This window comes from Heptranchias perlo, unplaced genomic scaffold, assembly GCF_035084215.1.
Source record: "Heptranchias perlo isolate sHepPer1 unplaced genomic scaffold, sHepPer1.hap1 HAP1_SCAFFOLD_122, whole genome shotgun sequence".
NCBI lineage: Eukaryota > Metazoa > Chordata > Chondrichthyes > Hexanchiformes > Hexanchidae > Heptranchias > Heptranchias perlo.
The window spans coordinates 1038058-1182236 of record NW_027138451.1 but is presented as its reverse complement, the minus strand read 5'-3'; the positions used below and the strand labels follow the sequence as shown (position 1 = coordinate 1182236).

General features: G+C 45.1%; 3 protein-coding genes and 1 non-coding gene across 5 annotated transcripts; 1 reads left to right on the top strand and 3 right to left on the bottom strand.

Annotated features, from left to right (window-relative positions):
- Nucleotides 1-29484: 29484 nt before the first annotated feature.
- On the bottom strand, nt 29485-29579 carry trnai-uau (transfer RNA isoleucine (anticodon UAU)). The gene is made up of 2 exons: nt 29542-29579; nt 29485-29520 (listed from the first exon to the last, which is right to left on the bottom strand). It is a non-coding gene; the product is annotated as a tRNA-Ile (tRNA).
- Nucleotides 29580-41353: 11774 nt separating this feature from the next.
- LOC137308142 (beta-1,3-galactosyltransferase 5-like) lies at nt 41354-56820 on the top strand. Of its 2 annotated transcripts, none has more exons than XM_067977032.1 (2): nt 41354-41967; nt 54565-56820. In XM_067977032.1, the coding sequence occupies exons 1-2, from the start codon at nt 41860-41862 to the stop codon at nt 55501-55503; spliced, it is 1047 nt and encodes a 348-aa protein (XP_067833133.1). In that variant the 5' UTR covers nt 41354-41859; the 3' UTR covers nt 55504-56820. The 2 variants fall into 2 exon arrangements, 1 of the variants encoding a protein (XP_067833133.1); XR_010959421.1 differs by lacking the exon at nt 54565-56820 and adding an exon at nt 51779-52350 and having other exon boundaries at nt 41881-41967.
- Nucleotides 56821-58377: 1557 nt separating this feature from the next.
- LOC137308163 (beta-1,3-galactosyltransferase 5-like) lies at nt 58378-64213 on the bottom strand. The gene is made up of 3 exons (XM_067977046.1): nt 64091-64213; nt 61412-62099; nt 58378-58397 (listed from the first exon to the last, which is right to left on the bottom strand). Exons 1-3 carry the CDS (start codon nt 64211-64213, stop codon nt 58378-58380), a joined length of 831 nt encoding a protein of 276 aa, XP_067833147.1.
- Nucleotides 64214-70847: 6634 nt separating this feature from the next.
- Nucleotides 70848-93373, bottom strand: LOC137308162 (probable G-protein coupled receptor 139). The gene is made up of 3 exons (XM_067977045.1): nt 93235-93373; nt 92386-92736; nt 70848-71824 (listed from the first exon to the last, which is right to left on the bottom strand). The coding sequence occupies exons 1-3, from the start codon at nt 93371-93373 to the stop codon at nt 70848-70850; spliced, it is 1467 nt and encodes a 488-aa protein (XP_067833146.1).
- Nucleotides 93374-144179: the final 50806 nt, after the last annotated feature.

Genomic DNA, 144179 nt, shown 5'->3' with positions numbered 1-144179 from the left:
AGTAGGAGGGGTCAGACGGGGGAAGCGGGGGTGGGGGGGGGAGGGTGCGGAAAACGTATTTAAGAGTTCAAAGATAGAATCTATTCGGTTCGAATTAAGGAACAAGAGAGGATCTATTACGCTGCGAAGTGGATATTAGAGCCCAGCAAATAGTGGGAAGGAGACAGAGGAGCAAATTTAAAGACTGATTGTAGAAACGTTCAAGAACTTTAGAGTCGTGATAATGTGCAGACTTCAATTAGTCTAATATAACCAAAGAGTGTAAAGGAAAAGAAGGTGAGGAGTTCCTGAAAGGTGTACAAGAGAACTTCAATTATCAGTAGGTTTCCAGCCCAAAGAGGAAGAAAACAGGGGTGGATTATCATATTCATTATATCACTGTGTATTGGTTATCATTTTCAATTCAACAGTTCAATGTAATATTGTTACTTTGTGTATCACTTATCATATCCAATTTAACAATAACTTAATTTCTCTTCCATTGATTATCATATCCAATTTAACATTAACTTGATTTCTCTTCTATTGATTATAATTTCCAATTTAACATTAAATTGATTTCCCTTCTATTGATTATCATTTCCAAATTTAACAATAACTTGATTTCCCTTCTATTGATTATCATTTCCAATTTAACAATAGCTTGATTTCCCTTCTATTGATTATCATTTCCAATTTAACATTAAATTGATTTCCCTTCTATTGATTATCATTTCCAATTTAACAATAACTTGATTTCCCTTCTATTGATTATCATTTCCAATTTAACATTAACTTGATTTCCCTTCTATTGATTATCATATCTAATTTAACAATAACTTGATTTCCCTTCAGTTGATTATCATTTCCAATTGAACAAAAACTTGATTTCCCTTCTATTGATTATCATTTCCAGTTTAACATTAACTTGATTCCCCGTCTATTGATTATCACATCCAATTTTACAATAACTTGATTCCCCTTCTTTAATTATCATGTCCAAATTAACAATAACTTGATTTCCCCGTTTTCATATCGAGCTTTACGATTAACTGTAACTGCCTTTCTCTGTGTATTTGTTATCATATCCTAATTAGCAGTGAACTGAAAATGTATTCCGCTTTGTATTGTTTATCATATCCAATTTAACAATTAACGAATGCTTTTTTGGCTGTGCATTATCTATTATTGCCTAATTATCTATTAACTGGTTGATGAAGTGTTCTTATTCATAATGTACTGCTCAACTCAATTAAATTTTTAATCTTTGAAAGCCAGTTGTCTTACAGGAACATAGGAATAGGAGTAGGCCATTCAGCCTCTCGAGCCTGTTCCATCATTCAATGAGATCATGGCTCATGTATATCCTAACTCCATCCACCTACCTTGGACCTATATCCCTCAAGGTTCTTGGCTAACAATAAACTATGGATCTCAGATTTAAAATTAAGAATAGAATTAGCATCTACTGCATTCTGTCTGAGAGAGTTCCACACTTCTACCAACTTTTGCGCCTCAAAACTTCTCTCCTCAATGGCCTGGGACGGATTGCAAGGTTATGTCCCTTTTTCCGAGCCTTCCTCAGAAGCAGAAACAATTTTAGCTCTATGTACCCTCTCAATGCCTTTCAAATTCCTAGAAGTCTCAATCAAACATCTTCTATATTTCTGGGAGGACTAGTCTATTGTATGTACTGTCTCATAAATTAAGCCACTGAAACCTGGTAACATTCTGGACAATATGAGCTAACTTCGTTCCAAGGTCAACATATCCTTTCTCGGGTATGTAGTAAGCATACAGTACAAGCAATAACACTTAAACCTGTTCTTTAAAGGCAATATTTATAAGAAACCTGTGAATGGAAACTTGTTACAGTTCTGAGCTCAGTATCTTCGGCCTTTGTGGAACCGAACCCTTATTGCACACCGACAGTTTTGTACGTGGTTCTAACTGTGTCTACGTGACAATCCATAAATTCTGCATAACATAATTGTATAAAAGTTAAAATTGCAACTTCAGAAAAGGTGAATTTATGCGTTTATCCCTTAAAATTATTTGTATTTTCCTTACTTAAAAAGCTCATTTTCCTGTTGCACGAATTATATCTGCCTTACTTTGTTATCGTGCCTGTTGTTTCGCTATTTATCCAATAATTGCCATTCTAGCAGGTGAAACCATTAATTATAAGTCTGCCTTTGTTTGTGCATCATTCGGATAATGTTCACCCAGGCGTTTTCCTTTGCAGCACAAACTGTTCACCCACTCTTTCATCAAATGCTTCAGTATTGAATGGCAGTCTTTAAATAAACCTCTTATTACTTCATCCTGAAACTGACCATTGCTGCAGGGTAAGTCAGGCCCAATGGAACAGTGCTAATTTAAATTGACTGAGAATTCCCCACTGAACAGGTAAGGGCTAAAGTTGAGCATTTTTACAATATGAAGACAAGTCAATAGCAGAACAACATTAACAGACTTCAGGACAGTCTTCGTAAACTTCGGTACCGCTGGGATCATTTATTTGGCCCGAACTATTCACGGGAATGCAAGCAGTGACTAGTGGGGTACCGCAGGGATCATTTTTTGGCACGAGCTATTCACGGGTTGGCAGGCAGTGACTAGTGGGGTACCACAGGGATCATTTTTGGCACGAGCTGTTCACGGGGTGGCAGGCAGTGACTTGTCGGGTAACGCAGGGATCAGTGCTTAGGTCCCAGCTATTCACAATATGTATCAATGATTTGGATGAGGGAACCAAATGTAGTATTTCCAAGTTTGCTGACGACAGAAAAATAGGTGGGATCGTGAGTTGTGTGGAGGATGCAATGAGGCTTCAAGGCGGTTTGGACAAGTTGAGTGAGTGGGCAAATACATGGTAGATGCAGTTTAATGTGGATAAATGCGAAGTTATCCACTTCGGAAGGAAGCACAGAAAGACAGAGTATTATTTAAATGGTGATAGATTGGGAAACGTTGATGTGCAAAGGCTCCTGGGTGTCCTTGTACACCAATCACTGAAATCAAACATGCAGGTGCAGCAAGCAGTTAGGAAGGCAAATGGTATGTTGGCCTTCATTGCAAGAAGATTTGGGTACAGGAGCAAGGATGTCTTACTGCAGTTATACAGGGCCTTGGTGAGACCACACCTGGAGTGTTGTGCACAGTTACCCTAAGAAAGGATATACTTGTCATAGAGGGAGTGCAGCGAAGGTTCACCAGCCTGATTCCTGGGATGGCAGTTCTGTCGTATGAAGAAAGAATGGGTCGACTCGGCCTGTATTCACTTGAGTTTAGAAGAATGTGAGGGGATCTCATTGAAACGTATAAAATTCTAACAGGGCTGGACAGACTGGATGCAGGGAAGAAGTTTCCCCTGTCTGGGGGTTCCAGAACGAGGGGTCTCAGTCTTAAGATACGGGGTACGTCATTTAGGACTCAGATGAGGAGAAATTTCTTCACTCAGAGGGTGGTGAACCTGTGGAATTCTCTACCACAGGAGGCTGTTGAGGCCAAGTCGCTGAATATATTTAAGAAGGAGCCAAATAGATTTCTTGACACAAAAGGCATCAAGGAGTCTCGGGAGAGAGCGGGAATATGGTATTGAGATAGAGGAAGAGCCATAATCATATTAAATGGCGGAGCAGGCTCGAAGGGCCGAATTGCCTACTCCTGCTCCTATTTTCTATGTTTCTATGTTTAAATCTTTGCTTACACCAGTCTATGTGAAAATTAAAATCTCCCATTATAACAACAAAGCTTTCGTTACATGCTTCCCATGTCTCCTTATTGATACATCCCCCATTAAATTACGACTACACAATGATCTGTGGACAATTCCTATCAGAGTCTTTAATGCTTGCTGTTACGTCGTTCAACTCATAGTCCATCCAATGCCTGATCTATTTAATTTTTGAGGAGTTCACTTGTAAGATAGGCAATGGAGTGTCTTAAGGTGTTGTGTAAACGAACTTCCAGAAGGCATTCGTTAAAGCTCCACACAAAAATTATGCGCAGAAATGAGAGAGTATGGAATTGGAAGTGGCATTTTGATCTGTGTTGGGAATTGTTTGGGAGGTCGGAAATATATTGTGGAGATAAAGTGTTTGTTTTCTGATATTCTAAATATGACAAGTTGTGTTCTCCGGGGATCTCTTCCGGGGAGTCAACTTTTCGACATATTTATTGATGACTTGGATGAAAGAATAGAGGGTTGTATATTTAAGTTTGGAGGTTGCACTAAATTAGGAGGAACAGTAAGTAGTGTAGAGGGAAGCAGAAAGTTGAAAAGGGACAGAGACAGATTAATTGAGTGGGCAAAACTTTAACAGACGGAGTTCAATGTGAAGTCAGTTTGGACCTGGGAAAGGTAACTTAAGAGTATAAATGGAGAAAACGAGGAACTGAACAGTATACAAACAATTAAAAGCAAGTAGGCAGGTACAAAAAGCAATGAAAAAGACTAATGGAAGAATGACCTTTCTCTCAAGGGCCTGGAATACAAAGGGGAGGAAGTTATGCTTCAGTTGTATAGAGGCTTGGTCAGATCCCATCGAGAGATACTGCGTTCAGTTTTGGGCAATGCAGCTCAGGATGTCCATATTTTTAAAATTCGTTCATGGGATGTGGCCGTCGCTGGCGAGGTCGGCATTTATTGCCCATCTGTAATTGCCCTTGAAAAGGTGGTAGTGAGCCGCTTCTTGAACCGCTGTGGTCCGTGTGGTGAATGTTCTCCCACATTGCTGTTAGGAAGGGAGTTCCTGGATTTTTACCCAGCGACGATGAAAGGAGCGGCAATATGTTTCCAAGTCGCGATGGTGTGTGACTTGGAGCGGAACGTGCAGTTGGTGTTGTTCCCATGTGCCTGCTGCCCTTGCACTTCATGGTGGTAGAGGTCGCGGATTTGGGAGGTGCTGTCGAAGAAGCCTTGGCAAGTTGCTGCAGTGCATCCTGTGGATGGTACACGCTGCAGCCACGGTGCGCTGGTTGTGAAGGGAGTGAATGTTTAGGGTGGTGCACGGAGTGCCAATCAAGTGGGCTGCTTTGTCCTTGATGGTGTCGAGCTCCTTGAGTGTTGTTGGAGCTGCACTCGTCCAGACAAGTGGAGAGTATTCCATCACACTGCTGACTTGTGCCTGGTAGATGCTGGAAAGGATTTGGGGAGTCAGGAGGTGAGTCACTCGCCGCAGAATACCCAGCCTCTGACCTGCTCTTGTAGCCACAGCATTTAAGTGGCTGGTCCAGTTAAGTTTCTGGACAATAGTGACTTCCAGGATGTTGATGGTGGGGGATTCGGCGATGGTAATGGCATTGAATGTCAAGGGGAGGTGGTTAGAATCTCTCTTGTTGGAGATGGTCATTGCCTTTCACTTGCTTGGCACGAATGTTACTTGCCACTTATCAGCCCAAAACTGGATGTTATCCAAATCTTTCTGCATGCAGGCACGGACCACTGCATTATCTGAGGGTTTGCGAATGGAACTGAACAATCTGCAATCAACAGCGAACTTCCCGATTTCTGACCTTATGATGCAGGGAAGGTCATTGGTGAAGCATCTGAAGATGGTTGGTCCTGGGACACTGCCCTGTGGAACACCCGCAGCAATATCCTGGGGCTGAGATGATTGCCGTCAAACAACACTCAAGATTATTGGCCTTGGAATCTGGCAGAGCAGTTTCACTCGAAGGATACCAAGCTTAGATCCTTAAACAATAACGACAGGTTGCATAAACTAGTCTTATAGTCCATTGAGTGCAGAAGATTGAGTTGTGATCTGATGGAGTTGATTAAAATTTAAAAAATTTTCGATAGGTTCGATACAGGGAAACGATTTCCTCCGTTCCTGAAATCAAGAACGATGAGGCACAATCTTCAAATTACAGCTTGGCCATTTCGGAGGGAAGTCAAGAAGAACAGAAAAATAATCAGAAAAAAATCGATTCTGAGCCGATGAAGATGTGATGTCTAAATGATTGGAAAAAGAGACTCATTTTAAGGAGTTTTAAACGTGGAAGAGCGACGTGGAGAGAAAGGACGGTTCATGAATGCGATTCCAGAACCTATGGCCGAGACGACTGAATGCTCAGCCCCCATTTGTGGGTCGCCGGGAAGGGGTGGTCCACAAGATGTCGGAGATGGTTGAACACAGATTTATCAGGCGGCTGTATGGCTTGAACAGTTTACAGAGATAGGGCGGGTGAGGCTATAAAGTGATTTAAACACAAGGATGACAATGTAAAATTTTAATCTTTAGGGGACTTGGAGCCAAAGTAGATCAGCGAGCACAGGGGTGACGGTCAGCAAAGTTATGAATGAGCTCGAGTTCATGGAGAGTGGAAGATGGGAGATCGGCCTGGAGACCGTTGGAATTTTCGAGTGTGGAGGTGACAGTGTCATAGATGAATGTTCCTGGAGCAGGTGGATGAGGTATTCAGGTACAAGTGATGTTACAGAGGGCGAAAGAAGGCTGCCTTCGTGATGGAGATGATATGCGGTCGGAAACTCATCCCAGCATCAAATAGATTGCGAACAATCCTATTCCAACCGAACAGAATGACCGGTGAGCGCGATGGAATTGCTGGCGAGGGTACGGAGTTTGTAGAAGGAGCAGAAGACGATGGCTTCAGTCTTTCCAATATTCAATCGGAGTAAATTGTGGCTCATCCAAGTCTCGATTTCGGACATGCAGTCTGCCAAGACAGAGGTAGTGGACCGGTCGAGAGAGCTGGTGGCAAGTAAGAGCTCGGTGTCATTCACGGACATGTGGGAGCTGACCCCATGTGTTTGCATGATCTCACCAAGGGGCAGCGTGCATATGAAGGCGATGGGGTGAAGGGTAGATCCGTGGGAGACTCCAAATATATCGGCACGGGATTGGGAATTGAATGCATTGCTGAAGATACTCGGGCGACGATTGGATCGGCAAGAATGCAAACAAACGTGGGCAGTCCAACTTAGCTCGACAAGAGAGGAGAGGCGTCGGTGAAGGAGGGGGTGGTCTAACCTGCCATTGACTGCAGACAGGTCGAGAAGGCTGAGAAGGTAGAGTGCATCACGGTCACAGTCACAAAAGATGCCATTTGCAACATTGATTTGGGCCGTTTCAGTGATGCTGCAGGGGCGCCAATCTTATTGGAGAGATTCAAACAGGGAGTTGCGGGACAGGCGGGCTTGGATTTGAGGAGAGGAAACCGTTAACAATAACTAATCACTTGATGGCCAGGAAGTTGGGTGGTCCGACGTTTAGTGGTGTAAAGAACAGGAGTTTGGTCCGATGGGAATTATGAGCAGGGAGACGGTATGAAATTAGAAAGGAGAGAAAGTAGAGAAAGGGCCAGGTTCAGGGTTAACTGATGGAGATGCCTGGGGGAGGTTTTGCTTGATGGGTAAGGGGTATGTCCCAGAGGCAGATGAATAGATGTTCTGAATAGTGACAAACAAGTCCGTCAGTTACTCGCAGTTGTTAATGGTGAGGGTGGAGGGGCAGTGGAGAGAAGTTTAACGAGACGGTTGGCAGTGGAGAAAGGAAGACAAGGGTTATGTTTGCGTCCCAGGATAATCATGGAGTAGTGGGCTGTTTTATCAGAGGAGACCAAGGCCCGATAGGTTTTGATCTGGTCGAGGCAGATCTGGCAATGGATGGCTGAACCAATTCGTTACTCTGTGGCTTAAGGGAGTGAAGATGAGGGATGAGCCAGGAGACTGATCAGGTTGGAAGAGCGTAAGGGTTTTATTGGGGTTAAGGACATCAAGGTGTCGATGAGTGAGTGGCTGAGCAGATGGATAAATGGAGAAATATCCTGGGAAATGGACAACTAAAGGCGAGTAAGTTGGGAGTTTTAAAGTGTCGCTCTAAATGTCTTGGCGAGCGAATACTTTTTCCAGCGGCGGACACAGCAGGAAGTGAGGTTATAATGGAACTGGAGATGTGAATGGTAAGGGATGCTGGGGTTTGGTCGGTTATGTCCATGCATGTGACCGGGAAAATGGAAGTCGAGAAGCCACGGGAGATCGCAAGGTCGAAGAAATCAAGGAGACAATCACTGCAGTCAGAATGTGGGTTTCACATTGTTTGCCCTTCCCCATTGTTATTAATATTAATATATAGTGCTGGGGCAGTTCCTCTGTACAACCATGTAACATTTGATCAATTATATTTAGTTATATAAAAAGTGCTGGGTTTAAAAGAGGTTAACTGAATGTGTTTGTTCAGTGAATGTAATTAATGTCAGTCTCCATGGACACTAATTGAGTCACTGGAGGGTTTCCCTCTGCTATAAATCAGGGATTTAACTCAAGGTATTACTCAATGGTATCAGTCAGAGCATCACCCTAAGCACAATCACGGAGCAGCGGCTATCATGAGAGGGGAGGAATGCTCCTTCAGTTTCAGATACTTGCGGCCGTTCATGCCGTACAGAAGATATACTACCCCATCCTGGCTGCTGTCGGGATCCCGGGTAAGGAACTACCTCCTGCTATCCATGTTGTAAATCTTGTTTAACTGTGTGACTGTATTTTCTGTGTGACTTGCTGAGTACTTCCAGCATTTTCCGTTTTTATTATTAGTTTTAATCTAGTCGGCTTCAGGCAGTCAATTAAATTTCATCAACAGTTATAGGACTCTAGGTTAGAACTGATCGAGTCCGGTTCAGATACTTAATCAAATCTCACCAACAGTTGCACGACACCAGATTAGAGCTTATCGATTCGGGTTTAAACACTTAATCAAATCACACCAACAGTTACAGGACTCCAGGTTAAAAATTATTTAGTCGGGTTAAGATGCTTAATCAAATCTCACCAACAGTCACAGGAATTCAGATTAGAACTGATGTAGTCGAGTTCAGATACTTAATCGAATCGCACCAACGATTATAGGACTCCAGGTGTGAACTGATCCAGTTGGGTTCAGACAATTGAACAAATCTCACCAATAGTTACACGACACCAGATTACAACTGATCGAGTCGGGTTCAGATACTAAATGAAATCTCAGGAACAGTTACTGGACTCCAGATTAGAACTGATCTAGTTGGGTTCATACTATTCGTTAAATCTCACCAACAGTTACAGGACTCCAGATTCGATCTGATCAGGTCGGGTTCAGATACTGAATCAAATCTCACCAACAGTTACAGGGCATCAGAATAGGACTGATCTTGTCGAGTTCAGGGAATTAATGAAATCCCACCAATATTTACAGAGCTGCAGATTAGAATTTATCGAGTCGGGTTCAGATACTGAATCAAATCTCACCAAAAGTTACAGGGCTTCAGTTTAGAACTGATCTAGTCGGGTTTGGACACATAATCAAATCTCAGCAACAGTTACTCGAATCGAGATTAGAACTGATCCAGTCGGGTTCAGATACTAACTGAAATCTCACCAACAGTTACAGGACTCGAGATTAGAACTGATCCAATCGGGTTCAGATAATTAATCAAATCTCACCAACAGATACAGGACTCCAGATTAGAACTGATTTCGTAGGGTTCAGATAATTAATCACATCTCACCAACATTAGCAGGACTCCAGATTATAACTAGTCTAGTCTGGTACAGGCACTTAACCAAATCTCACCAACAGTTACAGGACTCCAGGTTTGAACTGATCTAGTCGGGTTCAGACACTGAATCAAATCTCACCAACTGTGACAGGACTCCAGATTAGAACTGATCTCGTCGTGTTCAGATACTGAATCAAATCTCACCAAGGGTTACAGGACTCCAGATTATAACTGCTCGAGTCGGGTTCAGATAATGAATCAAATCTCACCAACTGTTAAAGGAGTACAGATTAGAACTGATCTAGTCATGTTCAGATACTTTGTTAAACCCCAAGGTGGTAAATTATATTCATTTTATTATTAAATACAAAGAACGAAATCTGCATTCACACAGCTGGTTATAATGTGAATCATTTGCGATGTTCTAAAAAGGGTGATTGGAATTAGCGTTCATTATTCTCCACGGCCTGTCTCTCCCCATTGACTCGGGTTGTTTAAAGGGCGGCTGATTCCACATTGTTCATTATACACCACGGCCTGTCTCCCATCCATTGACTCGGGGTGTATGAAGGGCGGCCGATTCCACATTGTACATTATACACCACGGCCTGTTTCCCATCCATTGACTCTGGGTGTCGAAAGGACAGCCGATTCCACATTGTACACTATACACCACGGCCGGTCTCCCACCCATTGACTCGGTGTTTAAGCGGCGGCCGATTCCACATTGTACATTATACACCACGGCCGGTTTGCCATCCATTGACTCGGGGAGTATAAAGGGCGGCTGATTCCATTCAACAGAAAGTAGGAATAAACGGGTCTTTTTCCGGGTGGCAGGCAGTTTCTAGTGGGGTACCGCAGGGATCAGTGCTTGGGCCCCAGCTATAAACAACATATATCAATGATTTGGATGAGGGAACTCATTGTAACATTTCCAAGTTTGCAGATGGCAAACAGCTGGGGTGGAATGTGAACTGTGAGGAAGATGGAAAGAGGCTCCAGTGTGATTTAGACAAGTTGGGTGAGTGGGCAAGACGATGGCAGCTGCAGTATAACGTGGATAAATGTGAGCTTATCCACTTTTTTTGTAAAAACAGAAAGGCAGATGATTATCTGAACGGTGATAGATTGGGAAAAGGGGAGTTGCAATGAGACCTGGGTGTCCTTGTGCACCAATCGCTAAAAGCGAGCATTCAGGAGCAGCAAGCAGTTCGGAAGGCGGAAGGTATGTTGGTCTTCATTGCAAGATGATTTGAGTACAGGAGCAGGAATGTCTTACTGCAGTTCCACAGGGCCTTGGTGAGACCACATCTGGAGTATTGTGTGCAGTTTTGGTCTCCTTTTATAAAGAATGATGTCCTTGCCATCGAAGGAGTGCAAGGAAGGTTTACCAGACTGATTCCTGGGATGGCAGGACTGAGGTATGAGGAGAGATTGGGTCGACTTGGCCTATATTCACTAGAGTTTAGAAGAATGAGAGGTGATCTCATCGAAACATATAAAATTCTAACAGGACTTGACAGACTTGATGCAGGGAGGATTTTCCCAATGGCTGGGGAGTCCAGAACCAGGGGTCACAGTCTCAGGATACGAGGTATGCCATTTAGAACAGAGAAGAGGACAAATTTCTTCACTCAGAGGTTGGTGAACCTGTGGAATTCTCTACCACGGAAGGCAGTGCAGGCTAAGTCATTACATGTATTCAAGAAGGAGATGGATATATTTCTTAATGCTAAAGGGATCAAGGGATATGAGGAAAAAGCGGGAACAGGGTACTGAGTTAGACGATCAGCCATGATCATTTTGAATGACGAAGCAGGCCCGAAGGGCCGAATGGCCAAGTCTCGCTCCTGTTTTCTATATTTCTATGTTTCTATGCACATTATACACTACTGCCTGTTTACCATCCTTTGACTTCTGGTGTATAAAGGTCGGCCGATTCCACATTGTACATTTTCACCACGGCCGGTCTCCCATCCATTGACTTCGGGTGTGTAAAGGGCGGCCGATTCCCCATTGTACATTGTACACCACGGCTGGTCTCCCATCCATTGACTCGAGGTGTATAATGGGCGGCCGATTCCACATTGTACATTTTCACCACGGCCGGTCTCCCATCCATTGACTTCGGGTGTGTAAAGGGCGGCCGATTCCCCATTGTACATTATACACCACGGCTGGTCTCCCATCCATTGACTCGGAGTGTATAATGGGCGGCCGATTCCACATTGTACGTTGTACACCAGCACCTGTCGGTATAAATACCCCGAGTATCTGTGGAGAGAAGAGGGAAGTCACCAGTTCGGACGTGGACCCTTCTCAAAACATGATTGGTCATATCATTAGATTATTTAAAGTGAACATTATTTGTACGTCGATTGAAGATTCTGTGATTGGAAAGAGTTTTTAAATGTTTCTCAATAAATATTTTACATTCAGTTGACTTGAAGTTTCCGATTTGAGTTGAAGTTCAAGCAATGTCCGGTTTAATTAACAGTTTATTTTACACCTAGTGTTATGTTTCCATGATTTAATCCCACTCCCGGATTCGTTTTACAATTTATTACTGAGCAGTTAGTTCTAGTTTTCATTGTAATTCCTGTCTCCATCTGAAAGCCCGTTCACAATGAAAGTTATTCAATTCCATGATTGGAAGCAATAACAAGTCTGGAAATTTCACCCCAACTCAATCAAACCTCTGATTTCGCTCTCATCCTGCTCCTAATGTGTCTGTTTGTTTCTCTTCTTACCAGTTAACTTAGTGACGATCAAGATTCTGTGTCAAGGAACGTGCGGACTCTCCAAATGTGTCACTCGCTATCTGGTAGCCATGGCAGCGGCGGATCTACTGGTCGTTATCATCGATCTGATATTGAGGCAGATTCCGATTGCTCATCAAATAAGCATTGTGCGATCCATTCCCGTGTGTAATATTCACGCGGTCCTGCTGTACGCAGCCACAGACTGTTCTGTCTGGTTCACCGTTAGTTTCACCTTTGATCGATTTGTGGCCATTTGCTGCCAGAAACTGAAAACTAAATATTGCACCGAGAAAACGGCGGCTGTGATTCTCGGAACAGTGAGTGTGCTGTCCTGTTTAAAGAACATTTTCTGGTACTTTATGTATCAACCTTGGTACACGATGTATAATAACCCCTGGTTTTGTTATGTGAGCGTCCGTGTTAAGACTTCAGGATTATGGACAGCAATCGAACTCCTTCATTATATTCTCACCCCGTGTGTCCCGTTTGTTCTGATTCTGCTGCTCAATGCTTTCACCGTCAGACACATTTTAGTGGCCAGCAGAGCCCGCAGGAGACTCCGGGGACAAGACAGTGGGGAGAGTCCCAGAGACCCAGAGATGGTGAGCCGAAGGAAATCCATCATTTTAATGTTTGTTATCTCGGGGAATTTCATCCTGTTATGGGCGATGTTTATGATGTGTTCTATAGCTCAGCGAACGTGGTATCTTGGTTATATGTCTTTAGAACCACCTCTTTTTGGACTAGAAATTGGATTCATGCTCCAACTCCTGAGTTGCTGCACAAACACTTGTATTTATGCAGTGACCCAGAGTAAATTCAGAGAGCAGTTGAAGAATGTGGTGAAATATCCCATTACTATAATTGTTAAATTCATTAAACGTTGAGAGGAATGGAAGAATTTCTAGCTTCAGAATTCAATCCTGGTTCATGTTCCACCCGACCCGATAGTCCCCGCCGCACTGTCGGAGTGTCAGTACTGAGGGAGCGCTGCACTGTCGGAGGGGCAGAACTGAGGGAGAGCTGCACTGTCGGAGGGTCAGTACTGAGGGAGTGCTGCACTGTCGGAGTGTCAGTACTGAGGGAGCGCTGCACTGTCGGAGGGTCAGTAGTGAGGCAGTGCTGCACTGTCGGAGGGTCAGTGCTGAGGGAGCGCTGCACTGTCGGAGGGGCAGAACTGAGGGAGCGCTGCACTGTCGGAGGTTCAGTGCTGAGGAGTGCTGCTCTGTCGGAGGGTCAGTGCTGAGGGAGAGCTGCACTGTCGGAGGGTCAGTGCTGAGGGAGCGCTGCACTGTCGGAGGGGCAGAACTGAGGGAGTGCTGCACTGTCGGAGGGCCAGTACTGAGGGAGAGCTGCACTGTCGGAGGGTCAGTACTGAGGAGTGCTGCTCTGTCAAGAATTGCTGTCTTTTGACTGACACGCTAAACCTCTCAGGTGGACTTGATTGATCCCACCGGGCTATAACGAAGAAGAACAGTGGAGAGTCCTGGACAATATTTATCACTCAACCAACATCACTGAAAAACATGATCATTGTCACGTTGCTGTCTGTGGGCTCTTGTTGTGCACAAATTAGCTGCCGCGTTTCCTACATTAGCACCGCAATGACTACACTTCAAAGTACTTCATTAGCTGTAAAGTGCTTTCGAACAACCTGCGGTCGTGAAAGGCGCGGAATAAATACAAGTCGCGCTTTCTCAGATGGCGCAAATGAGCATTTCCTAATGTAAAACACACACACTCCAACTAGTTTTGCTGCAGCTGTAGGAGGTCACGTACAGGACGAGGACAGGGCCTCGTGTATGACAGACATTATTCACTAACAGTTGATCGGAACAGATGAGAAATGTTATTGCCATAAGACCAGGTGATCTGGAGAGTGTGTGGGAATGCAAGATTATGAACAGGACCAGGTATAAGATGGGTTTTATCATCGAATTGATGAAGAAAATATATTAACCATACGTCACAGTATTTACTAGCCCCCGAATTTGTACTAATGATAAAGATCAAAGACTGTCCCACAAACCCAACCTAACTGGCGAGCTGTCTGGGCTGGAATTCATTGGGTATTTGAATGTCTGATTTGGGTCGGGTCATCTCTCGTCAGACCCATTTCAAGCTGATTGCGGAATATGGAGGATCTGGGCGAATATATAGATGAGTACTCGGTGCATCATGGCGAGACATCTCTAACGATCAGTGATCTTCTGCGAAAGACAGAGTCCCTGATTGAGTTAGCATAGGTCATTAAAAAGGACATTCTGCAGATCTCGAGGAAGGTTAGAACCAAAATTGCATTGCTGCTCGTGGCTGAGATCCGAGTCCAATAATGGTCTCAGAAAGGAGTGAGAAAGATTGAAGGAATGAAATAAACAGCTACAAGAGGATAGGGCGATGGAAGTGCACGATGAGAAGGGGAAGGCAGAGAAAGAGTTAAATATAAAGGTAGAGAAAAGAGATAAAGCTGAGACACTTGCTGCACAGGTTTGAGCAAGTTGGATTCCACGTGCTGAAGTTCTGCTAAAGAGAAGTCGAGGGGTGGAGGAGTTAGAAAGCGCTGTAGCGGAATTATAGATGAACAATGGTCCAGCTTTCGGCAGACACAGCCGATTTTAGAGGAGTAGGGACCATCAGGCAATTCCGCTGGAGTTACAGTGTTAGAGAATGAGTCGAGTCCATCTGACGCCTCTCGTTCACCCTGTTCAATGAATAGTCACCAACATCTGTTCCTCCACCTCCACTTTATCCACCGTTACCTGCCGCCCCTGTGCTATTCCACACTCCGCGTCACTTCCATCAACTCCAACCCAACCCCAACCCATCATTCATTTCCAGCTGCGTCACCTCCACCTCACACTTCCCCACCACTCCAAGCTGCCCCAACACCAAGCCCAACCTATCCTCCACTTCCAGTCGCTTCAACTCCACGTCCCACCGAAACACGTCTCCCATCTGTCCCAATCTCCAGACCGTTGCCTTCCGCCATCCACTGGCCCCCACTCCAGTCCGAATATGTCCATCAGCAACTCCTTGTCTGCAGGTGGAATCCATAATCTCCTCAACCGCTAATCAGTGAAAAGAGGATCCTGGTGGAGCAGTGCGTGTCGGTTTAGGAGATTTGATTTTCGCTTCGGTATTTTCACTGATTGAAATACGAGTTTAAATCTCTCACGAGCGCGGCTGTGATACCATTTTAAGTCAAAAATCACCCATTGGCTTTTCACATCTTTTCAGCGTCATCACCAACATCATCTTATTGACCATCACCTGGGACCAGTGAGGATTTTCACCCTATTCCGCCACCTCCTCATCACCGTTGTCATAGTCATCAAAATTCACACACCCTCATTCTGAAAAAAGACCTTTGGAGAGGAAATGAAGTCTGTGCAACCCCCAGAGATTGTGCCAAGATCGAGACTGTCTGTAGTTCGTTCTTCGAAGTGGTGCATCAAATGGAGGAAGTTCACCCAGTCAAACACTGTCAGGACACGCTCGCCAGTAACGACATTGGGATTTGGATCAAAGGCGGTTAAATGGAGTTACGATGGAGATCAGCCAGAATCTAAAAGAACGGCTCGAGGGGGTGAATAGTCAACACCTGTTACTTTATTCCTAAGGTGTCGCCAACCTTGAGCCAAGTTTCAGTCGAAGCCATGATGCCAATGCAATCATCCATAGTATGTACTTGGGTGGAAATCTGAACTATAAGATTCTATGACTCTGAGACATTTCCTCTGACAAACCCCAGTCAGGGGCTTGTTTGATGCATCTGCTCAAAGCAGATTGGCGCAGGTCCCCTGCAGTGTTGTATGGCATCAATAATACAAGGCCAGCAGCGGGTGGTCACAACTTGGTCAGTGCTTCTCCAGTGAGGCAGAGCCGCAAAAATTATGTCTTGTCTGACATCCCCACGTACCACTACGATGATTTTTAATTCGGTTCCAGGGGCATTGTTGCCCGAAGTGCCTTCAAACCTGAAAATGTTTTCCAGTGTTACCTTTACCCAGATCATGCATACAGAACATCTGAAATCCGAACAGGAGTAGGCCATGCGGCCTGTCGAGCCTGCTCCGCCACTCATTAAGATCATGGTTGAACATCGACCTCAACTCCATTTTCCTGCCTGATCCCAATATCCCATGAGAACCCTAGTGTCCAGAAATCTATCAATCTCAGCCTTGAATATACTCAAACACTTAGCATCCACAGCCCTTTGGAGTAGAGAATTCCAAAGATTCACAACCCTCTGAGTGAAGAAATGTCTCCTCTTCTCAGTCTTAAATGGCCGACCCCTTATTCTGAGACTATGCCCATTAGTTCTACACTCTCCAGCCAGGGGAAACAACCTCTCAGCATTTACCCTGTCAAGCTCCTTCAGAATCTTATATATTTCAATGAGATCACATCTCATTCTTCTAAACTACAGAGAAAATAGGCCCATTTTATTCAACCTCTCCTCATAGCAGAACTCTCTCATCCCAGGAATCAATCTAGTGGACCTTCTTTACACCGCCTCTAAAGGCAAGTATATCCTTCCTGAGAAAGTGAGAACGAAACTGTGCACAATCCTCCCAATGTGGTCTCAACAAAGCCCAGTACAACTGTAGCACGATTTCCTCACTATAAGGAAGTATTGCTGCAATTGTTACAACCTTGCAATAAAGGCCAACATTTAGTTTGCCCTCCTAATTGCTTGATGTTCCTGCATGCTAACTCTGTGTTTCTTGTCCGAGGACACACATATCTCCCTGAACACCAACATTAAATATTTTTCACCATTTTAAAATATTCTTCTTTTTTGTTCTTCCTACCAAAGTGAATAACCTCACATTTCCCATTCAGCGTGGATAGATTCTCCTATCCTTGTAGACCTGCCCTTTTTACATCAGTGGTAGGGACCAAGGCAGCGTGACATTGACCATTGGAAAAATGCAGCCTGCAGTACAGAAAGGAACAAGAATAGGGACAGCTCCCTATGTACACTTGTACGAATGGAGGAACACAGAAAAATCTGATCCACACTGCAGCTCGCAACCCTCCCAATTGCTGGTGTTGTTACGAAAGAGTTAGTCTGACGAACTTGAAGTATGTTGATGTAATATAGTTTCCTTCATTTTGTAATGACGTTAGTTCTTAGTCCTTGTTTCGTTAGTCTGAAGGATGAATCAAAATTCTCAGATAATTGGCACAAGAAGCATAGGGGAAATGAGGTGACTTTTTAAGCCAGGAGTTGTTATGATCTGGAATTGCCAGAAAGGTTGGTGGAAGCAGATTCAATAGATTGTAAAGTTCATAGAATCATGTAGTCATAGAAAGGTCACAGCACAGAAGGAGGCCATTCGACCCATCCAGCCCGTGCCGGCTCTTTGTAAGAGAAATCCGGTTAGTCCTATTGGCCCGTTCTTTTCCCGTAGCCCTGCAAGTTTTTTTTCCCCTGCAAGTATTTATCCAATTCATTTTTGAAAGCCACGATTGAATCTGCTTCAATCACACTTTCAGGCATCGCATTCCAGGTCAAAACTACTGATTGCATAAACGCATTTTTCCTCCTGTCGCCTTTGGTTCTTTTGCCAATCACCTTCGATCTGTGTATTCTGTTTCTCGAACTTTCCGCCAATATGAACAGTTTCTCTTTATTTACATTATCTAAACCCTTCATAATTTTGAACACTTCTATCAAATCTCATCTTAACCCCCTCTGCTATGAGGAGAACAACCCCAGCTTCTCCAGTCTATCCAAGTAACTGAAGTACTTCATCCCTGGAACCATTCTGGTAAATCGCTTCTGCACCCTGTCTGATGTCTTCACATCTTTCCTGAAGTGCAGTGCCCAGAATTGGACACAATACTTCAGTTGTGGTCGAAGCAGTGTTTTATAAACGCTCAACATAACTTCCTTGCTTTTGCACCCTATGCCTCTATTTACAAAGCCCAGGATTCCGTAGGCTATTTTAACCACTTTCTCAACCTGTCCTGCCGCCTTCAAAGATTTCGGCACATATACCCCCAGATCGCTCTGTTCCAACACCTCCCCCCAGCCTAGAATTGGATCATTTAGTTTTTATTGCCTCTCCTCGTTCTTCCTGCGAAAATATATCACTTCGCACTTCTCGACATTAAATTTAATTTACCATACGTTCGCCCATTCCACCAGCCTGTCTATGTCCTCCTGAAGTATTTTACTATCCACCTCACTCTTCACTACGCTTCCAAGTTTTGTGTAATTTGCAGGTTTTGACATTGTGCTCTGTACACCCAAGTCCAAGTCATTAATCTATAGCTAAAAAAGTCGTACAATGCTCTGGGGAACACCATTATATACCTTCCTCTAGTCTGAAAAACAACCACTCACCACTTCTCTCTGTTTCCTATCACGTGATCTAATTCTTATCTCTCTGGCCACTGCGCATCTCATTCCATGAGCTCAAATTTGGTGACAAGCCTATGATATGGCACTGAATCAAACACCCTTTGGAAGTCCATATTCACAACATCAAATGCATTCCCCTCATCAACCCTCTCCGTTGCCTCATCAAAAACTAAATCAAGTTATTTAAACACGATTTGCCTTTAACAAATCCGTGCTAGGTTTCCTTTATTAATTCACACTTGTCCAAGTGACTATTAATTTTGTCCCATATTTAATTTCTAAAAGCTTCCCCACCGAGGTTAAACTGACTGGCCTGTAGTTGCCGAGTTTATCCTTACGCCCTCTTTTAAACAAGGGTGTAGCATTTGCAATTCTCCAGTCCTCTGGCATCACTCCCATATATAAGGAAGATTGCAAGATTTTGGCCAGCACCGCTGCAATTTCCACCCTTCCTTCCCTCAGCAACCGAGGATACATCCCATCGGGACCGGGTGACATATCTACTTTAAGTACAGCCAGCCTTTCGAGTATCTCTTTGTCATTTTTCAGCCCATCCAGAATCTCAACGACCTCTCACTTACTGTGACTTTGGCAGCATCTTCTTTCTTGGTAAAGACAGTTGCAAATACTCATCTACTAACTCAGCTATGCCCACTGCCTCCATGAGTAGATCTCCTTTTTGGTCCTTAATCAGTCCCACCCCGCCTCTCACTGTCGGTTTATTATTTACATGCCGACAGAAGACGTTTGAATTCCCTTTTATGTTTACCGCAAGTCTATTCTCATACTCTCTGTTTTCCCCAGTTATTTCCCTTTTCACATCTCCTCTGCACTTTCTATATTCATCCTGGTTCGGACTTGTATTATCAACCTGACATCGATCATACGCCCCCTGTTTATGCTTCATCTTTCTCTCGACCTCTTTCGTTATCCGGGAATCTCTGGCTTTGGTTGCCCAGCTTTCCTCCTCGTGGGAATGTACCGAGACCGTCCCCGAACCACGTACTCTTTAAAGGCGGCTCATTGTTTGATTACAGTTTCGCCTTCCGATCTTTGATTCCAATTTATTCGGTCCGGGTCCGTTCTCAACCCACTGAAATTGGCCCTCCTCCAATTATGTATTTTTACCCTATCCCATCTCCTGTTAAGTAATCTTGCGTTTGATTTTTCCTTGTCACTTTCCATAACTAACCTAAAACTGATGATGCCATGATCACTGTTCCCTCAAGTTCCCTCCCCGTGACACTTACTCCACTTGGCACGCCTCATTCCCCAGAACCAGATCTAGCAATGCCTCCTTCTTCGTTGGGCCATAAACATACTGATCAAGAAAACTCTCCTGAACACAGTTCAGAAATTCCTCCCCCTCTTTGTTCTGTGCACTTTTACGATTCCATTCTATATTAGGATAGTTGAAGTCCCCAATTATCACTACTCTATAGTCCTTGCACATCTCTGTAATTTCCCTGCAAATTCACTCCTCTATATCCTCCCCACTAATTGGTGGCCTTCAGAATAAACTCAGTAATGCAATGACACCGATATTGTTTCTTAACTCTAGCGAAATAGACTTTATCCTTGATCCCTCAAGGACACCCTCTCTCTCCAGCGCTGCAATATTCTCCTTAATCAATGCTGCAACCCCCACCACTACCTCCACCTACACACCTATTTCTTGTCTTCCCTGAACACCTTGTATCGAGGAATATTTAGTACACATTCCTGCACTTTTTTGAGCCAGGCCTCTGTTACCTCTACCACATCATATTCCCATGTGCATATTTGCGCCTGCAGCTCACCAACCTTCTTTACCACGCTTCGTGGGTTTAAACACACCCACTCTAATCCTATCTTCGACCTTCTCGTCTTCTCTCTTAGTCTGATCCCACCTAATAATGTGCAATTTCTTACTCTCGTTCTATCTTTCTCTTTCAATCCTTTGTGCACCTCGTTTCTCCTTTCTAATGCTACATCCTGTTGCCCATCCCCCTTCCAAATTACTTCAAATCCCTCCACCACTTGTGAACCTTCCCATGTGTACATTGGTCCCTGCTCGTTTGTGGTATAACCCATCCATCTTGAACATGTTCCTCCTGTACCAGAACTGGTCTCAATGCCCCAAGAATCTGAAACCCTCCCTCTTGCACATGTCTATAGCTACACATTAACCTGTCTTATCTTCCTATTTCTCTACTCACTCGCGTGTTGCACTGGGAGTAATCCAAATGTTACTAACGTTGAGGTCCTGCTTTTTAACTTGCTCCGAGCTCCTGAAATTCTAGCCGCAGGACCCCATACCTTTTCTTTCCTGTGTCGTTGGTACCCACATGGACCACGATATCTGGCTGTTCCGCTTCCCCCCGCAGAGTCTTCCACACCCTCTCCATGATGCCCTTTACCCTGGCACCAGGGAGGCAACACTGCAAGTGGGACTCACGGCGACGGTCAATGCAACGCCTGTCTGTGCCCCTTACTGTCGAATCCCAAATGACTACTGCATTTCTGCACGTCACTGTGTTCCCCTGTGCAGTACTGTGTCCCATGGTGCCATGCTCAGGACTACTCTCCTTCGAGCAGTCATCACCCTCACTGGCATCCAGTGATGAACACCGGTTTAGCAGTGGCACACATTCAGAAGATTCCTGCACTGCCTGCCTCTTTCTAACCTTTCGAATGGCCACCAACTTGCTATCCTGAACTCTCTGTGGCTGTGGGGTGACAACCTCCTGGAACGTACGATCCAGAAAATCTTCAACCTCCATGATGCTCTGCAGTGACTCCAGCTGCCCCTCAAGCTCAGAAACCCTTAGCATGAGCTTGAGGAACTGGAGACATTTCCTGCACACTTGTCCTTCCAGGACACATGAAACGTCCTGAAGTTTCCACATGGCGCCAGAATTGCAGGCGATGGGTCTCAGCTCCCGTCTATTGTATTCAGGTTTTTTTTCTAATCTCCCTTTCGACACTCCATTATTAGTAATTTACTTAATGTTTAGTTAACCCGATTAACCCACCCTTTTATTCCGGGTCTCTCAGTGATCTTCTTCGCTGTTCACTGTCTTTCCCCCTCCACACCTAATGCCCCCTCTCACCAAATTCTCAAGTTTCCACTCTGTTCACAATCCACTCAATTCCCTCAGTGCTTCAGCGGACACCTTTCACTTGATACACCTTTTGAGAACAGCAGTTACAACTATTCAATCAGCTTCCGGCTCAAAGTAATTAACCTCTATTCAGACAATCACCTGCAGCTGATTAACGGCTAACTGCCACTGACTTGCAGTTTCTGTTAACTTTTGCTGAACTTGCAGTTTCTGTTAACTGTTACTGAACTTGCAGTTTCTGTGAACTCTTACTGAACTTGCAGTTTCTGTTAACTTTTACTGAACTTGCAGGTTCTGTTAACTGTTACTGAACTTGCAGTTTCTGTTAACTGTTACTGAACTTGCAGTTTCTTTTAATTGTTACTGAACTTGCACTTTCTGTTAACTGTTAGTGAACTTGCAATTTATTTTCAAATTTTAAAGTTCTATGATGAATTATCAACTGAATTTTAATTTCAATTCACCCATTACTTTAACAGAACCCCCCTCTCACCAACATCACATGAGCTGCATTATCTGGTACAGAAATAGTCATCAAATTGCTAAGTGGAACTTTAAATGTGCACCCTGTGCTCAGGACAATGTTTCAGCCAAAAGACACATTGAAAAGGTGAAAGTGTAAGATGGTGAACCTGACAAATAAATATATAAACCCAAAGTACCCGTTCCAGGGTGGGTTGGAACCGCCAACCTTTTAATTAATAGCTAAGCACGCTGAACGATTGCACCACAGAGACAATTTAACACAGCAATCACAAAAAAATTTACAGAGCTTTGTGGAAAGAGCAAGTGGACAAGAATGGGACTCATTGGATAGCTCTTTGGAAGAGCCGGCATGGGTAAAATGGGCCAAATGGCCTCCTCCTGTGCTGTGCTTAACATGATACTATGATAATTAAGATATAATTCATGTATGTGAAGCAATTTTGGGCGCTCTATGGCGTTTCAGTAATGTAAGAGCTGTGTTTTTTTTGTGTCGATTTTTAACGTTATTCCGTTACATCAGGTCAGGGACTCTTATAAATGATTGGGTGTAAAAAAGTTCCAGGCCATTTAGGGCACTTTATCACCCAGTGTGCGGAACGACCTGGGTCGAAAGTCGATTTTGTGCTAACAGCAGCATTAAAGCCGAAGTTAGACGCCTTATCCTTTTGACCACGCAATCACTGATCGTCACTCGTCAGCAAATGCTGTTAAACCCGGAGCAGAAGTGATTGCAGACTCGGATTGTATCTGTCTCTTGCTTTCACTTTGTTGATGTTGTTCATTCCATGTCTTCTCTCTTCTTTTAGCATGTTAGCTCTGGAAATGAAGCCCTGTGCTTCGTTTGTCTTTTTATGGCTTTATTCACCTGCATCGCTACTTTTAGTGATTTGTGTGTCTGTACCCCGAGATCCCTTTGCTCCAGTGCCCCATTTAGTCCCTTATTATTCAAGAAAAATGTGGCCTCCTTAATCTAAATACCAAAGTCCACCACCTCACAATTATCTATATTGAAATTAATTTGCCAATTGCACGCCCATTCTGCAAGTTTATTAATGTCTTCTTTCATTTTGACACATTCTTCCTTTGCATTAACTACACCTCCCAATTAGTTGTCATCTGCAAATTTTGAAATTATACTTCCGATTCGTGAGTCCAAATCTTTCATGTAAATTGAGAACAACAATGATCCCAGCACTGATCCCTGTGAAATACCACTTCCCACACTTTGCTGGTCTGAGTAGCTACCCTTAACACCTACTCTCTGTTTTGTGTTTTGTAGCCAGTTTGCTATCCACCCTGCTACCTGTACCCTAAGTCCACATGCTCTACCTTACTCATGAGTTTACAATGTGGTACCTTATCAAAGGCCTTTAGAAAAACCAAATATATTAGATCTACTACATTGCCCTTGTCTACGATTTCTGTTACTTCTTCAAAGAATTCAATAAGGTTGATCAAGCATGATTTTCCCTTCTGAAATCTGTTCTGACTACTGCTTATTATATTTTCGTTTTCCAGATGTTTTTCCTATTACATCTGTGAGTAAAGATTCCATTATCTTTCCAACCTCAGAATTTAAGCGAACTGGTCTATAGTTCCCTGAACTTGTTCAATCTCTCTTTTTAAATACAGGAAGAACATTAGCTGTCCGCCAGTCGTCTGGCACTATTCCCTTTTCTAATGATTTTTATTTATATATTATAGTTCCTCTGCAATCTTTTCCCGAACATCTTTCAATATATGTGGATGAAATCCATCTGGATTAATGGTTTCATCCTCTCTATGTTTGAATTGTTTATCAATTATTTCTCCGCCCCCCGCCCCCGCCCCCCGACACCGTGCCTTTTACTTTAAATGTCTTTAGATCCATTTTGATCTATTCATCTGATATCATACCCACTTTATTAGTCTCCCTGGTAAATACTGAGGCAAAGTAACTGTTCAATATTTCTGCCATTTCACTGTCATTACCTCTGAGCTGATCTTGTGCATCCCTTATTAGCCCTACCCCTATCCTATTTTTTCTTTTGTTGTTTACGTGTTTGGAGAACACTTTAACTATTTCCTTTTATATTCCTTCATACTTTAATTTCGTAGTTCATCTTTGCTTTCTGAATTGTTTTTTGACATCTTTCCGAACTTCTTCTTATTCCCCTTAGTCAACCTTTCCTTTATTGTCTGTACACTTGGAATATGCCTTCATCTTCAGCTGCTTATGTATCCAATTTTTTTCATTATTGGCTCGATCTCTTTTGTTTTTTGGAGCAATATATTTCTCCTGGACTCTATTGATCACCATTTTAAATATTTCCCACTTTTGTTCTATCTCTCTGTCTTTCAACATTTTTTTTTTCAGTTTAACTTCCCGAGATCCATTCTCATCCCCTCAAAATTCGTTTTTTTCCCCAATCTATTTCTTTGGTCTTTGTCTTATTTACGTTTTTTTCAATCATTATTTTAAACCTTATTATGTTATGATCGCTATTGCCAACATGTTCCACTATGCGTCCCTCTCTTACCTGCTCCTGTTCATTTCCCATTACTAGATCCAGCAGTGATTCCTCTCTTGTTGGGCTTCTCACATTCTGAGTAAGAAAGGAGTCCTGTACACACTGAAAAAATTGCATCCCCCTTCCCCCTTTACCGACCTCTTCTTGTCAGTTTATTTTGGGGTAGTTGAAAACTCCGATGATTATTATTCACTGTTTTTTACTGATTTGATAGACTTGTCTAGCTATTTCTTCCTCCACTTGGCTTCCATTATTCTGTAGTCTGTAGAATATACATATTACCGTGGTCGATCACTTCTTATTCTTTGCCTCAACCCACATGGATTCCCTTTCTATCCTAATATTATTCAAGTCCCTTTTTTCCATTGCCATTATATTGTCTCTAATTCGTACAGCTGCTCCTTCCCTTTCAATCATTTCTAAATACGTCATATCCTGAAATATTTAACAGCCAGTTCTGTTCTTTCTGTAGCCATGTTTCAGTGATCCCGATAGCATCTGGCTCCTCGCTTGGAATTACTGCCTCCAGTACCCCCGTTTTGTTTTGGATGCTGTACACAATGCTGTACAGGCAACTTAATTTGTTTTTAATATTTGCTCCCTCTCGCTTCATTTTTAACAGTCAGTTTGTACTGATATTCTTTACCTGTATTTGTTCCGTGACTGTTTAGTTCCTTTCCGTGTTCTTCCCTTTAATCTCATATCCTATTTCTTTTATCTTCAGACTTATATTATTTTCACGAGATCTCTCCCCGTTTAAGGTCCTATCCACAAACCCTTTTATCCTTTCCGCTAGGACATTGGTCCCATTCCGTCCTAGCGGTACAGCTCCAAACTGTCCCAGTACTGATGACAGCATTGCATGAAATGGAACTCTTCCTTCCCACACCAGTCCTTCAGCCACGTATTCACCTTCCTGATCTGCCTATCCCTGTGCCAATTATCACGTTTCTCGATAACAATCCCGAGATTACCTCTCTGAGGTCCTGTTTTTTCATTTAGTTCCTAACTTCTGATAATCCTTCAGCAGGAGCTCCTCCCTTATCTTCCCGCCGTCATTGGTCCCTAGATGGCCCACGACAACTTCTTCCCCCTTCCAAGTTCCTGTCAGGAATATAAGATGTTGAGAACAGTATTTAATATTCTGCAGGATAATGAATATAAACAGCAGGAATGTTGTGGGAAAAAAATGGATAAGAGCCGTTTTTGGGTGCAGGTAGCGGAATGCGCTATTAACCGCGCCCAATGACACTTGCACAGGCAAGGTTCAGCTGGACCGAGGAACAAGCTCCCATCAGCGTTCCATTCCGGGCCTGACACGTGGAATCAATGCAATTCACACTTTCCACCACCAGGGGAGCTCAATCTCTGAAACGCAGGATGGTTCTTCGAAATTTCTTAAAGGCATCTTATTTGCTCAAAAAATAACAGGCTACTGTCTGCACCGAGTCCGAACGGAGATCAGCCATTGCACACGTAAAACACAGATGCAGGTTGCATCCCTATGTTTGCACACTGATGTTTAAACATTGAATAAAGGCTGTGCACTCCGAAATCCCACATCCTCCAATCTGCACGACAGACCTCACCAATCTGCCGATCTGAGTTGGTACCAGGTCTGGAGAGTCCATGCACCAAGGTTCTCTGCTGATGCTGAGAGATCTTCTTCGAAAAGGTGGAAGAAGGAGTGACATCCTATATCCGCAGAGCGGGAGGGAGTGGGGGGTGGTGCAAGAGGTCCTCCAGACATATATCAAAAAGGCAGCGGGAGGCAGCGGGGGACGATGTCAATGCCAGGCGCACAGCTTCATGAACATGGAAGCAGTGCAGGAAGAAGTTCAATGCTCGGACATCAGTCGTCAAGGTGAGTGAGGTCAACTCTCAAGTGGCGTCTCCTATGGACTGCACCACGCAATACACCCACCATCTCCCATATACCAACAAACTCTTCCATTAGTACTCAACTCTTCGAAGGAGAGGCTTTCTCTCACCCTCACACATTCCCACTGTTGCAAGCCGCCCACCCACAATTCACAGGTCACACAAACTGGCAGCTATTCAAATATGACAGGCACATCAGCGAAACACACGTCCTGCTTTCTTGAAGGAAAAGGTGGCGCAAATCAGGAGGCAGCAAGTGGCAGTGGCATTTAGCCCTCCGAGCCTGTTCCACCATTCAATGAGATCATGGTGGACCTGTGACCTAACTCCATGTCCCCGCCTTAGCCTTAATACCATTGTTTCACAGAAATCGATCAAACTCAGATTTACCATTCACAAGTGAGTTACATCAACTACCGTCTGCAGAAGTGCGTTCAACACGTCTCCCACCCTTTGCCCGTAGAAGCCGAGGTTTTGTGGATGCAACTAACGTGGAGAAAAGAAAATATCTCCAGATGTTGTGCAGATTGAAGCTGAATATGAATTTATCCCAATTCACGCGATGTTATGAATGCAGAATGAAAATGCTCCTGCATTGGCTGGTAATCGAAAGCAAGCTTCCTGTAAGGCAGGCAAGAAATCGAAGTGCCCATGCAGCAGTTGGCTGCATGTGTCCACTCGGAAAGCTGTCTGAAAGAACATACAGTCTCACATGCCGAAAATGTCAGTGTTTGATGAGACCATCTCTTGTGGCGCAATCGGTTAGCGCGTGGTATTTATATAATAGCATCAGGCTTGAGAAATACCGAAGTTGTGAATTCGAGCTTCACCTGGAGCAGTTTACCGTTCTGCTTCTGCACATTTCCAGCGGAGTTCAAGGTGCAACTGGTCAGTTCCATAAAGCATTTCCTTCTTCGTGTTCTCATGTGGGCATTTAGAGTCCTCTGGCCGGTGGTATTGCAATAGCAGGTGTGAGTTTATTTGTTCACAGGCCGGAGAGGGGGAGGTTGGTGACAGCGTGAAATTGCAAAGGAGGCGGCACGAGATCTCTAAATCCAAAGAACCGAAATCACAATTCTTCTTTACGTGAAATAGACATTCGTCTGTTTGAAGTGTCGTGTAGGAAAATGGGGATCGGGCGGGAAAATAGAGTCGAGGTCGAAGATCAGCCATGATCTCATTGAATGGCGGAGCAGGCTTGAGGGGCCGTAAGGTCTATTCCTGCTCCTATTTCTTATGTTCTTATGTAACAGCTGACCCGATCCTCGTTGCTTGGCGGTTTGATTTGCAATATCCCGACGCCTATCCGCTTTATCCAGTTTGTTGCTCCCACTTTCACATTCAACTTGTTTCACTTCCTGGTCATGTGATATAAAATAGCGGAGTGCAGAAGGTTCATCGCCCGCAGGAAGATCAACGGTGGAAGGAATGAAAGCAGCAATTTTGCTTCGCCACTAATGATGAAACGCTCACTTTTCCTTTATTTTTCGTTGTTCTCTCTTCGAGTAAACTTGGGGGAAAGTGAAGCGAATTTCAGTGACTGGAAAATCACCAGCGGTTCTGGCTGCATATGAAGAAATTGGCGACATGGGCACCTGAGAGGCTGAAATGGTTCACATTGTTCCCGAGATTCGGTAAGAGGGAGCACGGATTGATTTGTAGCGCTGAATGTCTCTGCATTCTACCGCCCACGGAGATGATGCTGGAAGTGTCTGCAAGGAGTGGGTGGAGGTTAAAAAGTATCTAATTTATTCGAATAAAGAAATCAGATCAGCCCAACTAAACTCAGTGTTAACCATCCAATTAACAAGCTGCAGATAACTGCACCAATCCGAACATTTCCAGGTAACTATGGAAGAGACTCACTTTGAAGCAGTTTAGATACGAAGCGACCTCTGTGCAAACAAGGGACGGGTGGTGTGAACAGGCAATCAGTGGTCTTTCTAACTGATCATCTACTGTCCAAATGTTTCTGGTAAAAATGGTGATCAGAGAAGATCAAAGCCCTTTTCTGAGAATGTTCACCAAAGTTCAACATATTGACAACACAGCGCAGGCATCGTCTCTCCCGCAGTTGTTGCTCCGCTGGAAAAGCAGAACTGGACAGCTGTTCTAAAATTAACTACCTAAACAGGGACTTGGGTCCTGGACCTTCAGTTCACTTCTTTGCTTAAAAGTCGAATGATCTAACGACTGAGCTATCCAGGCTCGTGGTGATGTGAGTTCCCATCCTACAGATTCATGGTCGTTCTCGGAATTATCCCTTGTGGGCGTCGAACTCGGGTGAGGGTCCATTTTATAAAATTTTCAGTAACGTTTTGAGGGGAATCCTTGTTTGTGTTGAACCTTGTTTGTGTTGTAAGAAATATGGAGAGGAAACTCGTGAGTTTACAATTCTTCTTGTTTGTGCCAAATGTCCTGTCATTCGTTCGCACCAATTAAAAAAACACTTTACCCAGTGGCTCAACAGCTAAACTTGTCCCACACGGGATCTGGAAAAGGTCTCTCGACCTGTCAGCGGACCAACAACTGAAAGCGTAATAATTCCACGTTACTCAGTGACTCCGGGAAACACATTTCCCTTCCGAATTTTCCTACACGGCATTCCAAACAGAAGAATGTCTGTTTCATGAAAAGAAGAATTGTGTGTTCGGTTCTTTAGATTTCAAGATTTCGTGCCGCCTCCTTTCCCATTTCATGCTGTCGCCAATCGCCCCCTCTCCCGCCTATTAACAACTAAACTGACACCGACTATTGCAATGCGGCCGGCCAGAGGACCCGAAGTTCCCACATGAGAACACAAAGAATGAGATCCTTTCTGGAACAGACCAGCTGTCCGCTGAAATCCGGTGGAAATGTTCAGAAGCAAAAGGTTCAATTGCTCCAGGTGAGGTTCGAACTCACAACCTCGGCATTTCTCGAGCCGGTTACTGTTATATAAGTACCGCGCGCTAACCGATTGCGCCACTGGAGCTAAGTGGCAACAACGCTCCAATCAAACCCTCTCATTTCCGGCCTGTGAAAGAGTATGTTCTTTCAGACAGGTTTCCAAGTGGACACACGCAGCCAACTGCTGCTCGACCATTGGTGTTTTTGTGGTCGAATACTTGCCTGCCACACAGGAAGCTGGGGTTTGATTACCGGAGCATTTTCATTCTGCATTCATGACATCGCGTGAATTGGGATAGATTCATATTCAGCTTCAATCTGCACAATATCTTGAGACATTTTCTTTTCTCCACGTGTCTTGCGTCCGCAAAACCTGGGCATTCTGTCCTCTTGCGCTGAAACATGCTCTGGAATCAATTCAATCCTGCCGTCTGTATCGCTGAAATAATGTGGAAATCAAATGAGAGAATGTTCACTGTAAGTGGGGATACTGCCGGACTTGATTGGGATTTGAACCCTTCACCTCTCGCATATATAATCAGTTGAACCGCCCGAAACGAGAATTATAACCCGAGCCACCACGCACAAGCCCATGCAACCAGACCAAAATTCGCAGCCATCCCGAGCCGACCAGCCAGCCTTTCAGGCCACTTCTGACCATCCAATCTCGTTTTCTATTCCGATGTTCAACAATGTCAAGTTGAGCACTAACGACTTCAAGTCACCAATATTAGGCTCTCGTTTTAAATGAACGACTTGTATTGTCAGGTAAAAGTTTGCAGAATTTATTGCTCTGAAGCTACATTGTCATCTGCAGGTTATACACTGAACCATAAGTATAATAAAATTGCTAATTTTTCAATGTGAGAGCGAAGAGACATAAATGTGGAGACATTACTCCGAATTCATCAGCTGGGTTTGTGTATTGCTTTTCCCCCTGTCTCTCTCCCTCTCATTTCTATCTCCCTGTCTGACTTTCTTTGTCTTTTTTTCTCTCTCACCCTGTTTCACGTTCTTTGTTCCTCTCTCTCTCTGCCCCGTCTCTCTCCCTTCCTTTCTCATCCCTCTATCTTTGTTTTACTGTCTCTTTTTTTATCTCTATCTCTCTATCAGCCTCCTGTCTCCGGCTCTTTTTTTCTTCGTCTGTGTCTCCCCCTCTTATCTCAGTCTTTATCTGTCATGGTCCCTCTGTCCCTCCATCCTGTCTCTTTTTCCCCTCTTTTCTTTGTCTTTTCCTTTCTCTCCCCTCTCTCACTATTTCTCGCTCTCCCTGTCTTTCTCTCTCTGTTTTCATTTTACTTTCTCAATCTTGCCTCCGCCTCAACCATTTCTCTGTCCCTCTCTTTCTGCCTTTCGGTCTTTGTATGTCTACTTTGTCTCTTTCTGCGACCACACTCTCCCGCTCCGTCTTTATCCTCTCTATTTCTACTCTCTCTTTCATTCGCGCACTGTATCTCTCTCTGGCTCCCCTCTGCCCCCTCTCCGCTCTCTCTCACTCTCTCCGTGTCTCTCTCTCCCCCTATCTTTGGCTTGTGTTGATCATTACAGAGTTGTTTCCTCACACTTCACAGTCTATCTCTCTGTTTCACTCTGCCTTTCTCTCTCACACTCTCTCTATCTCTCTTTGTGTGTCTCTCTCTGCCCTCTCCCTTTCGCCCTGACTCTCTCTTTCTCTGTATCTCTCTCTCTCCATCTACCTCTCTACCTGTCCCCCTCTCCCTCTCTGTTTCTCTCCTTCGTGTCTGTCTTTCTCTCACTGATTCCCTCTCTGCCGCCTCCCTGTTCTGTCTCTTATCTCTCGCTCTCTCTCGATCTCTCTCTGTTTCTCGCTCGCTGTCTTTCTATCTGCCTTTCTCTCACTCTCGCTTTTTGTTTCTGTTAATCATTACAGACTTATTTCCTCTCTCTCTGTCTCTCTCCGTATCTCTCTCCCTTCCTCTATCTGACTCTCACTGCCTCCCTTTCTATCTCTCTCGCTGTCTCTCTCTCTCTCATCTCCCCCGTCTCTGTCTATGTCTCCTTTTATGTCTTTGTCCCACTGTGAGATTATGTCTCTGTCTCTCTCCACCTCTGTGTCTCTCTGTCTGACTTGTGTGTGCGTACGTGTGTTTGTTTTTCTCTTTCTGTCTCTTCCTCACCCTCGATCTCCCTCTCTCTCCCCTTTCTGACATTTTTACACATCGAGTTTTTGTGATCAGGGATGATCACCCTCCTAAGAGAGAGGTTGAGGCAGATTCAATCATGGCATTCAAAAGAGAATTGGATAAGGACTTGAAGGGAAAAAAAATCAGGGCAACGTGGATAGGGCGGGGTGTGGGACTATCTGGAATGCTCTTGCAGAGTGCCGGCACGGAATCGACGGGCCGAATGGCCTCCTTTCGTGCTGTAACGATACTCTGAATCTATGATTCGAACAGTCCTCTGGGTTGAGCGGGAATATTTTCGGTAATATGCCATCTTCCAGTTGCAGAGAGTTTTACAACTCTGAGTTCGTTGAACCCAACAGCACAGGAGGAGGCCATTCGGCCCATCATAGCGGTGTCGGCTCTTTCTCGGCTATAGAATTAGTCCCACTCCCCTGCTCTTTCACAATAGTCCTGCAAGTTTTTTGCCCTTCCAGTATTTATCAAATTCCCTTTTTTAAAGTCACAATTGAATCTGCTTCAACCACCCTTTCGTGCAGTGCATTCCAGATCATAACAGCTCGCTGTGTAAACGGAATTTCTCCTCATCTCCCCTCTCTGGTTCTTTGTTTAATTATCTTAAGTTGGACATGAATTTAGATTTGAGGTTAGGATCAGATCAGCCATGATCTTATTAAATGGCGGAGCAGGCTCGAAGGGCCGATTGGCCTACTCCTGCTCCTATTTCTTATGTTCTTATGTTAAATCTGTGTCCTATGGTTAGCGACCTTCAAGCCAGTCGAAAAATTTCTCTTTCTTAACTCTGCCAAAACCTCTTGTAAGTCTGAAGACCTGTAATAAATCTCCCCTTAACCTTCTCTGCTCGAAGGAGAACAATCTCAGCTTCTCTGGTCTCTCCACGGAACCTACGTCCCTTATCCATGGCTCTATTCTCGTTAATTTCCCCTTAACCGTTTCTGCTCGAAGGAGAACAATTCCAGTTTCTCCAGTCTCCCCATGTAACTGAACTACCTCATCCCTGGAACTATACCAGTAAATGTCCTCTGCACCATCTACAAAACCTTCCTAACGGCCTTCCTAATATGTGGCGCCCAAGAATTGGACATCATACTCCATCCGAGGCGTAGCTCAGTAATTTATAAAGGTGTTGCATAATATTATTTTATGACTGTAACTAGTTCACTGTGCAGTATCTACCAAATAGGCAAAGCCCTGCGTTCAGAAGGTGACCAGCAAGAATGTTTCCTTTGCAGTATGCCCTGTCCGTGAATTTATACGTTCTGCCACTTCACAGCTGCTATCAGGGGACCTATACACAACTCCAACTACAGCCTTATGACCTTTTTGATACATTAATTCTACCCATAAAGTCTCCACTGCCTGCTTACCTCTCGTTATATCCTCTCTTATCATCGAAGCATTTCATCATTAATCACTAAGGCTACTCCTCCCCCTCTTCCAGTTTCCCTATTCTTCCTGTACACCTTATAACCTGATTTATTCAGTTCCCAGTTCTGATCGTCTTGCAGACACGTCTCAGTAATGGTTACCATCCCGTACCCTCGAGTTTGCGTATGCAGTTCATTCAATTTCTTCCTGATACTCCGTGTGTTTGTAAAAAGAACGCTTTATTTGGGTCACAAACCCTACCCTGTCCTTCTGCTCTAATGTTGTTTTTCCCACAAATTTCTTATTTCTCTCTCCTAATTTAATTACTTTATATCTTTTAGATTTCCCATTACCTGTCGTGCCTAAACTGTAATTTCTGAGCACTACTTCATTCTCTTCCCTTTCGTTTGTTTTAGAATCATTATTCATACTACCTTTTCAACCTGAGCCCTCCCCCCCCCCCCCCCCCCCCACCATTTACTAGTTTAAAGTCCTTGTGACCTAGCTTTCCGCTAGGACCCAGGACCGAGCTCGGTTCAGGAGCAGTCCATTCCAATGGTACAGTTCCTTCCTGTTCCAGTACTTGTGCCAGTGTCGCATGGAATGGAATATTCTGTTACATGCTCAAATAAATAAGGTCTGTCGGTACCAGGCAGCGCTTACTTCTCTTAGAGCTTCAGAGATCCTCCAGCCCAATGTTCAGCTGGAAGATTTCACCACATGAGATGGAATTTCGTTTAAGCCGCACCTTCAATTCTGCTCAGTCACAGAACTTGGTGAGTTTTACTCTTTTTTACTTTGCATGTTTCTCTCTATCTCTGCCTCTGTCTCTTACCCCTCCGTGTTTTCCCCTGATGGACTTCTCAGGTTTCCTTGAACGGGCAGTTCTGGAACCCCGGCATGGGAACGTGAAGGTGGTGTCGTTCCCCTCTGCCTACTGCCCATGTCCTTCCACGTGTTAGAGGTCGCGGGTTTGAGAGGTGCTTTCTAAGAAGCCTTGGCAAGTTGCTGCAGTGCAACCTGTGGATGGTCCACACTGCAGCCACGGTGCGCCGGTGGTGAAGGGAGTGAATGTTTAGGGTGGTGGATGGGGTGCCAATCAAGCGAGCTGCATTGTCCTGGATGGTGTCGAGCTTCTTGATTGTTGTTGGTGCTGCACTCATCCAGGCAAGTGGAGAGTATTCCATCACACTCCTGAGTTGTGCCTTGCAGATGGTGGAAAGACATTGGGGAATCAGAAAGTGAGGCACTTGCCACAGAATACCCAGCCTCTGACCTGCTCTTGCAGCGACAGTATTTATGTGGCTGGTCTAGTTAAGTTTCAGGTCAATTGTGACCCCCAGCATGTTGATGGTGGGGGATTCGGCGATGGTTATGCAACGTCCAGGCTTGGGCTCCTAAGTGGCAAGTAACATTCGCGCCAGACAAGTGCCAGGCAATGGCCATCTCCAACAAGAGAGAGTCTAACAAACTCCGCTTGACATTCAACGGCATTACCATCGACGAATCCCCCACCATCAACATCCTGGGGGTCACCATTGACAAGAAACATAACTGGACCAGCTATAATATATATATATATATATATATATATATACACACACTGTGGCTACAAGATCAGGTCAAAGGCTGGGTATTCTCGGCGATTGACTCAACTCCTGACGCCCCAAAGCCTTTCCACCATCTACAAGGCACAAGTCAGGAGTGTGATGGAATACTCTCCACTTGCCTGGATGAGTGCAGCTCCATCAACACTCAAGAAGCTCGACACCATCCAGGACAAAGCAGCCCGCTTGATTGGCAATCCATCCACCACCCTAAACATTCACTCCCTTCACCACCGGCGCAATGTGACTGCAGTGTGCACCATCCACAGGATTCACTGCAGCAACTCGCCAAGACTTCTGCGACAGCACCTCCCAAACCCGAGAGCTCTACCACCGAGAAGGACAAGAGCAGCAGGTACATGGGAACAGCACCACCTGCACGTTCCCCTCCAAGTCACACACCATCCCGACTTGGAAATATATCGCCGTTCCTTCATCGTCACTGGGTCAAAATCCTAGAACTCGCTTCCTAACAGCACTGTGGGAGAACCATCACCACACGGACTGCAGCGGTTCAAGAAGGCGGCTCACCACCACCTTCTCAAGGGCAATTAGGGATGTGCAATAAATGCCGGCCTCGCCAGCGACGCCCAAATCTCATGAACGTATAAAACAAAACTAAGCCAAAAAATCACCTCCAGCCGAAAGCACTGTCTTTGTAAATGACTGGATTCGAACCCAAGGACGAACGAAACCTGAATGCAGGTGCCTTCAACTCCCAACTCCTGGGAGCAGCAGTCACACTCCCTAATTTACAGATTAAAACCCAAAGACATGTTCACTGATTCCGGACTTCGTTAAATGCTTCTGGAGGACCGAGAGACTGGGATTCTGCAGGGTAGTCTGATCAGATCAGGTTGGTACCTCGTTTTTAGGTACGACTGGTGCTGCTCCTTGCTTGCTCTTCTGCACTCCTCATTGAACCAGGGTTAATCCCCTGGCTTGTTGGTTTATGGTAGAGTGAGGTCTATGCCGGGCAATGAGATTACAAATTGTGCTGGAATACAATTCTGCTGCTGCTGATGGTCCACACTTCCTCATGGATGCCAAGTTTTGAGCAGCTAGATTTGTTCGGAATCTATCCCATTTCCTACGGTGGTAGTGCCACACAACACGTTGGATGGTGTCCTCCGTGTGAAGTCGGGACTTTGTCTCCACAAGGGCTGTGCGGTGCTCACTCCTACCAATACTGTGATGGACAGATGCATCTGCGACAGGTAGATTGGTGAGGACGAGGTCAAGTCGGTTTTTCATTCGTGTTGTTTCGCTCACCACCTGTCGCAGGCTCAATCTGGCAGGTGTGTCCTTCAGGACTCGGACAGCTCGGTCAGTAGTGGTGCTACCAATCCACTCTTGTTGATGGACATTGAAGTCCGCCACTCAGAATAGGTCAAGGGTTCATTCACCACTGCAGAGACTTATGACCATGATCCAGGCTGACGCTCCCATTGCCAGTACCGAGGGACTGCTCCAACATCGGAGGTGCCGTCGTTCGATTGAGACGTTAAACCAAGGCCCCTCTTAGAGCAGAAAAGGTTAAGGGGAAATTAACGAGAACAGAGCCAGGGATAGTGGCCTTCAGTGACGTGGAGAGACCAGAAAAGCTGAGATTTGTCTCCTAAGAGCAGAAAAGGTTATGGGGAGATTTATTAGAAGTCTTCAAATTTAAAAGGGGTTTCGATAGAGTTCAGAAGGAGAAATTGCTTCGACTGGCAGGTAGGTCGGTAACCAGATGACACAGATTTAAGATTATTGGCCAAAAAACCAGAGATGGGGGATGATGAGGAACTTCATTTATGCAGCGAGCTGTTATGATCTGGAATGCACATCTGGAGGAAGCAGTTTCAATGGTGATTTTAAAAGGGAATTGGATAATTACTTGTCGGGGAGAAAATTGCAGGGTTATGGGGAAAGAACAAGAGAGTGGGACCAATTGGATACCACTTTCAAAGAGCAGACACAGGCACGATGGGCTGAATGGCCTCCTCCTGTGCTGGAAGATTCAGCGTACACTAAGGTGCAATACTGCGTGCTACCAGAAGATGGCACCGTTGCCTAAAATATTCCCGCTCCTCCCAGAGGACTGTTGATTAAATGCAGCCATGTTTGGCTCTCGACATTTTACAGTAACATTAACTATTCACTTTATATTGATGTTTTCTTTCTTCCTCCTCCAACCACCTACAGGTACCGACTGTCGCTGAGGGACGGGCCTCAAAGACCCAGGCTGCCTCACTGACACGGCGCGCCAAAGGCTGTATCTCCTGCATCACAAGAGACACTCGGTGTCAGCACCTGCCGCACTTTCCAGCAGGAGGCATTACTGAATGGAGTGGTAAAGGGAGAGAGACAGACAGAGGGGGGCGGGGGGTGGTGGTGGTAAGTGAGAGAGACAGACAGAGGGGTGGGAAAAGAGACACAACATGGGGGTGGGGGTGGGAAGAGAGACACATCGAGGGGGTTAGAGAGACACATCGAGGGGGGTAGAGAGACACATCGAGGGGGGGGGGGTAGAGAGACAAATCGAGAGGGGGGGTAGAGAGACACATTGCGGGGGGGTTAGAGAGACACATCGAGGGGGGGGGGTAGAGAGACACATCGAGGGGGGGCAGAGAGACACATCGAGGGGGGGCAGAGAGACACATCGAGGGGGGGGTTAGAGAGACACATCGAGGGGGGGTAGAGAGACACATCGAGGGGGGGTAGAGAGACACATCGAGGGGGGTAGAGAGACACATCGAGGGGGGGGGGAGAGAGACACATCGAGGGGGGGAAGAGAGACCCATCGAGGGGGGAAAAAGAGACACATCGAGGGGGGGGGGAAGAGAGACACATCGAGGGGGAAGTAGACAGATATTATCGGGGGGAAGAAGACAGATATTGTGGGGGGGGGGGGGAGGGAGACAGATATTGTGGGGGTGAGGGAGACAGATATTGTGGGGGGAAGGAGACAGATATTGTGGGGGGGAGAGAGACAGATATTGTGGGGTTCAGAGAGACAGATAGAGGGGGGTGGGAGAGACAGATAGAGGGGGGTGAGAGAGACAGATGGAGAGCGGTGAGAGAGACAGATAGAGGGGGGTGCGAGAGACAGATAGAGGGGGAGAGAGAGACAGATAGAGGGGGAGAGAGATGGAGGCAGAGCGAGAGAGAGACAAAGGACAGCTGGAGAGAAAGAGACAGAGAGAGATAGAGATGGAGAGAGAGAGAGACTCAGGACACCTAGAGAGGAAGAGACAGAGCAAGAAGGACAGAGAGAGAGAGAGAAAGGGGCAGAGAGAGAGAGAGATAAAGGGGCAGAGAGAGAGAGAGAGAAAGGGGCAGAGAGAGAGAGAGAAAGGGGGAGAGAGAGAGAGAAAGGGGCAGAGAGAGAGAGAGAAATGGGCAGAGAGAGAGAGAGAAAGGGGCACAGAGAGAGAGAGAGAAAGGGGAAGAGAGAGAGAGAGAGAGGCAGAGATAGAGAGAGAGACAGGGGCAGAGATAGAGTCAGGGGCAGAGAGAGGGGCAGGCAGAGAGAGGGGCAGAGAGAGACACACACACACAGGCGCAGAGAGAGACACACACACAGGGGCAGAGAGAGACACGCACACAGGGGCAGAGAGAGACACACACACAGGGGCAGAGAGAGACACACACACAGGGGCAGAGAGAGACACACACACAGGGTGAGAGAGAGACACACACACAGGGGCAGATAGAGACACACACACAGGGGCAGAGAGAGACACACACACAGGGGCAGAGAGAGACACACACACAGTGGCAGAGAGAGGCACACACACAGGGGCAGAGAGAGACACACACACAGGGGCAGAGAGAGACACGCACACAGGGGCAGAGAGAGACACACACACAGGGGCAGAGAGAGACACACACACAGGGGCACAGGGAGACACACACACAGGGGCAGAGAGAGACACACACACAGGGGCAGAGTGAGACACACACACAGGGGCAGAGAGAGACACACACACAGGGGCAGAGAGAGACACACACACATGGGCAGAGAGAGACACACACACATGGGCAGAGAGAGACACACACACAGGGGCACAGGGAGACACACACACAGGGGCAGAGAGAGAGTCACACACAGGGGCAGAGAGAGACACACACACAGGGGCAGAGAGAGACACACACACAGGGGCAGAGATGGACACACACACAGGGGCAGAGACACACACACACACACAGGGGCAGAGACAGACACACACAGGGGCAGAGAGAGAGACACACACAGGAGCAGAGAAGGAGACACACACAGGGGCAGAGAGAGAGACACACACAGGGGCAGAGAGAGACACACACACAGGGGCAGAGAGAGACACACACACAGGACAGATAGAGAGACACACACACAGGGCAGAGAGAGACACGCACACAGGGGCAGAGAGAGACACACACACAGGGGCAGAGAGAGAGGCACACACACAGGGCAGAGAGACACACACACACAGGGGCAGATAGAGACACACACACAGGGGCAGAGACACACACCCAGGGGTAGAGAGAGAGACACACACACAGGGGCAGAGAGACATACACACACAGGGGCAGAGAGAGACACACACACACAGGGGCAGAGAGAGACACACACACACAGGGGCAGAGAGAGAGACACACACACAGGGGCAGAGAGAGACACAAAGAGGGCAGAGAGAGAGAGAGAGGGCAGAGATAGAGAGATACACACCAAGAGTGCAGAGAGAGAGAGACAAACACACAAAGGGCCGAGAGAGAGAGACACACACACAGGGCAGAAAGAGAGAAACACACAGAGGGCAGAGAGAGAGAGACACACACACAGAGGGCAGAGAGAGAGACACACACACACAGAGGGCAGAGAGAGAGACACACACACACAGACGGCAGAGAGAGAGACACACACACAGAGGGCAGAGAGAGAGACACACACAAAGGGCAGAGAGAGAGACACACACAGATGGCAGAGAGAGAGAGAGAGAGACAGGGGCAGAGAGTGAGAGACAGAGGGGCAGAGAGTGAGAGAGAGTCAAACAGAGACAGAAACACAGACGGAGACAGATCAACAGAGAGACAGACAACGACACAAAGAGACAGAAGGAGCGACACACACACACAGACAGAGAGTGGGGCAGAGAGCGAGACAAAGAGAGAAAGAGACAGATTCTTTAGAGAGAAGGGGAGAGAGGCAGAGAGAAACAGAGAGGCTGTGCAGGTTGAGGAAACAAACCTGTAATGATCAACAGAAAAAGAGAGTGAGAGAAAGAGACAGACAGAGAAATAGCGATAGAGATAGAGGTGGATGGATAAAGAGAAAGAGACAGAGCAGGGAGTGGGCAGAGGGGATTCAATGAGAGTGAGAAAGACAAGGAGTGGTGGAGAGAGAGGGAGGCGGAGAGAGAGGGAGGCGGAGAGAGACAGAAAGAGAAAAATAGTGAGACACAGACAGAGAGACAGTGAGAGAGAAAGAGACAGTGACATGCACGGGCACAAAGCGAGACAGCATTTGACAGATTCAGAGAGAGACAGAGTGAGACAGAGAGATCAGCGAGGGTGACAGGGTTGAGACAGTGAAAGAGGGAAAGACAAAACGGAGAGACTGAGAAAAAGACAAAGTGAGAGTGATAGAGTTCATACAGAGAGTACAGACAGTGTGTGGAGGGAGAGAGAGAGCGACAAAATAGACAAAGAAAGACAAAGAGCAGGACAGAGAAAGAATTGAGCAGATGCACGAATGTGAATTTAAAATAAAGACACAGCGAGAAAGATAGGGAGAAATATAAATTGAAGGAGACAGAGGGGAGAGAGAGAAACAGAAAATAGGAGAGAGAAAGAGCGGCAAAATGGAAGGGTAAAGGGATAGTGGGACAGTGATAGATAGAGACAGAGACAAGCGGGTGAGACAGAGAGCACAGAAAGTGAAAAAGAGACGGAGGCAAGATGGAGATAGAGACGCACAAATAGACATAGAAACAGAGATAGAGAGCAGAGAAAGAGAGACGGGACGCAGAGAGCGGGACAAAGAAATTGAAACAGTATGAGCGAGAAAAGCAGACAAAGAGGGACAGGGAGGTGGAAATGTAAAGAGAGAGAGACACCAGCAGACAGCGAGAGGGAGGCAGAGAGAGAGAGAGATAGACGGAGACAGAAAGAAAGAGAGGGGAAAGATAACGACAGGGACAGACTGATAGGGAGACAAGTACAGAGTGAGACAAGTATAGAGTGAAACAAGTACAGAGTGACACAAGTACAGAGTGACACAAGTGCAGAGTGATACAAGTACAGAGTGACAGACAGGGAGAGTGACAGACAGGGAGAGTGACAGACAGACAGAGAGTGACAGACAGACAGAGAGAGTGACAGACAGACAGAGAGAGTGACAGACAGACAGAGAGAGTGACAGACAGAGTGAGAGACAGAGAGAGTGAGAGAGTTCTGTGTCTTTCTCTGTTTGAAAGGGATGTGCTGTCAGTCCCGGATCATTCGATGTCATGGAATCATAGAAAGGTTACAGCACGGAAGGAGGCCATTCGGCCCATCGTGTCCGCGCCAGCTCTCTGCAAGAGCAATGCAGCGAGTCCCACTCACTTGCCCTTTCCTCGCAGCCCTGTAAATGTTTCCTTTCAAGTCTGTATCCAATTCTCTTTTTTGAAAAAGGATGTAACGTTTGCAATTCTCCAGTCCTCTCTGGCACCACCCCCGTAACCACAGATGTTTGGACGATTATGGCCAGTACCTCCCCAATTTCCGCCCGTACTTTGGAGCGGCGGAGGCGGCGGCGCGGACCGAGTGCAGCGGCGGTGGCGGCAGAAGGAGCGAAATAAAAGCCACGGCTTGACGGCCTACATTCATTGAGCAGCGGAGGCGGCGAGAGCGGAACTAGTGGAGCGGCGGAGGCGGAAGAGGGAGCGAAATAAATGCCCCGGCTTGAAGGCCTGCACGCAATGAGCAGCGGAGGGGGCGAAAGCCGAACTTGTGGAGCGGCAGAGGGAGCGAAATAAAAGCCCCGGCTTGAAGGCCTAGATTCATGAGGAGCGGAGGCGGCGAGAGCGGAACGAGTGGAGCGGCGTAGGCACCATAGGAGCGAAATAAATGCCACTGCTCGAAGGCCGAAACTCACTTGAGGCGGCGGGAGCGGGCCCAGTCAGTGAGACGAGAAAAGACCCCGCTTCCTGTCGCAGTCTAAATATCTACGGCGCATGCGCGGACCGGAGTTTCCGTTGCGGGCCTGCGTCTTGTGCCCATGCGCCGTTACCTGCCGACTGCGCGTGCGCAGTGTATGACTCACGCTGGCCCGAATCAGCCAAAAACAAGGAGTGACGTCACAGGACAGCAGGTGGGCGATTGGCTGGTAAGTTTTGCAGTTTTTTTTTACCTGGAAGTTAGGGAATTGGGTAAAATCAAATTAAAAGCTGGAAGCGTAAATCCGCTGTGAGTTTATTAATTTTAATAACTTAAATTAGTTTATTGACCAGGCTAATACAACTGTAAATTAACAGGGATGCTCTGCTGCGTCTGCCAGAGTTGACCGATGCCGTCCACCAGCTCTCCAGAGGGAATTTCCCCAGGGCTGGACGGGCTGACCGTGGAGTTCCTCAGGGCCTTTTGGGACGTCCTGGGGGGCGACTCCGCGCGGGTCCTGGGGGAAAGTCTGGCGACCGGGCAGATGCCCGTTTCGTGGCGCAGGGCGGTCGTCGACCTATTGCAAAGGAAGGGGGATCTCCGTCACCTTAAAAACTGGCGCCCGGTCTCCCTCCACAGCACGGATTATAAGTTCTTCACCAAGGCGATGTCTGCTCGCCTTGGCACCGTGCTGGCCCACATGAACCACCCAGACCAGTCCGACACGGTCCCGGGCCGGAAGATCCACGATAACATCCACTTGGTCAGGGACCTGATCCATCATTCCCAGAGGGCTGGTCTGAGGCTCGCCTTCCTTTCCCTGGATAAGGAGAAGGCGTTCGACAGGGTGGTTCACGAGTACTTATTCGGGATCTGTGCGCTTTCGGGTTCAGGTCACATTTCGTCGGCCAGATCCGACTTCTATACGCCGCCGCGGAGTGTCTGATTAAGGTTAACGAATCCTTGACGGCGTCCCTTCGTTTCGGGAGAGGAGTGCATCAGGGATGCCCCATGTCCGGCCAATTATACATCGTCTGCGTGGAGCCTTTCCTGCTCCTCTTGCGGAAGAGGTTGTCGGGACTGGCTCTGTGCGAGCCGGGCATGGAGGTCATCCTTTCGGCTTACGCCGACGACGTGCTCCTCGTGGTCACGGATCCCGTTGACTTGCGAACGATGCACGCGTGCCAAAAGGTGTACTCTGCAAAGTCCTGCACCAGGATCAACTTGGAGAAATGTTCTGGACTCCTGGTGGGTCAGTGGCGGGCGGACTCCCTGCCGGTGGAGCTACGGCCTTTTGCCTGGAGCACCACGCACCTCCGGTACCTGGGAGTCTATCTTAGCCCTGCCAAGGTAGCCTGGTTGGCGAACTGGCAAGAGCTGGAGGCCAAAGTCACCACTCGCTGAGCACGCTGGACAGGACTGCTCCGAGTGTTATCCTACAGGGGTCGAGTGCTGGTCATAAACCAGCTGGTGGCCGCCATGTCGTGGTACCGGTTGCTCACTTTGATCCCTCCTCCTGAGTTTGTCGCCAAGATTCAGGAGAAGCTCATCGACTTCTTCTGGGCCAAAGGGATACACTGGGTCGCTGCTGCGGCCCTGAGTCTCCCGCTTCGGGAGGGCGGTCAGGGGCTGGTGTGCGTCCACACCCGGGTGGCGACTTTCTGCCTTCAGACCCTGCAGCGATACCTGTACGTTCACGATTCTCCTCGAAGGCGTGCGCTGGCGACGTATTTCTTCCACCGGCTGCACGGCCTGAATTACGACACGCAGCTCCTGTTTATCATGTTGCCGGGCGGCCGCACGTCATTGCAGGAGCTGCCTGTCTTTTACCAGGATCTGATCAGGGTCTGGAATATGGTTGCCTCCCGCCGGTGCTCTCGCCCATCGGGGCTAGCGGCCGTCCTGCAGGAGCTGCTGCTCAGGAATCCGTTCCTCCAGGTGTCGGCTTCGGCCGCACGCAGCAGATAGAGCGCATGGCACTTGCCGGTGAGGTAACCAGAGTCTGGGACGTCCTTGATGGCGGAGGGGCGGGCTGGATGGCGCTGGACATGCTGGCTTCCCGGATGTCCTCGTTGAGTGTCGGGGACGCGGCCGCCGTAATCCGGGCGTTGAAAGTGGCAGTCGGCCATGACTCCACTCTGGGTGTGGAGGAGGCTCAAGCACGTGGAGCTATCCCGTCCGATCTGACCCCCGTCCGGACGGAATTCCTCATCGGCGTCAGGCCCCGAATCCTCACTCTGGGGGCCGTGCCCCACAACTTGAGCCATCTCTCGGAAATTCCCTCCGTTCCATTTCGCTCTGCACGGAGGGATTTCCTCTACGGGCTGCTCCTGCACAGTCTCCACTTCCTCGCCCTCTTCTCTCGCCGGGACACGCCCTGGCGTACCATCCTGCCGTCTGGCAGAGGCGGGGGTCCCGAGTGAAAGGCTCTCTACTCGGGGATCCTCCCGTGTGCCATTGGGGATCTGGGGTGGAGAGTGTTGCATTTAGCAGTCATGTCCAATAAGCGGTTACGCCAGTTAACGGACTCCCAGGCCGCCTGCACTTTCTACGGCCTGGACGAGTCCGCGTTTCATTTTTTCACTGCGTGTGGGAGGCTGCAGCCCCTGTTTGATTATTTAAGGGGGCTGCTCCTCAAGTTCTGGCTGCACTTCAGTTCCACGCTCCTGATGTTTGCCCACCCGGTGAGGAGGAGGGGGGCGATCAGATCGCTGGACGTCCTCGTGGGCCTGCTTCTGGGCCTCTCCAAGGTGGCTATCCACAGGTCCAGGTTGGGCGTGGCCCGTGGGGGCGGTCGCTCGGACTGTCTGCCTCTCTTCCGCGGAATTCTCCGCGCCTGGGTGGCTCCGGAGATGGAGCTCGCGGTGTTTACCGGAACGCTTGAGTTTGTCCGCGACCGGTGGGCACCGCAGGGACTGGAGGGCATCCTGGACCAGCATAATAAATTTTAATTTGACACTTGTTTTGGTTTCTTTTGGTTTTTCCTGCACATAATCACACCCTAAACCCTCCCTTCTTATAAAAGGGTGGCCTATAAACACAAAAAAAGAAAAATATAGAAAGAGAAAAAAAAATAACAGGGAATGGAACAGATTGGCTGGTAGTTGGTGAGCGTTTCTTTTGGTATTGAGTATTTTTTTTAAGTCTTAATTTATTTTTGTTATGTTTGGTAAACAAACAAATAAGCCATGGTGTGTCAGGGCAGCTCACACCGGTCGAATGCACGGCCTGTGCTATGTGGGAACTCCAGGGCGTTTCCCGTGTCCTGGACAACTGTCGGTGCAGGAAGTGTCGTCAGCTGAAGGAGATTGAGCTCAGGATTTTAGAAATTGAGCAGCAGCTGGCGTCACCACGGTGTAATCACGAGGCTGGGAGCGACGTGGATGGCACGTTTCAGGAAGGGGACTGCCCGCAGCTTAAGAAAGTGCAGGCTGAGAGGTACTGGGTGATCGCCAAACAGACAAGGAGGGCCAGGCAGGTAGTGCAGAAATTCCCTGTGGGCATCTCACTCTCCAACCAGTGTTCAGTTCTGAATACTGGTGGTGAAGAGGGTTCCTCTGGGGAGTGCAGCCAGAGCCATGTCCACAGCACCATGGGAGGCTCAGCTGTACAGGGGGAAGGGGTAGGAGAAAGAACAAGTGAGAAATACTGAGAGGGGATTCCATAGTTAGGGGAGCAGACAGGCGTTACTGCGGCTGTAAACGTGATTGCAGGATTGTATGTTGCCTCCCTTGTGCCAGGGTCATGGATGTCACTGAGCAGCTGCAGAACATTCTGGGCGGGAGGGGGGGAATGGTGAACAGCCAGATGTCGTGGTACATATCGGTACCACTGACATAGGTAGAAAGAGGGATGAGGTCCTGCAGACAGAGTTTAAGGAGTTAGGAAAGAGATTAACAAGCAGGATCTCAAGTGTACTGATCTCCGGATTACTCCCAGTGCCACACGCTAATGAGTATAGAAATAGGAGGAGAGCAGATGAATGCGTGGGTGGAGAGATGGTGCAGGAGGGAGAACTTTAGTTTCGAGGAGCATTGCGACCGGTTCTAGGGGAGGTGGGACCTGTTCAAGCCGGATGGGATGCACCTCAATGGGGCTGGGTCCAATATCAATGCGGGGAGGATTGCTCGTGCTATTGGGGATGGAATGAACTAACTTGGCAGGGGGATAGTAAACTAGAGGCGATTCAGAAGGGAGAGTAACAAAGCTGGACGTGGAAGACACGAAAGTAGTAAGTGAAATTGGAAGGCAGCGGAAGCAAATAAGAAAAAAATTGGAAATAATGTTAAAAAGGCATAATTAAAGGCACTTTATTTGATAGCACGCAACATTCGCAACAAGGTAGTTGAATTGACGGCACTAATAGAGATCCATGGGTATGATCCAATTGCCATTGCAGAGGCATGGCTGCAGGGTGACCAAGGCTGGGAACTGAACATTCAAGAATATTCGACATTTAGGATGGACAGGCAAAAGGGAAAAGGAGGTGGGGTGGCGCTGTTAATAAAGGATGAGATCAGTCCAATAATGAGAAAGGTTCTTGGCTCAGAAGATCCAGATGTAGAATCAGTTTGGGTGGAGCTAAGAAACAGCAAGGAGCAGAAAATATTGGTGGGAGTTGTTTACAGGCCACCAAACAGTAGTCGTAATGCAGGGCACGGTATAAAGCAGGGCATTAGAAGAGCATGCAACAAGGGCAATACAGTAATCATCGGAGACTTTAATCTACATATAGATTGGGCAAACCAAATTAGCACTCATATTGTGAGGGACAAATTCCTAGAATGTAAAGGAGATGATTTTTTTAGATTACTATTATGTGGAGATGCCAGTGTTGGACTGAGGTGGACAAATGTAAGGAGTCTTACAACACCAGGTTATAGTCCAACAGCTTTATTTGAAATCACAAGCTTTCGGAGGCACCTGACGAAGGAGGAAGCCTCCGAAAGCTTGTGATTTCAAATAAAGCTATTGGACTATAACGTGGTATTGTGCGACTCCTTACATTAGATTACTATGTTGAGGAACCAATTAGGGAACTGGCTTTTTTAGATCTAGTATCGTGCAATGAGAATGGGTTAGTTAATAATCTTGTTGTAAATGAGCCCTTAGGGATGAGTGACCATACTATGATATAATTCCTCATTATTTTTGAAAGTAATGTAATTCAATCCGAAACTAGGGTCTTAAATCGAAATAAATGAAACTGCAAAGGATTGAGACGCAAGATGGCTGTTGTTGGGTAGGGAACTACATTAAAAGGTACGACGGTAGAGAGGCAATGGCTAAAATTTAAAGAATTAATACATAATTTTCAACGAATATATATTCACTTAAGGCACAAAAACCCAACAGGAAATGTGGTCCAACCGTGGCTAAGGAGAGAAATTAAAGTTAGTATTTAATCAAAGAAAGAGGCATATGAACTTGTCAGAAAAAGCAGTAAACCTGAGAATTGGGAACATTATAGAAGTCAGCAATGGAGAACCAAGAAATTGATAAAGAAAGGGAAAATAGAATATGAGGGTAAATTAGCGAGAAACATAAAAAACGGACTGTAAAATCTTCTATAGGTATGTAAAAAGGAAACGATTGGCGGAGGCAAACGTGGACCCGTTATAGACAGAGACGGGAGAATTTAAAATGGGGAATATGGAAATGGCAGAGAAATGAAATAAATGTTTGTGTCTGTCTTCACTGAAGAAGACACAAAAAACCTTCCAGACATACTAGTGAACCAAGGGTCTGGCGCAAATGAGCAACTGAAAGAAATTAGTAATATTAAAAAAATAGTATTAGAGAAATTATTGGGACTGAAAGTTGATAAATCCCAAGGACTTGATGATCTCTATCCTAGGGTTTTGAAAGAGGTGACCATACAGATAGTGGAGACATTGGTTGTTATCTTCCAAAATTCTACAGATTCTGGAATGGTTCCTGCAGATTGGAGGGTAGCAAATGTAACCCTACAATTTAAGAAAGGAGAGAGGGAGGAAACAGGGAACTACAAGCGTGTTAGCCCGACATCAGTTGTAGGAAAAGTGCTAGAATCTATTACTAAGGATGTGATAACAGGACACTTAGTTAATAATAATAGGATTTGACAGTGTCAACATGGATTTATGAAAGGAAAAGCATGTTTGACAAGCCTATTGGAGTTCTTTGAGGATGTAACTAATAGAATAGATAAGGGAATCAGTGGATTGGTGTATTTGGATTTTCAGAAGGCTTTCGATAAGGTATCACACAGGAGGTTGGTGATCAAAGTTAGAGCACATGGAATTGGGGTAATATATTGGCATGGATTGAGAATTAGTAAACAGACAGAAAACAGAGAGTAGGAGTAAACGGGTCTTTCAGGTTGGCAGAATGTTACTAGTGGGGAACAGCGGGAATCGATACTTGGATATGAGAGGACCAAATGTAATATTTCCAAGTTTGCTGATGTCACAAAACTGGGTGGGAATGTGAATTGTGAGGAGGATGCAAAGAGGCTTCAGGGGGATATAGACAGGTTAGGTGAGTGGGCAGGAACATGACAGATTGAATATAATGTGGAAAATGTGAAGTTATCCAACTTTGGTAGGAAAAACAGAAATGTGGAGTATTTTTAAATGGTGAGAGGTTGGGAAATGTTGATGTTCAAAGGGACCTGGGTGTCCTTGTATATGAGTCACTGAAAGCAAACATGCAGGTGCAGCAAGCAATTAGTAATGAAAATATTATGTTGGCCTTTATCAGAGGAGAATTTGAGTACAAGAGTAAAAATATCTTAATGCAATTATATCGGGCCTTGGTGAGACCGCACCTGTAGTATTGTGTACAGTTTGGGTCTCCTGACCTCAGAAAGCTTATACTTGCCATAGATGGAATGCAACGAAGGTTCACCAGACTGATTCCTGGGATGCCGGGATTGTCGTATGAGAAGAGATTGAGTAGACCAGGCCTATATTCTATAGAGTTTCGAAGAATGAGAGGTGATCTAATTGAAACATGCAAAATCCTTACAGGGCTCAACGGGGTAGATGCAAGGAGGATGTTTCCCCCTGGCTGGGGAATCTAGAATCAGTGGTAACAGTCTCAGAATAAGGGGTCGGTCATTCAGGACTGAGATGAGGAGAAATTTCATCCTGGAGACCAATGGCCCTGAAACTGCTCAGAATTCTCTTCAATACAGTTTTTTTTTAAAACTCGTCAGTGGCCTTATGGCCTAATGGATAAGGTGTCTAATCTTTGGTGCTGAATTGTGGTGTTATCAGACGATTGCTGATTCGAGTCCTGCTGTGGTGGTTTTATACAGTGGGTTTTGATGTAGTTCAGAAGGCGATATTGTTTCCACAGTGAGGTAGGTCATTGAGGACACAGATTTAAACTAATTGACCGAAGAATCAGAGCGGGGAGATGATGTGGATTTTTTTTTTCTGCAGCGAGATGTTATGATCTGGAATACACAGCATAAAAGGGGGTGGACGCAGATTCAATGGTGACTTTTGAGAATAAATTTGATAAAATCATAAAGGGCAAAATTTGGCAGAGCTATGCGGAAAGAGGAGGGGAATGGGACTAATTGGATAGCTCTTTCAATGAAACGACACACGCACGATGGGCTGAATGGCCGCCTCCTGTGCTTCAAGGTTCAACGAACGCTGAGATGAAATATTCCCTGCCACATGGAGGTGGCACCTGTACTTAAAAAACAATCGCTCCCCCGAGAGGGGCTTTAGTGAAAAGCAACCAAGTTTGACCCTTCACATTTAACAGTAACTCTGGGAACATTAGTGATTACTTTATATTGAACTTTCCATTCTCCCTCCTCCCACCACCACAGATACTGACTGTCGCTGTATATTAATTATTTGGACTTAAATATAGGGGGCATGATTAAGAAGTTTGCAGATGATACAACAATCGGCCGTGTGGTTGATAGTGAGGAGGAAAGCTGTGGACTGCAGGAAGATATCAATGGACCGCTCAGCCGGGCAAAAAAGTGGCAAGTGGATGGGTGAGAGATGGATGACGGAGAGACGAATTGTTGAGAGACGGATTGGTGAGAGACGGATGGGGAGATATGAATGGGATGGGATGGGTGGGGAGAGATGAATTGGAGAGACGGATGGAGTTGAGACGGGTGTGGGTGAGATGTTTGGGGGAGAGCCAGATGGGGAATGGGGGATGGGGAGAGAAGATGAGGAGTGACAGATGGGGAGAGACGGACGAGGAAGGACGGATGGGAAAGACGGATGGAGAGAGACAGGTGGGCGAGAGATGGATAAAGGAGAGATGGATTGTGGAAAGATGGATGGGGAGAGATGGGTGAGGAGAGGTGGATAGGGAGAGGCGGCTGAATAAGAGATAGATGGGGAGAGACAGATGGCGAGAGACGTAGTGTGAGAGGCGGGTGGAGAGAGATGGATGCGGAGAGATGGATGGAGAGAGACGAATGGGGAGAGAAGGATCGGAGGGACGGATGAGGGAGAGGCTTATTGGAAAGACAGATGGGGAAAGATGGATGGAGAGATGCAGATGGAATTGGACGGATTGAGGAGACGGATTGAGAGAGACGGAAGGGGGTGAGCAAGATGGAGAGAGACGGATGGGGGAGAGACGGATGGGGGAGAGACGGATGGGGGAGAGACGGATGGGGGAGAGACGGATTGGGAGAGACGGATGGGGAGAGACGGATGGGGAAAGAAAGATGGAGAGAGGCAGTTGGGGAGAGAGGGATGGGGAGAGACGGATGGGGAGAGAGGGATTGTGGTGAGATCAATGGGGGAGATGCGGTTGGGGAGAGATGGAAGAGGAGAGGTAGATGGGGGAGATGTGGATGGGGAGAGATGGATTAGGTTGAGATGGATTGTGGGGAGATGGATGGGGACGACGGATGGAGAGAGACCGATGGGGAGACTATAAGCCCATAAGAGAAAGGAGCAGGAGTAGGCCATTCGTCCCCTCGAAGCTGCTCCGCCATTTAGTGAGATCATGGCTGATCTGATTTTTACCTCAACTCCACTTTCCCACCCTTTCCCCAGATCCTTTGACTCCCTTGCTGATCAAAAATTTGTCGAACTCAGCCTTGAATGCATTCAATGACTCAGCCTCCACAGCTTTTATGGGTAAAGAATTCCAAACATTCCCGACCCTCTGGGAGAAGAAATTCCTCCTCATTTCCGTCTTAAACGGGCGACCCCTTATCCTGAAATTATGCCCCTAGTTTTAGATACCCCATGAGGGGTAACTTCTTCTCAGCATCTACCCAATCGAGTCCCCTCAGAATCTTGTATGTTTCAATAAGACCTTCTCTCATTCTTCTAAACACCAATGATTATGGACCCAAGTTGTTCAAGCTTTCCTCATAAGACAACCGTTCCATGCTCAGAATCAATCGAGTGAAACTTCTCTGAACTGCCTCCAATGCAATTATGTCCTACCTTAAATAAGGGCACCAGAACTGTACGCAGTGCTCCAGGTGTGGTCTCACCAACATCCTGTACAGTTGTAGCATGACTTCCCTGATTTTATACTCCATGCCCCGAGAAATAAAGGCCAATATTCCGTTCGCCTTCCGGATTATCTGCTGCACCTGTATGTTGATGTTTTGTGTTTCATGTACGAGGACACATAGATCCCTCTGTAAAAAATATTTTGTAATATTTCTCCATTCAAATAATATTTAGATTTTTTATTTTTCCTCCCAAAGTGGATGACTTCACATTTTCCCACGTTATATTCCATCTGCCATTTTTTGCCAATTTGCTTAAGCAATCAATATCCCTTTGCAGACACTTTGTGACCTTATCGCAACTTGCTTTTCCACCAATCTTTGTATCATCAGCAAATTTGGCCACAAGACATTCTGTTCCTTCATCCAAGTCATTTATATATATTGTAAATATCAATGATCCCTGCGGCACCCCACAAGTTACAGATTGCCATTTTGAAAATAACACTTTTATCCCGACTCTTTGTTTTCTGTTACTTGGCTAATCCTCTATCCATGCCAATATATTACCCCCAACATCATGAGCTCTTATCTTGTGCAGAGTGACGGACGCGGGGCAGACGGATGGGTGACAGACGGATGGGCTCGAGACAGATGGCGTGAGAGGGTACGGAGGAGATGGACCAGAATGGAATCAGTGATCAGGGACTTCAGTTACGTGGAGAGACTGGAGAAGCTGGGGTTGTTCTCCTTGGAGCAGAGAAGGTTAAGTGAATATTTAATAGAGATGTCCAAAATATGAGGGGTTTTGATAGAGTAAATGTTGAGCAACTACGAACACTCGTCGGAGGATTAGTAACCAGAGGACACAGGTTTAAGATAATTGGCAAAAGAACCAGAGGAGAGATGAGGAGACATTTTTTTACACAGTGAGTTATGATGAGCTGGATTGCACTTCCTGAAAGGGTGGTTTAAGCAAATTCAACAGTAACTTTTAAAAGGGAATTGGACACATACTTGATGGGGGAAAATTGCAGGGCTAAGAGGAAAGAGCTGTGGAGTGTGATTAATTGCTTAGTTCTTTCAAAAATCCTGCACAGGCACGATGGGCCGAGTGGCCTGTGCTGTCTGGTTCTATGATCCCATTATCCTCTCTGATTCTTTTTTTTTTACCTGTGCACTAACTATTAGTGTCACGTGTAACTGGACACCCAAATCCCTTTCCTCTTCCACAATTCTTAGTCTCTTGCAATTAAGAAAATGTTCCGATTTTTATTTCTTGTGGATATGGATCACCTTAAACTTCACCACATTAAACTTCATCGAACAAAGTTATGCCCATTCACTTAGCCCGTCTACGTCATTTTGTATTTCCTCTCATCTACATTAATTACTGCGCCTTGTCATCTGCAAATTTCGATGTACAACTCTATAGTCCTTCATCTAAGTCATTGATGTAGATGGTGAAAAGCTGCGGCTCCAGTACAAAACCCTGGGGAACATCACTTCTCACATCCCGTCAATCACAGTGCATTTTCATTATCCCTACTCTCTGTCTCTTACCACGCAATAGTTACCAACTCATGTCACAACTATTGGCTTTTTTAATGGACTGGCATGATTCAGAATCTTCGATACAATATGCGAGAGACTGTCTCTGGCTTTCTCCTCCTGCGAGCCTTGAAGTGGGAGCGTCACCGTATGTTCGAATTTGTGCTTCTCAAACTACAGTTACTTAAATTAATTTAAGCACTGCTTTGCTGTTGGAAACAGAACTGGCCCCTATAGAGTACAGAAGCCTTTGATTTAAGTTTAGCGAAGTGCAGAGATATTTGGCAACTGAGCCCGAAGCTCCAGAATGGAAGTTGGTTGGATCACTGTTGGATCAGTGCGTAACTTCAGAAGCCGGTTAATTAATGATGGACGAGTCGCCATCTTTTGCCTCTGATGAAAGCTGATTTTATCCAGTGTGTTTCTGAGCGACACAGAGCGGGACGGCCCAGGATCTATCGTTGGCCTGTGATGTTGGCTGATTTTATCCAGTGTGTTCCTGAGCCACACAGAGCGGGACGGCGAAGGATTCATCCTTTTCCGCTGATTTTAGCTGATTTTATCCAGTGTGTTACTGAACCACACAGAGCGGGACGGCCCAGGATCCATCCTTGTCCCCTGATTTTAGCTGATTTTATCCAGTGTGTTACTGAACCACACAGAGCGGGAGGGCCCAGGGTCCATCCTTGGCCGCTGATGTTCGCTGATTTTACCCTGTGTGTTACTGAGCCACACAGAGTGGGACAGCCCAGGATCCATCCTTGGCCTCATTGAGCCCAGCTGTGATGCTCCATACATGGTAAAATACCCTGCCAATACTCACCATCTGGCCCCGCAACGAAGAACAAGGCTCTTGTATCAGAACACGAGCTGTGCCCGTGAAACCAGTACCGCAGTGAGAGTCAGCATCGACAGGGTTAATTCATAGCAATTCGAACCTGTGTAACAGTGCACATAAAAGTTAAATAATGTTTAAAAAGGGAGGGACGCGAGGAGCAAAGGTGAATTAGATACCTGCAGGGAATCGATAGTCGGAGCAATTTAGATACAGTCGCAATGAGCAACCAACGTTGTTTTATGGGTGTCAGGCGTGATCACAGGACGAAAGAGTGATTGGTTGTTCTGGGACGCCCCCAAAGCATCATTCAACGAAGCCATCGACATGCTGAGGGCGCGGGGGACACAGAGCCGGTAGGATTCAGGCTGCAGGTCATTCTGTATTTTCAGGGATCACGGGACCTGTTCTCAAAATTTTGTGAGCTTGTATTTCTGAGCTTTCAATCGCAAACATGATACCTGGGTGTAATTGCAAGATTCACAGCACAAGATCGAAGCTGGACTGAAAGAGTTTTGGGGAAGTGACAGATATCAAGAAGTGTGGGCTTTACTCTGTACCTGTGCTGTATCTGCCCTGGGAGGGTTTGATGGGACAGTGTACAGGAAGCTTTACTCTGTATCTAACACGTGCTCTATGTGCCCCGGGAGTGTTTCATAGGACGGTGCAGATGGGACTTTATTCTTTATCTACCCTGTGCTGTATCTCCCCTTGGAGTGTTTGATGGCACAGCGCAGAAGGAGCTTTACTCTGCATCTAACCCGTGCTGTGCCTGCCCCAGGAGTGTTTAATGGGGCTGTTTAGAGGGAGCTTTACTCTGTATCTAACCCTGTACCTGCCCCGGGAGTGTTTAATGGGGCTGTGTAGAGGGAGCTTTACTCTGTATCGCCCTTAGTTTTATTTTGTTTATTTTGCTCAACTATATTCTTGTTTGAATTCAGTAATTTTCCTGATTAATTGTGTACATTGGCCATTCATATTCTGATGCCCTTGTTTTGCAGATGAATCTCAGGAAGCTAAAATACTACCTGCTCCTGCTCTGCTCTCTATCTGCTCTACTCATTCCGGTTTACATTTTGATAATTAGAGTATATCATTCCCAACGTATCATTCAGAAGGATGCAGAATCCACCTCAGGCCAACTGCATGGTTTCCTGGCGATTCCTGACTCCCGGTGCGACACCGACCCTCCATTTTTGTGCACACTGGTGACCACGAGACATGAGCAGCTGGAGGAACGGGCCGCCATCCGGGAGACCTGGGGCAAAGACAGACGGATTGGGGAGAGACGGATTTGTACATATTTCCTCCTGGGTTACGATGGTGCCCACCAGTCAGATATCGAGAGAGAAAATCACCTCCACAAGGACATAATTCAGAGCAATTTCACCGACACCTATTACAACCTGACGATCAAAGTGTTAATGGGAATGGAATGGGTTCATCGATTCTGCTCTTCAGCAGTTTTCATCATGAAGACAGACTCAGACATGTTTGTGAATACCAATTACCTGACCCAGCTCCTGTCGGTGAAGAATACGCACAATTTCTTCAGTGGAGTTGTCTTCTATAATTGGGGCCCAATAAGGGATAAAAATAGCAAATTTTATGTTAGTGAGGAGGAATATCCTCATTCAAAGTATCCGACATTTTGCTCTGGGACAGGTTATGTCTTTTCCGGTGACTTGGCGGGAGCGATCTGGAATATTTCGAGGGATGTTCCTTTCCTCAAACTGGAAGATGTTTTCGTTGGGTTGTGCCTGGCCAAACTTCAAGTCTCCCAGGTCAGCCTGAGTTCCAGGGAAGTCTTCTCCACTGGCAAGGTTCCATTTTCAGTGTGCAGATTTCGGAGCATAGTGACCTCACACTGGGTTAGACCTTTTGAGAACCGTCTCTATTGGAAAGAACTGGAAGACTCAACAGATGCAGGATGTTCTTAGAATTGTAGAGTCATGGAATCAGACAGCACAGAAGGAGGCCAATCGGTCCATCTTGCCTGCACGTAGAATGAAGATGATGATGTGGAACGTTTCCCTCGGGTGTTCGAGCTGCTGGTCAATCACCATCAGTGGGACAGAGAGAGGGGGTCGAGTTGCCCTGTGCCATCATTAAGCGGCCCAGCACCTCTGGCCGACTGCTAGTGCCATTCTGGGAAACATGGTGAGCTGTGGTATCATGAATACCCTAGTCGAGAACTCTATGTACGCCCTTTTATTCAAGACTCTGTAAACTTTTATTCACTCTGAATCTCATTCTCCCAGTATATTTTTCTATTGATGGATTTCCCTTACTCCATCTCTGTCTTTCTCTGCTACTCTCTCTATCTCTATCAGTGCTCCTTTCACCACTCACGGACTCCTTGTGTCACTCTGCTGCTCTCACCATTCACAAATTCACTATGTCTCTGTGCTGCTCTCACCATTCACAGACTCCCTGTGTTTCTCTCCTTCCCTCACTATTCACAGACTCCATGTGTCTCTCTGTTCCTTTCATCATTCACAGACACCCAGTGTTGCTCTCCCCCTCACCATTCATAGATTCCCTATGTCTCTCTGCTTCTCTCTCCATTCACAGCTTAACTGTCTCTCTCTGCTCCTGTCAACACACTCAGACTGAATGTGTCTCTTCTCCTCTCACACCGACAGATTCCCCGTGTCTCTCTGCACCTCTCCCCATTCACAGACTCCCCTTTTCTCTCTGCAGCTCTCACCATTCACTGACTCCGTGACTCTCTCCTCCTCTCACCAATCACAGACTCCCTGCGTCTCCCTGCCCTTCTGCACATTCGCAGACTTCCTGTATCTCTCTGAACCTCTCCCAACTCGCATATTCCCCTTGCCTCTCTGCTCCTCTCATCACTAACAGACTCTCTGTGTCTCTCTGCTCCACCCACAATTCACAGACATCTCTCCCTTTCCCTCTCAACCACTTCCCTTGTTTTCGTTTTCATTTTCTCTCTCAGTCTGTGTCACTTCCTTTCTCTCCTTACTTGTAACGATATTAAACAAATGTGCCCCTTAAGCCGACATAATTATGGGGTAGATCTTCAAATTGAGGTTTCATGATCACCCTGTAGCACGATCACAGAATCTGTAAGATTCCTGATTAAGGGACCGTCATCGCGTGTTACTTTTGGGGATAATATCGCCGCAGTTATTAATAGGAATTTAATCCTTCCTCTTCTGAGGTCTCCGTCCACTGGGAGCGGTTCTGTCCGATAATGGGTTGTTGTGTTTAATTAAAGCCTGTCTGCTTTACTCAAGCGTGTCCAGTGATCCATCAAGTTCACGGGTAACTAACATTGCAACAGCAAAAGAGCTCAGGGTTAATGAGAAGTTAAACAGGTCGAAATTACAGTGAGAATATAGCAGAGTGATTCGTCTCACAGGACCAGAGGGGCACTTGGACCCCAACCATCTCCCGAGGCTTGAAATTACAGTGAGAATATTGCAGGGTGATTCCTCTCACAGGACCAGAGCGGCACTTGGACCCCAACCATCTACCGAGGCTTGAAATTACAGTGAGAATACGGCAGGGTGATTCCTCTCACAGTACCAGAGGGGCACTTGGGCTCGAACCATCGGTAACTCAGCACGGTCCGAGGATGTTACCTGGGCCCTTCCTGAACTGTGCTCGGCTCAGTATCACGCGGGGTGGTATCTCGGGCGTTCACCACACGGACTGCAACGGTTCAAGAAGGCGGCTCACTACCACCTTCTCAAGGGCAATTACGGATGGGCAATAAATGGTGGCCTTGCCAGCGACGCCCACAACCCATGAAAGAATCATAAAAGAAAAATTGTGTGCGGCCAATATCACACTGGACTCACATCCACCAGCTCAGCGCAGCTCGGGTAGAGAAGCTGTGGTTAAGCTGCTCTATATAACTTTGTTCGTTTTATCTTTCAAGCATTTTAAAGGTTTCCCCTATTTCCCACCGGATTGTTAAAGTAATCGAGGGCACTTTGCGCAGGTCGCACCATTCCCCTTGTATTATTCCTGGATCGTGTGGATCGACACCAGAACCGCCCTCATCGTTTGAGAAAAGGGAGAATTTTGTTGCACCGTACAAGGTTCACAACCGGATAAAGATCAAACGGACTTATTCATGTACAGAGCAATTCACAGAAGGGCGCAGTGTGAGTGAGATGTGAAACCACATTAGACACAGTTCACAACAGGCTAAATAACTAAACGGGGTTTATTCATGTACAGGGTAACTAACAGAAGGGAGCATTGAAACCCCGTCAAACACATTAGCTGGAGATCGTTCACAGAGGGTTAATCAGACAGACCAGAGCGGGCAGATCCTTTGCAGGAGTTGAGATGAAAGTAATATTATTTTTACAGAGGGAGATAGCATTCCAATTCCCCGTCACGACAACAGATTCCAGATGATGTAGGACTGAGGTGAGTTTACTTCGACGGAAATAAATTCCTTCTTTACTCCTTTTACCTGACATGAGTTAACGAGTAATGGTTGGCAGTTCCTTAATGTATGCCCGAGGTTCCTCTGGACCCTAACGTCAGTTATCTTTTACTTGTTGTGTCCAACCCGTACTCATGATCTTTACAAGCTGAATACACCATCAAAGAACAATCTACAAGGAAACGAGTTGACAATTCTCCATCATCCGAAAGGTAACCCAGAAGTGTGTTTGTGCCGCATCTACACTAAACTGCTCTGCACTTCATACAATTCAAAAGTTAATGTATTCGGGGTATTGCAGTAAACAAACACACAAATTGGCAGCAAGCAAACGGGCTGAAAGTCAACCCATGTGCAACGTTTATTCCAGGCGTGATTATTAAAATTACGAGCAACGAAAGGAGACTGGAAAGAAGAACGGAGAATCAGCAATCAATACTTAATTTTACTGGGATGGAAAGAGTTATACCACTGAAACAACAAAGCTCACACGGCCGCGAGCTCCATATTTCCAGTCGGATGCCTGTCTGAAAGAACATGCAGCCTGACAGAGTGCAAAATCCACCCAGATCACACGTGTCCAATAAGAACCATCAATGAGGGAAGGGAAAGTGGCCCCGCTCAGCCTGGACCCCGGGATCTCTAGTTGATCAAACAATTAATCCACAGATCTGGGTATCATTGTATTCATCACAGCGACTGATGTCAGTGTTGACCAGCTGTCTGGTACTGTTTCCTGATGTTTCAGGCATTTCACTGACAGGAAACCTCTTCTCCCCGTTCATTTCACTTGTGTATTTCTGAGTTAGAGGATGTGAATCTCGGTGGCTGGATGGGGTCAAAGTGCCGCCCTGGTCCTGTGAGAGGGATCATCCTGAAATATTATGTGTTCGTGCTGCAGGGTTAGAATGAAACCTCAGTTTCATGAGCTATCCCATAATTATGTCAGCTAAATGGGTCCATTTATTTAAGGAGAGGAGAGAAAGGTAGAGACACTAACTGAGAGAGAAAATGAAATGGAACAAGGGACGTGAAAGTTGAGATTCAAAAGCAGAGCTAGAGAATGACATGTGCTCTGAGAATGAATATTGGAGAGACAAGGACACAACAAATGTATTCAGAGAGACACAGTGAGTCCGTGAGTGGTGAGAGGAGCAAAGAGAGGCAGGGACATTGTGAGTGGTGAGAGGAGCAGAGAGAGACAGGGAGTTTGTGAGTGGGGACAGGAGCAGAAAGACACAGAGATGCTTTGAATGGCGAGAGGAGCAGAGAGACACACTGAATCTGTGAGTGATAAGGGTCACAGGGAGTCCGTGAGTGGTGCGAGAAGCAGAGAGTCAGAGGGAGCATGTGAATGGTGAGAGGAGCAGAGAGACACGAGGAATATGTGAATCGTGAAAGGAGTAGAGAGACACATGGAGCCTGTGAGTTGTGAGAGGAGGAGGAAGACACAGGGAGTGTGTGAGTGCTGAGAGGTTCAGAGAGACACGGGGAGTCGGTAAGTGGTGAGACGAGCAGAGAGACACAGATCATAAGACCATAAGAGATAGGAACAGGAGTAGGCCATTTGGCCCCTCGAGCCTGCTCCGCCATTTAATGAGATCATGGATGATCTGATGTTGACCTCAACTCAATTTTCCCTCCCTTTCCCAATATCCGTTGACTCCCTTGCTGATCAAAAATGTGTCTCACTCAGCCTTGAATGTATTCACGGACTCAGCCTCCAATTTTTGGGGTAGAGAATTCCAAAGATTCACGACCCTCTGGGAGAAGAAATTTCTCCTCATTTCCGCCATAAACGGGCGACCTCTTACTCTGAGGACATGCCCCCTAGTTTTAGATTCCCCTATGAGGAGTAACAACCTCTCAGCATCCACCCAATCGAGTCCCTTCAGAACCTTATATGTTTCAATCAGACCTCCTCTCATTCTTGTAAACTCCAATGAGTATACAGCCAACCTGTTCAATGTTTGCTCATAAGACAATCTTTCCATACCTGGAATCAACCTCGTGAACCTGAACTGCCTCCAATGCAAGTATACACTTCCTTAATTAAGGGCACCAGAACTGTCCGCAGTACTCCAGGTGTGGTCTCACCAGCACCCTGTAAATTTGTCGCATGACTTCACTGTTTTTTTGCGCCATCTCCCTAGAAATAACATTCCATTTGCCTTCCAGAATAACTGGTGCACCTGTATGTTGACTTTTTGTGTTTCATGTACGAGGACACCCAGATCCTTCTGCACCGCAGCATTTTATAGTATTTCTCCAAGTAGCTTCTCTCGCCACTTAAAGACTCCCTGACTCGCTCTCCTCCTCTCACCATTCACACACACCCTGTGTCTCTCTCCTTCTCTCGTCATTTAAAGACTCCTTTTAGCCCTCGACTCGTCTCAACATTCACAGGCTCCTTGTGTCTCACTGCTCCTCTATCCTTTTCACGGTCTTTCCTGTGTGTGACTGCTGCAATCACCACTCACAGTCCCTCAATATTTCTCTGCTCTTCTCAGATCATGGCTGATCTGATTTTTACCACAACTCCACTTTCCCGCCTTTTTCCCATACCCTTTGACTCCCTTGCTGATCAAAAATGTGTCTAACTCAGCCTGTAATGTATTCAATGACTCAGCCTCCACAGCTATTTTGGGGAAATGATTCACGACCCTCTGGGAGAAGAAGTTCCCCCTCAATTCCGCCTTTAACGGGCGAACCCATATTCTGACAATATGCCCCTGAGTTTTGGATTCCCCCATGAGGGGTAACATCCTCTCAACATCTACCTTATCGACTCTCCTCAGAATCGTTTATGTTTCAATAAGATCTGCTCTCATTTGTATAAACTGCAAAGAGTATGGACTCATTCTATTCAACCTTCCCTCTTAAGACAAACCTTCGGTATCCGGAATCAACCTAGTGAACCTTCTATGAACTGCCTCCAATGCAAGTACATCCTTCCTTAAATAAAGGCACAAGAACTGTACGCAGTGCTCTACGTGTGGTCTCATCAGCACCCTGTAACGTTGTAGCATGACTTATCTGCTATCATTCTCCATCCCCCGAGAAATGAAGGCAATATTCTATTCACCTTCCAGATTACCTGTTGGCTTTTTAAGTTTCATGTACGAGGACACCATGATCCCTTTGTACAGCAGCATTTTGTAGTATTTCTCAAACTAAATAATATTTTGCTGTTTTATTTTTCCTTCCAAAGTGGATGACTTCACATTTTACCACATTATATTCCACAGGGTGTCTGTGATTAGTGAGAAGAGCAGATAGTCACATGAAATATTGTGAAAGGATGTTGGAGCAGAGAAACACTGAGAGAATGTGATTGGTCCAGAGGAGCACAGGTAAACATGGAGAGAGAAACAGAGAAAGGCAGAGATGGAGGAAGGCCAATCCAGTGAGAGACAAACGTTCTGGGAGAATGCGATTCAGATGCCGGGGGTGCTGATCGGCTTTATTGATGGCACAGGCGAACTTGTGCTTTGGATATTCCTCCTCACTAACGTAAAATTTGCTACTTTTATTCCTTATTGGGCCCCAATTATTAAACACAACTCCACTGAAAAAATTGTGTGGATTCTTCACCGACAGGAGCTTGGTCAGGTAATTGTTTTTCACAAACATGTCTGAGTCTGTCTTCATGACGGAAACCGCTGAAGAGCAGAAACGATGAATCCATTCCATGCTCATTAACACTTTGATCGTCAGGTCGTAATAGGTGTCGGTGAAATTGCTCTGAATTATGTCCTTGTGGAGGTGATTTTCTCTCTCGATATCTGACTGGTGAGCACCATCGTAACCCAGGAGGAAATATGTACAAATCCGTCTCTCCCCAATCCGTCTCTCTTTGCCCCAGGTCTCCCGGATGTCAGCCCGTTCCTCCAGCTGCTCATGTCTCGTGGTCACCAGTATGTTCAAAAATGGAGGCTCTGTGTCGCACCGGGAGTCAGGAATCGCCAGGAAACCATTGAGTTGTCCTGAGGTGAAATCTACATCCTTCCGAACGATCCATTGGGAATGATGTACTCCTTTCCAAACCAGAATGAGTCGAACAGAAGGAGAGCTGAACAGGTGGCATCTTGCCTTCCTGGGACTCATCTGTAAGAAGGGCATCAGAATCATATAATCAGAGAAATTTAGGGCACAGAATGAGACAATTCGGCCCATCCTGTCTGTGCCGGCCGAAAAAGAGCGATCCAGCCGAATCCCACCATCCAGCACTTGATCCGTAGCATTGCAGATTATGAGACTTCCAGGGCATATACAAGTGATTTTTAAATATGATAAGTTATTCTGCCTCTTCCACCCTTTCAGGCAGTGAGTTCCGTACCCCAACCACCATCTTGGTCAAAAAAATTCTCCTCAACTCCCCTCTCATCCTTCTACCAATTACTTTAAAACTTTGCCCATTTTTTTTGATATCTCTGCTCAGGGAGATAGGTCCTCCCTCTCCAAACTATCTATGTCCCTTATAACTTTATACACCTCAATTAAATCTCTCACCACTTGCCGCAGGCTCAGTCTGGCAGCTATGTCCTCAAGACTCGGTCAGTAATTGTGCTACCGAGCCAATCTTGGTGATTGATATTGAAGTCCCCCACCCAGAGTACATTATGTGCCCTTGCTACCCTCAATACTTGCTCCAAGTGGTGCTCAACATGGAGGAGTACTGATTCATCAGCCAAGGGACAGCGGTCGGTGGCAATCAGCAGGAGGTTTCCTTGCCTTTTTTTGACCTGACGCCATGATACTTCCTGGGGTCCACAGTCATTGTTGAGTACTCCCAGGGCCTCTCCCTCCTGAATGTATTCCATTGTGCCCCCACCTCCGGTGGATCTATTTGGCCAGTTGGACATGACATACCCAGGGACGGTGATGGAATAGTCCGGGACGTTGGATGATAGGTATTATTCTGTGAGTATGGCTTTGTTAGGTTGTTGCTGGAAGAGTCAGTGGAAAATCTCTCCCAATTTTTGGCACAACCACCCAGATGTTAGTGAGGAAGATTTTGCCGTGTTGACTGGGCTTGGTTTTTTGACTTTGCCGTGTCTGGTGCCCAGTGGTCCGATGCCGGGTGATCCATCCGGTTTTAAACTTATTATGACTTTTTTAAGCGGTTTCGTACAACTTAGTAGCTTTCTAAGCCATTTCAGCTGGCGATTAAGATTCAACCACATTGCTGTGCGTCTGAAGTCACTTATAGGCCAGACCAGGTGACGAGGCAGATTTCTTTTCATAAAGGACATTAGTGAACCTGATGAATTTTTGTGACAGTGCGGTAGTTTCATGGTCACCATTACTGATACTTGCTTTTTATTCCAGATTTTATTTAATTAGCTGAATTTAAATTCCCCAGCTACCATGGCAGGAGTTGAATTCATGTCGCCAGATCATTACCCTAGGCCTCTCGATTACTAGTCCAGCAACATAATCACTGTTCTACCGTAACCATATCCTGCGTTATTTGCATTTATGCACATGCACTCTAAACCCATCTTAGACTCCTGTAATAAATCCGACCCTGACACCTTGTGGATGGTGAAGAGTTCTTTATTGAGGTGATCAAACCAAGCACAAAATAAAATAATTACAACGCTCACGCCATAATTATAAGAACGGAAAAAAATGACTCCATTCGCTTCTGAGTAGAGATGCTCGACCTGCTCGGGTGTTTCCTTCTTCTTTGAATCTTCTTCCTCTCCTACTGACCCCTTACAATCACCTGTACTTACACTGGTCTTATATTCGGTACCAGCCCGACCCTTGCACCCGGAGCCTCGAAAGGTGACGTCGTTTTTCGAACATAACAAGTCCATGAAAGATGAGGTTGATTGGTTATTGTCAGATCGATGAGTGGGAGATTTGAGGGCCTTAGCTCAACAGGCTAAATTCTTTACCGCGGTGACTAAAGTACGATTGGTCGACGATGAATAGTTGATCTCTACGAAGCATTATCACTAAATTCCTTTACAAACATTGCCTAAATCTACAGCACAGAATTTTAGTTTTTACATTTTCATTGCCAGCAGCTTAGTAAAAATGATGTACGCATCGTATTTTCATGGGCTCTTGCTCAAACATACCCTTACCTGTCCATTCTTGCACTGCCTCACATTTGCCATCTGCTTGATCCATCCTATTTCTGAACTACCCTTTACTCGAGTGCTGTTTGTCTCTCCTAGTCCTCTGTAAACCTTGTTTCTCGTCTCCATTGTTTCATCCTGGTGCCCATTCACTTGTCAATTTCCCCACGGCTCTCGTTAACCACCCCACGAGGACATTGATCCCAGCTCTGTTGAGGTTCAACCCATATATGTTGACCAGATTCCTTCTGACCGAGAACTGGTCCCAATGCTCTTGGAATCTGAAGCCTTCCCTCCTGCACCGTTTCTCTAGCCACGCGTTTACCTCTCTGATCCTGCTTTCTCTGCCTGTTCCCTGCATCGATTCCGGTGTTAAATGTCTGTTCACTTTACCGAGTCGTGTATCAAATGTCTGTTCACTGTACCGAGTCGTGTATTAAATGTCTGTACACTGTACTGAGTCATGTATTAAAAGTCTGTTCAATGTACTGAGTTATGTATTAAATGTCTGTTCCCTGTCCCGAGTCATGTTTTAAATGTCTGTTCACTGTACCGAGTCCTGTATTAAATGTCTGTTCCATGTCCCGAGTCCTGTATTAAGTGTCTGTTCCCTGTCCCGAGTCCTGTATTAAATGGCAGTTCACTGTACCGAGTCCTGTATTAAATGTCAGTTCCCTGTCCCGAGTCCTGTATTAAATGGCAGTTCACTGTACCGAGTCCTGTATTAAATGTCAGTTCCCTGTCCCGAGTCCTGTATTAAATGTCTGTTCCCTGTCCCGAGTCCTGTATTAAATGTCTGTTCACTGTCCCGAGTCGTGTATTAAATGTCTGTTCCCTGTCCCGAGTCGTATATTAAATGTCTGTTCACTGTCCCGAGTCCTGTATTAAATGTCTGTTCCCTGTCCCGATTTATGTATTAAATGTCTGTTCCCTGTCCCGAGTCCTGTATTAAATGTCTGTTCCCTGTCCCGAGTCCTGTATTAAATGTCTGTTCCCTGACCCGAGTCCTGTATTAAATGTCTGTTCCCTGTCCCGAGTCATGTATTAAATGTCTGTTCCCTGTCCCGAGTCATGTATTAAATGTCTGTTCCCTGTCCCGAGTCGTGTATTAAATGTCTGTTCCCTGTCCCGAGTCATGTATTAAATGTCTGTTCCCTGTCCCGAGTCCTGTATTAAATGTCTGTTCACTGTCCCGAGTCCTGTATTAAATGTCTGTTCCCTGTCCCGAGTCCTGTATTAAATGTCTGTTCCCTGTCCCGAGTCCTGTATTAAATGTCTGTTCACTGTCCCGAGTCCTGTATTAAATGACTGTTCCCTGTCCCGAGTCCTGTATTAAATGTCTGTTCCCTGTCCCGAGTCATGTATTAAATGTCTGTTCATTGTCCCGAGTCCTGTATTAAATGTCTGTTCCCTGTCCCGAGTCCTGTATTAAATGTCTGTTCCCTCCCCCGAGTCCTGTATTAAATATCTGTTCAGTGTACCGAGTCCTGTATTAAGTGTCTGTTCCCTGTACCGAGTCCTGTATTAAATGTCTATTCCCTGTCCCGAGTCCTGTATTAAATGTCTGTTCCCTGTCCCGAGTCCTGTATTAAATGTCTGTTCCCTGTCCCGAGTCCTGTATTAAGTGTCTGTTCCCTGTACCGAGTCCTGTATTAAATGTATGTTCACTGTCCCGAGTCCTGTATTAAATGTCTGTTCACTGTCCCGAGTCCTGTATTAAATGTCTGTTCCCTGTCCCGAGTCCTGTATTAAATGTCTGTTCCCTGTACCGAGTCCTGTATTAAATGTCTGTTCCCTGTCCCGAGTCCTGTATTAAATGTCTGTTCACTGTACCGAGTCCTGTATTAAATGTCTGTTCCCTGTCCCGAGTCCTGTATTAAATGTCTGTTCCCTGTCCCGAGTCCTGTATTAAATGTCTGTTCACTGTACCGAGTCCTGTATTAAATGTCTGTTCACTGTCCCGAGTCGTGTATTAAATGTCTGTTCACTGTCCCGAGTCCTGTATTAAATGTCTGTTCCCTGTCCCGAGTCCTGTATTAAATGTCTGTTCACTGTACCGAGTCCTGTATTAAATGTCTGTTCATTGTCCCGAGTCCTGTATTAAGTGTCTGTTCCCTGTCCCGAGTCCTGTATTAAATGTCTGTTCCCTGTCCCGAGTCGTGTATTAAATGTCTGTTCCCTGTCCCGAGTCCTGTATTAAATGTCTGTTCCCTGTCCCGAGTCGTGTATTAAATCTCTGTTCACTGTCCCGAGTCGTGTATTAAATGTCTGTTCCCTGTCCCGAGTCCTGTATTAAATGTCTGTTCCCTGTCCCGAGTCCTGTATTAAATGTCTGTTCCCTGTCCCGAGTCCTGTATTAATTGTCTGTTCCCTGTCCCGAGTCCTGTATTAAATGTCTGTTCCCTGTCCCGTGTCCTGTATTAAATGTCTGTTCCCTGTCCCGAGTCGTGTATTAAATGTCTGTTCCCTGTCCCGAGTCCTGTATTAAATGTCTGTTCCCTGTCCCGTTTCCTGTATTAAATGTCTGTTCCATGTCCCGAGTCCTGTATTAAATGTCTGTTCCCTGTACCGATTCCTGTATTAAATGTCTGTTCACTGTACCGAGTCCTGTATTAAATGTCTGTTCCCTTTCCCGAGTCCTGTATTAAATGTCTGTTCACTGTACCGAGTCCTGTATTAAATGTCTGTTCCATGTCCCGAGTCCTGTATTAAATGTCAGTTCCCTGTCCCGAGTCCTGTATTAAATGTCTGTTCCATGTCCCGAGTCCTGTATTAAATATCTGTTCCCTGTCCCGAGTCCTGTATTAAATGTCTGTTCACTGTACCGAGTCCTGTATTAAATGTCTGTTCCCTGTCCCGTGTCCTGTATTAAATGTCTGTTCCATGTCCCGAGTCCTGTATTAAATGTCTGTTCCCTGTTCCGAGTCCTGTATTAAATGTCTGTTCCATGTCCCGAGTCCTGTATTAAATGTCTGTTCCCTGTCCCGAGTCCTGTATTAAATGTCTGTTCACTGTCCCGAGTCCTGTATTTAATGTCTGTTCCCTGTCCCGAGTCCTGTATTAAATGTCTGTTCCCTGTCCCGAGTTATGTATTAAATGTCTGTTCCCTGTACCGAGTCCTGTATTAAATGCCTGTTCCATGTCCCGAGTCCTGTATTAAATGTCAGTTCCCTGTCCCGAGTCCTGTATTAAATGTCTGTTCCCTGTACCGAGTCCTGTATTAAATGTCTGTTCCCTGTCCCGAGTCCTGTATTAAATGTCTGTTCCCTGTCCCGAGTCCTGTATTAAGTGTCTGTTCATTGTCCCGAGTCCTGTATTAAATGTCTGTTCCCTGTCCCGAGTCCTGTATTAAATGTCTGTTCCCTGTCCCGAGTCCTGTCTTAAATGTCTGTTCCCTGTTCCGAGTCCTGTAATAAATGTCTGTTCCCTGTTCCGAGTCCTGTATTAAATGTCTGTTCCATGTCCCGAGTCCTGTATTAAATGTCTGTTCCATGTCCAGAGTCGTGTATTAAATGTCTGTTCCCTGTCCCGAGTCCTGTATTAAATGTCTGTTCCCTGTCCCGAGTCCTGTATTAAATGTCTGTTCCCTGTCCCGAGTTATGTATTAAATGTCTGTTCCCTGTACCGAGTCCTGTATTAAATGCCTGTTCCATGTCCCGAATCTGTATTAAATGTCAGTTCCCTGTCCCGAGTCCTGTATTAAATGTCTGTTCACTGTCCCGAGTCCTGTATTAAATGTCTGTTCCCTGTCCCGAGTCCTGTATTAAATGTCTGTTCCCTGTCCCGAGTCCTGTATTAAATGTCTGTTCCCTGTCCCGAGTCCTGTATTAAATGTCTGTTCCCTGTCCCGAGTCCTGTATTAAATGTCTGTTCCCTGTCCCGTGTCCTGTATTAAATGTCTGTTCCCTGTCCCGAGTCCTGTATTAAATGTCTGTTCCCTGTCCCGAGTCCTGTATTAAATGTCTGTTCACTGTCCCGAGTCCTGTATTAAATGTCTGTTCCCTGTCCCGTGTCCTGTATTAAATGTCCGTTCACTGTCCCGAGTCGTGTATTAAATGTCTGTTCCCTGTACCGAGTCCTGTATTAAATGTCTGTTCCCTGGCCCGTGTCCTGTATTAAATGTCCGTTCACTGTCCCGAGTCGTGTATTAAATGTCTGTTCACTGTACCGAGTCCTGTATTAAATGTCTGTTCCCTGTCCCGAGTCGTGTATTAAATGTCTGTTCCCTGTCCCGAGTCCTGTATTAAATGTCTGTACCCTGTCCCGAGTCATGTATTAAATGTCTGTTCCCTATCCCGAGTCGTGTATTAAATGTCTGTTCACTGTACCGAGTCCTGTATTAAATGTCTGTTCCCTGTCCCGAGTCGTGTATTAAATGTCTGTTCCCTGTCCCGAGTCCTGTATTAAATGTCTGTTCCCTGTCCCGAGTCATGTATTAAATGTCTGTTCCCTGTCCCGAGTCATGTATTAAATGTCTGTTCCCTGTCCCGAGTCCTGTATTAAATGTCTGTTCCCTGTACCGATTCCTGTATTAAATGTCTGTTCCCTATCCCGAGTCCTGTATTAAATGTCTGTTCACTGTACCGAGTCCTGTATTAAATGTCTGTTCCCTGCCCCGAGTCCTGTATTAAATGTCTGTTCACTGTCCCGAGTCGTGTATTAAATGTCTGTTCCATGTCCCGAGTCGTGTATTAAATGTCTGTTCCCTGTCCCGAGTCGTGTATTAAATGTCTGTTCCCTGTCCCGAGTCCTGTATTAAATGTCTGTTCCCTGTCCCGAGTCCTGTATTAAATGTCTGTTCCCTGTCCCGAGTCCTGTATTAAATGTCTGTTCCCTGTCCCGAGTCCTGTATTAAATGTCTGTTCCCTGTCCCGAGTCGTGTATTAAATGTCTGTTCCCTGTCCCGAGTCCTGTATTAAATGTCTGTTCCCTGTCCCGAGTCCTGTATTAAATGTCTGTTCACTGTCCCGAGTCCTGTGTTAAATGTCAGTTCACTGTCCCGAGTCCTGTATTAAATTTCAGTTCACTGTCCCGAGTCCTGTATTAAATGTCTCTTCCCTGTACCGAGTCCTGTATTAAATGTCTGTTCACTGTACCGAGTCCTGTGTCGAATCAGCAGCAGCAGGCAGAAGATTTAAGGATCACTGGACCAGGCCCTGAATTTAATCCAGGGATTGGGGAAGCTCATTGACTCCTTTTAATTTCCGCTCTTCATCATTTTTCTGACTTTCTCTTTTCTGTCTCAAACTTCGTTATATTTTCCTCTCGTTCCTCATAATTTCTCATTATTTTATGTTTGTCTCTTTCCCTTGAGCTCCTTTCCCCATTCCTATCACTTCTTTCTCTTTCATTCCTTCATTACTTCGAATCACTTTCTTCCTTCTGCCTTTCCCTCCTTTTCCTCTTTTTGCTTCCAAAATTTCTCGATTTTCTATTTCGCACCTGTTTCACTTTCTGTCTCCGCTCCATCTATCTCTGACACACTGTTCGATTACTCTCGCTTTTTGTGTTATGTTCGCTTCCCTCGTCTCATTATTGTTTCCCTTTTTGCACTCACTTTGTTTCTGATTTTCTCCTTAGCAGAATATGAAGAGGATGGAACTGGCGGAAAACAGGTGTGAAGAAAGGCAACAAGGGGGAAGAAGAATGAACGAGAAGAAGCGATAGATGGGAGAGGTGACAAAAACAGAGAGGGAGTGTGATAGATAGGCCGTAACATAAATACACTGAAAAACACTCAGGAAAAGGCAAGAGATACAAGAGAATGAGGGAAATATATGGAGTGAAAAGTAAAACAGAATGAGCGAGAAACGGAGAGAAAGGGGCGTTGATGTAAGAAGACAGACTCAGACCGAGAGTGAGAGAATGATAACAAAAATCACCAAACAGTAAGGGAGGTGTAAACACAGAGGAAATATGAAAAGAAACTTAGTGAGGAACAGGGAAGGGTGTACGGAAGCGAAAAAAACAAGAGAACACGAGGCAGATGGAGAGAAACAGACTGATCAGAAATACAAAAAGATCAAGAGAGACGAGAGAAAAAGCTGAGAAGTAAGCGGCCCTTTTAGTTAAAAGAAATAATAACTTCAGGAATCTTTAATAAAACCAGAATTATAAATAATCAGTTGAAAGGTAAGGAGTTTTACTGCGCAATAAATCTTCATATTTTGGGTTAAAATTCCCTCAGTTTTTTTTCATTATTGTTATTTTTTAACTGTTGTTTTGTTTCAAATATTGCAGAAACATTTCTCTGAACAACATCCCACATCCTCTAGACTAAAGCCCAGCCTGTCTGTCTGCCTGTTGAAGAAGGCCTCACTCTGGAAGCTACGATTTGAATTGCTCCACGAAATGGCGGAACGGACTCTTTGCAGAAGAACTCAAATGGTGCACCTGTCAATCAAAAGAGTGACGTCTCCCTAAACACAATGGCGGACCTGTCAATCATAAGAGTGAGGTCTTCCGAACACAATGGAGCACCCGTCAATCAAAGGAGTGAGGTCGCCCTAAAGACAATGGCAGACCTGCCAATCAAAAGAGTGAAGTCGCCCCAAAACAGAATGGCGCAACTGTCAATCAAAAGAGTGACGTTAGCAAATAACAGAATGGCGGACCTGTCGATCAAAAGAGTGATGCGCCTAAACACAATGGTTGGCCCATCCTAGGTCACGAGCGATTCTTGCTGCAATTCAGGGGAGGGAAGACCACGGATAAATATGAGATTAATTGACTGGAAACAGGCAGTATCACTCCTGGGCTGGGCTCAGTTATTATTATAATTAATTAATTTGGTAATTAAGGTCACAGGATATTTCACCGCGCTTTTGAACTGCTCTCTGAATTTGGACTGAGTCACCGCATAAATAAATGTGTTTGTGCAGGAAGATAAATTCTGAAGCATATATCCGACTTGTTGAAGGGTAAATAAAGAATCATTATAATCTAGGGGACTTGTTCCTGCAATGTTATAATATAAGAAATCTGCAACAGTTGTCAGCCACAGAAGTATGAAGCTGCCGGATATGGTGAAGAGTAAAATCACAGACTTCCTCCTACTCTCCATCTCTGGGTCATTGCGATTGTCTCCCTTGCTCTTACCCCTCAGTCCCTTACGAACCCGACTGGACACTAAAATGTGTCTGACTGTCAGGGCGTTGAGCAACAAAATTAAGGTGAATGGGAGCAATGGGTTTAAAATCGTATCAATCCAGTTAAAGCTCACCCATCCGGGCTCGGTAAAAGAGCTTGTTTTTAAATTACAGAACCATGGTAAGTTGTCGATTATCTCAACAGGTTCAATTGTCACGTAGAAGGGAACGTCTTTCAAACAGAGCAGAATGCAGGTTGTCGCTAAAACCACAGCCGCAGTTTTCCCGGTGCAATATTCAGTTTTCAGCTTTTGGCAACAGATGGCGACAAATCGATCAAAGGAAAAAGTGACGGTGAACCAGACAGAACAGTCGATGGCTGCACGAGTCAGAACAGCGATGACACTACACACAGGGGTGATCTCCAGGAAAGATATTGGGAAATAATAATAATTGATCCGAGTTAATACTACCTCAGTGATAATGACCAGTAGATCCGCCGCTGCCATCGCAACCAGATAGCGAGTGGTGCAGGTGGAGAGACCGCACTTTCCCCGGGATAGGATCACAATCGCAATTAAATTAACTGTAAGAATAAGAAGGAAAAGGGATTGGAAATTACTGCTCAAACTCAACGGGCCATTCTCCGTGACTGAGCCCACACAGTAAGTATATGAGTTTTAGAATACTGCAGTGTTCTAAGCCCAGGCAGTTAGTACGTGAGTGTGGGGATATCACAGTGTTGTCCTGGGCCCAGACAGTAAATATGTGAGTGTGGGGATACCCAGTGTTCCCTGAGCCCAGACAGTAAGTATGTGAGTGTGGGCATATCCCAGTGTTTCCTGAGATCAGACAGTAAGTATGTGAGTGTGGGCATATCCCAGTGTTTCCTGAGACCAGACAGTAGGTATGTGAGTGTGGGCATATCCCAGTGTTTCCTGAGACCAGACAGTAAGTATTTGAGTGTGGGCATATCCCAGTGTTTCATGAGACCAGAAAGTAAGTATGTGAGTGTGGGGATATCCCAGTGTTCATTGAGCCCAGACAGTAAGTATGTGAGTTTAGGCGTATCCCAGTGTTTTCCTCAGTCCAGACAGTGAGTATGTTAGTGTGAGGGTAATGCAGTGTTTGAAACATCGAAACAAAGAAAAAGTTACGGCACAGAAGGAGGCCATTTGTGCCACCGTTTCTATGCCGGTTGAAAAAGAGCTTCCCAGCCTAATCCCACTTTTCAGCACTTGGTCCGTAGCCCTGTGGGTTCCGGCAATTCAATTGCATATCCAGGTACTTATGAAATGAGTTGAGGTTTTCTGCCTCTACCACTCTTTCAGGCAGTGAGTTCCAGTTCCCCCACCACCCTCTGGGTGAAAAAATAAAATCCTCAGCTCCCGTCCAATCCAATTAGTTTAAATTTATGCCCCCTGGTTATTGACCTCTCTGCAAAGGGAAATAGGTCCTTCCTTTCCATTTTATCTCGGCTCCCCATAAATGTATTCACCTAAGCCTCCTCTGTTCAAAAGAAAACAACCCCACCCAATCCAATCTTTCCTTATGGCTAAAACTCTCCAAGTTCTTGCAACCACCTCGTAAATCCTCTCGTGCAATTACATCCTTCATGTAATGTGATGACCAGAACCCTACACAGTACTAAAGCTGTGGCCTAAGTAATGATTTATACAGTTCCAGCAAAACCTCCCTGCTCTTTTATTCTGTGCCTCGGCTAATAAAGGAAAGTATCCAATATGTCTTCTTAACCACTTTAATAATCTGTCCTGCTACCTTCAGGGATTCGTGGACATGCACACCAAGGTCCCTTTGTTCCTCTAGGCCTCTCAGTATTCTTCCATTTATTGTGTGCTCCCTTGCCTTGTTTGATCTCCCCAAATGCATTACCTCACACTTCTCCAGATTGAATTCCATTTTCCACTTTTCTGCCCACCTGAACAATCAACTGATATCTTCCTACAGTCTACAGCTTTTCTCCTCACTATCAACCACACGGCCAATTTTTGCTTTATCCGCAAACTTCTGAATCATGTCCCTTACATTAAGTCCAAAGCGTTAATATATACCACAAAAAGCAAGGGACCTAATACTCAGCCCGGCGGAACCCCACCGGAAACAGCCGTCCAGTCACAAAAATAGCTTGATTTTACTTGCCCTCTCTTTACCTTCCAAACTTCTTTTTTTAATTTCACCCCTGCACTTTTTATACTCCTCAAGGCTTTCTGTCGTATTGAGTTCTCGGTGTCTGACATAAGTTTTCTTTTTCTGCACTATCTTACCTTGCCTGCTCCTTGACATCCAGTGGGCTTTGGATGTGGCAGCCCCACCCTTTTTCTTTGTGCAAACATGTTTACTTTGAACCCTTTGATTCGGCCCCTCGAATGCCTCCCACTTCTCTGACATTGATTTACTTCGAATAGCTGTTTCCAGTCCACGTTTGCTGAATCACTTCTTAGCTTAGTAAAACTGGCCTTTCCCCAATTGAGAACTTTTACTCCCGTTGTATATTTATCCTTTTCCATGACTATACTAAAACTAACTGAATTTTGATCACTACCACCAAAATGCTCTCCCACTGATACTCCTTCCACCTGTCCAGCCTGGTCCCAGTCACTAAGGATGCGAGTGTGAAGATATCCCAGTACTCTTCTGAGCCCAGATAGTAAGTATGTGAGCGTGGGGATATCCCAGTGTTCTCCTGAGCCCAGACAGTGAGTATGTGAGTGTTGGATATCACACTGCTCGCCTGGAACAAGCAGTGGGCTTGTGGAACTTGTGGATATCCCAGTGTTCTCCTGTGCACAGCCAGCAATTGTGTGAGTGTGGGGATACCCCAGTGTTCGGCTGAGCACAGACAGTAAGGATGTGAGTGTGGATATATCCCAGCGTTCTGCTGGGCACAGAATAAGCATGTGAATTTGGGGAAGTTCCAGTGTTCTCGTGAGGCCAGGCAGGGAGGATGTGGGGATATCCCGTGTTGTCCTGGTCTCAGTCAGTAATTCTGAGCGTGTGGTGTTATCTGTGTTCTCCTCATCTCGGACAGTAATTATATGAGTGTGGGCATATCCTAGTGTTCTCACCCCATACACCTGCACTTTGCGGCAGATTTACTGCACAAGGATCATGAGCTGGAACCTGAGACGATTCTTCCTTCCCAGTCCAGAGTCGCTGTGTTTAGCGTCCTAACCCTGGACCCTGCCCAAAATGGGGAATATTTTTGTTGTATATGAAAGCAAGGTCTTGTCATTTCAATGTGTATAAAAAAACTGATCGTGCATTGTTTAAAGGAAATAGATGCAAGTGAAGTAAAATAAAACATCATGAGAGGGCGTGGAGTTTGAGCGGAACAGTAAGTAAAAGAAACTGAACCAATAGACGAGAAGTGAGGCCCCCCAAATATACCAGCGGGGGAAGGTTGTGGGTAAGTTTTCGGTGTCTGCTCTCTGGCAGGTATGATCCCATCCCCTGTGAGTTTGAGGGGAGCACAAGTTTACTGGTCTTCGGACCTGAGAGAAGGAATGAAAGGGGTAGAAATATATAAAGTTGCCAGAAAAAGTAGCAAGTCTGAGGATTGAGAACAGTTTAGAATTCAGCAAAAAGGACCAAGAGATTGATTAAGAAGGGAAACATAGAGTATGATAGCAAACTTGCAAGGAACATAAAAGTGGACTGTTAAAGCTTCTACAAGTATGTAAAAAGAGAAAGACTAGTGAAGACAAATGTAGGTCCCTTACAGTCAGAAACGGGAGAATTTATAATAAGGAACAAGGAAATTGCAGAGCAATTAAACACATACTTTGGTTCTGTCTTCACGGAAGAAGACAGAAAGAGCTTCCCAGAAATGCTAGGGAACCAAGGGACTAGTGAGAAGGAGGAAATAAATGAAATTAGTATTAGTCAAAAGATAGAGCTGGAGAAATGAATGGGACTGAAAGCCGACAAGTTCCCAGGGCCTGATAACCTGCATCCCAGAGCACTAGAAGAGGTAGCCATGGAAATAGTGGATGCATTTGTTGTTATCTTCCAAAATTCTATAGATTATGGAACGGTTCCTGCAGATTGGAGGGTGGCAAATGTAAACCCACTATTTTAAAAAGGAGGGAGAGAGAAAACAGGGAACTGCAGACCGCTTAGCCTCACATCAGTAATGGGGAAAATGTTAGATTCTGACATAAAGGATGTGATAAGAGGGTACTTAGAAAATATCAAAGGGATTAGACAAAGTCAACATGGATTTATGAAAGGGAAATCATGTTTGACAAACCTACTGGAGTTTTTTGAGGATGTAACTGTTAGAATCGATAAGGGAGATGCAGTGGATTTTCAGAAGGCCTTTGATAAAGTACCACATAAGAGATTAGTGTGCAAAATTAAAGCACATGGGATTGGGGGTAATCAAGGGCATGGATTCAAAATTGTTTAAAAAACAGGAAACAGAGAGTCGAAGTAAACGCGTGTTTTTCGGGGTGGCAGATTGTCCCTAGTGGGGTACCGCAGGGATCAGTGCTTGGGCCCCAGCTACTCACAATGTGTATCAATGATTTGGATGAGGGAACCAAGTGTAATATTTCCAAGTTTGGTGAGGACACAAAACTAGGTGGGAAGGTGAGTTGTGAGGAGGATGCAAGGATACTTCAAGGCGATTTAGACAAGTTGAGTGAGTGGGCAAATACATGGCAGATGCAGTATAATGTGGATAAATGTGAACTTATCCACGTCGGAAGGAAAAACAGAAAGGCAGAGTATTATTTAAATGGTGATAGATTGGGAAATGTTGATGTACAAAGAGACCTGGGTGTCCTTGTACGCCAGTCACTCAAAGCAAACATGCAGGTGCAGCGAGCAGTTAGGAAGACAAATGGTATGTTGGCCTTCATTGCAAGATGATTTGAGTACAGGAGCAAGGATGTTTTACCGCAGTTTTGCAGGGCCTTGGTGCGATCACAGCTGGAGTATTGAATGGAGTTTTGGTCTCCTTACCTAAGAAAGGATATACTTGCATAGAGCGAGTGCAGCGTAGGTTCACCACACTGATTGCTGGGATGGCAGGACTGTCGTATGAGGAGAGATTGGGTCGACTCGGCCTGTATTCACTCGAGGTTAGAAGAATGAGAGGGAATCTCACTTAAACATATAAAATTCTGACAGTGCTGGACATAATGGATGCAGGGAGGATGTTTACCCTGGCTGGGGGGTCTAGAACGAGACGGAGCATGTCTCAGGGTATGGTATAGGACAATTAGAACTGAGATAAGAAGAAATTTCTTCACTCAGAGGGTGGTGAAACTGTGAAATTCTCCACGACAGAAGGCTGTGGAGGCCAAGTCAATGAATATCTTTAAGAATGAGATCGATAGACTTCCAGACACAAAAGGCATCAAAGGGCATGGGGAAACAGCAGGAATATAGTGTAGAGATAGAGGATCAGCCATGATCATATGGCATGGCGGCAAAGTCTCGAAAGATCGAAAGGAATACTCCTGCTCCAATTTTCCATTTTTCTAATTTTTAAAATGAAAATCTGGAACGAAGTGTCGTATGTCCTCGGAGCGTCGGGTCAGAACGAAACAATGGATGAAGATTCAGATCCAGAAAAAGGGCGAGAGATCTGAGACGAGAGCAACTGAGCAATCTCAAATAATAATTGAACAATTTGATTTAACATCATGAGTATTGTTTAATGACTGCTGACTGTGATTATCTAACATGAGTATTAGTTAATTACAGTTTCCTGTCATTAAACAGCATGAGTATTAGTTAATCACAGTCACCTGTCATTAAGCAACATAAGTATTAGTTAATCACAGTCACCAGTCATTAAACAACATGCACATTGGTTAATTTGTCACCAGTCATTAAACAATATGAGTATTATTTAATCACAGTCACCTGTCATTAAACAACATAAGTATTAGTTAATCACAGTAACCAGTCATTAAACAACATGAGTATTAGTTAATCACAGTCACCTGTCATTAGACAACATGAGCATTAGTTAATCACAGTCACCGGTCATTGTACAACATGAATATTAGATAATCACAGTCACCAGTCATTAAACAATATGAGTATTAGTTAATCACAGTCACCTGTCATTAAACATCATGAGTATTATTTGATCACAGTCACCAGTCATTTTATAATGTTGCAGATATTGAAGTGATTAATTTATTGAAGCAGTGCACTATTTATTTAACTATGAAGAGTTTACTAATTTATTATTTACTGCCCCCGACAGATCTCTGTATTATGGAAACCCAATATGTTTGTTCTTCAGTAATACGTGTCTCTCCTCACAGGAACAGACCTCACTGAGCAAAGGGCATGGATCGGTGCAGGTTGCATGTGTAGAGACTCTGAATCAAGTATAAGAACTGGTTGATTAAACCTTGATCAGTTACACGAGTGGGCGAATCAATAACCACAGACCAACATTCAGCCTGTGGAAAAGCAAGGTCATAAATTTGAACAGTCATGACCCACAAACTGTCAGGGCCGCATCGGGGCAAAGGGACTAATCAGCACCAACACAACTAAAGTGTTTGCAGTAACTATACATTGAGAAAGAATAAGTCATTATAAACAAACGTTGAATACTGTAAAATTGCTGACCTGTTGTTTATCTGTTCGTAAATAGTTAACATTTGTTTCAGCTGGTGCAGTTCAATTGATATTCTGATGCCATTGGGAATCTGTGCAATGCATTGAATGGAGGGGGTTTAGTCCATCGAGAGTGAATGGGAAGAGGGTTGACTCATTGGTATCCCATATAATGGGAGTGAGTGGGAAGCGCTTCGGTCCATTGACTTTCAGTTCAAAGAGAGTGAATGGTAAGGGGTTTGACACATTGGGATTCTGGACATTGCGAGTCAATGGGAAGTGGGTTGACATATTTGGATTCTGTATATTGGGAGTGAACATGAAGGGGTTTGTTTATTGGGATTCTGTAGAGTGGGAGCGAATGGGAAGGGGTTTCGTCCTTTGGGATTCTGTACAGTGGGAGTGAATGTGAAGATGTTTGGTAATTGGAATTTTTTACAGTGGAAGAGAATGGGAAGTTGTTGTGTCATTGCGATTCTGTGCAGTACGAGTGAATGGGAAGGCGCTTGACCCATTGGGATTCTGGTCAGCGGGAGTGAATGGGAAGTGGTTTGGTCATTGACAGTATGTACATTGGGAGTGAATGGGAAGGGGCTGGTCCTTTGGAATTCTGTACAGTGGGAGTGAGTGGGAAGTGGTTTGGTCCTTTGGGATCCTGTACAGTGGGAGTGAATGGGAAGTGGTTTGGTTCGTTGGGATCCTGTGCAGTGGGAGTGAATGGGAAGGCGTTTGGTCGATTGAGATTCGTTAGAGTGGGACTGATTTGGAATGGGTTTGTTCCTTTGGGATACTACACAGTGGGAGTGAATGGGAAGGTGTTGTGTCATTGCGATTCTGTGCAGTGCGAGTGAATGGGAAGGGGTTTGGCCCATTGGGATTCTGGTCAGCGGGAGTGAATGGGAAGTGCTTTGGTCATTGACAGAATGTACATTGGGAGTGAATGGGAAGGGGCTGGTCCTTTGGGATTCTGTACAGTGGGAGTGAGTGGGAAGTGGTTTGGTCCTTTGGGATCCTGTACAGTGGGAGTGAATGGGAAGTGGTTTGGTTCGTTGGGATCCTGTACAGTGGGAATGAATGGGAAGATGTTTGGTCATTGGGATTTTGATCAGTTTGAGGGAATGGGAAGGGGTTAGGACATTGGGATTTTGTAAAGTGGGAGTGAATGGGAAGGGGTTTGGTCATTGGGATCCTGTACATTGGGAGTTAATCAGAAGGTGTTAGGTCTTTGGGATTCTGTACAGTGGGAGTGAATGGGAATGGGTTTGTTCATTGTAATTCTGTACAGTGGGAGTGAATGGGAAGGGATTTGGTCATTTGCATTCTGTATAGTGGCAGCAAATGGGAAGCGGTTTTGGTCATTGGGATTCTGTACAGTGGGAATGAATGGAAAGGGGTTTGGTCCTTTCGGATTCTGTACAGTGGAAGTGAATGGAAAGGGGTTTGTTCATTGGGAATATATAGAATGGGAGTGAATTTGAAGATGTTTGGTCATTTTGATTTTGTACAGTGGGATTGAGTGGGAAGGAGTTTGGTCATTGGGATTTTGTACAATTCGAGTGAATGAGAAGGGGTTTGGTCCTTTGTGATCCTGTACAATGGGAGTGAACAGGAAGATGTTGTGTTATTGTGATTCTGTACAGTGGGAGTGAATCGGAAGGGGTTTGGTCATTGGAATGGTTGAAGTGTGAGTGAATGGGAAGGGGTTTGGTCATTGGGATTCTGTACAGTACGAGTGAATGTGAAGGTGATTGGTCATTAGGATTCTGTACAGTACGAGTGAATGTGAAAGGGGTTTATTGCATTATGATTCTGCACAGTGGAAGTGAAAGGGAAGGTGTTTAATTATTGCGATTCTCTACAGTGGGAGCGAATGGGAAGAGGTTTGTTCATTGGGATTGTGTACGGTGGGAATTAATGGGAAGGGGTTTGTTCACTGTGATTTTGTACAGCGGGAGTGAATGGGAAGGAGTTTGTTCATTTGGGATTGTGTACAATGGGAGTTAATGGGAAGGGGTTTGTTCATTGTGGTTCGGTACAGTTGGACTTAATGGGAAGGGGCTTGGTCTTTGGGATTCTGCGCCTTTATCAGGTTTGTGTTCACTTTGATTCTATGAAGCTGGATGGAGATGAGTGATGTGTGAATGTTTCTGGTTAGAATGTGACTGGTTAGAATATGACTAGTTACGTTGTGACCGGTTGGGGTGTGACTGGTTAAGATTGTGACTGGTTCAGGTGTGACTGTTTAGCGTGTGACAGGTTAGCGTGTGAATGGTTAGGCTATGACTGGTTAGCTGATGACTGGTAAGCGTGTAACTGATTAGCGTGTGAATGATTAGGTTGTGACTGGTTAGCATTTGACTGGTTATTTTGTGACTGGTTAGCGTGTGACTGGTTAGCGTGTCACTGGCTAGCGTGTGAATGGTTAGGCTGTGACTGGATAACGTGTGTCTGGTTAGGGCGTGACTGGTTAGGGCGTGACTGGTTAGCGTGTGGCTGGTTAGCGTGCGAATGGTTAGCGTGTGACTGGTTAGCGTGTGACAAGTTAGGGTGTGAATGGTTAGCGTGTGACTGGTTAGCGTGCAAGTGTAAAAGTGTACTTGTGTTCAGACAGTTTATCTCATTACCGAGACTAGGCAGAAATTTGACAGGTTTACCTTGGCCGGTTGCTTCTGGTTGGTCTGATTTCAGGATTTTGAAAGGATTGTGTGTGGACCGCAATATGGCAGATTGGAGTCGTTGAGGCGACTAGAATAGATGTATTTAAGCGGAAGCTAAATGAACAAATATGGGAGAAATGAATAGAAGGATATGCTGACAGGGTGAGATGAAATAGGAAGGGAAGATGCTCGTGTGGATTATAAACACCGGCATGGATTTCTTGGGCCGAATGGTCTGTCCCTGCGCTGTAGATTCGATGTAATTCTAGGCAATAAAACAACATCATTCATACTGAAGCTCAATAGGAGATTAAATGAAGGCAGCGGAATGATAGTGAATATTGGAGGGCCAGGTATGACTCGAGGATTATTTCTGAGAAAGGAGGAATTAATACCCAATCTAAGTCTGCACCCTCCCTAGATCACTGAGTGAAATACAGACATAGTTTGGCAGTCTCTTCAGGCTCAAAATTAGGCATCACAGATGCGACCGAGCAGCACCAGATAAGATAAATCGAGGGAGATGGAAAGTGAGGACAAAATTCACAGATGCATCAATGCTTCAAGACCAGAGGAATCAGAATCAGGAGTATCATCGGGGAACTTTAGTATTGACACGAGGAAGTATTTCTTAGGACCAACATTGATAAACAGTTGACAGATATTCATAGTAATAAATGATCACTGGGGTCAGGTCTCCCACTCCGGTTAATGACCCACACTCAGTATAATTGTACACTGACAGATACTCCCAGTAATACATGGTCACTGAGGTCAGGTCTCCCACTCCGGTTAATGACCCACACTCAGTATAATTGTACGCTGACAGATACTCCCAGTAATACATGGTCACTGGGGTCAGGCGTCTCACTCCGGTTAGTGACCCACACTCAGTACAATTCTACACTGACACACATTCACAGTAATACATGGTCAATGGGGTCAGGTGTCCCACACCGATTAGTGACCCACACTCAGTACAATTCTACACTGACACACATTCCCAGTAATAAATGATCACTGGGGTCAGTTGTTCCACTCCGATTAGTGACCCACACTCAGAACAATTCTACACTGACACACACTCCTAGTAATAATTGGTCACTGGGGTCAGGTGTTCACTCCAGTTCGTGACCCACACTCAGTAAAATTCTGCAGTGACAGACGCTCCCAGTAATAAACATCCCCGGACATTTGACAGCACTGAATGCAGCTTCAAATTTGATCCTGTAACTTAACCATGAGACTTCAGCTGAAATATTTATATTGAGATAAGGTAAGGATCGTGAACAAATATGACATCTGATTTATTGAAATGATATCACTGTACCGCTAACTGTGTAATGCTCACCACTAGACCAGCATATAACTTTATCAATTGCAGAGTAAAACCAGAGGACAGCTCACTCAGAGATTCACACAACTTAAATGGTTATATTCGCTTACCAGGCACACCAATGACGGCAAGGATCATGTAATATATTTTCTCGACGCTGTAAAGTGTTGCACCCATTTTCAGTGTGAAGTGATCTGTCCCTTCGTGCTGCAGGCAATCTCTTTGATTTAAACTCTGAGGCCCAGAGCCTTCAATTTATATCCTGTTGTATATCCACTGGGGACTTGAGGTTGCAGCATCGTTCACATTAGTTTTACTTATCTGAACAAACAGGTTGCTACAGCCGATCTCAGTCCCTATTGTGAGAGAATACATTTAGTGCTGGGATTGAATTGGAAAACCCAAAGACTGCACAATTTTGATAATATTAATTAACTAATGAAAATTATTAGCTGTATTCTGAGAGCAATGATGTTGTTCCTTCATCTCGATCTCATATTGTTTTGGTGAGGTCCTTCACTCTGCTGTGTTCATTCAGTAATTAAATTTCAAATGTTAGAGTGTCCTTCTCAGGGCTGTTCCACTCAATTCTGGGATGTGGGGTCCTCTTTAGCTGTGGTTACCGGATTAAAGTGGGATATTGAGGGCAGGAAACAAACAGTTGACCAGACATCGATAGACATTGAGGGCTGAGAACAGTCTTCTGACCGGACATCGGTAGACATTGAGGGCTGAGAACAGTCTTCTGACCGGACATCTGTAGACATTGAGGACTGGGAACAGGCTGGAGAACGGACATCAAAAGACAATGAGGGCAGGAAACATGGTACAGACCGGACATCGATGGGCAGCGAGGACTGCGAACAGGCTACAGACCGGACATCGATAGGCAGCGAGGAGAGGGAACGGGGTGCAGACAGGACATCGATGGGCAGTGAGGGCAGCGATCAGACTGATGACCGGACATCGATGGGCAGTGAGGGCTGTGAACAGGCTGATGTCCGAATATCGATGGAGAGTGAGGGCTCGGAACAGGTTGTAGACCGGACATCGATAGAAAGTGAGGGCTGGTAACAGACTGCTGACCTGATATCGATTGAAAATGAGGGCAGGGAACAGGTTGATGGCCGGACATCGATAGACAGTGAGGGTTGGGAATAGAATACTGACCGGACATTGAAAGACAGTGAGGGCTGTGAACAGACTGATGACCGGATATCATTCGACAGAGAGAGCTGGGGACAGGCTGATGACTGGACATTATTTGACAGAGAAAGCTGCGGACAGGCTGATGACCGGATATCGATGGACAGAGAGAGCTGGGTACAGGCTAATGGCCGGATATCGATAGACAGAGAGAGCTGGGGATAGGCTAATGACAGTATATCAAGAGACAGAGAGAGCTGGGGACAGGCTGATGACTGGACATTATTTGACAGAGAAAGCTGCGGATTGGCTGATGACCGGATATCGATCGATGGAGAGAGCTGAGGATAGGCTGATGACCAGATATCGATTGACAGAGAGAGCTGGGGACAGGCCGATGACCGGACATGAATAGAGAGTGAGAGCTGGGAACAGAATACTGACCGGACATGAATAGAGAGTGAGAGCTGGAAACAGAATACTGACCGGACATGAATAGAGAGTGAGAGCTGGGAACAGAATACTGACCGGACATGAATAGAGAGTGAGAGCTGGGAACAGAATACTGACCGGACATGAATAGATAGTGAGAGCTGGGAACAGAATACTGACCGGACATGAATAGATAGCGAGAGCTGGGAACAGAATACTGACCGGACATGAATAGATCGTGAGAGCTGGGAACAGACTGATGACAGGACATCGATCGACAGTGAGCGCTGGAAACTGACCGATGACCGAACATCGATTGAGAGTGAGGGCAGGGTGGATTCTGATGACCAAACATCGATTGGGAGTGATGGAAGGGAACTGACTGACGACGAGACGTTGATAGAGAGCGAGGGCAGGGAACAGGCTGATGATCGGGCATCGATCGACATGGAGGGCAGTTAACAGGAAACTAACTGGTCACCGACAGACAGTGTGCGCTGGGAGCAGAATAATGACCGGACATCAATAGATAGTGAGAGTTGCGAACAGGATACTGACCGGACATCGATAGACAGTGAGGGCTGGGATCAGGCTGATGACAGGACATCGATAGACAATTAGAGTTGGGAACAGAATACTCAGCGGTCATCGATAGACAGCGAGGGCTGGGAACAGAATACTGACCGGACATCGATAGAGATTGAGGGCTGGGAACAGAATACTGACCGGACATCAATAGAGAGTGAGCGCTGGGAGCAAAATACTGACCGGACATCGATAGACAGTGAGGGCTGGGAACAGAATGCTGACCGGTCATCGATAGAGAGTGAGGGCTGGGAACAGAATACTGACCGGACATCGATAGACAGTGAGGGCTGGGAACAGAATGCTGATCGGTCATCGATAGAGAGTGAGGGCTGGGAACAGAATACTGACCGGACATCGATAGACAGTGAGGGCTGGGAACAGAATACTGACCGGACATCGATAGACAGTGAGGGCTGGGAACAGAATACTGACCGGACATCGATAGACAGTGAGGGCTGGGAACAGAATACTGACCGGACATCGATAGACAGTGAGGGCTGGGAACAGAATACTGACCGGTCATCGATAGAATGTGAGGGCTGGAAACAGAATACTGACCGGACATCAATAGAGAGTGAGGGCTGGGAACAGAATACTGACCGGACATCAATAGACAGTGAGGGCTGGGAACAGAATACTGACCGGACATCGATAGACAGTGAGGGCTGGGAACAGAATGCTGACCGGACATCGATAGAGAGTGAGGGCTGGGAACAGAATACTGCCCGGACATCGATAGAAATTGAAGGCTGGGAACAGAATACTGACCGGACATTTGGACAATGAGTGCTGACAACAGAATACTGACCGGACATCGATAGACATTGTCGAATGGGAAAAGAATACTGACCGGGCATCGACAGACATTGAGGGCTGGGAACAGATAACTGACCGGACATCGATAGACAATTTGGTCTGGCAACAGCGTATTCAGACGAGATGGAGTGGGGTAAAAAGGATGGTGGTGACAATATTGGTTAAAGAGCAATTACAGCTGTAAGGAGGGATGTTATGATCAAAGGATCATCAAATGAGGCAATATGGGTTGAGCTGAAGAACAAAAAAGCGGCAGTCACACTGCTGGGAGTGTATTATAGACTTCCAAACAGTCAGAGGGAGATAGAATAGCAAATATGTTGACAAATTTCAGAGAAGTTCAAATGAAATCGGGCAGTAATAGTCGGGGATTTCAGCTGCTCTAATCTTAACTGGGATAGAATCAGTGTAAAAGATACAGAGGGCGCACAATTCATAAAATCCATTCAGGGGAACATTTGTAGCCACTACGTAGAAATTCCAGCAAGAGAGGGGGCAGTTCAGGATTTAGTTTTAGTGAGTGGAGCTGGGAGGATGGTAAGAGTATCAGTGGGAGACCATTTTGATGGTAGTGATCATAATTCAGTTAGCTTTAGCATAGTTATGGAAAAGGGCAAAGATAGAACGGGAGCAAAAGTTCTCAACGAGGGGAAAAGCCAATTTTACTCAGCTGAGAAGTGATTTAACAAAAGTGGACTGGAAACGGCTCCTTGAAGTTAAATGAGTGTCCAGAGCAGTGGGAGGCGTTCAAGCGGGAGTTAGTGAGGGATTCAGAGCAGATATGTTCCCACAAAGAAAAAGGTTGGGATTGCTGAATCGAGAGCCCCCTGGATGTCAAAAAGCACACAGAGTAGGTTGAAACAGTAAAGGGAAGCTTCTGTTCGATGCCGAGAGCTCAGTACTGCAGAAAGCCGAAAGGAGTATAGAAAGTGCAAGGTTGAAATTAAAAAGGAAATTAAGAAAGCAACGAGAAGGCACGAAAAAAACACTGGCCAGTTAAATCAAGAAAACCCCAAAAAGTTTCATAAATGCAGAAAGAGCAAGAGGATAACTAAGGAAAGAGTAGGACCTATTCGAGACCAAAAGGTAAACTGTGTGTGGAGGCAGAATGTGTGGGTATGGTTCTTAATGAATACTTTGTGTCTGTCGTCATAAAAGAGGGGGACGATGCAGACATTGTTAAGCAGGAGGAATGTGAAATATTGGATTGGGTAAACATAATGGAGGAGGAAATATTAAGGGGCTTAGCAACTTTGAAGGTTGATAAATCGCCAGGCCCGGATGAAATGTATCCAATGGTGTTAAGAGAAGCACGGGATGAAATATCGGAGGCTGCAAGGGATACATTTCATTTTGTAATTCTCCCTGGCTCCAGGCGTGGTGCCGGAGGATTGGAGCACTTCCATTATTGTACCGTTGTTGAAAGAGTGAGAAAGGGATTGACCGACAAATTAAAGGCCAGTCAACATAACCACGGTGATCGGCAAATTATTGGAAACAATTCTGAGTGACAGTGTTAATTGTCATTTAGAAATGCACGGATTAATCAAGGTCAGTCAACATGGATTTGTGAAGGGAAATTTAGAAAAGTGGAAGCCCATGGGATCCAAGAGAAAGTGGCAAGTTGGATCCAAAATTGGCTCAGTGGCAGGAAGCAAAGGGGTCGACGTATTTTTTTGTGACTGGAAGGTTGTTTCCTGTGGGGTTCCGCAGTGCTCAGTACGAGCTCCATTGCTTATTGTGGTATGTATTAATAATTTAGACTTAAATGCAGGTGGCATGATTAAAAAGTTTGCAGATGATTCAAAAATTGCTAGTGTGGTTGATATTGAGTGGTAAAGTTGTAGACTGCAGGAATATATCAATGGACTGGTCAGGTGGGCAAGAAAGTGGCAAATGGAATCCAACCCGGAGAAGTTTGCATTTGGGGAGGACAAACAAGGCGGAGGAATACACAATAAATGGGAGGATACTGTGTGGTGTAGAGGAACAGAGGGTCCTTGGAGTACATGCCCACAGATCCCTGCAGGTCGCAGGACAGGTAGATAAGTTTGTTAAAAAGGCATACGGGATACATTTCTTTCTTAGCCGAGGCAGAGAATATAAGAGCAGGGAGGTTATTCTAGAACTGTATAGTACACTAGCTGGGCCACATCTTGAGTACTGCGTACAGTTTTGATCTCCTTAACTGAGGAGGGATATACTTGCCTTACAGGCGGCGCAACAAAGGGTGGCTAGATTGATTCTTGAGTTGAGAGGGGTGTGCTTTGAGGAGACATTGAGTAGAATGGGCCTATATTCTCTGGAGTTTAGAAGAACAATGGGTGATCTCATTGAAACATTTTTAATTCTTCGCGGACTTGACAGGGTAGATATTGAGAAGATATTTCCCCTGGCTGGAGAGGCTCGAACTAGGGATCATATTCTCAGGATAAGAGGTCGGCCATTTAGGACTGAGCGGAGCAAAAATTTCTTCACTCAGAGGGTTGTGAATCTTTGTAATTCTCTACCACAGAGGGCTGTAGATGCTCAGTCGTTCAGTATATTCAAGGCTGAGATCGATATATTATTGGACTCTAAGGGAATCAAGGGATATGGGGATCGGGCGGGAAAGTGGAGGTCGAAGATCAGCCATGATCTTATTGAAAGGCGGAGCAGGCTCGAGTGGCCGTATGGCCTACTCACCCTCCTTCTTTCTTCTGTGCTTTTTTCTTAAAGGTACAGATCTGCAATGATCGAAATAAATGGCGGAGCAGGCTGGAAGGGCAGAATGGCCTAATCCTGTCCCTCTGGCCCTATGCCTCGAGCACCTTAAGTCATCATTACTGAAATGAGAGTTTAATTAATCGCATGTCCATTTTCAGTGTTACTGAAACCTCTACAGGTAAAATGATTTCTGATGTGTGTCGTGTATCCATTATAGCTCCCTGCAATTCATTGTAACCAGTTGCTGAGTGTAAAAATTCCTGTCTCACTGTATTACTGCTCCCATTCTGGGTCTGGAAATTTGCTCTGTTTGGCCTGAAGTGATTCTTTTGCTGCTTTCCTGTCAGAGACAGTAATTAATAGAATATCACGATCTTCCTTTCCTCCATCTTCCTTGTCCCATGTGTTCATTGCCATTAAAATGTTCTTTTAATCCAGTTATTTTCTATATTAAATGTCTCAGGGTGATGCGGATCTAAATGAGAATGTGAGCTGTATTCATTCACTGGGGTGCTGTCAGATTATGAAGTGATACTGAATTCCACAAACTGCAGTACAGAATTCCACCATATAAATACTGTGGCCACAAGAGCAGGCCAAACGCAGGGTATCCTGCGGCGAGTGACTCACCTCCTGACTCCCCAAAGACTTTCCACAATCTACAAGGCACAAGTCAGGAGTGTGATGGAATACTCTCCACTTGCCTGGATGAGTGCAGCTCCAACAACACTCGACATCATCCAGGACAAAGCAGCCCGCTTGATTTGCACCCCATCCACCACCATACACATTCACTCCCTTCCCCACCGGTGCACGGTGGCTGCAGTGTGTACCATCCACAGGATGCACTGCAGCAACTCGCCAAGGCTTCTTCGACAGCACCTCCCAAATCCGCGAACTCTACCACCTAGAAGGACAAGACCAGCAGGTACATTGGAACAACAGGACCTGCACGTTCCCCTCCAAGTCACACACCATCCCGACTTGGAAATATATCACCGTTCCTTCATCGTCGCTGGCTCAAAATCCTGGAAAACCCTTCCTAACAGCACTGTGGGAGAACCTTCACCACACGGAATGTAGCGGTTCAAGAAGGCGGCTCACCACCTCCTTCTCAAGGGCAATTAGTGATGGGCAATAAATGCCGGCCTCGCCAGCGACGGCCACATCCCATGAACGAATAAAACAAAATCTGTATGTCTCCACAACTCTGAGTATCTTCATTTCATCCACAGCCCTGAGTACCTTCATTCTCTCCACAGCCCTGAGTATCTGCATTATCTACACCGTCCTGAGTATCTGTATTATCTCCACAACCTTGAGTATCTGCATTATCTGCACAGTCCTGAGTATCTGCATTGTCTCCACAGTCCTGAGTATCTGCATTTTCTACCCATCCCTGAATACCTGGATTGTCTCCACAGCCCTGAATATCTGCATTGTCTCTTTGCAACAATCAAGCCCAATGGCTGTGCAAGCTGGAGGTCAATTGAAGTTATCAAGACTGAGATCGATAGATTTTTCTTGGTTATGTGTATCACATGGGATATGTAGAAAATGCGGGTAGCTGGAGTTAAGATACAGATCAGCCAGCATCTTATTGAATCGAGGAACTGGCCCGAGGAGCTGCACCTAAACGCTAACACTGCCCCAAACCTCGTTCTGTTTCTTTATGTTTCCATGAAAAAGTAAATTAGCCATTCCCGTGCTCTTGTCTCGAGGTGCAGGAATAATGCATTCAATCTACCATTGAGTGAAACTGCCTTTCCACAGTTCAGTGTTTTCATTGCTTTGTTAACTTCCTCAATGTTATTCGAACTTTGCTGCAACTGAGGAGTGATTGAAGTTACGTCTTGATTTGTTTTGTTTTTTGCTGTGATTTATGAGCTGGTTTGCCATTTAGAATGAGTTGGTGAGCGACTTGGTTTGGAGACTGTGGTGATGCGCTTTGACCGCTGCTATTCGGGGTTTCGCTTGATGACGCTCCTTAAAACCTTTTGATCACATGTCCTAATCCTTATGAGGCTCGGTTTCACATTTTTATTTGATAATGTTCAGGTGAAGCGCCTTGGGACGTTTTACTCGGTTCAGGACGCTCTGTAAACGCAAGCTGTTGTCGGTGTTGGTTTTGACCGAGCACATTATAAAATGAACAATGAATGTATAACATGGAGCAATATTCCCCATGGAACAGAAATATGAAAAAAAATATATCGGAGCAAAATCTCCAAAACTATTGCACTAATCAAGCAGGAGTTGACATGTGTGTTTGGGATAATTTCACACCAAGAACCGCTCTCACTTGCACTGCCAACGATATCGAAATGTTACTGTTTTTTTATTATCGCGGAACATTTACGGAGGGGGATAAACTCAGAACAATATCAGTAATGAGGACGGCAGATCTTAACAAGACGAAACAGGCAAGTGACAGTTCCTTGATGAGAGATCAGTATTGCCAAAACATCTTATGATTTGATATATTTCCACAGACTTCTCCAATTATTTCTTTACCATTTAACCTTCACACCTCACTGGTATTGATTCATTCGGTCGCCCGATACACACCCGCCAAATTTACCCTCTTCCCAAACTTCAACCTTTCGCCCACTCATCAAAGGTCAGACTGTTAGAAAGTTTAGTGTGTCGGACTACTAGCTACAGTTGAAATTTTCCACCCATCACCAAAATTATCTAATCCCACGCTAGAGCGTCATGACTGTTTCCATCATCTGCTCCGGACATCATCTGTAATATAGCCGCGATATCAATTCAAACTGTTCATGTTCTTGATGTTTCAGAGAATACAGACCGTACTGTGGTTGATATCAGAGGCCGGGTGGAGAATGGCTAAAGATATAGAAACCCTCATTAAAGATCAAATCATCGAGCATCTGGATAGACTTAAAGTCACAATAGATCTCCAGTATGTGTTGATGAAGGGGAGTTTATGCCAATTTACCCGACTGGTTTCCGTTCAGGGTGTGACAAAAGAGCTTGTTAGGGGAAAGGAAATTACGGTTGTGCACTTGGATTTCAGTAAATCCTTTGATACAGCTCCTCCGGAAAGGCTGGCACTGTCAATAATTAAAGCACAAATCAGTGGAAATATTTTACAATAGATATACAATTGGTTGCCCGATAGAAGCCAGGGATTAGTGGAACAGGGATTATCATCAGCCTGGGAGAATGTTGCTGGTTGGGTCCCACATGAGTCTGTTTTGGGGCATATTTTATTTAATATCTTTATAAATGATGTAGAGCTCGGAAACACGAGCACAGTGGCTAAATTATCAGTTAATGAAGAAGGTGGACGACAAAGCTGAATAAGATAAACTGCAATAGGATTTGACTGTACTTGGGGATTGGGCAGGCAGGTGACAGGTGGAATTCAATGTCGAGAAATGCAACGTGCTTCATATGGGGATGAAAGATCCAGGAAGTGGTTGGTTCTTTAATGGAAAGTATGTAATATGCATGGGGAATGAAAAAGATCTGGGAGTCCCGATTGAGAGTAAATAGAAGCTACCGCAGCAATAATTCTTGTTCTCCACAATACAAAAAAAGATGAGTTGAAGTAAAGTGGAACGAGGCTGGTCTGGAGCATGAACATCGGCAAAGACTTGTTGGACCGAATGGACTGTTCTTGTGCTTTAAATACCATATAATATTATGTAATAATGATCTGGAACAATTGAAAGGGACAGAAGTGACCAAACGGAATGATTGAGTGGATGGAGGGATTAGATTCTGAGGAGCGATGACGCAAATTGGACATATTCTCATTTGAAAAGAGAAGGTTGAGATGCGATATGATTGCTGTTATTAGGATTCTAAATGGACTGGACACTATAGACCATGACAACCTATTTCACGTTGTCCCGAACAGTAAAACCAGAGGAAATGGTCAGTGTTTGAAGGATGATAAATTCAAAACTAATCAGAGAAAATATATTTCAGTGAGCGAGTGATCAATGTATGGAACATTTTCCACGGGGAGACGGTGGAGAAAGTTAGTATTGATTAACTCAAACGAAAATTAGATAGATTTATTTCAGAAAATAACATTTTCGGACACAGTATATCAGTAATTTGAGTCCTGAGATATGTTGAGTCTACCATTCTTGAACGGAGCAGATGGCTTGGACCTATGGTTTATAAAACTTTCCGTCACTGGGGGTTTCCTCACCTCATATTTGGGTCTGTAGTAGACCCATTGATAGAGATTGATTCCTATTTTTAGTCAACAGCTCCATTATCATTATATCATGGGTCCACCAGGATGGTAGAAGGCAAATTAGATGGAACTTAGTCTTTTTACTTTTACCAGTTCATATGTTCCTCTGAGTTGTGATCTGGAAAGTTTTCCATTGTTTCATTATTTAATGGAATTAACAATGAAAGTAAATGGATATTTCACCATACTCTTGAACTGCTCTCTGAATTTAGTCTGGGTCACTGCATAAATAGAGGTATTTGTGCAGCAACTCAGGAGCTGGAGCATGAATCCTATTTCTAATACATATTGTGGTGGAAATACATTATCATACCCCAAATAGTACAATCGTCTCCACAGTGAATATACCACAAACACAGCCCATAACAGAATGAAATTCCCAGAGATAAGAAACAGTAAAATTATGGATTTCCTTCGATTCTCCATCTCTGGGTCTCTGTGAATCTCCCCACTGCTGTGGCCCATGAGTCTCCTGCGGCCTTTGTTGGCCACTAAAATGTGTCTGACGGTTAAACCATTGAGCAGCAGAATTAGAACAAATGGGACCCCCGGGGTTAGAACATAATATAGGAATTCAATTGCTCTCCACATCTGTGAATATGTAACACTGAATGTTACAAAACAAAATCGGGGTTCATTGACAAGTAGATATTGGCCTGTATACGTAAAGTAAAAGCTTAAGTTTTTACAAAAGAATAGCACAGTCACTGTTGCTAAAACCACAGCCGCCGTTTTCTCGGTGCAATATTTTGTTTTCAACCTCTGACAGCAAATGGCCACAAATCGATCAAAGGTGAAAGTGACGGTGAACCAGACAGAACAGTCTGTGGCTGCGTAAAGAAGGACGGCGTGGATATGGCAGACTTTAATTTCCAGCACAAAAACAAACAGAGAATGAAACGTAATAGGAATTTGCCTCAATATCAGATCGATGATAACGACCAGTAGATCCGCCGCTGCCATGGCCACCAGGGAGCGAGTGACACATTTGGAGAGACCGCACTTTCCCCGAGACAGGATCACAATCGTCACTAAATTAACTGTAAGAAAAAAGAAAGAAACTGCGGAATTCGACATCAGATTTAAAGCAAAAGAGACAGCTTGAGATATTTCTTTTTCCGGTTTTCAGGATGTTGCTGCATCCAGAGATAATGTTTAATTACTTTCTGCCTTTGAGTGGGTTTGAAGCAAAATTACTCAGCATTGCAATTGGAAATAAACGTACAACTCTCATTAAATCCAAATGAAAATACTGCAGATGCTTGAAATCTGAAATAAGAAGAGAAAATGCTGGGAACACTCAACAGGTCAGGGGGCATCTGTGGAGAGAGATAAATAGTTCACATTTCAAGTCGATAACCTTTCTTCAGACCTGGAAGGCGTTAGAGATGAAAAACGTTTAAGCAAATCGATGGTCAGGGAAAAGGTGGTCGGGGGAGAAAATGATAGAGTGGTCTGTGGTAGGGTGGCGGGCAGCAGTTATTAAATGACAATTGAAACAAATATGAAAAATAACAAGCGGAAAATGGCGAATATACGTGAAAACACGGCGTTCTGTAATGGGAATCCAAAAAGACCAACAGCTCCCAGATCAACTTCCAGATCTAAGGTCACTGAGCAGTTAACTGGTGCCATTTGCCGCAGATCTTTTGGATAATGCAGGATGAAATCTCCCATGGTCACTGGTGCTGCTCACTGCCCAAAGAGACAGGGTTGGGGAAGGGGAATCTCCCATGGTCCGTGGTGTTGATCACTGTCCAATGATAAAGGGTTAGGGTTGGGGAATCTCCCATGGTCACTGATGATCACTGCCCAATGATACAGGTATGGAGAAGGGGAATACACCATATTCACTGCCCAATGATCATTGGTTGAGGAGAGGGATCGCCCATGGTCACCGCTGCTGATCACTGGCCTATTATTCTCGGTTTGGGAGGCGGGAATTTCCCATGGTCACTTCTGATGCTCACTACACAATGATCCTGGGATAAGGAAGGAGAATCTGCTATAATTACCAATGATGCTCACTGACCAATGATCCTGGGTGAGGGACGGTTGAATAGAACCAATTTCAATCTTTGGATCACTTCCGAGTGATCGTGTGGTAAGGAGGGCAATACCACCCCCCCCCCCCACCCCCACTCTATGTATCTGATCATCCTTCAGTTTCTCTCTTCTCGAAAGTATATGTGTGGATGGCGGGGAAGGAGATGATTGAGGGAGCTGTGATGGTCCACAGAAGAGAATCATCTTCTGCCATTATTCAGACGTTCCGAATGTGTACCTGGATGTGGTAATGAAGGGCGGATGAGGTCTGTGGTACATCAAATCAGGAATTGAGTGTACAAGAGTGATCCTTTGGAACTGGAATCATCAAACAGAGAACGGCTTCAAGAGAGAGAGGGAGTAAGACTTTACAGAAATCAGTTTCACAAATAATTGGAAAAATGATCGATTCATGAGGAATTAATTCAATTGTTTTCTTTTTTATCTTCAAATTACAATCTGTAATTGATCAAACTGTTGCAATTAGAACCTCCCCACCTCCTATAAATAATCGGAATATTCCACATCACAGCGAGGATGAATTTTCAATCACATACACAAACACTTTATCAGTATGGACTGTGATTTTAACTAGACTGTTTATATGTCCCACTGCTGATCATTGGCCCATTAATCTCGGTTTGGGAGGCGGGAATTTCCAATGGACACTTCTGATGCGCACTGCACAATGATCCTGGGACAGGAAAGGAGAATCTGCTATGGTTACCAATGATGCTCACTGACCAATGATCCTTGGTCATTGGTCATAATATCACCATGTGTTTTATGTTAAACCTTTAGCATACAGGCCAGCCAGTCTAATGGCAGGGGTGGGAAAACTATTAGAGACCATTGTGAAGGTCAAAATGTATTCTCACCTGGCGAAGCATACGTTTATAAGGGACAGTCAGTCGCGGATTTGTTAAAGGCAAATCGTTTCTCACAAACCTGGTTGAGTTCTTTGATGAAGTATTAGAGATGTCTGTTGAGGGTTGTGCAGGACATCTGATATATGTGGACTTTCAAAAACCATTTGATAAAGTACCAAGTAACAGACTTATTCGGAAAATAGAAACACATGGGATTATATGGACGGTGGTAACTTGTGTACATAATTGACTAAGAGATAGGAGGTAGAGAGTCGGAGTGAACGGATTTTTCTTTGCTGGATAGAAGTATGCGGTGGGTCCCACAGGGGTCGGTATTCGGACCATTGCTTTTCTTGTTATATTTCAATGATTTGGTCTTGTGGCTGGGAATGCAATTTCTAAGTTTGTAGATGATACAAAACTTGGCACTGTAGTAAGTGAGGAGGTTAGTATCAGAATTCAGGAGGACATGGACAGACGAGTGAAATGGGCAGTCACATGACAGTTGCAATTTAATCCGGATAAGAGGCACGTGATGAACTTTGGGAGGAACAACATGGAGAGGCAGCATACTCTCAATGTCACCATTTTGAGGGGGTGCAGGAGAAGAGAGACCTGAGGGTGCATAGTCACAAATCTTTGAACGTGGCAGGGCAAGTTGATAAGGCAGTTAAGAAAGCATATGGGATATTTAGCTTTGTAAATAGGGGCATAGAATACAAAAACAAGGAAGCCATTCGAAATGTTTACAAATCACTAGTTAGGCCTCAGCTGGAGTAGTGTGTACAATTCTGGGCAGCACACTTTCAAAAGGATGTCAAGGTCTTGGAGCGGATACAGAGGAGGTTTAGTAGGATGATACCAGGAATGAGGGACTTCAGTTATGTGGAGAGATTAGAGAAGCTGGAATTGTCCTTACAGCTGAGAAGGTTAAGGGGAGACCTCATAAAGGTATTCAACATTATGAGGGGTTTCGATAGAGCAAATAGGGAGAAACTATTGCTTCTGGTAAGTGCGTCAGTAACCAGGGGTCATCGATTTAAAATAATTGGCAAAAGAAACAGAGGGGAAATGAGGAGAATTGTTTTCACACAGGGTGCTTTTGAGATCTGGAACGCACGAAGTGAAATGGTGGTGGAAACAGATTCACTAGGAGCTTTCAAATGCAATTGGACCTGAACTTGAAGAGGAGAAATTTGCAGGATTATGGGGGAAAGATGGGGTGTGGGACTAAATTGGCCAGCCCATACAATGAGCCGGCACAGGCACTGCGGTCTGAATTGCCTCCGACTGTGCTGTCAGTTTCTACGATTCTATTAATAAAATGGAACATACATGATGCAGTCCTACCTGGAGCTAACAGTAAAAAGCGAGTGCCTTTCATTCATTCACAGTAGGTACACCATAGGAAAAGGTCATTCGGCCCATTGTGCCCGTGCTGGCTCTTTGAAACAGATATCGATCACGACCATCAATTGTTCTTTGCCCATCGCCCTGCATATTTTTTCTTTCAAGAGCTTCTGGCTCTTTTACCAATCGCCTTAAATCATTGTCCTCTTTTTACCGACTCTTCTGCCACTGGAGACAGTTTCCCATTATTTACTCTGTCAAAACCGCTCATGTTTTTGTACAACTCTGTCAAATCTCCCCTAACCTTCTCCCTTCTAAGGAGATCAATCCCAGCTTCTCTAGTTTCACTGCATAACTGCGGTCACTCATTCTGGCACCATTCTCGTAAATCTCTTCTACCCCCTTTCTAATGCCTTGACATCTTTCCTATGGTGTGGTGCCTAGAATTGAACACAATGTCTCAGCTGAGGCCTAACCAATGTTATATAACTTACTTGATTTTTTACTCGATGCCTCTATGAATAAAGCCCAGGTTACCACATGCTTCCTCAAAAGCATTCTCAACTTTTCCTGCCACCTACAAACATTTGTGTACACACACCCCCAGTTATCTCTGCTCCTCCACCCCTTCAAAATTGTACCATTTCGTTTACATTGCCTCTCGTCATTCTTCCGAGAAAAATACATCACTTCACTTTTCTCTGCGTTAAATTGCATCTGCCATATGTCTGCCAGTTTCACCAGTCTGCCTATGTCATCAGAAAGTGGGTTACTATCCTCCACATTGTTTAATACATTTCCGAGTTTCGTTTCATCTGCAAACTTTGAAAATATATCCTCTATACCCAAGGTCATTAATACATATCAAAAAGAACAGTGGTCCGAATACTTACTCCTGGGGAACAACACTTTATACTTCCCTCCAGTCTGAAAAACAACCGTTCACCACGACTCTCTACATTTTGTCCCTTAGCCAATTTTGTATCCATGCTGCCACTGTCCCTTTAATCCCATGGGCTTTAACTTTGCTCACAAATGTGGTATGTGGTACTTTATCAAATGCCTTTTGAAAGTCTATATGCACAACATAAACCGCATTACCATCATCAACCCTCGATGTTACTTCATCAAATAACTTAATCAAGTTAGTCGATCACGATTTTGCTTTAACAAATCCGTGCTGTCTTCATTTTATTAGGCCATACGTTTCCAATTGCCAAGTAATTTTGTCCTGGATTACTATCCCGAAAAGCTTCCTAACCACTGACGATTGGCTGACTCACTTCCAATTGCCAGGCTTATCCCTTTCCCCTTTTATGTGAAAGGGTGTGAGATTTGCATTCCTCCAGTCCTCCGGCTCCGTCTCCATACCAAAGGAGAACTTGGAAATTGTGGCCAGTGCCTCTGCAATTTGTATCCTTAATTCCCTCTGTAAACTTGGATGCATCACATCTGGACCGGGTGACTTTTCTACTTTGAGTTCGGCCAATCTTTTAATTACCTCCTCGTTGTCTAGCTTTGTCCTGTCGATTATCTACTCCTCCTTTACTGCTACAGTGGCAACACCCTCTCCCATACACTCTGCCTTCACAAGAAGATCTCTTTTGTTGTCCCTATTCGTTCCCACCCTTCCTTTGACTACCCTTCTACTATTTGTTGTTTGCAAAAGTCTTTAGGGTTTCCTTTTAAGTTAGCTGCTAATCTAGTCTCAAATTCTCTCTTTGCCCTTCATATTCCTTCTTTAAATCTAATCTCTACATTTTGATTCAGCCTGGTTCCCTTCTATATTATGAACCTTATGTTCATCGTAAAACTCATTTTTCTGTTTCCTTTTAATCTCTATATTTTAATCATTCTGGGGGCTCTAGCGTTGGATGCCGCTGCATTCCTTAAGGATGGGTCAACTTTGTACCTGAACCAACACCCCATTGAAGGCCTTCCATTGTTCAATGACTGTTTTGCTCCAAATACACCAATTAATTCCCCAGAACGAGGTGCAGCACCGTTTCCCTGCTGGTTGGGATGGAATCGTACTTTCCAAAAAAAGTAGAGGGCATGATTAAGAAGTTTGCAGGAAACACAACAATTTGCTGCTTGCTTTACAGTGAGGAAGAAATCTGTCGACTGCTGGAAGTTATCAATGCACTAGTCAGGTGGGCAAACAATTGCCAAATGGAATTCAATCCGTAGAAGTGTGAGGTCATGCATTTGGAAAGGAAAAACAAGGCCAGGGAATGCACAATAAATTGGAGGAATCTGAGAAGTATAGAGGAACAGAGGGACATTGGAGTGCATGCCCATAGATGCCTGAAGGTAGCAGGACAGGTAGTTAAGGTGATTATGAAGGCATACGGGATACTTTCCTTTATTAAGCAAGGCATAGAATATAAGAGTAGGGAGGTTATGCTGGAACTCTATAAAACACTAGTTAGGCCACGGATAGAGTATTGCGTACCGTTCTGGTCACCACATTACAGGGAAGATGTGTTTACACAAGAGAGTGTGGAGAGGATATTTACGAGGATGTTGCCAGTACTGGAGAATTTTAGCTATGGCAAATGATTGGATAGGCTGGGGTTGTTTTCATTGGAACAGAGGAGGCTGAGGGGTGATTTAATTTAGTTGTATAAAATTATGATGGGCCTAGATAGAGTAGATAGGAAAGACCTATTTCTCTTAGCAGTGAGGTCGATATCCAGGGGGCAAAGATTTAAAGCAATTGGCAGAAGGATTAGAGGAGAGTTGAGGAGAATTATTTTCAGCCAGAGGGCGGTGGGTGTCTGGATCTCACTTCCTGAAACGGTGGGAGAGGCAGATACCGTCAACTCATTTAAAAAGAGATGAAGTGTTGTAACCTTCAAGGCTACGGACCAAGAGTTGGAAAGGGGCATGAGGCTGGATAGCGCTTTTTCAGCCGGCACAGACACGAGGGGCCGAGAATCCTCCTTCTGTGCCGTAAATATATAAGATTCTATAAGTCTGCAGTTCTCTTGAGCACATTTCAGGAATTCCTCCCCCTCTTTGCTATTTACACTGTTACTGCCCAGTCAACATCGTGATATTTTAATTCCCCCATTATCACTTATCTGTACTTCTGGCATCTTTCTACAATTTGCCTGCAAATTTGCTCCTCGATCGCCTTCCCACTATTTGGAGGCCTATTTTATGCACGAGTAATTTAATAGCTCCTCATTGTCCCTTAAATCCCACCAAATAGATTATGTCTTTGACCCCTCAACTACACAATCCCGTTCCAGAGCGATAAGAGTTTCTTTGGTCAATAGTGCCAGCCCCTCCTTTCTTTCTTTCTCTATCTTTCCCGAATACCTAGAAGTCAGGAATATTAAGTACCCGATTCTCCTCTTCTTTGAGCCAGGTCTCTCTTATTGCCACAATATCATAGTCCCATGTTGAGACTTGATCCTGCACCTAACCAACCTTATCTGCCTCAGTACGTGCGTTTACTCACTTTGGGTCTAAAATTATCTGAGATCGCCTCTCATTTGCCCCTGTCCGAGGTCTCCTATTTCTGAACTGTTCTTTACTCTCGTGCTACTTGTCTCCCTCCCCCTGTCAACTTTGGACCATTTTTCTCCTCTCCAATGTTTCAACCTCGTACGCACCCCCTACCAAATTAGATTAAATCCTTCCTTACAGCACGAGTTAATCTTCTCTCGGGGCCATTGGCCCCAGCTCTGTTGAGGTTCAACGTTTTCATCTTGTACAGATTCCTCTTGCCCCAGAAGTGGTCCCAATGCCCCAGGAATCTGCAGCCCTCCCTCCTGCATCCTTGCTCCAGCCATGCATTAACCTGTGTTATCCTACTATTACTGTACTCACTAGCGTGTAACACTGGGAGTAGTCCAGAGATTACTACCTTTGAGGTCCTGCTTTTTAACTTCCTCCCTCGCTTCTGAAACTCTGACTGTAGGATGAGGACATTTTCACTCCTATGTCATTAGTTCCCACATGGAACACGTGTTCTCGCTGTTCACCTTCCCTCCTCAAAACATTCTGCACCCTCTCAGTGAACTATGGCAAGGGCACAACTGTCATATCCTGAAAACATGGAGCATTATCAGGCACATAAAATGGAGAGAGAGATTGGAAGAAATAACGTGATAAACACGGGGAAATTCTGCTTCAGCGATTGAGAGCTCGATATTTTCTGCTGATTAAGGTGAAACGCGCTGTAAATGACACGACCAGTTACAATGATTCACTGAATGAATCGCTTGAAATTTTAATGAACAAAGAAGACAGGGAACAGCAAAGATAGGACAATAAATATAAGAACAACAGTAAAATTTCAAAAATAGGGAATAAATAGCTGGATATAGTGAATAACCAGTAACACCAATGACAGCAATGATTCGACAATAAGTGTAAGAACAATAGTAGCATAAAACACATTTAGAGAATAAATAACTGATCAACCAGGAGAACCAACATCAGTGACCATCATGTCGTAAAGGAAAAGAATGAGTATTTACAGCTAAACTGATTTACCTCCGAACATCTGGATATGGGGAGAGACCAGAAACACGGTAAATTACAGTGAGGCGGAATCAATACATGAGGAGAGCGGCGATACAATAAAAGCCGCAATTTCCACAAGTTCACAACGCCTTGGGTGAGGAGGAACTTGCTCAATTTGCCTTTTATTAGATTCAACCTCTGCTCCCTTGCCCTAGACTGTCAGTTTAATTTGAAGTAATATTCCAGATTTATGTTTAATTTTATCCAATAAGCATCTCATTTCTAGGCTGACAAGTCCAAGTCTCTCCGATATTTCCTCATCATTCTGACTCCTCACACTGGGATCAACCTCCTGACTCTTCACTGCACTGCCTCAAGCGACTGACGGTCTCTTTTGTTTCTCAGCGATCTGAACTACAACCCGACGAGAGGACTGCAGTTCGATCACAACTTCTTCTAAATTGTCTTCTACCGTCCTGGCTGTTGGTCCAAATTCTACTGATTTGATCATTGCTGCTGTGCATTGGTGGGGCAGCTTCAGCACCGAATCTACTAAGGCTCCGGATCTCTCTCAACCTTGGCCGTTTATAGCGAGATACAATGACTTACCCGGAGCTCCAGCAGTCAGTATAGGATAGTAAATCCTTTGTATATCCCAAAGTGCAACGAGTATCCGATACTGTACTTGGAGATTCGGAATCATTCTTTAGATCTCTGTGAGATTCACCTATCCCTGTTGTGTGCTGGAGGCGATGCTCCGACAGGCACTAATAGATAACCCAATGAAATGGTTCTCCTATTAATAGTCAATGGAAAGCTCCCGAGAGACACTTTGGTTCCATAGAGACAGACATGAATTAGTTATTGAACAAACATATTAAGTTCGGTAATTTCATAGCAATAATTTTTCAGATGCATTTCTATTTTCATGAGATATTTCACCGATGTTAATTGAAATTCCTCAAATCGGAGAATATTATTTTATTGGTTACTGGGAATATCAGAGAATGTGAAACCTACAGTCTGATAGCACTGATGTGAATTGAGAGTACCTCCAATTATAGACCATATTACTCTCAAATACCAATTAATATTGGAGGTCAAGAGATTTAATGTTCCCTTCTCAGGATCGGGCTTAATTTTCACACTTCGAATTTGAACCTTATCAGTGGTCAGCTTGGAGACTTCCTACAAATATTATCTCCATTTGCCTCGTCCTTTACAAATATTGTTACACCACTAGACTTCTTACAGGTATACAGAACCATAGAATCATAGAATGAGGCCATTCAGCAGATCGTATCGGTGCTGACTCTTTGAAAGAGCGACCCGATTCGACCCATTCCCCTGCTCTTGGCCCATAACCCTGCATGTTTTCCCTTCAAGTATTCATAACAACTTGCTTGGTGAAAAATAATTCTACTCGTCTCGCCTCTGTTCCTTTGCCGATGACCTTAAATCTGTGTACTCTGGTAATTGACTTTCCTGCCCAGTGGACTTAGTTTCTCCCTCGTTCCTCTATCAAAATCATACATGATTTTGAACACCTCTATTAAATTTCCCCTTAACTTTCTATGGTGTGAGGAGAACAGCCCCAGCTTCTCCAGTCTCTCCACGTAACTGAAGTCCCACCTCCCTGGTACCATTCTAATAAATCTTCTCTGTATCCTTTCTAAGCCCTTGACATCCATCCTAAAGCGTGGTCCCCAGAATTGGTCAAAATACTTCAGTTGGAGCCTAAACAATGATTTGTAAAGTTTAGCATGACCTCATTGCTTTTGTACTCTATGCCTCCGTTTATGAAGCCAAGGATCTTGAATGATACTTCAACATTGTACTGGGCTACCACCTTCAAACATTTGTATGCATACACCTCCAGGTGTCTCTGTTCCTGGTCTCCATTTAAAATTGTACCACTTAGTTTCTAATGACATTCCTAATTCGTCCGACCCAATGAATTACTTCACAATTCTCTATGTTAAATTTCATCTGCCATGTGTCTACCCGTTTCAACAGTCTGTCTACGTCCTCCTGAAGTCTGTTACAATCCTCCACATTGTTTACTACATTTCTAGTTTGTGTCATAAGCAAACTTTGAAATTGTCCCCTCTATACCCAAGCCCAGGTCGTTCATATATATCAAAAAGAGCAGTGGTCCTAATACTAACGATTGGGTAACACCACTGTATAATTCCGTCCTGTTTGAATAACGACCGTTCTGCTTCTGTCTCTCAGCCAATTTCGTATCCACGCTGCTCCTGCCCCGTTAATCCCATGGATGTCAATTTTGCTATCACGTCTACTATGAGGTGCTTTATCAAACGCCTTTTAAAAATCCGTGCACGCAACATTAACCTTCATCAACCCTCTCCTTTACTTCATAAAACAATCCAATCAAGTTAGTCAAACACGATTTGTCTTTAACATATCGGTGCTGGCTGTAAATTATTAAAACATTTTTTTTCCAAGTGACAATTCATTCCTTCTTGGATTGTTGCCTTTAAAAGTTGCACACCATCGATGTGAGGTTGCTTGGCCTTGAGTTGCCTGGTTTATCACTTTCTTTTTTTTTGAGCAGGGATGTGAAATTTGCAATCCCCCAGTCCTCTGGCACCGCTCCCATATCCAAAGAGGATTGGAAACTTGTGGCAAGAACCTCTGTTATCTCCATTCTTACTTCCGTCAGTAACCTCGGTTGCATCACGTCCGGACCAGGTAATGTTTCTACTTTGAACGCTGCCAACATTATAAATACCTCCTCTTTAACCATTGTTATCCTATCCAATATCACTGCTATCTTGTCCTTGACTGTCACATTGGCAGCATGCTCTTCTTAATGATGGCGATGCAAAATACACCTTTAACATCTCAGCCATGCCCTCACCTCCACAAGTCGTTCTCCATGTTGGTCCCGAATCAGCCACTGCCTTCCCTTGACTACCCTTTTACTATTTACATTTTTGTGAAGACTTTTGGATTATCTTTTATGTCAGCTGCTAAAATATTCTCACGCTCTTATTTTGCCCCTCATTTCCGTTTTTAGTTGTCCTCTGTACATTTTGTATTCAGCTTGGTTGTCCAATATATTAGGAACCTGACATTTATCATAAGCGTCCTTTTTCGGTTTCTGTATAATCTCTATATCTTTAATTATCCAGGGAGCTCTAGCTTTGAATGCCCTTCTTTTCGCACTCGTTGGAATCCGTCTATTGTGTACCCGAACTATGGCCTATTTGAAGGCCTCCCATTCTGCAAACTCTTGCCTGATAATAGAAGTCGTGCAATCAAAACGGATTTGCTGAAGAGAACCTAATGTTGTTGTCTTGAAACAGTTCATGCACCAGTTAACGGTGCTGTACATCGTATAAGAAAGCGAGATAGGATGGACAGAAGTGATGAAAGGGTGGCTGACCGCCTCTGGGTGGCAGGGAAATTTTAGAATTGAAGTACGCCATCGATCCCAGCAACTCTGTGGTCTTAGTGCACGATTTATGATTTGGGGCTCTCGCTGCTTCAAATCCCGGACAAGCACTGCTCTTTTCCATTTTTAGTCAAGATTCACCAATTGGCTTCAGCCTTGCAGAATTCAGGATTTACTTATACCAAGAGCATGATTGAGCTCCAGTGGATAGGATGGAGTTGGTTTGATGATGCAATACACATAGAGAGAAGAAAATGTCGCAAGTTGGTGTGGACATTGAAGCTGAAGTGAATTTATCCCAATTCAGGCGATCCCATTAGTGCAGATTGCAACATGTCCTGTATTGACCGGGAATCGAAGCGGTGTCTCCCGCGTGGTACGCTAGAATTCTACACCAGAACCACCAATGCCCACACGGCAGCTAATGGCAGGTGTCAAGCGAAAAGAAAGAAATAACAGTCTGACAGAGATGCTGGGATAAACCAATGCAGTCTGATCCACGGCCGTACAAGATATGCCGCTTGGAGCTGGAGTATTGTGTCCAATTCCGGGCACCACACTTTAGAAAGGATGTCAAGGCTTCCTCGGAGAGGCTGCAGAGGAGATTTACCAGAATGGTACAAGGGATGAGGGAATTCCGTTATGTGGAGAGACTGGAAAAGCTGTGATTGTTAGAGCAAAGAGGATTAAGGGGAGATTTAATAGAGTTGTTCAAAATTATGAGGAGTTTTAAGAACATAACAACACAAGGAATAGGAGCAGGTGTTGGCCAGACGGCACCTCGAGCCTGCTCCGCCATTCAATCAGATCATGGCTGATCTTCGACCTCAACTCTACTTCCCTGCCCGATCCCCATATCCATCGATTCCCGTAGAATCTAAAAATCTATCGATCTCAGCCTCGAATATATTCAATGACTCAGCATCCACAGTCCTCTGGGAAAGAAAATTCCAAAGATTCGCAACTCTCCGAGTTCAGAAATTCCGACTCATCAAAGCCTTAAATGTCTGACCCCTTATCCTGAGACTACCCAGCTTCTCCAGTCTATCCTCATAACTGAAGTCCCTCATCACGGAAACATTCCAGTAAATATTTTCTGCATCTTTTCTAAAGTCTTCACATCCTTCCTAAAGTGCGGTGCCCAGAATTAGAAACAATACTCCAGTTGTAGCCGAACCAGTGTTTTTTAAAGGTTATCATACTCTCTGCCTCTATTTATAAAGCCCAGAATCCCGTATGCTTGTTTAATCACGTTCTCAACCTGTCACGCCACCTTGAAAGATTTGTGCACATAAGCCCCCATGTCTCTCGGTTCCTCCACCCCCTTCGATTTGTACCATTTCGTTCATATTGCATCTCCTCGCCCTTCCTGCCAAAATGCATCACTTCGCACTTCTCTGCGTTAAATTTGATCGGCCATCTGTCCGCCCATTCCAGCAGCCTGTCTCTGTCCTCTTGAAGTCTATTACGGTCCTCCTCATTGAACACTACACTTCCAAATTTTGTGTCACCTGCAAATTTTGAAGTTGTGCCCTGTACACCCAAGTTCAAATCATTCATATATATCAAAAAAGCGGTGTGCCTCGTACCGGCCCTTGGGGAACACCACTGTCTGCCTTCCTCTAACCCGAAAAACAGCCATTTACCACTACTCTCTGTTTCCTGTCACTTCACCAATTTCGTATCCATGCTGCCACTGCCCCTTTTGTTCCATGGGGTTCAATTTTGCTGAAAAGCCCATTATGCGGCACTTTATCAAACGCCTTTTGGAACTCCATATGCACAACATCAACCGCATTGCCCTCATCAACCATCCCTGTTATCTGATCCAAAGAACTCAACCAATTTAATTAAAAATGATTTGCCTTTAACAAATCAGTGCTGGTTTTTCTTTATTAATCCACACTTGTCCAAGCGACTATTAATTTTGTCCCGGGTTATCGTTTCTAAAAGTTTCCCCACCACCTAGGTTAAACTCACTGGTCTGTAGTTGCCGGGTTTATCCTTGCACCGTTTTTTGAACATTTGCAATTTTTCAGTCATCTGGCAGCACCCATGTATCCAAGGGGGATTGGAGAATATGGCCAATACCTCTGCAATTTCCACCCTTACTTCCATCAGAAACCTCGGATGCATCCACCCGGACCGGATGAGTTATCTACTTTAAGCACAGCCACCATTTCTGGTATCAATTTTTACCCCAGCCAATATCTTAACTAACTCCTTTTTTACCGTGACTTGAGCAGCATCTTATTCCTTGGTAAAGACAGATGCAAAGTACTCACTTAGTGCCTCAACCATGCCCTCTGCCTCCATGGTTAGAACTCCTTCCTTTTTCATCCCAAATAGGCCCCATCCCTCCTCTTGCTGCCAGTTTAATGTTTATATGCCAATAGAAGTCTTTTGGATTCTCTTTTATGTGAGCCGCCAGTCTATTCGCCTACTCTCTCTTTGCCCTTCTTATTTCCAATTTCACTTCTACTCTGAACTTTCTACATTCAGCCTGTTATCTCTGGCCTAATCAACAAGACATTGTCATACAGCCTATTTTCTGCTTCATCTTACTCTCTATCTCTTTCGTCATCCAAGGAGCTCTATCTTTGCTTGCGCTACCTTTCCTCCTCGTGGGAATCATAGAAGTTTCCAAAATGGAAACAGGCCCTGCGGCCCAACATGTCCATGTCGCCCAGTTTATACCACTAAGCTAGTCCCATTTGCTTGCACTTGGCCCATATCCCTCTATACCCATCTTACTCATGTAACTGTCCAAATGCTTTTTAAAAGACAAAATTGTACCCGCCTCTACTACTGCCTCTGGCAGCTCGTTCCAGACACTCGCCACCCTTTGAGTGAAAAAATTGCCCCTCTGGACCCTTTTTTATCTCTCCCCTCTCACCTTAAATCTATGTCCCCTCGTTATAGACTCCCCTACCTTTGGGAAAAGATTTTGACTATCTACCTTATCTATGCCCCTCATTATTTTATAGACTTGTATAAGATCACCCCTCAACCTCCTAATCTCCAGGGAAAAAAGTCCCAGTCTATCTAAACTCTCCCTATCAGTCAAACCATCAAGTCCCGGCAGCATCCTAGTAAATCTTTTCTGCACTCTTTCTAGCTTAATAATATCCTTTCTATAATAGGGTGACCAGAACTGTACACAGTATTCCAAGTGTGGCCTTACTAATGTCTTGTACAACTTCAACAAGACATCCCAACTCCTGTATTCAATGTTCTGACCAATGAAACCAAGCAAGCTGAATGCCTTCTTCACCACCCTATCCACCTGTGACTCCACTTTCAAGGAGCTATGAACCTGTTCTCCGAGATCTCTTTCTTCGATAACTCTCCCCAACGCCCTACCATTAACGGAGTAGGAAATGGCCCCATTCGATCTCCCAAAATGCATCACCTCACATTTATCTAAATTAAACTCCATCTGCCATTCATCGGCCCACTGGCCCAATTTATCAAGATCCCGTTGCAATCCTAGATAACCTTCTTCACTGTCCACGATGCCACCAATCTTGGTGTCATCTGCAAACTTACTAACCATGCCTCCTAAATTCCCATCCAAATCATTAATATAAATAACAAATAACAGCGGACCCAGCACCGATCCCTGAGGCACACCGCTGGTCACAGGCCTCCAATTTGAAAAACAACCCTCTACACCCACCCTGTGTCTTCTGTCGTCAAGCTAATGTTGTATCCAATTGGCTACCTCACCTTGGATCCCGTGAGATTTAACCTTATGTAACAACCTACCATGCAGTACCTTGTCAAAGGCTTTGCTAAAGTCCATGTAGACTACGTCTACTGCACAGCCCTCATCTATCTTCTTGGTTACCCCTTCAAAAAACTCAATCAAATTCGTGAGACATGATTTTCCTCTCACAAAACCATGCTGACTGTTCCTAATCAGTCCCTGCCTCTCCAAATGCCCGTAGATCCTGTCTCTCAGAATACCCTCTAACAACTTACCTGGACTCCACACGAGCCTTCTCCTCTTTAAAGGCCCTCCATTGTTCGTTTACTGTTTTGCCTGCTTATGTTTGATTCCAATTGAGCCGGGCCAGATCCGTTCTCAGCGCACTGAAATTGGCCGTGCTCCGATTAATTATCTTTATTCTTGATTGCTCCAGGTCTTCTCGCCTGCCCTTCTTCGAGCATTGTCGTGGGATCTTTCACGTCAATCTGAGAGCAGGCTGGGCCTCCATTTATCGTCCCCTCTGACAGTGCAGCACTCCCTCAGTACGGCACTAAAGTGTCAGCCTCGATAATTTGCTCAAGTTTCCGCAGTGAGCCTGGAACTCACGACATTCATCACTTAAAAGCGAGAGTGCTGATACCCGAGACAAGGCTGCAAACAAAGGAACACTAACAATCACTCTCTGCAGGTCTGTCACTGAAGGCCTGAAACTAAGGCGCTGTCAGGGAGGATTTCCAATTGTGCCTCCTGCAATTTCTCAATCCATCCAGTTCTTTCTGTGGGTGAAGCTTCCGCAATCTACACCAGTATCCCGCCACGATGACGGCATCGCTGCAACAGCCTCAGTACTCAACACCAACAACAGCCAATCTCCAGACGCCATCCTACAACTCATCCGCTTCATCCTGGATCACAATATATTCACCTTCGATAACCAGTTCTTTACCCAAACACACAGAACAGTCATGGGGACCAAATCCGCACCCCAATACGCCAACATTTTCATGCACAAGTTCGAGCAGGGCTTCTTCACTGCACAGGACCTCCAACTAACACTATACACCAGATACATCGACGACATTTTCTTCCTACGGACCCACGGTGAACAATCACTGAAAAGACGACACGAAAACATCAACAAGTTCCATCCCACCATCAAGCTCACCATGGACTACTCCTTAGAATCAGTTTCTTTCTTGGACACACGAATCTCCATCAAAGACGGGCACCTCAGCACCTCACTCTACCGCAAGCCCACGGACAACCTCACGATGCTCCACTTTTCCAGCTTCCACCCCAACCATGTCAAAGAGGCCATCCCCTATGGACAGGCACTGCGGATACACAGGATCTGCTCAGACGAGGAGGAACGCGATGGACACCGACATACGCTGAAAGATGCCCTCGTCAGAACGGGATATGACGCTCGACTTGTCGATCGGCAGTTCCGATGGGCCACAGCGAAGAATCGCATGGACCTCCTGAGAAGACAAACACGGGACGCAACCAACAGAGTACCCTTCGTAGTCCAGTACTTCCCAGGAGCGGAGAAACTACGCCATGTTCTCCACAGCCTTCAACATGTCATCAATGACGACGAACACCTCGCGAAGGCCATCCCCAAGCCTCCAATACTCGCCTTCAAACAGCCACCCAGCCTCAAACAGACCATCGTTCGCAGCAAATTACCCAGCTTTCAGGAGAACAGCGTCCACGACACCACACAACCCTGCCACAGTAACCTCTGCAAGACATGCCAGATCATCGACACAGATACCACCATCACACGAGAGGACACCACCCACCAGGTGCATGGTTCATACTCCTGTGACTCGGCCAACGTTGTCTACCTCATACGTTGCAGGAAAGGATGCCCCGGAGCATGGTACATTGGCTGGACCATGCAGACACTGCGACAACGGATGAACGGACACCGCGCAACAATCGCCAGACAGGAGGGTTCCCTCCCAGTCGGGGAACACTTTAGCAGTAAAGGACATTCCGCCAACGATCTTCGGGTAAGCGTTCTCCAAGGCGGCCTTCGAGACACACGACAACGCAAAATCGTCGAGCAGAAATTGATAGCCAAGTTCCGCACCCATGAGGACGGCCTCAAACGGGATCTTGGGTTCATGTCAAGCTACACGTAACCCCACCAGCAAGGGGAAAAAAGTTATCTGTTTTTAATATTCCCTCTCTCTCTCTCTGCCTTTTGGGTCTCTTTCTCTCTGTCAGTCTAATTTGACACAATGTGTACTGAGCATACTGGGAACTACTATTTTCCGTGGCTAACCTGTCTGAACACTAACGACACCTCTTGATTGGTGTGATGGTGTCCCAGCCTAATATAAGATATGCAATTTGAGAACCTCTTATTCACTCACTCACCTGACGAAGGGGATAATCTCTGAAAGTTTGTGATTTTAAAATAAAATTATTGGACCATAACCTGGTGTTCTAAGATTCCTTACATTTATTATACATCCCACTCAATTCTCCTTTCCATTGAAGTCACGGGGTGCAAAGCGGGCGGCCGATGTGCTGCTGCCTGTCATTCCGCCGCGCCGAAGTTACATTTCATCCCTGATAATCCACAGGGTGTAGTCACCAGCCTCCGACCTGATCCGGGTCACTCAGCAGGTTCACTCCACATTGAACGAACTGATGCTCTGTCAAGCAGCCCAAAGTGTCAAGTCACTTTCCACATCTCGAATATTCAAACTCTTTGTCCCTGTACCAAGACACTGTTTATGTCTTGGCGCCTCGCTCAACTTGGGTATAAGGAATATAACGTTTTACATTTATCCCTGTTATCAATGCAGCGTAAACTGTCCTCCCTCCAGCCATTCTGTGCCAGGTCCAACACAGCAGCAGCAAAGGGAATTGGACTGATGGGATGTTGATATTCTTGCAGGACCTGTTTCTGTTCTCATCCCTCTTGTCTCTGTCATGCCACACACTGAAATGACACAACCTCATTATCCGCGTCATCAGAAACAGTGAAATCTGCAACCTCTCCTTGCAGGTCACTCGTGGTGGGAATGGGCTCTGTTGAGCTGAAGGTCCGCGTGAGACAGACCACATTTTTAATCAGATAAAATTTGGCACAGGTGCAAGAAAGGAGATATTCGGACAGGTGAACTAAAACATCGTTACAAAAGGTGGTTTTAAGGAGCGTCATAAAGGAGGAGAGAGAGAGGCGGAGGGGTTTAAGTCGGGTATTCCAGAGATTTGGGCCCAGGCAGCTGAAGTCAAGACCGTCAATGGTGGAGTGATTAAAATCAGTTAACAAGAGGTCATAATTTGAGGAACTCAGTGATCTCGGAGGGTTGTAGGGTTGTGTGTGGTTACAGCGATCGGGAGAGGCGAGGCCACGGAGGGATTTGAACACAAGGATGTGATTTGTAAAATCGATTCATCGGCGGACCGCGAGCCAATGTAGCTGAGCGAGCACAGGGGTGATGGAGTGTTTCAAAGCTAAGCACCGTGTGCAGGATTGGAGGGACAGTGCGACTCGAGATAATTGGCTTGAGCATTAAGATATTCAGTAGCTGAAAGAGGGATGGAGATGAAATATTCTTGTCTATTTATCCTGGCATCTGCAAAATCCATCGTCTCTCAATGACCAACATCTTTTTTCCCCTCTCCCTGCTTTCCTGGTGAGGTTTTATTTCATTCGTTGCATTTGCTTCGAACATCTAGTTCCCCAGCATGGGGAGGAACAGAGGAAGCTGGAGGAAAATAACAGACAGAAGCAGAAGGAGATGGCAGGTGAAACTGGCAGAAAATGTGAGTGCCACTTGCTTCAAATGAGGCATGATAGGCCGGCGTTGCCTTGCATTGATCATGCAGGTAAGGGGTACGGTTGGTAAGGGTACGCTAGCATTGTGGTTATGTTACTGTACTAATAATCCCGAAGCATGGACTAACAAGCCGGAGACATGAATTCAAATTCCCACCACGGTAGCTGGGGAATTTAAATTCAATTAATTTACTCCAAATCTGGAAAAAAAAACGATCCGTATTGCTGGCCATGTAATTACCAGATTGTCGTACAAAACCCATCTGGTTCACTCGTGTCCTTTCGGGAAGGAAACCTGACGTCTTTTCCCGGTCTGGCCTATATGTGACTCCAGACCCACAGCAATATGGTTGATTCTTAATCACCTTCTGAAGTTCAAGGTGGCGGCTCACACATTATATTCTCAAGGGCAATAAATGCTGGCCTTGCCATCGATGCCAACGTCCCATGAACGAATAAGAAAAGGTTGTTTTTGGAAATGGAAACAGTTACACCAGCAACTTGTGATAGTATTTCCCCTCACTGTCCATTCCAGGTTCATGCCTCCCCGCACTTGGTGATTTCATTCTCTGAATAAGTCTTTCGTGTTCTTACAGTAAATGTCATATCGAGCCAGCAGCTTCTTTTGGGTGGAAGTGAACTGAATTTCAAAGGTACAAGTAGGAAAAGCAGCGTTTGTCGGTTTGCTCGCAGGAAAATTGCAGCAGGTTCCCTGATGATCTGGTGCTTAGGATGCGGATGCAGGTCGGGTTGGTTTTCAGGAAGGAGCAAATCAACACGGCTGAAAAATACCTCCAGCCGAATGCACCAAAAATTGGTCCATCTTTTTTTAAAGGCCTGAACGTGAGGACTGCGATTCTAACCAACGTCTCCATGCGGCCTGAACGCAGCGCCTCAGACACCCCACTCCTGGGTGCCGTGGTCACATTCTCTAATTTCCAGATTAAAATCCAAATGAATTTTTACTTATTTCGGACTTCGTTCAATGCTTCAGGAGGTCTGAGTGACTGGGATACAATCTTCCCAGTATTTCCTACACATGTGCTCGGTGTATGGGAGGTTTGACCAGGCCGTGGCATCTTGTTTCCCAGGGAGGGGCAGTGATGCGATATCTGAGGCTCCATTCACTGCTTTCACCGGCAGCGGGTGATTGGAAAGAGCGGGGCCGGACAGGCGGCCTCAATGTTGCTGCTTGTCGAGGCCTCACTCAATCCTGGTGCTGGGGACAGGCTAAAATCTGATGGCTTTGGTGCCGCTGATGAAATGCGGTTACAGCCGATTGTTATTAACGGAGGCAGCGCTGCAGGTTCCTTTAATGATCTCTCACAAATCAACTGAATCTGCAACTTTGAGAGGGGTTTTCTGCATCATCAAGGCAGGGAACGGGAGTGAGGGAGAGTTACTGCCGGTATCTGTGTCGTGTTTGACTGTTTGTAGAACTGTACAGAGATAGAAAGAATACACCGGGGCTGTGAGATATTGTATTTTATTCATATTTAAACTAAAAATGAATTCTTCATCTTGTAACATTTATTCGTTTTTAATGGGGAATGTTTTCAAAATAATTCCACACAATTTCAAATCAGAGACTTTTCATGTATTTGGCGAGACTGATAAACACCACACACACTACGGAAACTCAGCTCTGTATATTATTCGAAGAACAACTCAAAATAGAACAGCGATTTGCAAATGTTTTCAATGCGGGAGATGTATTCGATTCCCAATCAGGAAAATACATTTTTCAAAACAGTTTACTGTATTAATTAAGCAAATCTCAATAAAATCTGTAAAACAGATGAATAATTGTTCTAATCGCCATTAATCAACTGCTAACTTTCTGTTTCAGACTGAAGGAAATCCTATCATGGTAACCGAGACAGTCAAAACTTTAATAAGGTTTTGTGTTTTGCATGTGTTCACATGTCTTCCGTTCTCATTTTACAGACGGTATTATAGGACTTGGTTAAAAATGTTCCGTGCTCTGACACCAGGAATCTGGTGCAGCCTTTGCAAAATTCCCCACCTCAGTAAAACACAACGGTAACTACTGCTCCAGTCTATCATACAACCCCAAATAGTGCCCCTCATTTAAAGAACATTAACTAGTGCCCCCCACTATTGTAAAACCTCAAGTGTGCATATACAAAGTGTGAGTGTGTTTGTTTGACTGTGGTATTTATGTAATCGCAACCTCCAATCCCTCCGTGTCTATGGAAAGTTTATGAGTGACGAAAGTCGAATCGCGCCCTGACAATACTAGAGTATCAATGTCCGGGTTCAGGCCACTCCACTACGCTCTGTATTAATGTTGTCCAATAGAAATTGCTGACTAACCGCAGGTGTGACTTTGGCGACACCGTTTAATCCACATGAATAGATTTTAGTGGAAAACATCTCCCACACACAATACAGGGAAATGGACTTCACATGTGTGTATTTCATAACATCTTTCACCATTCAGTAACCAAGGAAGTAAAAACTCACAACGACGAAACAACACTCGCACACTCTGCTTTTCATCTTATCATTTTACCAACAACACAAAAAGGTTAAAGTTCACATGCAAACCACATGCGAATATGAGCATTGAGATCACAGGCCCGAAGACTGTGGTCATTCCTTATTTTTATTTTGTGGCCAAGGTATTGGACAACACTGGTCTGTGTCACAATGGATTGATTGGACCGGCCGTGTTGTGCTGAACCCCAAGGCTATACATTCTTACTACAAATAAAAATAAACCTGCCGCGGAAGTATGTCGGGCTGGTTTTTTGGAAGGAACAATTCAAGTGGGCTGAAAAATCACCAAAGCCGAAAGAATAAAATATCATTCTGTCTTTGTAAAGGTCTAAATGTCAGAAGTGACACAGACCAGTGTTGTCCAATACCTTGGCCACAAAATAAAAATGAATAATGAACACAGTCTTTGGGCCTGTGATCTCAATACTCATATTCGCATGTGGTTTGCATGTGAACTTTAACCTTTTTGTTTTGGTAAAATGATAAGATGAAAAGCAGAGTGTGCGAGTGTTGTTTCGTCGTTGTGAGTGTTTTACTTCCTTGGTCACTGAATGGTGAAAGATGTTCTGAAATACACACATGTGAACTCCATTTCCCTGTATTGTGTGTGGGAGATATTTTCTACTAAAATCCGTTCATGTGGATAAAACGGTGTCGCCATAACCACACCTGCGATTAGTCAACAATTTCTATTGGACAACATTGATATAGAGCGTGGTGGACTGGCCTGAGCCCGGACATTGATGCTCCGGTATTGTCAGGGCGCGATTCGACTTTCGTCATAAACAAACTTTCCATAGACAGGAAGGGATTGGAGGCTGCTATTACATAAATATCACAGTCAAATAAACACACTCACACTTTGCATAGCCATGATGTGGAGATGCCGGTGATGGACTGAGGTTGACAATTGTAAACAAATTTACAACACCAAGTTATAGTCTAGCAATTTTATTTTAAATTAACAAGTTTTCGGAGGCTTCCTCCTTCCTCAGGTGAACGTTGTTGAACGTTTTCCAACAACGTTCACCTGAGGAAGGAGGAAGCCTCCAAAAACTTGTTAATTTAAAATAAAATTGCTGGACTATACCTTTGTGTTGTAAAATTGTTTACACTTTGTATATACACACTTGCGGTTGTACAATAGTGGAGGAGAGGAGGGATGGTATTAGTTCAGGTTTTTTAATTGAGGCGGCACTTGGTGGAGTTGCAAAATCGAATGGGGGCAATAGTTACCGTTTAGTTTTAGTGAGGTGGGGAAATTAAATTATTTTTAGATTCCTGGTGACGTAAGCACGGAACATTTTTAACCAACTCCCAAAATACCGTCTGTGTAATGAGAATGGATGACAATCAACATGGGCGAAACACAAACCACAGATTACATTTTTGACGCGACTCGCTAACCATGTTATGATTTCCGGCAACTTGAAACAGAACGTTACCGGTTGATTAATGGATTTGAATGATGCACCCGGGAGCGAGGATGGCCGTATGGTCTAACGCCATGTGTTCAGATTGCGTTGCTTCGAATTCTGGTCGTGATGTTCAATACTTCAGCATACAATCATAGAATGGTAACAGCACGGAAGGAGGCCATTCGGCCAGCCGAGTCTGTGCCGGCTCTCAGCAAGACCAATCCAACCAGTCACACTGTCCCGCCCTAACCCCGTAGCATTGCAATTTTTCCTTCCAGTTCTTTTCCAATACCCTTCTGAAAGCCGCGACTGAATCTGCCTCCACCACCCCCCTTCCGGCAGTGCATTCCAGATCACAACCATTCGCTGTGTAAAAAAGTTTCAAGAAAGCGTCCGGGATCCTGGGCTTTATTAATAGAGGCATGGAGGACCAATGCAAAGAAGTTATGATGAACTTTTAAAAAACACTGGTTCGGCCACAACAGGAGTAATTGTGCCCAGTTCTCAGCACCTTTAGGAAGGATGTGAATCCTCGCTGTACAAAAAGTTTTTCCTCATGTCGCCTTTGTTTATTTTGCCAGTCACCTTAAATCAATATCCTCTTATTCTTGACCCCTCCGCCAATGGGAACAGTTTTTCTCTATCTACTCTGTCCAGACCCTTCATGATTTTGAATACCTCTATCAAATCTCCTCTCAAACGTCTCTCCTATAAGGAGAACAACCCCAGCTTCTCCAGTCTATGCCCGTCTCTGATGTCTCTGATCCATGGCATCATCCCAGTGAATCTCTTCTGCACCCTCTCGAAGGCCTTCACGTCCTTCCTAAAGTACTGTGCCCAGATCTGGAAACAATACTCCAGTTGTGACCGAACCAGTGTTTTACACAGGTTCAACATAACTTTCTTGCTTTTGTAGTCTATGCCTTTATTTATAAAGCCCAGGATTCCATATGCTTTGCTAACCGTTTTCTCAACCTGCCCTAACAACTTCAACGATTTGTGCTCATATACTCCCAGATCTCTCTGTTCCTGCACCCCCTTTTAGTTTATACCCTTTAGTTTATATTGCCTTTCCTCGTTCTTCCCACCGAAATATATCATTTCACACTTTTCTGCGTTGCACTTCAACAGCCACGTGTCCGCACATGCCACCAGCCTGTCTCTGTCCTAGTGAACTCTATCACTATCCTCCTCACTGTTCAACACCCTTCCAAGTTTTGTGTCATCTTCAAATTTTGAAATTGTGCCCTTTACACCCAAGTCCAAGTCATTAAAATATATCAAAAACAGCAGTGGTCCAACCACAGACCCCCGGGGAACACCACTATATATCTTTCCCAGTCCATAAATTTCGTATCCATGCTGCAACTGTCCCCTTTATTCCATGGGCTTGAACTTTGATAACAAGCCTATTATGCGGCAATTTTTCAAACGCCTTTTGAAAGTCCATTTATACCTCATCAACTGCATTGCCCTCATCGACCCTCTCTGTTACCCCTTCAAAAAACTCAATCAAGTTCGTGAAATATGATTTGCTTTTAACAAATCCGTGCAGTATTTCCGTAATTTATCCACACTTGTCAAAATGACAATTAATTTTGTCCCGGGTTATCGTTTCTAAAAGCTTCCTCACTCCCGAGGTTAAACTGACTGGCCTGTAGTTGTTGAGTTTTTCCTTACACCCGTTTTTTAACACGTGTGTAACCACTGTACGAACACTGCACCACACATCAGATACGGTAGTCTTGCTGCGACGACAGCAATGCCGCACACAATACTGGTTAGAAAAGAAGGGTTTTAGATGAGACAGAGACAGGAGAAATTATAATGGGCAATTAAGAAATGGCAGAGACGTTAAACAAATATGTTGTATATGTCTTCACAGTAGAAGGCACAAAAGGTACCGGAAATAGTGGTGAACCATGGGTCTAATGAGAGTGAGGAACTTAAAGAAATTAAGATTAGTAAAGAAAAGCTACTGGATCAATTAATGGGACTAAAAGCCAACAAATCGCCTGGACCTGATTGCTTACATCCTATGGTTTTAAAAGAGATGGTTACAGAGATAGTGGATGCATTCGTTTTCATCTTCCAGATTTCCCTAGATTCTACTGCGATCCCCATCGATTCTAAGGCAGCAAATGTTACCCCGCTATTCAGGAAAGGAAGGAAAGAGAATACAGGGAACTACAGGCCAGTTAGCCTGACAACAGTGGTAGGGAAAATGATAGAATCTATTATTGGGCTGTGGTGAAAGGACACAAAGAAAATCATAATTTGATTAAGTGGAGTCAACACGGTTTTATAAAAGGGAAATCGTATTTGACAAATCTATTAACGTTTTTTGAGGGTCTATCCAGCAGGGCAGATAAGGGGGAACCAGTGGATGTCGTATGTTTGGATTTTATAAAGGCGTTTGATAATGTGCATCATAAGAGGTTGTCATACAAGATAAGGACTCGTGGGGTTGGGGGTAATATATTAGCATGGATAGAGGATCGGTTGACAGAAATAAAACACAGAGTCAGAATGAACAGTTCATTTTCGGGTTGGCAGTTTTTAACTAGTGGGGTGCTGCAAGGATCAGTCCATGGCCCTCATCTATTTACAATCTATATTAATGACTGAGATGAGGCGACCTCGTGTAATGTAGCCAAGTTTGCTGACGGTACAAAGCTAGGTGGGAAAGTGAGCTGTGAGATTGACACATAGAGGATGCAAAGAGTTAAAGACAGTTTAAGTGATTGGGCAAATCGGTAGCAGATGAAGTATAATGTGGGGAAATGTGAAGTCATCCACTTTGTAGGAAGAATAGAAAAGCAGAATTTTCTTTAAAATGTGAGAGACTGGTAAATATTGATATTCAGAGGGATATGGGTGTCGTTATACACGAATCACAGGAAGTTAAAATGCAGGGACAGCAAGCAATAAGGAAAGGAAATGATATGTTATGCTTTATGGCATGGGGTTGGAGTATAAGAGTAAGGACATCTTGCTGCAATTAAAAAAAGGTGTTTAGTGTACGCCTGATTTAATGTGTCCGGTTTGTGCCTCCTAACCTAAGGAAGGATGTACTTGCCTTAGAAGCAGTGCAACGAAGGTTCACTAGATTGATTGCAGGGATGAGAGGGTTGTCCTTTGTGGAGAAATTGTGTTGATTGGGCATTTTTTCTCTGGAGTTTGGAAGAATGAGAGTTCATCTCATTGAAACGCAAACACAATTCTTACCGGGCTTGAAAGGGTAGATGCTGAGGGGTTGTTTCCCCTGGCTAGAGAGTCGAGAACAAGTGGTCATGGTCTCAGAATACGGGGTCGGCCATTTAGGATTGAGATGAGAAAAGATACTTTCCTCACAGGATTGTGATTTTTTGGAATGCTCTACCCAGCGAGCTGTGGATGCTCAGTCGCTGAGTACTGAGGTGATAGATTTTTGGACACTTATGGAATCAAGGGATGTGAGAATCGGGCGGGAGAGTGGAGTTCTGGTAGAAGATCAGCCATGATCTGATTGAATGGCGGAGCAGGCTCGAGGGGCCGTATAGCCTAATGCTGCTCCGATATCTTATATTCATCTTTATCGGTGTAGCGTGGAGACTATACTTTCTGTCAGTCCCTATAGTCTGATGGAATGCACCAATATTTAGAATGGATGTAGTTCGTGTTCAATTATATAAGGAGAAAACGTAGAGACTCTACCAATATTTGCAAAGGCTAAAGAGTTCTTGCTATTAATTAATGAGAGTGTAAGGCTATAATTCGTATCTCAGGGGAAACACACACTCTACAACGATTGCAAATCGATCCAGAACAAAAATAATATTTACAAATAGATTCATAGACTGCACTTGAAATTAACTCTGCGTGGAGAGACTGGACTAATATTTAGATGGGATGCAGACAGTGTGTTAGTATTTAGAGAGGGATGCAGAAATGGTGCCAATATTTTGGGGGATTATCCTGAGATGTTTCAATAATAATGGGAAATCATGAGATGGCCCAATAATTTCAGAATTATCCAGAGCCTTTATCGTAGTTTACAGGAATATTTGCAGGGTGACCCATAGACTATGCGAATATATACAGTACAATCCATAAATTTACCGATACTTAAAGGTAGACCCAGAGACTGTACCAATATTTGCAAGATAATCCGTTGATTTCCCAATATTGATGGGGTATCCAGAGATTACACCAATATTGTCAGGGTGGTCTTCAGGCTGACTGGTAAAATGATTCTGTTTATATCTCTGAGTGTCAACCCAACTCTATAGAAATGGGTAGAGACTAACTGAAACTAATTAATAAATCACGATCAGAAATAATCTGCAATCTGTAATTGAAGCTGCGCTCGCTTCACACCGATGCTCTCAGATTGCGGGTCGCATAGTTTCTGCTCTTCCAAATATTAATTAAAATAATGTGCTGAGCTTTTAGATTTACAACTGTGAAATACTTGGATAAATATATGTTGTGATATAAAATGTATTGGGTTGAAAGGCGTTAACTGAACCTGTTTATTCAGTGACTGTAATTCAAGTCAGCCTCCAACGGCCCTAATTGTTTCACTGGAGAGTTTCCCTTTGCTATAAATAAGGAGCTCCTTGCAATGTGTTATCCCATTTTGTCAGTTGAAGTACCACCTCCGACCTTAACAGTGATCAGCGGCTCTGCAGAGAGTGGGAGAAAGCGTCTGAATCTGAGATCAGTAAATTGGAAAGTGACAAGAATGGGCCATAATCTGAGGACAGTAGATTGGAATGTTACAACAATGGGCAGGAGTTTCTCCTGGGAGTTTGATTATCTTTCTGCAAATTATGATAGATTAAGATTTGCTGTTCGGATATATTTGGCACTTCGGATTATTCAAAAGATTTACTATCCCATCCTCGCTGTTGCAGGTGTCCCTGGTAATATTCTATATAATTAATTCCCTAAACCATGTTCAACTGTATTACTGTTCTTCTCATTTACTTCCCCTTCCTTGCTCTTGTTGCCGCGCCTGGTTAGTCTCTATATTCACCCATTAACTCTAGAAAACAGGTTTCACTGTATTATTATTATTGTCATTTACAATTCCTTCCTCGCTTCTATTGGTGTCCCTGGTAATCATCTATATCCTATATCCAACTATTAATTCTCCAAGGCATGTTTCACTTTATTACGGTTCTTGTAAATTACAATCCCCTCCTCGCTGCTGTTGGTGTCCCTGGTAACTTCGACATCAGCTATTAATTCTATAACACGTGTTTCACTGTGATACTGTTCTTCCCGTTTACTGTCTACTCCCCGATGATGATGCTATTGTTGATAAGCCTCTATATCCAGCTGTTAGTTTTGTTAACTACCTTTCACTGCATTACTGTTCTCGTAATTTACTGCCGCATCTTCACTTCTCCTGGAGCTCCTGCTTAGCATGCATATGTCTCTGGGGTATTCGGGACGCAACGTGTAACTACGATGTTTGCTGGTAAGTTTCAATATCTATATAGGATCTCTGGGAAGGAGATGTAATTACGGGGTCTCCTGGTAAATCTCTACATCTACAACTGTTTCCAGGATGCGAGATGTAATTACGGCGTCTCCTGGTAAGTCTCTATATCTACGTGTGTTTCCAGGAAGCGAGATGAAATTGCTTGGTCTCTTGGTAAGTCTCTATATCTACATGTGTTTCCAGGATGCGAGATGTAATTCCGGGGTCTCCTGGTATGTCTCTATTTCAACATGTGTTTCCAGGTTGCGAGATTTAAGCACGGGGTCTCTTCGTAAGTCCGATATCTACATGCGTTTCCAGGATGCGTGATGTCATTACGAGGTCTCCTGTTAAGTCTTTATATCCATATGCGGTTGTCGGGATAGAAAATGTAATTACGGGGTCTCCTCGTAAACCTCTATGCCTATATCGATTTCCAGGATGTAAGGTAATTACGGGTTTTCCTTCTAAGTCTCGATAGCGACATGATTTATCCGGGATGGGAGATGTAATTCTGGGCTGTCCTCTTCAGTCTCTATATCTATATGGGGTTTCTCCGATGGGAGATATAATTACGTAGATCTTCTGCTGAGAAATTATATCTATATGTTGTTTCCAGGATCGGAAATGCTATTAAGGATTCCCCTGGTAAGTCTACATCTGTATATGTTTTCCAGGATGGAAACTGGGTCTCCTTGGATGTCTCTAAATCTGTATGGGGTATCAGGAATGGCAGTTATAATTACAGGAATTCTTGGTCTGTCCCTATATCTGTAAGGGATTTTTCCGTGATGGGAGATGTAATTACGGGGACTCCACGTAAGTCTCTATGTCAATATTGGTTTTCCGGGATGGGCGATGTAATTTTGGGGTCTCCTCGTAAGTCTCTTCACCTCTATGGGGTTTCTGGAATGCGAGATAAAATGACGGGCTTCTGTTGGTAATTCTGAATATCTATGTGGGGTTTCTGGGATGTTAAATGTAATTACAGGCGTCTCCTGATAAGTCTTGATATCGATATGAGGTTTCCGGGATGGGTGATCTAATTACGGGCACTCTTCTTAGGTCATTATATATTGAAGCGGTCTCTGAGATGGGTGATGTAATTGCGGAGGTGTCCTGCTAAGTCTTTATATCTTTGTAGGGTTCCAGAATGGGAGATGTAATTCCGATATCGACTGGCATGTCCCTTTATCAATATGGGTTTTCTGGGATGGGAGATGTAATTACGGGAACTCCTGCTAATTCTCTATAATGTATATGGATCTTCTGGGATGGTAAATGTAATTACATGGTCTCCTGGTAAGTCTCTATAGCGATGTAGGGTTTCTGGGATAGAAGAGAAATTACGGGGTCTCCTGGTAAGTCTCTATATCGATATGGGATTTCTGGGAATGGCGATATAATTGCGGGGTTTCCTGGTAAGTATTCATACCCATATGGGGTTTCCGGGATAGAAGATATAATTACAGGTTCTCCTGGTAAGTCTCTAACTCTATATGGTTTTTTTCGGGATGGAAATTTTAATCAGAGGGTCTCTTGGTAAGTCTCGATACAGATCTGGGGTTTCCGGGATGTAAGTTTTAATTAAAGGGTCTCCCCGTATGTTTCGGTATCTAAATGGGGTTTTCCGGTATGGAAGTTGTAATTAGAGGGTCTCTTGGTAAGTCTCGATATAGATATGGTGTTTCCGGGATGGAAAATATAATTACGGGGTCTCCTGGTAAGTCGCTAGATCTATATGGGGTTTTCCGGGATGGAAGATATAATTGCAGGGTCTCCTGCTGAGCCTCTATTACTATATGGGGTTTCCAGGATAGGTGATGTGTTTACGCAGGTCTTCTGGGTGTGAGATTTAATGCAACACGGGTCCCTGGGAGTTAAGCTCTATGATCGGGAGCCTGAGTGTGAGGTAGCTTTAAGAGGGCCCTTGGGGTGTGTCAGTATTTACAGTGGGTCCCGGACGGAATGTCAATATTGATATCTAATCCCTGGGACTGTGACAGTATTCACAGGAAGTGTTATTGAAGTTGTCAGTATTTACAGAATGTTTGGGAGTGGTTGAGCGTTTACAGGGGTTCGTACAGTGAGACAGGATTGTCAGGGAGTCCCTGGGAATGTTTATAATCAAGTTCTGAACCTTGGAGTGTCTCAGAGATGCCATAGAATCCTCGGAGAATGTCATTATCGATAAATAGTACAGGAAGTATGTCACTATATACACCGGGTCAGGGAGTATGTCAATATATACACAGGGTCTGGGAGTATGTCACTATATACACAGGGTCTGGGAGTATATCACTATATACACAGGGTCTGGGAGTATGTCAGTATATACACAGGGTCTGGGAGTATGTCAGTGTATACACCCGGTCTGGGAGAATGTCAGGATTTCCACAGGGTCTGGGAGTATGTCAGTGTATGCAACATGTTGCGAGTTGCGTTACATTTTTCGTAGGATGTTCGCAGGCGAGTTCCAGGATTTATAGGGTGTTTCTCAGTGAGTATCAGTATTTACAGGATGTTCTTTCGGATAGTTCAGTACTTAAAGAATGTTCCTGCATGAGTGCCTGTAATTAAAGCATGTCGCTGGGCGAGTCATATTATTCACTGGATTTTCCTGCATGAGTCTCAATAATTACAGGAAGTACCGTGTGGAGTGTTACTATTCACAGGATGTAGCTGTGAGGGTGTCCGTATTTCGAGGATATTCCTGAGTGAGTGTCAGTATTTAGAGAATGATCCTGGGTAAGTGTCAATATTACAGAGTGTTGCTGTGTGAGTGTGAGTATTTAAAGGAGTTTCCTGAATGAGTGTCAGTATTTACACGATGTTCCTGAGTGACTGTCAGTACTTACAGGATGTGCCTGTGTGAGTGTCAGTATTGACAGATTATTCCTGTGTCATTGTCAATATTTGCAGGTTGTTCCTGGGTGAGTGTCAGGATTTACAGGTTTTTTTCCCGAGAGAGTGTCAGTATTAACTGAATGTACTTGTATGAGTTTCAGTATTCACAGGATGTTCCTGGGTGAATGTGGGTATTTACAGAATGTTTCTGCGTGAGTATCAGTATTTACAGGATATTCCTGAATGAGTGTCAGTATTTGCAGGTGTTACTGAGTGAGTGTCAGTATTTACAGTATGTTCCGGAGTGTATGTCAGTATTTACAGGATATTCCTGGGTCATTCTCAGTATTTACAGGATATTCCTGGGTGACTGTCAGTATTTACAGATCATTCCTGGGTCATTGTCAGTAATTACAGGATGTTCCGGAGTGAGTATCATTATTTACGATTTATTCCTTGGTCAGTGTCAGTATTTGCTGCTTTTTTTCCTGAAATAATTTTTATATTTACAGGATGTTCCTGAGTGAATGTCAGCATTGACGTGATATTCCACTGTGAGTCCAATATATAAAGGAAGTTCGTGCGTGCGTGTCAGTATTTACAGGAAGTTCGTGCGTGCGTGTCAGTATTTACAGGATGATCCTGAGTGAGTGCCAGTATTTACAGGATAATCCTGAGTGAGTGTCATTCTTTACCGGATGTTCCTGAGTGAGTTTCAAATTTAAAGGATGTTCCTGAGTGATTATGAGTATTGAAACGATGTTCCTGAATGAGTGTCAGTATTTACAGGTTGTTCCCAGGTGAGTGTCAGTATTTATAGATTGTTCCTAGGTGATTGTCAGTATTTTTGATTGTTCCTAGTTGAGTGTCATTATTTAGACGATGTTCCGAGGAGAGTGTCAGTATTTACAGGTTGTTACCAGGTGAGTGTCAGTATTTAGAGGATGTTCCTCGGTGAGTGTCAGTTGTTGCAGAATGTTCCTGTTTGAGTGTCAGTATTTACAGGATGTTCCTGTTTGAGTGTCAGTATTTACAGGATGTTCCTGTTTGAGTGTCAGTATTTACAGGATGTTCCTGTGTGAGTGTCAGTATTTACAGGATGTTCCTGTTTGAGTGTCAGTATTTACAGGATGTTCCTCAGTGCATGTCAGTTTTTTCAGGATGTTCCTTAGTGAGCGTAAATATCTACAGGATGTTCCTGGGTGAGTGTCAGTATTTACAGGATGTTCCCAGGTGAGTGTCAGTATTTACAGGATGTTCCCAGGTGAGTGTCAGTATTTACAGGATGTACCAGGTGAGTGTAAATATTTACAGAATGTACCTGGGCGAGTGTCAGTATTTACAGGATGTTCCTGGGCGTGTGTCATTATTCACAGGAAGTTCTTGAGTGAGTGTCAGTATTTACAGAATATTCTTGTGTGAGTGTCAGTATTTATAGGATGTTGCTGAGTGAATGTCAGTTTTAACAGCATGTTCCTGAGTGAGTGTCAGTATTTACAGGATGTTCCTGAATATGTGTCAGTTTTTACAGGATTTTTCTGAGTGAGTGTCAATATTTAGAGGATGTTCCTGAATCAGTGTCTTTATTTACACGATGTCACTGAGTGATTGTCAGTATTTACAGGAAAGTCCTGAGTGTGTGTCCGGAATTACAGGATGTTCCTGAGTGTGTGTCAGTATTTACAGGATGATCCTAAATGAGTGTCAGTATTTACAGGATGATCCTAAATGAGTGTCAGTATTTACAGGCTGTTGCTGAATTAGTGTCAGTATTCACAGGATGCTCCTCGGCGAGATTCCTTCTTTATACGATGTTCCTTGGTAGGTCTCAGTATTTACACGATGTTCCCGAGTGATTGTCAGTATGTACGGAACGATCCTGGATGAGTGTCAGTATTTACAGTTCGTTCCTGGGTGAGTGTCAATATTTACAAGATGTTCTTGAATATGTGTCAGTTTTTACAGGATGTTCCCGAGTGAGTTTCAGTATTTATACGATGTTCCAGAGTAAGTGTCAGTATTTACACGATGTTCCCGAGTGAGTTTCAGTATTTACACGATGTTCCAGAGTAAGTGTCAGTATTTGCAGGTTATTCTTGAATGAGTGTCAGTTTTGAAAGAATGTTCCTCACTGATTTTCAGTATTTACAGGATGTTGCTGAGTGAATGTCAGTATTTCCATGATGTTCCTGATTGCGTCAGTATTTACAGGATGTTCCCGAGAGTCTGTTAGCATTTGCAGGATGTTCCTGAGTGTGTGTCACAATTGACAGAATGTTCCTTGCTGAGTGTTTGTATTTACAGCATGGTCCTGGGTTAGTGTCAGTATTTACAGGATGTTCCTAGGTGAGTGCCAGCATTTACAGATTGCTCCTGGTTGAATGTCAGGATATGCAGTCTTTTCCTAGATGAGTCACATTATTTACAGAATGTTCCTCGTTGACTGTTTGTATTTACAGCAGGGTTCTGGGTGAGTGTCAGTATTTACAGAATGTTCCTGGGTGAGTGTCAGTATTTACAGAATATTCCTATTTGTGTGTCAGTATTTGCAGGAATTTCCTGTTCGACTGTCAGTATTTACAGGATGTTCCTTGCTGAGTGTCTGTATTTACAGGATGTTAATTGGTGAGTGTCAGTGTTTATAGAATGTTCCTAGGTGAGTGTCAGTATTTCGACGATGTTCCTTGGTGAGTGTCAGTAATTACAGGATGTTACTAGGTGAGTGTCAGTAATTACAGGATGTTACTAGGTGAGTGTCAGTAATTACATGATGTTACTAGGTGAGTGTCATTAATTACAGGATGTTACTAGGTGAGTATCAGTATTTATAGATTGTTCCTGAGTGAATGTCAGTATTTAAAGGATCTTCCTGGGTGAACTCAGTTTTTTCAGGATGTTCCTGAGTGAGTGTAAGTATTTGCAGGCTGATCCAAGGTTAGTGTCAGTATTTACAGAATGTGCCTGGTTGAGTGTCAGTATTTACAGGTTGTTCCTGGTTGAGTGTCAGTATTTACAGGATGTTACTGGTTGAGTGTCAGTATTTACAGGTTGTTCCTGGTTGAGTGTCAGTATTTACAGAATGTTCCTGGTTGAGTGTCAGTATTTACAGGTTGTTCCTGGTTGCGTGTCAGTATTTACAGAATGTTCCTGGTTGAGTGTCAGTATTTACAGGATGTTACTGGTTGAGTGTCAGTATTTACAGGTTGTTCCTGGTTGCGTGTCAGTATTTACAGAATGTTCCTGGTTGAGTGTCAGTATTTACAGGATGTTACTGGTTGAGTGTGACTATTTACAGGTTGTTCCTGGTTGAGTGTCAGTATTTACAGGTTGTTCCTGGTTGCGTGTCAGTATTTACAGAATGTTCCTGGTTGAGTGTCAGTATTTACAGGATGTTACTGGTTGAGTGTGACTATTTACAGGTTGTTCCTGGTTGCGTGTCAGTATTTACAGGTTGTTCCTGGTTGCGTGTCAGTATTTACAGGATGTTCCTGGTTGAGTGTCAGTATTTACAGCATGTTTTTAAATTAGTGTCAGTATTTGCTGGATCTTTCTATTTGTGTGTCAGTAATTATACGTTATTCTAAAGTGATTCTCACTCTTTACTGGATGTTCCTTTGTGCGTGTCGGTACTTGTGGGATGCATAAACTTTTTTTGTATTCCCGTTAGTTTAAAATCTGAGAAGTTATCAAATCGACGTGTTTAAAGTCATAAATGGATTGAATCGGGTAGATACCGACAAATGTTTTCAATTCTGGTGGAATCCAAAAGTAGAGGGCAAATTATTCCATTTCGGAGCGAAATCAGGAGGAAATTTTTGACCCAACGGGTAGTGGAAACCTTGAACACTCTTCCCCGAACGGCTGTGTGTATTGGGTCAATTCACATTTTCGAGACTGAAATCGATAGTTTTGTGTTTATTAACAAATTATATGGATCAAAAGGGCGGTAAAAGGAGTTGAGATGTCGATCAGCCATGATCTTATTGGATGGTAAACAGACTCGAGCGGCTCAATGGCCCACTCCTGGTCCTTTGTTCCAGATTCGCATTGACTTATTGTTATATAACCCATACTTACCAACGCATTCGGGGTTTCCTGAATGGGCACGCACCCTGGTAACCCTGTAAATATTGACTCACCCATGCATGTAATCACTGACGCATTCTGGCGTCTGCCTGAATAGGTACACGCTCTGGCACTGTTTCGTTCGGCCTCAGCTGGAGTATTGTCCCCAATTCTGGTAACCATACTTTAGAAAGTTCGTCAAAGAAAGAGTGCAGAGGCCATTTGTAAAATGGCAGCAGGGATGAAGGATTTCATTATGTGGAGAGACTAGAGAAGCTGGGATTGTTCACTTAGAGCAGAAAAAGCCATGGGGAGATTTAATAAAGGTGTTCAAAATAATGAGGGGTTTTGAGAGAGTAAACAAGTAGAAACTGTATCCACTGGCAGGTGGGTCGGTAACCAAAGGAACGGATTTAAGATCATTGGGAAATGAAGCAGGGGAAATGAGAAGAATTTTTTTTTCATGCAGCGAGTTGTTATGATCTGGAATGTATTGTCTGAAAGGTGGTGGAAGAAGATTTAACAGTTGCTTTCAAAAGGAATTTGGATATATACTTGAAAAGGCATCATTTTCAGGGCTGTGGGGAAAGGGCAGGGGAGTGGGACTAATTGGATAACTCTTTCAAAGAGCCGGGACGGGTACGGTGGGCCGAGTGTCCTCCTTGTGTGCTCTGATTCTTTTACTGTTTGAAATATTGACACTGTCCACCGAACCTTGTCCAGACTGACACGGTCTGGAGACTGAATGAAAAGATCAACATTAATGGGGGATTTAGTGACTGTACCAATTGTTCCGGGGGCTTCAGGGACTATACCACATCAACACAGGATCCGGAGACTGTTGGAATATTGAAAGTTGGATCAATGGACTTCCCGAATGTTTATAGGGGCGCCTGGAATCTGTGGCCATATCGATAAGAGTTAAAGTGACGGTACGATGTTGACAAGTGGGTCCACAGATTATGACAATATTTACTTTGGAACCACGGATTGTATTAATACTTACACTTGGATCAAAGGCTCTATCAATATTCACAGGGGGATCTGTTTCAATGGAAACCTATTATCGTTCAAGTGTAATTAAATTCCGTTTTTTTTTTACTTCTCAATCCACTCCTGATTCCAGCGGAAATCTCTGTTTGTTTCTCAATTCCGCAGTCCAATCACTATTATTATATTTAAACTCTGTCTCCAGTAGAAAGCCGCATCACAAGTATAATAATCAGGTCCATCACTGGATGCAGTAATAAAGGAGCAAATTTCACCCCGAACTCCATCAAACTGTTGCTTCTGCTCCCAGCCTTATATAATTTCCCTGTTTATTTCCCTTCCTTACAGTTAACTTAGTGACAATTGTGATCCTGTCCCGAGGAAAGTGCGGCCTCTCCAAATGTGTCACTCGCTACCTGGTGGCCATGGCAGCGGCGGATCTATTGGTCGTTATCATCGATCTGATATTGAGGCAGATTCCGATTGCTTATTTCGAACATTTTGTTTTCCTGTACGACATCCCTGTGTGTAATATCCACGCCGTCCTGCTTTATGCAGCCACAGATTGTTCTGTCTGGTTCACAGTCACTTTCACCTTTGATCGATTTGTGGCCATTTGTTGCCAGAAACTGAAAACTAAATATTGCACCGAGAAAACGGCGGCTCTGGTTCTGGGAACAGTGACTGTGCTGAGCTGTTTAAAGAACATCACCTGGTACTTTATATTAGCGAGTGGGTATAATCTTGGCAACCTTCCCTGGTTTTGTGCTGTGTACGGCCTTGTTAATGCATCACAGGTGTGGGGAGCAATCGAACTCCTTCATTATATTCTAACCCCGGGGGTCGCATTTGTTCTGATTCTGCTGCTCAATGTTTTAATCGTCAGAAACATTGTCGTGGCCAACAGAGCCCGCAGGAGACTCCGGGACCACAGCAGTGAAGAGAGTCCCAGTGACCCAGAAATTACGAGTCGAAGGAGATCCATTATTTTACTGTTCGTCATCTCGTGGAATTTCATTCTATTGTGGGCGATGTTTATGTTGTATTCTATATGGATGCGGGCGTTGGGTTTCACATATCAGGCTGGAACTCCGCCTGTAGCTCTAATGGAACTGGGATTCATGCTCCAGCTCCTGAGTTGCTGCACAAATACTTGTATTTATGCGGTGACCCAGACAAAATTCAGAGAGCAGTTGAAGAATATGCTGAAATATCCCTTTTCTCTAATTGTTAAAATCATTAAATGATGAGAAGAACAGAAGAATTCCCAACATCAGAAATCAATCCTCTTTCATTTTCTGTCCGACCCGCTCCGCCCCCTGGGTCTGTGATATCGAGATATTGGGGTCAATCGGCTATGACACTGAAACAGTCCAAAATGCGAATATCGGTTCCCAATTTGAATGGAGGTTTGGGGAACGTCACAACCTCTGAGGTCCCTGCGGTGCTTCTAGATTGGGGCCGGTAATTTCACTACGGCTTCCTGTCCAGACATTGTGGGACTGGGCAATCGTTGGAAGATGTTTTAAATTATTGAAAGAAATTATCAATTAAATGTTCAGTTACATGACGGAAGACTCTTTTGAACAATTGCAAACTTAAATGGACAACAAGTGAACATTTACACAATTATGAAACACCCGGCAAACATTAACAGACTCAAGGAAACACGATGAAAACATTATCAGTCGTACAGAATGACCCTCTAATTAATAACCGTCTCACAGCAACACGCTGTAAACATTAACAGTGACAGAAACCACCTGTAAAAATTAACAGTTTCACAGAAACACCATATAAATATTAACTGTCTCACAGAAACACCCTGCAAATATTAACAGACTCAGAGAAACCATCTGTAAACATTAACACATGTAAAGATTCTTACAACATCAGGTTATAGTCCAACAATTTTATTTGAAAATCACAAGCTTTCGGAGGCTTTCTCCTTCGTCAGGTGAATGTGGGAATCCTTGAACGATTCACATTTATATTCGGAGAACAATACCTGTTGATTACAGATAATCTTTCCAACTGTCCGTTCTCAAGGCAATCAAACGTTCAGACAGAGAGGTGTTACCTACAGGACCACCGAATATACAAACGGCCAGAACACAAGACAGAGAAAGAGAGGGAGAAACATCCGAAAGGAAGAGAAAGACAGAGAATGACCAGTTGTATGAAAAACAGATAACTTTTATTCGCTGGTGGGGTTACGTGTGGCGTGACATGAACCCAAGATCCCGGTTGAGGCCGTCCTCATGGGTGTGGAACTTGGCTATCAATTTCTGCTCGACGATTTTGCGTTGTCGTGTATCTCCAAGGCCGCCTTCGAGAAAGCTTACCCAAAGATCGATGGCTGAATGTCCTTGACTGCTGAAGTGTTCCCCGACTGGGAGGGAACCCTCCTGTCTGGCGATTGTTGCGCGGTGTCCGTTCATCTGTTGTCGCAGTGTCTGCCTGGTCTCGACAATATACCATGTCCGAGCTTGATGGTGGGATTGAACTTGTTGATGTTATCGTGTAGTCTCTTCAGTGATTCTTCGCCGTTGGTCCATAGAAAGTTAATGTCGTCGATGTATCTGGTGTATAGCGTTGCATCTTTTCCTGCAACGTATGAGGTAGACAACGTTGGCCGAGTCACAGGAGTATGAACCATGTACCTGGTGGGTGGCGTCCTCTCGTGTGATGGTGGTATCTGTGTCGATGGTCTGGCATGTCTTGCAGAGTTTGCCGTTGCAGGGTTGTGTGGTGTCGTGCACGCTGTTCTCCTGAAAGCTAGGTAATTTGCTGCGAACGATGGTCTGTTTGAGGTTGGGTGGCTGTTTGAAGGCGAGTAGTGGAGGTGTGTGGATGGCCATAGCGAGGTGTTCGTCATCATCGATGACATGTTGAAGGCTGTGGAGAACATGGCTTAGTTTCTCCGCTCGGTGGACGTACTGGACGACGAAGGGTACTCTGTTAGTTGCGTCCCGTGTTAGTCTTCTGACGAGGTCTATGCGATTTTTCGCTGTGGCCCGTCGGAACTTTCGATTGACGAGACGAGCGTCATATCCAGTTCTTACGAGGGCGTCTTTCAGCATCTGTAGGTGTCCATCACGTTCCTCCTCGTCTGAGCAGATCCTGTGTATTCGCAGGACCTGTCCATAGGGGATGGCCTCTTTAACGTGGTTAGGGTGGAAGATGGAAAAGTGGAGCATCGTGAGGTTGTCCGTGGGCTTGCGGTAGAGTGAGGTGCTGAGCAGCCCGCTTTTTATTGGAGATTCGTGTGTCCAAGAAAGAAACCGATTCTGAGGAGTAGTCCATGGCGAGCTTGATGGTGGGATTGAACTTGTTGATGTTATCGTGTCGTTTCTACAGTGATTCATCGCCGTTGGTCCATAGAAAGAAAATGTCGTCGATGTATCTGGTGTGTAGCGTTGGTTGGAGGTCCTGTGCAGTGAAGAAGTCCTGCTCGAACTTGTGCATGAAAATGTTGGCGTATTGGGGTGCGAATTTGGTCCCCATGGCTGTTCTGTGTGTTTGGGTAAAGAACTGGTTATCGAAGGTGAAGACATTGTGATCCAGGATGAAGCGGATGAGTTGTAGGATGGCGTCCGGAGATTGGCTGTTGTTGGTGTTGAGTACTGAGGCTGTTGCAGCCATGCCGTCACCGTGGGGGATACTGGTGTATAGTGCAGAGACGTCCATCGTGGTGAGAAATGTTCCTGGTTCAATTGGTCCCTGGGTGCTGAGTTTTTGTAGGAAGTCTGCAGTGTCGCGACAGAAGCTGGGAGTTCCCTGTACGATGGGTTTCAGGATGCCCTCGATGTATCCAGAGAGGTTTTCACACAGGGTTCCATTGCCTGATACGATAGGACGTCCGGGTCTGTTGGCTTTGTGTATCTTTGGGAGGCAGTAGAAGTCTCTCACGCGGGGAGTACAGCGAAAAATCGCACAGACCTCCTCAGAAGACTAACACGGGACGCAACCAACAGAGTACCCTTCGTCGTCCAGTCCTTCCTCGGAGCGGAGAAACTTCGCCATGTTCTCCGCAGCCTTCAACATGTCATTGATGACGACGAACACCTCGCTAAGGCCATCCCCACACCTCCACTACTCGCCTTCAAACAGACACCCAACCTCAAACAGACCATCGTTCGCAGCAAATTACCCAGCTTTCAGGAGAACAGCGTCCACGACACCACACAACCCTGCCACGGCAACCTCTGCAGGACATGCCAGATCATCGACACAGATACCACCATCACACGAGAGGACACCACCCACCAGGTACATGGTTCATACTCCTGTGAATCGGCCAACGTTGTCTACCTAATATGTTGCAGGAAAGGATGCCCCGGAGCATGGTACATTGGCGAGAACATGAAGACACTGCGACATTGGATGAACAGACACCGTGCAACAATCGCCAGACAGGAGGGTTCCCTCCCAGTCGGGGAACACTTCAGCAGTGAAGGACATTCAGCCACCGATCTTCGGTTAAGCGTTCTCGAAGGCGGCCTTCGAGACACACGACAACGCAAAATCGTCGAGCAGAAATTGATAGCCAAGTTCTGCACCCATGAGGACGGCCTCAACCGGGATCTTGGGTTCATGTCACGCCCCACGTAACACCACCAGCGAATAAAAGTTATCTGTTTTTAATACAACTGGTCATTCTCTTTCTTTCTCTTCCTTTGGGATATTTCTCCCTCTCTCTCTCTGTCTTGTGTCCTGGCCGTTTGTATATTCGGTGGTCCTGTAGGTAACACCTCTCTGTCTGAAAACTTTGATTGCCTTGAAAACGGGCAGTTGGAAAGATTATCTGTAATCACCGGGTATTGTTCTCTGAATATAAATGCGAAACGTTCAAGGATTCCCACATTCACCTGACGAAGGAGAAAGCCTCCGAAAGCTTATGATTTTCAAATAAAATTGTTGGACTATAACCTGGTGTTGTAAGATTCTTTACAATTGTCAACCCCAGTCCATCACCGGCTTCTCCACATCATGATCAACATTAACACACTCACGGAAACTTCCTGCAAACATGATCCGTCTCACACAAACAACCTGTAAACATTAACAGATTCACAGAAATAGGTTGTAATTAATAACATAATAACAGTCGGTGAGCGGCGGGAGAGCGCGAGACCAGAGCGGGGATAAAAACAGTGCGGAGAGAGCGGGAGTTCAGTCGGTGAGCGGCGGGAGAGAGCGAGACCAGAGCGGGGATAAAAACAGTGCGGAGAGAGCGGGAGTTCAGTCGGTGAGCGGCGGGAGAGAGCGAGACCAGAGCGGGGATAAAAACAGTGCGGAGAGAGCGGGAGTTCAGTCCGTGAGCGGCGGGAGCGAGCGAGACCAGAGCGGGGATATAAACAACGCAGAGAGAGCGGGAGGTCAGTCAGTGAGCGGCGGGAGAGAGCGAGACCAGAGCGGGGATAAAAACAGCGCGGAGAGAGTGAGAGTTCAGTCGGTGAGCGGTGGGAGAGAGCGAGACCAGAGCGGGGATAAAAACAGTGCGGAGAGAGCGGGAGTTCAGTCAGTGAACGGCGGAAGAGAGCGAGACCAGAGCGGGGATAAAAACAGTGCGGAGAGAGCGGGAGTTCAGTCGGTGAGCGGCGGGAGAGAGCGAGACCAGAGCGGGGATAGAAACAGCGCGGAGAGAGCGAGAGTTCAGTCGGTGAGCGGCGGGAGAGAGCGAGACCAGAGCGGGGATAAAAACAGTGCGGAGAGAGCGGGAGTTCAGTCGGTGAGCGGCGGGAGAGAGCGAGACCAGAGCGGGGATAGAAACAGCGCGGAGAGAGCGAGAGTTCAGTCGGTGAGCGGCGGGAGAGAGCGAGACCAGAGCGGGGATAAAAACAGTGCGGAGAGAGCGGGAGTTCAGTCGGTGAGCGGCGGGAGAGAGCGAGACCAGAGCGGGAATATAAACAGCACGGAGAGGGCGGGAGTTCAGTCGGTGAGCGACGGGAGAGAGCGAGACTAGAGCGGTGATAAAAACAGCGCGGAGAGAGCGAGAGTTCAGTCGGTGAGCGGCGGGAGAGAGCGAGAACAGAGCGGGGATAAAAACAGTGCGGAGAGAGCGGGAGTTCAGTCGGTGAGCGGCGGGAGAGAGCGAGACCAGAGCGGGGATAAAAACAGCGCGGAGAGAGCGGGAGTTCAGTCGGTGAGCGGCGGGAGAGAGCGAGACCAGAGCGGGGATATAAACAGCGCGGAGAGAGCGAGAGTCCAGTCGGTGAGCGGCGGGAGAGAGCGAGACCAGAGCGGAGATATAAACAGTGCGGAGAGAGCGAGACCAGAGCTTCCTCTGAGAGCGAGACTCTGAGACCAGCCGCAGTTCGGGGTGACGTCACCAGTCAGAAAGTGACGCCTCACAGGGGAGGCAGCTGATTGGTGAGTAGGTTCAGGTGAGTATTTGTACCATTTTACTGTAAGTAAAGTGATAAGAAAGGGAAGATCTGCAGGTTTTATAGCAGGTAGTGTTTTTTTTTAGTGAACCTAGGTCCCTAGTACAGTTAACATTTTCTAATTTCAACGTAATTTAAAAGGGGTAACTCAGCTAAGGCAAGTCATGGCAGCAGACCTCGCACCCGTGATATGCTCCTCCTGCAAGATGTGGGAAGTCATGGACACTACCAGTGTCCCTGCCGACCATGTGTGCGGGAAGTGTGTCCACCTGCAGCTACTGACCGATCGTATCTCGGAGCTGGAGCTGCGGGTGGACTCACTGTGGAGCATCCGCGATGCAGAGAAACTCATGGGTAGCATGTTTAGCGAGTTGGTCACACCGCAGGTAAAGGGTATACAGGCAGGAAGTGAATGGGTGACCACCAGGAAGAGTAAGAGGTGCAGGCAGGTAGTGCAGGGGTCCCCTGTGGCCATCCCCCTCTCAAACAGATATGCCACTTTGGATGCTGTTGTGGGGGATGACTTATCAGGGGAAGGCAGCAGCAGCCCACTTCCTGGCACCACGGGTAGCTCTGCTGCACAGGCTGGGAGGAAAAAGAGTGAAAGAGCTATAGTGATAGGGGACTCAATTGTAAGGGGAATAGACAGGCGTTTCTGCGGCCGCAACCGAGACTCCAGGATGGTGTGTTGCCTCCCTGGTGCAAGGATCAAGGACGTCTCGGAGCGGCTACAGAACATTTTGGAGGGGGAGGGCGAACAGCCAGCTGTCGTGGTGCACATAGGCACCAACGAGATAGGTAAAAAAGGGGATGAGGTCCTAAAAGCAGAATATAGGGAGTTAGGAGGTAAATTAAAAAATAGGACCTCAAAGGTAGTAATCTCAGGATTGCTGCCAGTGCCACGTGCTCGTCAGAGTAGAAATAGGAGGATATTTCAAATGAATACGTGGCTAGAGGAATGGTGCAAGGGGGAGGGATTCAAATTCCTGGGACACTGGAAACGGTTCTGGGGGAGGTGGGACCAGTACAAAGCGGACGGTCTGCACCTGGGCAGGGCCGGGACCGCTGTCCTAGGAGGAGTGTTTGCTAGTGCTGTTGGGGAGGGTTTAAACTAAAGTGGCAGGGGGTTGGGAACCTGAGCAGGGAGAGAGAGGAAAGCGTAACAGGAAGGGACAGAAGGTATGGAGTAATATGTAAAGTGTTAAAAAAGGAAAAAGCAGGAACTAAGCGTCACAAAACAGATTTGAAAGTTCTTTATCTGAATGCACGTAGCAATCGTAACAAAATGGACGAGTTAACGGCACAAATAACTACGTATGGGTATGATCTTGTGGCCATTACAGAAACATGGCTGCAGGGTGACAACGACTGGGAATTAAATATGCCAGGGTATTTAACAATCAGGAAGGACAGGCAGGAAGGAAGGGGAGGTGGGGTGGCTATGTTAATAAAGGAAGGAATCACTGTAATACAGATAAATGATATTGGGACAAAGCATCAAGATAATGAAACAGTTTGGGTGGAGATAAGGAATAATAAGGGGAAAAAAACATTAGTGGGCGTAGTGTATAGGCCTCCTAATAGTTGCAACTCTGCTGGAAGAAGTATTAATCAGGAAATAGTCGGGGCATGTAATAAGGGAACAGCTATAATTATGGGGGTTTTTAATTATCATATTAACTGGACAAATCAAATTGGGCAGAGCAGCTTTGAGGACGAGTTCATTGAGTGCATCAGGGTTGGATTTCTTGAGCAGTATATAACTGATCCTACGAGGGGGCAGGCAACCTTGGACCTGGTCCTGTGTAATGAGTCAGGATTAATTAATAATGTCCTAGTTAAGGATCCCCTTGGAACGAGCGACCACAACATGGTTGAATTCCATTTCCAATTAGAGGGTGAGAAGGTTGATTCACAAACAAGCGTACTGAGCTTGAATAAAGGAGACTATGATGGTATGAGAGCGGAATTGATTAAAGTGGACTGGGAAAATAGATTAAAGGTTAAGACGGTACATGACAAGTGGTGTTCATTTAGGGAGTTATTTTACAACTTTCAAAATAAATATATTCCACTGAGGATCTCGACGGGTTGTCGGGCTGGTGGAGGTTACAGAGATAAGGTGGGGCGAGGCCGTTAATGGATTTGAAGACAAGGATGAAAATTTAAAAAAAAACAAGGCGTTGCTGGACCGGGAGGTAATGTCGGTCAGCGAACACATAGGGGTGATGGGAGAACGGGGCTTGATTCGAGTGAGAATTCCGGCACCAGAGCTTTGGATGAGCTCAAGTTTGCAGAGGGTAGAAGGTCGGAGGCCGGCCGGGAGGGCATTGAAATAGTTGAGTCTGGAGGTAACAAAGGCATGGATGAGGGTTTCAGCAGCAGATGAGCTGAGATAAAGGGTGGAGACGGGCGATGTTACAGAGGCGGAAGTAGGTGGTCTTGGTGATGGAGAGGATATGGGGTCAGAAGTTCATCTCAGAGTCAAATTGGGAGCTCAGATTGTGAACGGTTTGATTCAGCCTCACACATTGGCCAGGGAGAGGGATGGAGTCAGTGTCCAGGGAATGGAGTTAGTGGCAGGGACCGAAGACAATGGCTTCGGTATTCCCGACGTTTAATCGGAGGAAATTTCTGTTCAACTAATACTAGATGACGGAGAAGCAGCCTAACAAATCAGAGGCAGTGGAGGTGTCGGGAGAGGTGGTGGGGATGTGGAGCTGGGTCTCGTCAGCAGCCTGAACTGGTTCCTCCCGGACTGAGCAGGATTACTATTGCAATAACACATCATCAGTGGTGTGAAACTAAGCTGTCTCACGACGGTCTAATCCGAGCTCACGTTCAATATTCGAGTGTGAACAATCCAGCGCTGGGTGAAGTCTACTTCACAATGGGAGGAACAGCCGACATCGAAGGATCAAAAAGCGACATCCCCACGAGCGCTGGATCGCCACAGGCCGTCTGGAACCTGATGTTGTGTTTTCGGATGATGACGGCGAGGGGCAGCATCAAAAGGAGAAATAGGCGGGGGCAAAGTAGAGATCATTGGGGGGTTCCAGAGTTAAAGGTGCAGGAGCGGGAAGAGAAGCCATTGCAGTTGATTCTCTGACCACAACTGGATAGATGGAATGGACCAGGCGAGGACAATCTCACCTCGGCAAAGAGTCAGGGGAAAGAGCGAACCAAAGTCAGAGAGAGAGACACACACAGTGAAAGAAGTGGTGAGAAATAGAGCGGGACAGGTGAGAGAGAGGGTCGCAGAGAGAGAGGGGGAGAGAATTAAACAGAAACAGAGAAAAGCTGTGACACAAACTCAGACAAAGTACGAGAGAAAATGAGCATCGCACACTGGTCCAGAATTAATCTAGAATCGCAAATAAGACCCGGTTCAACAGGCCCCTGTGAAACCTCTTTTTAAACCTCCTTTCATTACCTCTTTTTTATACCAGTTTTATCCCCCCTTTTTAAATCCACTTTAAATTGGCATTTGAAACGTCATTAAACCCCTTTTAATCCCTTTTAAACCTCATTTTTAAACCCTACTATTGAAGCCATTTTGCCCCTTTTTAAACCCATTTTTTGGAGAGATTGTCTTTCTCCAAACTCTCCCACTGTGTTTCCTTTTGAAACCCATCTCTTTCTCACCGAGCTTACAGTCTCTCTCCTAACCCCTTTTAAACCCCTTTAAAACCTCTTTAACCTGCTTTGAACTATTTAACCTCATACACCGCTTATTACGATCGTTTTTAAACCTTTTCACCTGTTCAACCAAAATTTTACCACCAACCCGCTTTTCAACTTTAACCCCCGTTTAACTTATTTCAACCTCTTTTTAACCTCTTTACAACCCTTTCAACCAGTAACTTATTTAACCCCGTTTAACCCTCTTTTTAACCCCTTTATAACATTAGTCCCCTTTTAAACCCCTTTTAAACTCTTTAACATTATTCTTAATCCCCTCCTGTGAGAGAAACAAAGCGGCCCGCAGACATTGAACACAATGGAGGTTTGCAGACAGAAGGATGGGGCAGGGACTCTGGCCTCGGTGCGTGTCACAGGAAGTGACCTCACCGCGTAAGACACTGACGTCGCACATGGCCGACTGCACCGCTGCTGACCAGCCCGCTCCGCATTCGAAATTTGGTCCTGACACAGAAGTGACCTCGTCACGTCGATGCCAGCTCAACATGTTCGCCGCCGCGCCCAGCTGGGCTCCGCCTACTGCCCCGCACCCGAGTGACCGGTTGAGGAGTCACCTGGTCAGGTGAAGCCATCTCGCAGAGTGCAACGCGGTCAGAGCTGTGGTTCGATCGGGGCTTGTCTCGGCCGCGCTGCATTGTGGGAAGGCGGGGACGTCATCGCCGCATCCGTCCAACCAGCTCCTGAAATCCGCGAAACCGCCGCCCTCCAACGGGGACAGGCACCGAAAGGAGCTGGAGTTGGGATTCAAATCCCGGGAGGCAACCAGGATCGCCCGTCGGCTCCTTCCAACCACCTGAACACATTGCCCACCCCATAAACTCCTTCCCACTCCCTCAAGCCCTTCCCCAAACACTGAACGAGTTCCCTTAACAGCTTCCCATCCCCTGAAGCTCTTCCCACACTTTGAATTCCTTATACTCACAATGAGCTCCTTGCCATCCCCTGGACCCCTTTTCAACCCCATGAACGAATTCTTGATACACTCAACCGTTTCTCCTCCCCGAAGCCCCTTCCCATCCCCTGAACCCCTTTCCAACATCTTCCCCAACTGCTCACCATCCCCTGAACCTGTTCCCACTCCATGAACCCCGTCCCACTCCCTGAACCCCTTCCCTCCCTCTGAAAACCTGTCCCAACCCCTAAAGCATTTCCAATCCTCTCGACCACTTCTCCTCCCCCTGAACACCTTCCGACCCAATAAACCCCTTCCCTCGCCCATTACTCCCTAATCCCTTCCAAAACCCTTGAACCACTTTCCCACCCTCTGAATCCCTACCATCCACTTCCCACCCTTGAAGCAGTTCCCCACACCCTGATCCTCTTCCCCAACACCTGAACCCACAAGGATCTCCGCTGGGGCATCAACTATTCAGTCTATTTATTATTGACATGGATAACACAATAGAGAGCTATTTATCCAAGTTTGCAAATGACACAAGGATTGATGCCATAGCAAGTCGTGTACACGGGAGCAGAACATTGCAAAGAGATATTTGTAGATTCAGGGAGTGGGCACAACTGTGGCAGATGGACTTCAAACCAGTTAAATATGAGGTCATCCATTTTGGACCAAAAATGAGTAGATCCTAGAATTTATTTAAATGGCTGTCATTCCCTTGAGAATCGAAGCTCCTAATTCTCATGGAAGATCTAATTGAAGCGTTTAAGATGATAGAGAGGAATTGTTTCCTCTGGTTTGAGAGTGCAGAACAACGGGAATAACATTAAAATTAGAGCCGGGCCGTTCAAGGGTGAAGTCAGATAGAACTTCTTCAAACAAAGGGCAGTGTAAATGTGGAACTCTCGCCCCCAAAAGCTGTTAAGGCTGGGGATCCATTGAAAATTCCAAAACTGAGATTTATAGACTTCTGTTAGGCACGGGTATTATGAGTTATGGAACCAATGCGGGTAGATGGAGTAAAGATTCAGATCAACCATGATATATTTGATCGAAACAGGCTCGAGGAGATGACTGGACTACTCTTGTTCCTTTGTCCCTTTGTTCCTATGTTCCCTTGTAACTATGTTCCAATGGAGGAGGGGTGGAAGTGATTATCCTCGGGGTCAGTGCTGGGCCCAGATCCCCACTCCGTATATACAGACTGTTCGGATTTGCAATCGGCATCACAATCGGAACATTAGCTGATGACACAAAATTAGGAGATTTGACAGCCAGTAACGAAAATTTAAATGAGTTCAGGAAGACATTGATGGTTTGGACTGGAATGGATTGACAGGTGCCAGATGTCTTAATGTGTAGAAGTATGAAGCACATTGAATAATGGTCCGGCAACACCTCGAGTTTAAAATTTCCATCTTCGTGTTAAAATCCTTCCAGGGCCTCGTCGCTCCCTGTCTCTGTATCCTCCTCCAGCCCTACAACACCCACCCCCCCTCCCGCCCCCGCACGAGGTCTCTGCACTCCTCCAATTCTTGCCTCTTGTGCATTTCCGATTTTCATCGTTCCACCATTGGCGGCCGTGCCTTCATCTGCCTAGGAAGTAACCTCTGGAATTCCCTCCCTAAACCTCTCCGCCGCTCTACCTCTGTCTCCTCCTTCAAGACGTTCCTTAAAATCGACCTCTTTGACCAAGCTTTTAGTTAACTGTCCTAATGCCTCCTGATGTGGCTCAGTGTCAAAGTGTGTTTGATAATGTTCCTGTGATCCGACTTGGGAAGTTTTGCTATTTTAAATGTGGTATATAAATGCAAGTTGTTGTCGATTATAGATATAGAATCATAGACTCACAGAATGGTTACAGCACAGAAGGAGGCCATTCGGCCCATCGTGCCCGTGCCTGCTCTTTGAAGAGCAATCCATTTACTCCCATTCCCCTGCTCTTTCCTCGTAACCTGGCTATTTCTATCCCTTCAAGTATTTGTCCAATTCATTTTTGAAAGCCACGATTGAATTTGCTTCTTCCGCCCTTTCAGGCATCGCATTCCAGATCATAACTACTCGCTGTGTAAAAAGGTTTTTCCCCATGTCGCCTTTGGTTCTTTTGCCAATCACCTTAAACCTATTCTCTCTGGTTCTCGACCCTTCCGCTAATGGAAACAGTTTCTCTTTATTTACTTCATCTAAACCCTTCATGATTTTGAACACTTACGATCTCCTTTCAAGAGAGAGAGGCGGAGGGCTTTAATTCGGGTATTCCAGAGATATGGGCCCAGGCAGCTGAAGGCAAGACAGCCAATGGTGCAGCGATTAAATTCAGCAGTTCACAGGAGGCCATAATTTGAGGAACGCAGTGATCTCGGAGGGTTGTTGGGGTCAGGGTGGTTACAGCGATAGGGAGAGGCGAGGCCACGGAGGGAACTGAACACAAGGATGAGAATTTTAAAATCGAGCATTGACGGACCGAGATCCAATGTAGGTGAGCGAGCACAGGGGTGATGGACAGTTTAAAATCTAAGCACCGTGTGCAAGATTGGAGGGACAGGGCGACTCGGGATAATTGTCCTTGGGCAGTGAGAATATCTCTTGAGCATTCAGATATTCAGCAGCTCAAAGCGGCAGGGAGATGAGATCGGTGTGTCAATTTATCCTGGCATGTGCAAAATCCATCGTCTCTCAATGACCAATATATTTCTTCACCTCTCCCTGCTTTCCTGGAAAGCGTTTTATTTTCCGTCGCTGCAGTTGCTTCGAACATCTAATTCCCCCGGCATCTGGAGGAACAGAGGAAGATGGATTAAAATAATAGACAGAAGCAGAAGGAGGTGGCAGGTGAAACTGGCAAAAAATGTGAGGGTCACTTGCTTCAAATGAGGCCTGAGAGGCCGGCGTTGCCTTGCACCTTTCCAAGGAGATGCATTGAACAGGTCGGTGTGTTTTGGAAATGGAAACAGTTCCACCAGCAGCTTGTGATAGTATTTCCCCTCACTGACAATTCCATGTTCATGCCTCCCCGCACTTGGTGCTTTCATTCTCTGAACACGTATTTGGTGTTCTGACAGTAAATGCCAGCTTGTCTGGGGCGAAAGTGACCTGAATTTCAAATGAACAATTTGGAAAAGCAGCGTTGGTCGTCTTGAAAGCAACAAAAATGCAGCAGGTTCCCTGGTGGTGAGGATTCGGATGCAGGTCGGGTAGGTTTTCTGGAAGGAACATATTAACAAACTGAAAAATCACCTCCAGCCGAATGCACCAACAATTGTTCCGTCTTTGTAAAGGACTGAAGGTCAGGACTGGGATTCAAACCCACGGCTTCACGCGGCCTGATACGCAGACGCCTGAGACTCCAGACTCCTGGGTGCAGTGGTCAGATTCTCTCATTTCCACATTAAAACCGCTCCGCCGCCCTATCCCTGTAGCCCTGCATTTTTTTTTTCCTTTCAAGTACTTTCCAGTTGCCTTTTGATGACCATGATTGAATCTGCCTCCACCACCGCCTCGGGCAGCGTATTCCAGGTCCTCACCACTGGCCGGTGAAAAACGTTTTTTCTCATGTCACCTTTTGTTCTTTTGCCAATCACCTTAAATCTATGTCCTCTTGTTATTGATCCTTCTGCCAATGGGAACAGTTTCTCTCTATCTACTCTGTCCAGCCCTTTCATGATTTTGAATACCTCTATCAAATCTCCTCGCATCCGTCACTGTTCCAAGGAGAACAACCCCAGCTTCTCCAGTCTATCCACATAACTAACGTCCCTCATCCCTGGAATCATTCTAGTAAATCTCTTCTGCACCCTCTCTGACGCCTTCACATCCTTCCTAAAGTACGATGCCCAGAACTTGACTCAATACTCCAGTTGTGGCCGAAACAGCGTTTAATAAAGTTTCCTCATGACTTCCTTACTTTTGCAATCTATGCCTCTATTTATACAGCCCAGGAACCCGTGTGCTGTTTGAACCGCTTTCTTATCCTCCCTGCCACCTTCAATGATTTGTGCACATAAACCCCCAGATCTCTCTGTTCCTGTGCCGCTTTTAGAATTATGCCCTCTAATTTTATTGCCTCTCCTCGTTCTTCAACCGAAAAGCATGACTTCGCATTTTTTGCGTTAAATTTCATCTGCCACGTGTCCGCCTATTCCACCAGCCTGTCTATATCCTCTTGAAGTTTATCACTTTCCTCCCCACTGTTTACTACACTTCCAAGTTTCACTGTTTATCTGACAGTAGAACACTAACCGATGAATTAAATACTTATTGATTAACTCTCTGCACTCTTCCTAGCCTTGTTTTGAGGCTTCCTTTATAAGGAAAAGCTGAGGAAGTGAGGTGGCATCTTTGGAGAAAGAAACTGAGTTAACGTTTCAGATCGAAGACCTTTCGTCAAAAGTCTTGACGAATTTTCACTTTAATTTTAGATTTGCAGAAACCGCAGTATTTTGCTGTAAAAAGCCGAGATTGGCTTCACGGAAATCAGAATTCTTCTTGACAGACAAGGTCCG

Coding starts and splice junctions, on each gene's coding strand:
- LOC137308162 (XM_067977045.1), bottom strand. CDS start 93,373: ATGGGAGATTTCATCCTGCATTATCCAAAAGATCTGCGGCAAATGGCA. Junction 92,737..93,234: donor ACAGAACGCCGTGTTTTCAC/GTATATTCGCCA, acceptor TTTTTCTTACAG/TTAATTTAGTGACGATTGTG. Junction 71,825..92,385: donor AGTGACTGTGCTATTCTTTT/GTAAAAACTTAA, acceptor GTGTGGGCTCAG/TCACGGAGAATGGCCCGTTG.
- LOC137308163 (XM_067977046.1), bottom strand. CDS start 64,213: ATGGAGACGAGAAACAAGGTTTACAGAGGACTAGGAGAGACAAACAGC. Junction 62,100..64,090: donor GGCAGTGCAAGAATGGACAG/GTAAGGGTATGT, acceptor CCCTTCTTACAG/ATGAGTCCCAGGAAGGCAAG. Junction 58,398..61,411: donor GAATCGCATTCTCCCAGAAC/GTTTGTCTCTCA, acceptor TCTTCTTTCCAG/TCTCCTTTCGTTGCTCGTAA.
- LOC137308142 (XM_067977032.1), top strand. CDS start 41,860: ATGCGCCGTTACCTGCCGACTGCGCGTGCGCAGTGTATGACTCACGCT. Junction 41,968..54,564: donor AGCAGGTGGGCGATTGGCTG/GTAAGTTTTGCA, acceptor CTTGTTTTGCAG/ATGAATCTCAGGAAGCTAAA.